The sequence below is a fragment of the Homalodisca vitripennis genome, chromosome 1 (assembly GCF_021130785.1).
Source record: "Homalodisca vitripennis isolate AUS2020 chromosome 1, UT_GWSS_2.1, whole genome shotgun sequence".
NCBI lineage: Eukaryota > Metazoa > Arthropoda > Insecta > Hemiptera > Cicadellidae > Homalodisca > Homalodisca vitripennis.
The window spans coordinates 153,035,769-153,143,626 of record NC_060207.1 but is presented as its reverse complement, the minus strand read 5'-3'; the positions used below and the strand labels follow the sequence as shown (position 1 = coordinate 153,143,626).

The 107,858-nt window shown below is 33.4% G+C and overlaps 2 protein-coding genes across 2 annotated transcripts; one reads left to right on the top strand and one right to left on the bottom strand.

Annotated features, from left to right (window-relative positions):
• Window positions 1–17,992: 17,992 nt before the first annotated feature.
• LOC124374029 (integrator complex subunit 11) lies at window positions 17,993–22,104 on the bottom strand. The gene is made up of 2 exons (XM_046832334.1): window positions 20,302–22,104; window positions 17,993–18,490 (listed from the first exon to the last, which is right to left on the bottom strand). Exons 1-2 carry the CDS (start codon window positions 21,840–21,842, stop codon window positions 18,241–18,243), a joined length of 1,791 nt encoding a protein of 596 aa, XP_046688290.1. The 5' UTR covers window positions 21,843–22,104; the 3' UTR covers window positions 17,993–18,240.
• Window positions 22,105–56,230: 34,126 nt separating this feature from the next.
• Window positions 56,231–105,818, top strand: LOC124374020 (N-terminal kinase-like protein). Its single transcript, XM_046832326.1, has 16 exons — window positions 56,231–56,574; window positions 67,317–67,457; window positions 70,535–70,651; window positions 74,026–74,240; window positions 75,861–75,951; window positions 77,240–77,554; window positions 78,208–78,331; window positions 83,612–83,709; window positions 85,178–85,270; window positions 86,944–87,079; window positions 94,774–94,965; window positions 96,113–96,277; window positions 97,413–97,549; window positions 99,619–99,714; window positions 102,928–103,053; window positions 105,068–105,818. The coding sequence occupies exons 1-16, from the start codon at window positions 56,461–56,463 to the stop codon at window positions 105,209–105,211; spliced, it is 2,304 nt and encodes a 767-aa protein (XP_046688282.1). The 5' UTR covers window positions 56,231–56,460; the 3' UTR covers window positions 105,212–105,818.
• Window positions 105,819–107,858: the final 2,040 nt, after the last annotated feature.

The following is a 107,858-nucleotide window of genomic DNA, read 5'->3' as shown; positions in this document are numbered from 1 at the left end:
AATGAATCATGTAACTAATGCCTAATTTTTTCTAAAGATGTAACAGAGGTATTGTGAGTGTTTCTTATACCTGTATATGCAATGTCAGTTAAATTCACAAAGTATATTGAAGAACTGAGTAGCTCGAGCCTGGATATACCCCTCCAAAATTTACTAATTTTATTTGTGTACAGGAAGTTTCATACAATTTATGTACAGGAAGTTTGTACTCTCAACTCGATTGTGAAAAAACTATTTTACAACAATCCATTCTCTCATAATGGATTTCAGACACTTTATATGAAACTCTCCGTATACGTATTTAATGTTTTAAAAGAAGTATTTAGTAAGATTTCATTACATAAAATCATGAAGTTAATGTAAATTTATAAATGACTAGCTGTAAACACATGGTTCTGCAACCTTTTTCCTTCCAACCTACAGTATAATCCGGTTATAGCGTCGCCCCCACTTACAGCGGTCCGCCGACATTATAAGCAGGAAACGGTATACCCGAAAGTTCGGAAAAAACGGGTAACGGTGCTCAGGCTTGCCAGGCTCTCCTCCGAGGTTACTGGACAGGGAGCATCGTCGCTGTCGGCGTCATCGTCGCTCTCGGCGTTTTCCACTTCCATGCCGTCGGCAGGCTGGTGTGCGGCGGCGATATCGTCTAGACTCAGCTCCTCGCACACCTCCAGATCATCGTCATTCCTCACAAAGGCGTCGAAAGATGGAGTCTCACCGTCGTCGCCGACAGCGCCGAGCATGCTGCAGACGTCTTGCCACCTTGAATTAAGAGATGTCTTGCCCCCTCCCCCGCGCCCCGCTCCCCCACGCTCCTTCTCCGATCGCAATCCTTTGGCGGTGCGACGATACGTCATGTCAAAAGTGGCGTTTCTCTCACTGAACTGGATAAAAAATGCTCTCTCAATACAACTGAAAACGTTATAAACAGTCGAAATGCAGCCGAAACCGTACCTGAAACGCGGATAAACGTAATAAGCGGGAAACTTTATATGCGAAACGGGGTCTGATTTTTACCGGGGTGGCGCTATTCCAACTTTATAAGCGGGCTAACGTTATAAGCGGGCGACGCTATAACCGGCTTATACTGTAGTTTAATTGGTTACTTAACACATCCACTCTGTTAACCAGGTGCACTCACTATATGTGCTTGGCACTACGTACTTGAGGCAAGCTTGCTTATGGTAGGCCATTATGGTTGTTAACATTCTGCTTGATTCAGATCTCATCACATTCATGTCATTCGCTGTTTGTAGATACTAAAGGTATGTGTTTGATTTCATCGCCCATTTTCAGTTCTTGATATTTTCATTAGGTGTAACAACATATTTTCTTTTATCTTTATAACAGTCTTACTGTGTTGTGCCAAGGACTTACCTTATGAGATGATGATCTCATTCAACCACCAGTAGAATATCATCTATAAATATCTGTTATGGTGGAGAGAGCAAAATGGCTAGAGTATTGCTGCTTTGAGGTCAGTAAGTCAGACTTTGAAGACTCTAACCTTGAGATGAATTGCCATGGTTGACACACACTCAATCTCTTTTTAATGAGCACTTCAAAAGTGTTCCTAAAAATAAAATTGGAAATTATTGTAATATAGATCTTACAAAAAAAGTTTTTATACATGCATTGGTGTTCCTTCATCCAAATGTGAGTGGCTTACGCACATATCAATATTTTAACATGGCTTAAAAATAAGAATTCCAAATTACACTTTATGCCATTTTTCTTTATTTTAGAATGAAAGAAAAGTGAAAAAGAAAAGGTTAATGATGTAGGATCATACATTAGAACTTTCAGCAATAAACAAGGTAATCCATTGTACTGTTGACTATATAAACTCTATTGAGGGGCCATTTTTCCTAGATTTACAAGGATATTTGATAAATATCATAAAAAATACTTATTGGTGTCCAATTATCGTATAGATTTTTTTTCATAAAACTTTATTTTTGGTTAGAGTATATTTAATTAATAATGAAATAATTTCTTGAGTTTTTATACTAATTTAAGAACTTTATTTCTGTATAATAGAGTAAGAATATAACCACAAAATCGCTGCAAAGTTGGTGAACAAAAATTTAAAAAACATATACGTGTTTTAAAATTGTTATGGTAGATTCTAATCAATAATTTATAATTGTAACAATATTACTGATAACTCTTGTGTATCCAGCTAATGATGCTGTTATCATAAAGTATCTGTGATTAACAGATATCTGACCCTATCAACATTGGGAGAGTAATTGTTCTAAAGAGAGGAAGCAGTCATGTATTCAATATCTTCCAAAATTAATATTTTTAAAGGTAACTTAAATTAAGTTTAAATCTTATATAAAAGTATGTAGTAGTGACTGAATGCCATTGCATGTGTACAGATCAGTATACAATGGATGGTGCTGGAATTTAGTTCCCAGTAAGAGGAATGTTTAAGGAACAGAAAATCAGTTCAATATAAAAGTGAATAATAATTTTATGCCAAGACAGTGGTGTATATGCAAAATTATCTCGCAGAGGGAGGGAGGGAGCTGACACACTGGCTGGTGGTTTAGGAAGTATAAAAAATACTCTCTAGAAATTGGGGCTCAGGAATCTTTCTCCGGGAAATTGTTGAGCTTTAAGATCTCATAAAATATGTTCTATTGCATTATAGAAATATTTAATTTTCAAACATTATATCATTAACTCATGAACACTATTACATACTATTACTATTACATATGCTCTCTATTCTAGAACTGAAAGTGGTGGAACTGTAATCTCCTACAGTAATAGAATACCTTCTAGAAAAAGAAAATTTTAGGTCTCAAACAGACAGTGTTTTGTTGCATTTCTTAGGTGTAGAGAGAATTTCACTGTACCAACCATGTTTCTTATTCTATCAGAGGTACAAGAATGCTGTTCCATCTCAAATTGAACATTGTACGAATATATACATTTATACAAATTTTGAGTGCTAAATTTGTTACCTCTGTGTACAGTAATATCAAAGTGTTCCTTTTCTGCTTTGATAATATTTGATTGACAGATTATTACTTATCTGCGTAAGATTATTATTCATGAATGCTAGATTTCAACTTTTAAAAATGTATTTACCACTTTTACATTTTGTTCCAAAAAATTTTTTTAGTTAGACCTAAAAAGCTAAGAGAAAAATATAATATTTTAGATATTATTTATTTAACAATATTTGCAGACTTTAAGTGTTATCTTTGATTATGCAACATTCTATAAGATGCATCATCAAATGTTATAACCTCTTGCCGCTGAAATGTTTCATATTATTAAACATATTAAATAATCTTTGACCAAAAAATAAATTAAAATTACCTTATATTTTAATTTAATTTGTAAAAATGAACACAAGAGTCAACTGAAGTGAAACGACCTTGAGCTTCAACTCAGAACAATTACAAACTCAAACACTTATATCCTCATTTTTTGTTGTAGAATCATGGGAGCTGTGCCATTTTAGATGTAACCTAAACGCTTTTTTTAAATTTGTGATTTAAATTAAATTCCAAAGAGTTTGTGGTTATTTTTTTCGGAATAACATTCAACAGTCTAAAACAGTGCTTGGATGTGTTTAATCATATCTTTAAAATTAGATCTCTTATAATGTTATGACTACAAATAAAGTCATAAGTGTTTGAAGTTTGTCATTGTGCTTATACACCAAAAATCAAAATGACTGCAAATACACTGCTAGCTCTTACAATTAAAGATTCAGAAGATATTTACAACTCCAAGCAAAATATTTGGTATAGTAACACTATAAATCACTGAACATAGTTGCCTATCACTGCATAATATTTCTGTTATACAGTCCTGATGTATATATCATAGTCTAATCTCTAACATATTGAATTATATTATAAAATAAATCTTAATTTTAAACGTTATTGTATTATATATATATATATATATATATATATATATATATATATATATATATATATATTCAGCTTTGTTGTGCAGTTGACTGTTAGCTAAAGGAATTCACAGAATAATTGTTTCATGTTGTATGTTGATTTCAACATCCCTCACTATTTTGTCACTGTTTTAAAAAACTACCACGCCTTTAAATAAAGTTTATACCCCCATATAGTTTTATACTGTGATGCAATAAATAAATTTTTCGGAAAGTGGCTTCACAGTAAGAGATAGTATTATTAGACATATTTTGTAAGTTTTAAGTGTTTTCAATTTTGGAGAAAACTAAAATTTGAACCATTATCAAATAATTATATTTTAAATAGCTTCAAAAAGTAAAAAAAGGGTAAGAACTATAAATTGCTCTCTTTTAATAATCAAAGTGCTAATAATTAAAAGTTTAAATGAAGCCTTTAACTACTTCTGGTATTCTTCATATTGCTACCTATGGAAAAACCAGGACACTGCTTTTAAAATATTTGTTTAAACTTAATTTTTCATATTAAACTATGGAGAATTATTTTTACTACATTTGAAAGTATGAACCATTTCAATAAGACTGAAGCATTAATAAGATTAATAACAATACCTGAATCAACACAAAAGTCCAGCAGTACTAAGATCATTTACTACAAATAAACTCCTTATCAGTGACGTATTTAGGTGTCCCATTTTTGGGGCACAATCAGAATGTTAAACAATGTCAAATAATACCTTATGGTGATGCCACTATGAAAAGGACATTTGTGTATTTTAACATCTTAAAAATTAGAGGGAAAAAGGTCCAGACTTTGTTTACATATTGTACTATAGTGATTATTAAGATCTCAAATGTTGTCTATCATCCCTTCCCATAAATGATAATCTGAGTACCTATGCCCCTGAGTAAAAGAGGTAAGTGATGCATCAATTAAAGCTTACCGTCTACCCAACATTGTCGTCATACACAAGTCTCATTCTTGTATTTTTTTATTATAATCAGGAAATTGCAGGTTGTAGAATAGGAAGATCAGGAGCTAACTGCCTATAAGAAACATACATTCAGAAGCTTGATTCTTATAGAGTAATAAGATCAGAAGCTTGCAAGGATGCCTTAGTTGTGCACACTTTGCTTACTGCATACCAAGATGGCCATATTTGTGGAACCTGATCACAACATCAATTCATACCTCATCACCAGTCAGTTGGGGTGAGATTGACTATGACAGACATTAGGATTTAAATTGTATCACACAACCCACCATCTAGGAGGCTGTTTGACATTTGGTGAAGTACAGCTGCAAGAAGGTTTGCAGTATTCATTGTTCCTGTAGAAAGTGACAAACACGACCCTACTTTGTTCATCATGATGGGGATGCTGTCAAAACTCCAGGTAACCATAAGCTCTGTTATGTGACTAATACATTTTAAAACATATTTATTTACATAATATATAAAAAAGAAACTAGTAGTCCTAAGTTCTTAGAAGAAACAAATTCTAGCTAATTCCATATATATGTTTATATATATATATATATATATATATATATATATATATATATATATATATATATATATATATATATATATAATTATGTATAGCAATGACAGTTTTTAGGGGTTGGTGTTAATGACAGTGAGTAAAAATGGCTCAAGTAACCACACCATTCAGCACGGGATCATCACACTATACTGCCATTAATGTCACAAGGCAGAATTTTGAGAAAAAGGAAAAAAGTCTATATTGGCCAACCCTATGACCATTTCCCCATAGAATGTGTTAATCAATAGTATTAATCTATGGGTCTAAAATCATAGTTATGTTACTACAGAGGATAAATTCTTAGATTTTAAGTTACGAATTCGTCCAAACATGTCATTTTGTAATGAATTTTAAGCACTGTAAGTCCTATAATTTACAATTTTTTAACACTTAATTTTTTGATTTGTAAGTTTGCAAAGATAAGGAAAGGTAGTTGTCATGCTTAGCTTTGAGCTTTGAATGGTCATAACTTTCAAATTTGTCGCTACAAAAATAAAAAATGCAAATTTCTCAGTAAAATAAAACCTTAAATTTTGTATTCCATAATTTTTTTATAACTATCATAGTTTTTGAAAAGAAAGTGATTTTAAAAAATTAAGTTTTCTGTTTAAAAATGAACCAAACATTTTTCAAATTTAATCTTCTAAATCCGTCAAAATTTTATTGTTGATATATGAATAAAGTAAACGTGATAAATCACACTTAATTCCGTTGATTGCCGTCAAGTAATAAAATTTTACTACCAATTTCTTTCTCATAAATGTAGAAAACCATTTTATTTTTATTTTACCTCCATTAATTTTCATGTTAATGACTTTTACCAATACCCGATTTAAAGGTTTTTGTAAGTGCTAAAAAACTTGTAAAATAAGGTTTTATTTTTACACTAAATGACATAGAATATTTCAATTTTAGCTATCTTGAAAATCAACTTCAGCTTCAAATAGCAATAATTGTTATATACCACATACAAAAATAAAATCATTTTTTTAATAAAACTTGTAGTTTTTAGATGTTTGCAAACATTGCTTAAAAATGCATTTTTGGGCTAAAAACAACCACATTTAGGTGCCAATATCTTACAAAGTATTTACTGTACAAACTATTCTCATAGAACAGTTTTTGCTTAAAATTTATCCCTCTCTCAAACGGTGATGTTATTTTTCATAAAAACTTCCAAACCCTAGAAGGGGTGGCATACACCCCTAGGATATAATAAGCACACATCAACACTATATATCTTTTGTTTATTGGGCTATTCCCTAGCTACTAATTTTTAATTAAGTAAAATTATCCTGAAAGTAAGTTTTTAAACTAAAATCTTCTAAATTTTCTAAGTAGGACCCTTTTTAAACCTCCCAAACATTTGATCAACCCTACAAATTTTTATGGCTACAACACTGGTTACAGATTGGAGGACTGACACACGTTTTACAGTTTTTGAGTTAAATATGTTGCTTCATCCGATTTGCCCTTTATCATATTTCATTGTATATCCTATTACTATTTTTTCTTAAAATATGGAATTCATCTATGAATTATATAGTTTTGTTTTTGGTTTGGCAAAGAGATATTTGAATTCTGCCCCTTAATCTGTTTTAATAGAACCTTTCATGTCAAATTAGTTTTTTTTTATCAATGTAATAGAAAATTGTCAATTATTTATGCTAGTTTTTTTTTCCTTTCCACTTACAAGTTCAAATACATTAAATATATAAATTACTTTAGAATCTATGATTGACACAAATGATCCTACTTTCACAGTTTTTGTGTAAAATATATTTTCTACCATACCATGACCTCTGCTGAGTTCAAGTATTGCATCTGTGCCTTATTCCACTGTCCATAACACCCACAGGCTGTGATTGCAATCTATTGTGTAATTGATGAGATGAAGTAATAATGTGTTCTGTGCCTTCTTTATCTAAATCCTCTTCACTTTAATTTGATAGAAGTTTGTATTTAGCAGCAAACAAAACATAGGTCCTTTGTTTTTGTATAGATAAAATACATTAGTCCTTTTTTATTTTTTACTTGTGTGCTTTTTTGATCTTGTTTCCTAATGTTAATTAAAAAATAAAAGTACACTAACATCAGTTTTACTTATCAAACATAGTAATTTTTATCAGAAAATAAACGACAACTTGTAACAATGACACAATGACATGACAACACAACTGAGTAACATGTGATACAATTGATTAGTCAAGACTGCCACCTATGTATGACTCCAGTTCATCATTTCTTTGTGGTATGTTTCCAAAAAACAGTGTCATTTTATGACAATAAATAGTAATATAATATTGAAAAATATGCACTTTTGGTGTGTTAAAAGCTTGAAGAAAATTACATCAAAATCATGACTACAATAATTTGGAAGTCATATTTTTTTCTGAAAGTGTAGCATTTTTGTCTCCAACATTTCAGTTCAACTAAAAAAATATGATTAGTGGAACATGTTTGGATATACTGTATAGCTATGTAGGGGTTAAAGTATTTATCTTGTTTAATTAAGCTTTATACATACATGGTCCTGTCTTAGAAACTGACATGGCATAAGATCATAAAGAAGTTATTGAATTTTAATAGCTCCCTCATCTCTATAGTTGTTCTAGTCCAATCTGAGGAAATAATCACTGTAGACAGATCTGTAAAATCACTTAACAGTTAAACATAACAGTTACTTTAAAAAATTACTTTTTATCATTTAAATATTTAGATTTAACACCCAAATGCTTACATGACCACTTGTCTTGTAAACATTTTCCCAAGAAAAGATTTTCTTGTTTTAAATATAATAAATTAAATCAAAGTTAACTTCTTGATTCAAACTTAAAAACGAACTAACAATTTAACTTTCTTCTAAAATAAAAAATATCTAATTTAATTTTAAATAAAATGTACTTTTTTATTATATAAATATTAAATTACTACTAAGTAAAACTGAACTAAAAACTGGAAAAACACACCAAAATAACTTCGCAAACCCCTAAAAAAAGACGCTGAGATGCACGAGTCGGAGGTTTTTATGCTGACCCCTTCCCTAACTAAAATTACCCATCACCGACACCCTTGATTGGCCTCTGACTATCCAATCACAAGGCTAGAGAAATGAATTGTCAACTGCACCACCACTATTATATCCCGCTATCAAAGTCGACTTCCAGATAAACTGCTGTCTTACTGTACCATGCCTAGATTCACGGAGTCTTTCTTGAGAAATGACATTATTGTTATCCATGTTTTGGCAAACTTGGATTCTAAAATATTTTTGTCCATAACAATTTAGTAATTAAATTTTAATTTGTCTATGTAGCTCTAATGCTACAATCACAAGGTTGTATCTAAAATAAGCACGTATTTAAACAGTGATACATTGTTTTGTCATGATAGTGTGAATTTATTAACCTGCCTATCCACCACAGCTTCATTAATATATGTACATATGACAAATATGAAACAAATAATACGACACCACATGTTAATAGCATGCACGCACAGGATGTTAGTTGTGTCTGAGTAGGCTGATGTCAGTTGACCCTTGAGTCATTCATCTCCTTTATCTTTATAATTGGCTTATACTGTTAAAGTATTAGTTTGACTATTTATGTACTCTTTATTGTGATCCATTTTCACTTATCAATATATTTATAATATTGTTCTAATGTTCACATCAATCTGCTTTCAAGACAATTATTTCCCATGTTGTTATTTGTACAATATACTAGTAGTTACCTGTTGCTTTGCACACAATTTCTTAGGCTCTGCATGTGTGTGAGCACTTATAGTTCAAGTGAATTATATTTCCAATGCATATTTACAGTTTTCCTTGTTGCCACAATCAAGAAAATATGTCAAAAAGTGTAGTATTATTTTTTGCAATTATTAAATAAGGCCATTGTAATTTACTCTGGTCTTAGTATTTGTAGTGCCCCAACCAAGGAAATATATATACTGTACATACACAGGTCTGAGAAGTCTACTTCAGTCACAAAATGTTTACTTTTGGCCACTGTAATTTACCAGCCAAAATATTTCTGGAGCAATAATTGAATTTGCTTTGTTGCCCTGATCAAGAAGATAGATACATAAAGAAAAAGAGAAGCCTAAATCTGTCAAACAATAACTAAGATGGGTTTCAAACAGTTTTTAAATTTATATTAAAAATTAGATGGTAACTTTGTCTTTGATATCTGCATTGCAGTACTGACCAAGCAATGCATACTTGCAAAAACGTACAGTTAAAAGTACATTTTTACTAAAACTGCTAATTTTCTTCCTTTGTGGTAACAGCAGTTACAGAAAAGGTTGAAGTAAAAAGTACTATCGAACTTACTCTATGGAACTTAGAAGTTTCAATACTATGTATGTAAACAAATTGAAAATAGTGGTTAAATACATATCGTTGTGCTATCATAAAACAATGTTTACACTGAACAGTTGATTACATTTTAACAGGTTCTTTCAATTAATATTTTTATATTAAGTTACACAGACAATGCACTGTAACAACTTATATTACAGTAGTTAGGCAATTAACTAGGTTCTAGTTTTATGAAGTTTTGATTAGCTAATATAATGTTGAATAAAAAATGTCTCTATATATGTGTAGACTGCATCTATAAGTCAGTATAACCTCTTATTTCTGAGAATAAGTACCAATCCTTTATGTTCTCTTTGTTATTTTATTATTATTAATTCATTATTTAAGCTGAAAAACACAAGGGCTATATCTATGTGTTAGCGTAAAACTGAATCTTGCTGCAAAACGCAGATGACACGTCAAATACTGTACTATGCATACTTGCTCTATGCATACTAGATGTAATGTGGAACTATAGAAAGGAAGACAAAACTAATGATATGTTTTAACAATGTTTTGATGTATTTAAAATTCATTTATTAATAATATTTGCAACATTTTAAGATGCAAATCTGTAATAGTTTTTATCTATGATTAATATTCATGAAAAGTAGTTTTTTTTAATTTATTTATAAAATTAATGCTAAAATGTTTGTTAAAAAAATTATAATATATACATGTACAACAGAAATTAGTTCGACACATATAATACATTAACTCTTCTTAGATCTGGACAAACTACTTTAAAGTTGAGCCAACTCTTATCACAGTAATGCCTTTATCACTACTATCTAATTCCCTGTATAGATGAAAGGTTGTTTATTTTAAACATATGTCTGTAATTTTATTTATCCAAAAAATGTTGAAATAAGTATTACATTTTATGCATAACTCAATTTTAATCATGAAGGTATGTATAAATAATGTATGCACATTCTTAGACAACCACTTACAAAAATTTTTCTCCCATCTAACTTTTATTTGGAAATAAATTATTTCAGTATATTTTCACTCGAGATAACAGGATGTCACCAAATTTATTACATTCTTAAAGATATGTTTAAATATGTCAAAATTTGCATCCATTGAAAAGCTTAAAATTAAAATTTTAAAATCAGTGAAATAAAGAGAGAAGATGAGTTACTGCAAAGGTTCTCAAAGTGTGGGACGCAACCCCCAAGGGGGGGGGCGCAATGAAGGTTCAGGGTTAGCCAATGCGTACTTGAAAAAAATAATTTAATTTATTTACAAAAATAATAAAGCAAACTTTTTTTAAAATCTCAAGAAGTGTACGTATAATTTTTAGTCATCGTCGTAATAGTGCTGAATATTTTATTTTTCTTGTTTTATATCGGCAGTAAGATACTGTGAGTGTACACAGACATGTTTTCAGTACAGCGCTGGAGATGACTTGCGTTAGCGCTTGGTTGTTGTGGTTTCCCAATAACTCGTGAAGCCCTACCGCTCAGTAGTGTTACTGATTTCTTGTATCACTGAACAATGAAGTGTCCGGAAAAATCATGTTTCCTTTACAATCCATCCATCGTCAAAAACAACTTCAAACAAAGAAGTGTATATATTTACATCGAAATGAAAAGATTTCTTGTAACTGTAACAAGTGGTGGAAGTGGAGACGCATCCGTGAAGGCAGGTAAGAGTAGTGTCGTCAGTAACAGTCAAGGTCAAAATGAGAACACAGCCGTCACCGCAAGTGTAATCACTCGTTGTTTAAGTCTAAGTGTAGCCAAAGTGCGCAAATATTACAACTGTTATTTATCACTAGGTTTTACAAAAACAGTCATAAATGGCCAAGAACGATCTGTTTAGCTGTCCTGGCCTTTGACAGCATGAAACCTAACAAAATAAAAAGACATCTTGACACTAAACATGGAAATATCGCAAACAGAGAATTATTTTTAACGAAAATTTAAGAGTGTTAAATGTACAAGAAATGCTTTTTCAAACATTACAAGTACCTTCAAAGGCTTTGTTGGCATTTTATCAGATTTCTCACAGAATCACTCAGAAGAACAAACCGTAAAAAATTGGAGAAGACATGATATTACCAGCAGCAATTGATATGGTTTCAACTATGTTTAGAGAATCCATAGGTCAACAGTTGAAGGCCATACCAATGACAAATGATACGGTATAAAGACGTGTAACTGACATTTCGGAAGATATTCACGTGCAATTGATGGAAAATTCTCATTTTGCTATACAAGTTGATGAAGCTACTGACTATAGAGTTGCTTATTTAATATGTTATGTATGATTCGTCCATGGTGATGCGATACGGGAAGTTTGCTATTTTGTGAGACGTTTTCAGCCACTACCACTATTGAAACCATTTTCCGAATGAATGATACACTTTAGCAGGATATTGACATATCTTGGATCAAATGTGCCGGAATTTGCATATACTCAAAACTATTCCAACGAACCCAAACAAATGCTTTCTTAAACACTCATAAATCCTCAAATCTTGTTAAAAAAAATGTTTTGATGAGGCTTGGATAAGATTCAAAATCCGATCAAACCATCCATCGATGAGTGCTCCCTCAACATGATAGAAAAATAAAATCTTATTGACCTCCAGGGTGACACTGAGCTTGAAAGTAAGTTTAACAAATCTTCTCTCACATCCTTCTGGATTTATGTACAAAATGAAGCACCCAATTTTTAGTGAAAAGGCATTAGCAATACTTACTCCAATCACCACCATTAATTCTTGTGAAACTGGGTTTTCTCCTTTAGCTGCCATGAAGACAAAATATCGCTCAAGACTGGTTTTGACCAAGGAACTCAGAGTAGCAGAACTGACACGGCGTTTCGAAAAACTATGCACGAAGAGAAAATAAGCACATCCTTCACATTGAAGCTCTTTTATTATTGTTACTATGAGTTATAAATAACAATTATTTACTGTAGTAGCTGAAATAAATAAATAATATTTATTTAGTAGCGACTCACTTATATAATACGCTTACATGAAGGTGGGGGCCCGGCTACCAGCTGGATTATGCAGGGAGGCTCGAAATAAAAAGTTTGAGAACCGCTGAACTACTGTACGAAGGAAAACCTGCAAAGGGAAACTCTGTTAGCTAGGAAAAACTCCTAAAAATAATAACCTAGAAAAGCAGCTAGAACAGGAAAAACAGCTATGCAAAACTCTGGAAATACTGGTTGAGGAACCAAGACAGCAGGAAACAATCAGAAAATATGAAAAAAGATCAAACTTCTTACACGTGGAACAAATAATATGATGAATGCAGCACATAGGATGGAATCCAATAACAGGACGGAAATCTCTACATCACAAAAAAATGCTGAAGTACAAACACACCACAACCATGTTGTATGTCAACTCCATGCACACTATCTAAAACACTACAAAAAAACCAAACAAATTCATTTTTATAGAAGAGTACTTTATACCCCAGCTCTACCAGAGTCTCTTGGAAGGAACTGTTAAGGCTTTCCTTAGATGCTAAACTGACCTGGGATCCACATACAAATGAGTTTCGTAAAAAACAATTCTGCCGTCTTTGTAATAAAAATATTAACACAAATAACCAAAAAGAGATATTTATTATTGTACTAATGTATATGATATCATTAATTTTCTTAAAGAAATTTCAAATAAAGAATATGATTGACTGATGTTAGCAGACTGAAAAATGTGTCAGAGGTGTAAATCTAAAAGTATGGAGATTATACAACTGAAGTGGCATCTTACATAAATATTAATGAAGCTGAAAAGAATTAATAAAACTTTGAATAGAAAGTTTTAATTTGACAAACTAACAGTGTTATACTTGATGCTAGCAAGTCTAAAAAATGCCTAAATAATTTCCATTTTAAATGTAGAAACATCAAGATTAAAACATCTTAGCAATAATTACCAGTATAATAGATTTTACATTTACAATACTCTTCCGTAAAAGGCTTTGGAAAACTTACAACTTTTAAATATTTGGGTGTTTTTATTGATAAAAAACTTTCAGTGGGACACAGATAGACAATATGTTTGTAAAGGAAAGTTTACAGACATAAATTGTTTTACAACAGGGCCGCTGTTAGTTTGTGCAGGTTCCCTCAATTAGGCACCTATCTTGTACTCCCAACTCACTCTAATTAGCAGAGTAGGTTGACACAATTCTATTTTGTCTGTCGGAAAAGGAAAAAGTTTATTTCAAATACGATTGTTTATCTGTCTTGAGAATGAAATGAGCTACAGATTTGAAATTTTGCTTGCAGTCTCAGCAAAGCCTGTTATGCGACACATGGTGTGGCAAACTCCTACTTAGCATTGTTAGGATAATGAGAATTCTGATTAGATTTTTTTAGATCTATCCCCATATACTGATACCAAAAGTAATAGAGAATTGTTTGTCAGAGATGAACTTAAAATCAACTGGAATATCAGTGTATAACCAACCTTATGTCACAATTTAGCAGAGCACACCAAGACTAAGGAGGTGTAGCAATATCGATGTAGCAATGCAACGGTGTTGGCATATAAGGAGGGAAGATGCCAACATCGATTTAGAGCTAGCAACTTCAAATCACAGCGAAGAACTTGTGTTTAAACTTGCTGCCACCACATTAGAATAGGCAGCATAAAATTAACCATAATTGGAATATACAGGCCCCCACAAGTAACTTGGACGAAGCATTAAATGCTCTATCACAATTAATCCAAGACCTCCAACCCCATAACCACATGTTAGTTATCACTGGAGACATCAACATCAACAGTCTAGTACTGAACAAAAGCAATATGAGATTGATGGAGACCCTTGCCCTGCATGAGATCACCACAGGGCTGAACCTCCCTGTCACTAGAATAACCCACACTTCATTCACTTCTATCGACTGCATCTGTACAAACCTACCACCTGACATTGTCAAAGTGACAGTTCTACAAACAGACCTATCATACCATAAAGGCCAACTTTGTACATTAAACATTGCCAGGAATAAAACCCAAAACAATACAAAATTAGGGAGGCAGATGAATAAAAAATCACTGGATCGACTGAAAATAAATCTTTCAAACAATGGCTGGAGAAGGGTTTACGCTTCAGAGACAGTGGACGAATCCTACAACATTTTTTTACACATCCTGACAATGGAACTTAACGCAGCATACCCAGTAAAGAAAATTAAGCAAAGAGGAACAAACAGAGTGCAACAGTTAACAAACAGAAGATCGATACAGTTAAAACAAGACTATCTCAACTCTCCTCATAGGTATGAGCTAACCGGGTGGACAGAGGATAAAACAATCATGGCAGAGAGGAAGAAGTGTTATGACCTCAACTTGAAGAAAGCTAAACAAGCAGAAGCAATCCAAAAATTCTACAATTGGACAACAAGTCCAAAGCAGTCTGGCAAATAGTAAACAAGCAAGAACAGCAACCCAGCCCATGAAACTTGGTACTGCAGGCAAAGTATTATACAAACCTAATGCAGAGGAATTTAATAAATACTTTGCTAGTATAGCTGAAAACACATTAAAAGCAAACAAACAGAACACCAAAAGTAAAGTAATAACTAGTACACCATCCTCATTACAACAGAATATGACTTTCTCACTGACAAACGAACAAAAAGTTAAAGATACAATAGCTAAGCTAAAAAAAACCACGCTCCTGTAGTATTGATGAAATCTCGGGAAAACATTGTGTGGATGCTGTTCTGGCGCCACTGACTACTATCATCAACAGGTCTCTTCAAACAGGAATTTTCCCCTCTGCTCTTAAAGAAGCTAAAGTGTACCCAAAGTTAAAGAAAGGGGACAAAACCGAAATTGGAAACTACCACTCCATTTCAATTATTCCTACTTTTTCAAAAATACTGGAAAAGATTGTACAAAAAAGACTTCTGGCCCATCTAATGAAGTTAAACCTTCAAACCAACAGCCAGAACAGATTCATCAAAGGAAAGTCTGCAACCACAGCATGATAGATCTTGTAGAGTCTATTATAGATTATCTTGATGACATAAAGCTCACAACAGCATTACTATTGGATTACTCCAAGGCATTTTACTGCATCAGACACAAGATCACTCTAGAAAAACTTGAAGGGCTGGGAATAACAGGCACCTCTAAAACCAACTGTGGAGCTGAACCACACTTCTAATGGAGTGAAACAGACAGTCAGATCAATACCGCAACCAATGACTAGGGGAGTCCTCAGTGACCTGTGGTCAGCTCTATCTTGTTTATACTCTTGACCAATGTAAAAAAACTTCAGCTTGGTAGTTATGTTTGCAGATGACACAACCCTCCTGCTCCACAGTGAAACCGCCGAAGACTTCAGCATGAAAGCCTATATAGCTTTAAATATAACCTATGACTACTACTCTTCAAATGACCTAACCGCACATCCATCCAAAATGAAGCAGATCAACTTTGGAGGAAGGGGAGGACAAGTTCCTGTGCTGTCTGTGATAAGTAACAAATAGGAAACCAAGCTTCTGTGTCTAACCTTTGACGCTAAACTAAACTGGAATCCACATATTGACAGCCTCTGCAAGAAGCTAAACACCGCCACTTTTGTAATAAAAAGTTTAAGCAGTTGGGAATCAGCGAAAATTGCACTTATGGAAACCCACTTGAGGTACGGAGTCATAGTAAGGGGCAGCACTTCAGCAGCAAACCTGAAGCGAGTGCTGAAAATACAAAAATCAGCTATAAGATCTCTAGCCAATCTGGATTCCAGGGATAGCTGTAGACTAGCATTCAAACAACTAAAAATAAAGACAGTCACAGCTATATATATATATAGTAAACAAGCAAGAATATATATATCCACATATATAATATGATATATTATATATCATATATATCCAGGAACTCATTCTACATGTGGACAAGCCTAGACTTCCCAAGGTAACACAACCACATTGCTACAATATCTGGAATTCATCTCTGATAACCCCAGTCAGACATCAAAATGCCCTCATGACAAGAAACAATGGGATCATGACTTTATAATCAGCTCCCAGCTTCCTTCAAACAACTAACTGGAAAGGCAATGAAGAGGAAACTCAATTCGTGGTTATTGGAACATCCTATGTACACTGTTCAAGAATTCACCGAAGAGACCAGCCAGACTTTCACTAAAACACAATCAACCATAAATGATAATCATTTATTATGTGTATATTCTTACGCATATATATGTTCTCAATGTTCATGTTAATAAAGAGATTCTGATTCTATGAACAAAATAGAGTATTCTCAATATTTCTTTGGAATAGTATTTAGACATCTTGTATTGCATATATTCATGTTTATTTTAAATTAAGACTATTATTTATATATAGATTACATGATAAATTCTGGTCAACAATTGAACAGTTGACAAAACAAAAATGTTTAAGTTTTGAAATAAATTAATTAGCAGCTATCTGGAAATTCTTCTTTAGCTTGCTGTAAAAACCATATTAGTTTTACTTCTGTAAGTAATATCTGATGATAGTTGCAACTGAAAGATTGGATCTCTAAATTTGTAAGGATAAATATATATTCTTTGAATATCTCATATCACACTTTAGATTTTAAATTTACTATAATTCCAAAGGTGAAATAATAACATAAAATATTTAGTTGTGAGTACTTATTTATGCTAATACTGTGTATAAAGCTACAAAATCTTAGTCTTTTGTGGAGTGATAAGAAACACTATACTCTGTGAGCAGTTTCAGAATGTAAACAGTACAGAGGGTAAGTCTCTGTATAGAATGCACTCCCCCCTCCCAAAAATAATCGCTCATGCTGTCCCAAAAACTCACCACAAATTAATATCTGTATTAGCTTTCATGGACTTTCCATGCTTTATTATTTTTATTACATTTCATCTAGATCGACATCCCAGCATCATTTCATCCCTGTTTGTGAGCTGTATTATCGTTTTTATTGATTAAAATAAAAATGGTTTTATAATTTTACTATAAACATTAATTAAACATGAAAAAGCAAAATCTGAAAGTAAACTATAGCCTGGTTTTTTTAAAAATGTAACAGTAAAAAAGATCATGGCAATAACTTAGTCTAATTGTTATTAGTAGGAAATCTTTATATTTTTTGACAAATTAAATGCTAGTCCCTTGAAAAAAATCGATCCAATGGGTTAAATAAAATATCAGAGAAATGAATTAGATAAATTTACATTTTTATTTACATAGGTCAAAAATAAAAAAAGAAACAGTTGGAGTAACTAAATAATATGTCTTGAAATTATTGTAACTGATACACAAATTATGCTTACTATATATACAATTTAACATTTTTATGAAAATCTCATAATCCTTTAAAATGCTTACGCTCATATACCAAATGTACATGTAGAGCGTATTTATACATTTCACTTGAATTGCCATGTTTTAACAAACCTAAAAACTAACCCATGTTGCGCAGAACATCAACGATGAAAGAACCTAGATCTTCTTCCTGGTTTGTCCATGAAACATAAACGATCTTGTGTTTGTCATCTTTACCCTCTATTGTCACAAAAACTGACTCGATTGTTATTGAATCTTCGGTACACTGGATTTCCCAACCCTTCAATTTTTCTGTAAATAATTTCAAAAGCTTCTCAGTTGTTCTTGATGTTGGGCCAGGGTCTTCAAGCTGCACAGTGGAAGTGAACCTGAAAAAGACATCGACTGAAATACAACCTTCTTACTCAAACACTGGAGTAAAATATAATAATTTATTCATAACTACAACATGTTCAATAATTTTTATTTGTTTACTTATTAAAATATTTAGAATAATAAATAATGAAAATACTAACAATAGAAAAGCTTTGTTGATTAATTTATTATGGCGAAGCTAAGGAGAGGTTTTTATGATTTGTTCTTAGTGAACATGAATTTAAAAATTAACAAAGTCCTTTGACATGTATCTTTTCTAATCTAACGGTTATAGAATGTTTATAAATTATTACTGCAATTCATATATTAGCTGGATTATAATAGCAGTATGCATGTGAGGTCTTTTTTAAAGATAAATAACTAACACAAAACAGCAGCAAAAATTAGATATTCGCAAAAAAATTATATAAATATTGAAAATCACAAATGCAGTTATTTAAAGTGAGCATCACAATTACAATTTTATAAGATGTCAATTTCATATATATATATATATATATATATATATATATATATATATATATATATAAAATATTTTATAATATTATATATATATAATCTTACAATATTTTAACCTGTGGAGCACATAGCTTATATATTCATATCTTAAATCCATCCTGCTAATGACTGCATATATATATATATATATATATATATATATAATATATATATAACATATATATGCAGTCATTAGCAGGATGGAATTTAAGATATGAATATATAAGCTATGTGCTCCACAGGTTAAAATATTGTAAGATTGGGTAACACATGTGCAGGACAGTGCATACTCTAGATTCAAAGGTAGTATGGGAATGCAGGAATGCTTTAATAATAGAAGGGAATATGAGAATTAAACAGCGAATGCCCTGGCCAAGGAAGTAAATATTTTTTAAAGAGGATGTGCAAATTACAAAAAAGTAATCTGCTACTTCAGGACTAATAACTGCCACATTCAATAAAATTATTGGTACTTTGGGATTATACCGACCACACCCAGACATGAATCGTTATTTGACATTTTGCTTCTACTGATAACTAGATTAGCGTAGAACAATATTTCGTCAATATAAAACAGGAATTGTCTTATCGCAAACCCCTCTCCATCCTCAGACAGAGGTCAAAGTCGAGCGGTCTAGTAGATAACGTGATTGCAGAGTCTCGCCGCCCGTTCAGCTGGTTCGTCGCTTTGTTGTACTTCCGTGTTTTACCTCTACATTTCTCCAAACACAAAAATTCAACAAAAACAAACTAAACTCTTTATTGAAAAAACACTCGAAACTTTTTTATTCTTGATCACACTCCGCCACACAAAATGCGAGTGCCTCCAGCCATCAGCGCGGGCTTCGGCAGCACCTTTGGTGCTGCCCCGCGCTGATGTCGACGAAAGAAAAACATCCCTCGAGATAGTACCTATCAGTAAAATATCAAATTCTAGAGGAGCTGATCAGAAATATAAATTGAATTGTAATGGAAAGGCAATTATGTACAGTGCAAATCATGTGATGCCACGCGGCCTGCCGTAATCGGGATTCTCGAGAAAGATAAGATAACAGCGACAACGATACCGATCACAATACCTGGAAACACTTGTAAGTTTGTAATTTTATAATTAAACAGTTGTTTTTTCGTTCTATCATGTTTGTTTCTATAAATTTATATTTCTGTGTCCTTCATACTGGTGTGGTCGGTATAATCCCAAAGTACCAAATTATTAATAAGTAAGGTTATTACACAACTTATATGTCTAGTAACTACTTGAACATTTTAATATTTACCCTAAAATTGAAATTGTAATTAAATTTACCTTATTACATGCCTATTTATGCCTGCTTCTTTACATGCTTCATCAACATCCATCACACAAAACTGTTGATCTTTTGTCATCAAAACTCCGTGTAGTAATCTTGGTTTCTTTGAATTTGGTGGTTGAGAGTTATATTTCAACGCCTCATCTTTAAGCAATGGCAAAGTAACATCTGTTGTCAGTCTGTATGGTGTATCAATTACACATGTTTCACCATTAGCTGGCATAAAACATTCTAAATTGAATTCTTGTTTGATTTTGTCTTTTAGAAACTGCATTTTTACCGCCTCTCCATGTACTAGCATCACATTTGCTGGCTCACAGTACTGGATGAGTTGCATTATACCTTTTGCATCAGCATGAGCTGAAAATGACATGTATTCTACTGCCATTTTAACTTCCACAATTTGCCTGTTTTCAAATTCAATTTTCTTTGCTCCACTTAAAACTTTATGGCCCACTGTTCCCACAACACAGAAACCAGGCATTATGACCATGTTATTTTCGTTGGGTGCCCATTTCTTAAAAATTGCAAGTGAAAGACCAGCATGAAGCATACCAGGAGAAGCAAAAACAACCATAGCTCCAGGATTATCCATATATTGTTTGTCAAATGGCTTAATATGTTTGAAGTCAAACATGTTTCTCTGTACAAATGTTTTTCTTATCTTTTGATTAGTCCATGTAATGAACATTTTATAGTAGTTATTAGCTTTTTCTGTTAGTCCTGCAGCAAAGAAAATTGGGATTTTTAAATTCATCCTTTCCCAATAAGTTTCCAATAAAATACAAAGTTCTTGGGCCCTACCTAAAGCAAACACAGGAATCAAAACTTTTCCACCTCGGTCTACACACTCATGCACTTTTTTCAAAAAGTCTCGCTCTCGACATCGTTTGGAATCTCTTATTGTTGTAGCATAAGTTGACTCAGTAATAAGCAAATCCGGTCTACACTTATCAATCCACGCTGCACCTAAGTGCCTATCAGGTGTCATGTTATAATCACCTGTATATACAACTGATTGAGTACCAGACTTAATCCAGAACATTGCTGCTCCAAGTACATGTCCCGCATAATATGCTTTAATTTCAAGATCAGGGTCCACCATAACAGACTGATGCAATGTAACTGCAATGACTTTTTTCATACATTCTTTAATCATTTGAGAAGTGAAAAAGTTGCTTTCTCCCTTTTTTTCAACAGCAACTTTCCTCATATCTTCCAGTAAAATGGGGGCTATTGCTTTGGTTGGATGAGTCATATATATAGGACCTGTATAGCCTACCATTTCTGTCATGTATGGTAAAGCACCACAGTGATCTAAATGAAAATGAGATATTATGACACAGTCAATGAAACTGGTGATCGGACCTTCCATTGAAATATAACTAAAATCTGGAAATCTCCTTTCATCATTGTAACCCATATGCATACCACAGTCCAGCATTATATTTTTATCATTGATTTGCAGCAGTATACAGCTTCTTCCTACATCCTGGCCTGCCCCTAAGGGCGTTATTTTTAATTCGGAATTTGGCATAACTTATTTTAGTGTGCAATGGTTTTAATTTTTATAGCTAAGAAAGTAAACAAATGAAATCTAAGATATTAAAAACTGGCTTAAAACCAACAAATGTTAACCAGAATTGGTCCTAAAATCATAAAGTATTTTAAAAATAACATGCTATTCGTTCACTTTATTAGGTAGTATATAAATGGACAACATTGTTGTAACACCTCTAAAGATTTACAGGAAATAACACTACTACGTTACTTAACCTAAAAATGTAATAAACTCAATCTACCCTCCTCCTCCTCTCAACACGAAATTCACACAAGAAAACATCACCACCGTGAAGTTAGCGTCACTTTATCGTCCGTTTGTATTCCGTGCAACAATGTTGTAGTCAACAATCAGAAGGCGCTAACAAACATTCAAAATCTAAAATAATAATATAAAACGACTTAGTAAAATACGATTTTTCACAAAATCTACACAGTTTTTCGTATTTATTATTTACCACAAAGAATTCCCGATAAATTTATAATAAATAAAAACCCAAATATAATAACTAAAATGTAAAAATGTATCCTTAAAAGGGCGTTCTCTACTTAAAAACCACTCCTGAGACTAAACCAAACAAGTGCCCGCAATGAAACTTTGTACACAGATGCTCTGTAAGCTGAAATTAAATATACCAACGTCAAAAAGATGGTGTCGGCCGTCAGAGGTCCTATCGTCTAAATTAAATGCACCGTTGGACGGGCGTTCTCGTACAAAAGCCACTCCTGAGACTAAACCAAACAAGTGCCCGTAATGAAACTTTGTATACAGGTGCCCTGTATGGTGTACTTTAATATACAAACGTCAAAAAGGTGGTGTCGGCCGTCAGAGGTCCTATCGTCTAAATTAAATGCACCGTTGGACGGGCGTTCTCGTATAAAAGTCACTCCTGAGACTTAACCAAACAAGTGCCCGCAATGAAAATTTGTACACAGGTGCCCTGTATGCTGAACTTTAATATACCAACGTCAAAAAGGTAATGTCGTCCGTCTGAGGTGCTATCGTCTAAAATAAATGCACCGTTGGACGGGAGTTTTCGTATAAAAGTACTCCTGAGACTAAACCAAACAAGTGCCTGCAATGAAAATTAGTACACAGGTGCCCTGTATGCTAAACTTTAATATACCAACGTCAAAAAGGTGGTGTCGGCCGTCAGAGGTCCTATCGTCTAAATTAAATGCACCGTTGGACGGGCGTTCTCGTATAAAAGCCACTCCTGAGACTAAACCAAACAAGTGCCCGCAATGAAAATTTGTACACAGGTGCCCTGTATGCTGAAACTTTAATATACCAACGTCAAAAAGGTGGTGTCGGCCGTCAGAGGTCCTATCGTCTAAATTAAATGCACCGTTGGACGGGCGTTCTCGTATAAAAGCCACTCCTGAGACTAAACCAAACAAGTGCCCGCAATGAAAATTTGTATACAGGTGCCCTGTATGGTGTACTTTAATATACAAACGTCAAAAAGGTGGTGTCGGCAGTCAGAGATGCTATCGTCTAAATTAAATGCACCGTTGGACGGGCGTTCTCGTATAAAAGTCACTCCTGAGACTTAACCAAACAAGTGCCCGCAATGAAAATTTGTACACAGGTGCCCTGTATGCTGAACTTTAATATACCAACGTCAAAAAGGTAATGTCGGCCGTCAGAGGTGCTATCGTCTAAATTAAATGCACCGTTGGACGGGCGTTCTCGTATAAAAGCCACTCCTGAGACTTAACCAAACAAGTGCCCGCAATGAAAATTTGTACACAAATGCCCTGTATGCTAAACTTTAATATACCAACGTCAAAAAGGTAATGTCGGCCGTCAGAGGTGCTATCGTCTAAATTAAATGCACCGTGGGACGGGCGTTCTCGTATAAAAGTCACTCCTAAGACTAAACCAAACAAGTGCCCGCAATGAAAATTTGTACACAGGTGCCCTGTATGCTAAACTTTAATACACCAACGTCAAAAAGGTGGTGTCGGCCGTCAGAGGTCCTATCGTCTAAAATAAATGCACCGTTGGACGGGCGTTCTCGTATAAAAGTCACTCCTGAGACTAAACCAAGCAAGTGCCCGCAATGAAAATTTGTACACAGGTGCCCTGTATGCTGAACTTTAATATACCAACGTCAAAAAGGTAATGTCGGCCGTCAGAGGTGCTATCGTCTAAATTAAATGCACCGTTGGACGGGCGTTTTCGTATAAAAGTCACTCCTAAGACTAAACCAAACAAGTGCCCGCAATGAAAATTTGTACACAGGTGCCCTGTATGCTAAACTTTAATATACCAACGTCAAAAAGGTGGTGTCGGCCGTCAGAGGTCCTATCGTCTAAAATAAATGCACCGTTGGACGGGCGTTCTCGTATAAAAGTTACTCCTGAGACTAAACCAAACAAGTGCCCGCAATGAAAATTTGTACTCAGGTGCCCTGTATGCTGAACTTTAATATACCAACGTCAAAAAGGTAATATCGGCCGTCAGAGGTGCTATCGTCTAAATTAAATGCACCGTTGGACGGGCGTTCTCGTATAAAAGTCACTCCTGAGACTAAACCAAAGAAGTGCCCGCAATGAAAATTTGTATACAGGTGCCCTGTATGGTGTACTTTAATATACAAACGTCAAAAAGGTGGTGTCGGCCGTCAGAGATGCTATCGTCTAAATTAAACGCACCGTTGGACGGGCGTTCTCGTATGAAAGTCACTCCTGAGACTTAACCAAACAAGTGCCCGCAATGACAATTTGTACACAGGTGCCCTGTATGCTGAACTTTAATATACCAACGTCAAAAAGGTAATATCGGCCGTCAGAGGTGCTATCGTCTAAATTAAATGCACCGTTGGACGGGCGTTCTCGTATAAAAGCCACTCCTGAGACTAAACCAAACAAGTGCCCGCAATGAAAATTTGTACACAGGTGCCCTGTATGCTGAACTTTAATATACCAACGTCAAAACGGTAATGTCGGCCGTCAGAGGTGCTATCGTCTAAATTAAATGCACCGTTGGACGGGCGTTCTCGTATAAAAGTCACTCCTAAGACTAAACCAAACAAGTGCCCGCAATGAAAATTTGTACACAGGTGCCCTGTATGCTAAACTTTAATACACCAACGTCAAAAAGGTGGTGTCGGCCGTCAGAGGTCCTATCGTCTAAAATAAATGCACCGTTGGACGGGCGTTCTCGTATAAAAGTCACTCCTGAGACTAAACCAAACAAGTGCCCGCAATGAAAATTTGTACACAGGTGCCCTGTATGCTGAACTTTAATATACCAACGTCAAAAAGGTAATGTCGGCCGTCAGAGGTGCTATCGTCTAAATTAAATGCATCGTTGGACGGGCGTTCTCGTATAAAAGCCACTCCTGAGACTAAACCAAACAAGTGCCCGCAATGAAAATTTGTACACATGTGCCCTGTAAGCTGAACTTTATTATACCAACGTCAAAAAGGTGGTGTCGGCCGTCAGAGGTGCTATCGTCTAAATTATATGCACCGTTGGACGGGAGTTTTCGTATAAAAGTCACTCCTGAGACTAAACCAAAGAAGTGCCCGCAATGAAAATTTGTATACAGGTGCCCTGTATGGTGTACTTTAATATACAAACGTCAAAAAGGTGGTGTCGGCCGTCAGAGATGCTATCGTCTAAATTAAATGCACCGTTGGACGGGCGTTCTCGTATAGAAGTCACTCCTGAGACTTAACCAAACAAGTGCCCGCAATGAAAATTAGTACACAGGTGCCGTGTATGCTGAACTTTAATATACCAACGTCAAAAAGGTAATGTCGGCCGTCAGAGGTGCTATCGTCTAAATTAAATGCACCGTTGGACGGGCGTTCTCGTATAAAAGCCACTCCTGAGACTAAACCAAACAAGTGCCCGCAATGAAAATTTGTACACAGGTGCCCTGTATGCTGAACTTTAATATACCAACGTCAAAAAGGTGGTGTCGTCCGTCTGAGGTGCTATCGTCTAAATTAAATGCACCGTTGGACGGGAGTTTTCGTATAAAAGTCACTCCTGAGACTAAACCAAACAAGTGCCCGCAATGAAAATTTGTACACACGTGCCCTGTATGCTAAACTTTAATATACTAACGTCAAAAAGGTGGTGTCGGCCGTCAGAGATGCTATCGTCTAAATTAAATGCACCGTTGGACGGGCGTTCTCGTATAAAAGTCACTCCTGAGACTTAACCAAACAAGTGCCCGTAATGAAAATTTGTACACAGGTGCCCTGTATGCTGAACTTTAATATACCAACGTCAAAAAGGTAATGTCGGCCGTCAGAGGTGCTATCGTCTAAATTAAATGCATCGTTGGACGGGCGTTCTCGTATAAAAGCCACTCCTGAGACTAAACCAAACAAGTGCCCGCAATGAAAATTTGTACACAGGTGCCCTGTATGCTGAACTTTAATATACCAACGTCAAAAAGGTGGTGTCGGCCGTCAGAGATGCTATCGTCTAAATTAAATGCACCGTTGGACGGGCGTTCTCGTATAAAAGTCACTCCTGAGACTTAACCAAATAAGTGCCCGCAATGAAAATTTGTACACAGGTGCCCTTTATGGTGTACTTTAATATACAAACGTCAAAAAGGTAATGTCGGCCGTCAGAGGTCCTATCGTCTAAATTAAATGCACCGTTGGACGGGCGTTCTGGTATAAAAGTGTTTCCTGAGACTAAACCAAACAAGTGCTCGCAATGAAAATTTGTACATAGGTGCCCTGTATGCTGAACTTTAATATACCAACGTCAAAAAGGTGGTGTCGGCCGTCAGAGGTCCTATCGTCTAAATTAAATGCACCGTTGGACGGGCGTTCTCGTATTGAAAGTAAATAAAAATAAATCAAGTGTGTTTTGTTACTAAATGGATTATTTATCTCAGTAAGTGCTGATTATATTCAACTGCAGTGCTACAAGCTTTTTAGGAGTTTTACAAGCATGTATTGAAAGTAAATAAAAATAAATCAAGAGTGTTTTGTTACTAAATGGATTATTTATCCCAGTTAGTGCTGATTATATTCAACTGCAGTGCTACAAGCTTTTTAGGAGTTTTACAAGCATGTATTGAAAGTAAATAAAAATTAATATATTATATATTATTATACACTTTATTATAAGTAAAGTGCAATATAATATACATATTTTTTAGCAAATGCTACAGAATAAGGAAATAATAATTACAATTGAAGGGCTCAGGGGAAGAAGGGGGCAAGTCAGTTTTTGTAGATTTTACAGGAAACTGATTTTTATGTTTTAAGATCGAAATCTCTATATAAAATTTGAGTTTTCTTAATTTTTTTAGATTCTTTATACAGTTTTATCTTAAATCTACAAAATTTTATAGGTTAGATTGTCTTACCTTCCTTGATTTTTTTAAAAATAACATAAATTGTTTATAAACTCCATATTTACACGTTATAAAGGGGGTAAGTCATAGAAAATAAATGGATGTCCAGGGAAAAAAAGAGTTAAGTCATCTACTACACAAAGTGATTTTTTGTTAACACCTGTTTTAATTGTTAAAAAACTATTACAAACTAAATATTCATGACATTCTGCAACTTTCTCAGCTTCTCTACTTGTATGGCAAGTTTTCTAAGTACTCTCTAGCTTCTCTTTCGCAGAACCTGGACAAGTGCTTCACATCTTCATACTTTGCCTTGGGTATCGGTATCAAATCTATAAATGTAACAAAAACTGTAATGTAGAGATGTAAATTAATTACAATTCAATTTATATAAATGAATACAATTAATTACATTATTTTTATTTTATACAATTTTAATTTAACACTAACCATTTACATTGAAAAATCAAATGAGTGGTTCAGAATGTTTTCTAAATTATCCCTCCCTCTCCATATCCTACTCTTTATAATTTCTTATTACAAGAACATAGAAAAATACAGTTCATAAAAAAATAAAAATAATACTGTGTTAAATAGAATATTATTGTCGTTTTGTTGATTAAAGCACGATAACATTAGAGCCTTCACTCAAACACTTATTCTAATACTAAGCTTCTTAAATTAATAACGTTATAAGACCTACCTTCATATAGATAATCTGGAAGAATGAATTCGTTGTCTGCCAAGTTCCTTCGTTTTTTCACTTGTCGGTTACAAACCACTGCAGAATCAAAATGCCCACTGTAGGAGCTTCGATGAAAGATGAAACGAGGATGAGTTCCAGTTATCTTAAGTTCTCTTATTGGCCTGGATTTAAAGGGGCACTTGTTAACATACATGCTATTGAGAAGTCCAGACCAGTTCCGAAACATTGATTGCTTTACTTCTACAACGTCAAAGGGTCGAGGCTTAACCCTGGCTTGCCTGAACACATCTGCCCATTGGCTTGGTAGCTCGACTCTAGTCTTTTGCTTAATAACTCCCATATTCTTATCTGTCTCCATGTAGGAGTGACCTCTTATGGGGAAACAAACAATGATTTCATCAAATCTGTGTTGCTCATGTACCAGTTGGTGAAGGAATCTAAAAACATTCCAGTTCTTGTTTTGCCCTCCACATGAATCGCAAAAAATGCGCAGTCGTCTAACATTGGGATCTAGAAAGTTATATACAAAATCGTGAATCATGGAGCAAACCTCGTCACTGCCTTTGCTACCAACAGTCTGTGAATACGTATAAAAAACGCTGGTTCCAGTGGATAAAATGTGAATGTTAAAGGTATAAACTGACAGCTGGCGTCTATAGTACACATCATTTGTCGACAAGTTGGGGACTGGCAGATTTTTCTGGAAATCAAAGCAAATTGCCTCAAGGTCTTCATTTTTTCTGCTAATGAGCTTTGCAATCCTTTTTCGTTCATAGAACCTTTCAGCTTTTTTCTTATGAACTGTGTTCTCAATACGCAAGCGTTTTAGTTCAGTATCCTTTTGCTCTATTTGATCGGTGTCTGTATTTACATTTAAATGTAATTTTTCTGCTTCTAAGATTTTTGATTTTGCAATGTACTCATCGCATGTGCCACAAGTGTCCATGCGGGGATAGCCAAATGATATATTAAATTCTGTGGAGAAAGTTGTACGGTATGTTTCATAGGACACTTTTATATTTTCATGCTTAATACAGAACATATCAAACATTTTTTTTATGTTTAATTCTTCTGGTAAATATATTTTGTTGGACTGTGACAGGTTGTAGTGGCCTTTTCTGCCCTTGAAAGACCCTATATGTTCTACTATAGCTGTTTTGGCTTCTTCTGAAAGTTTATTAGGCCTTACATTGTGCTTACCTCGACCGTCTCGGGGTGCCTTACCTTCTTTTTTAAGACCTCTTTGGAGGATTTGTAGTTTTTTCTTTCCAATTCCGTGAATTGAACGAAATGCTTGCTGGCAAACCTGTACTTCCTTTACTGTTTCATCACACAAAAATCTGACTCTGTAAGAATAGGTTGCATCACGAAAATTAGCTTCATCTTCAGCTAAACGAGGGCGCCTGTTTTGTATTTGTTGCACAGAAATAAGCCCACAAAGATAAGTATTTTGTTCGTCAACAGAATTCGTTAAATTAAAATTCAACAAAATACTTTTCCGGCAATGTTGTGGGACATTTTCAAAGCATTTGAGATGTTTACATTGGCAATCAGGCCCTGGAGTATGGCTCTGAAGGTTCAACTTCTTATTCGCATCACTTAAACGTCCAAATTGTTTTCTCTTCTTCGTATTTTTCACTTCATTCACTGCACTATGCTCTTCATACTCACTTTCACTCTCCATTATTCACCACAAAAGATTTTAAAACTGCAAAGAACACTATTACAACAGCAGAACATTAAAACATAACCTCAAAATCAACTACACTGACGGATCAATACTGGAGAACAATCAATATTACAGATACGAAAAGCCTGCAGACGATTTCCTGTTTACTTCGCCAGCTGACTTGCCCCCTTCTTAGCCTGAAGCGCTCAGACTTACCTCCTTTATAACCTGTATGGATATTTTTTAAATACGATTTTAAACTAACTAGCCTCTTTCTTCTCCTGTATAATTTTAACACGAGGTAGCTACTTATCTGACCTATCCGCTGGTATAGCAAACTAAAAAAAAAAATTGATTTGCCCCCTTCTTCCCCTGAGCACTTCAATTACTAATTGTTGCCTGTTGAAAAGTTAACGGTTTTAATTTTTTGTTCATATTTTTTACATTTAGTATAGCCCTTACTAAACTCACTCAAATAAAATTACAGAATAAAGACAAATTTATTACAGATAAAAAAATATATACAACTTGGTCATTAGTTTTTAGCAAAAAACAGGATCAAAAAAATTATGGTTGCCTGTAAAGTCGGTTTTACGGGCGAAGATTTTACGTGACAACGTCTTTTTCTCGGTAGAATATTTATTGATATGAATATTATTAAATTGCACAATAGGAACAAGGAATTGAATGAAAATAAGAATTGCACAAATTTTAACTATAGAAATATATTTTGTTTATTAAAACATTGTACATAATTTGAAATTAATTAAAATTTGTTATTGTAAATGGTAAAGTTGAATAAAAAATTTACTAAAATTGGAATTTGAAATTCTTGCTAAACACAGTTAAATTCTAACTCCGCGCGTGGTGATTGGTCGGTTTAGTTCGTTTGTTTGGTCGCACTGTTATGACAGGTTAGAGGTTATAATTTGTTATTTTAAATGTTTGACTAGCAATACGCGCTGTTTCTTCTCAATCGACTGAATTACGATTGATTGCAGAATGATTTAAACTAATAATTTACTTAACACTATCAACATTTGTCAATAGTATGACATAACCTATAAACTCAGTTTCTCAACTTGTGTGTCAATCTAACAATTAATCAATCAATCATAGTTTACGATAATGAAATATCAGTGTACAAATATTTACCTTTATTGTTGTAGTTGTTGTAAATGACGAATCTAAGCACTCCACATTTTCACGAATAAACATAGTTATCTGCTTTATCCCGTGCGGCGGACCCACAGTTATCTGCTTTATCCCGTGCGGATCCCGTGCGGCGGACCCACTGGACGGGCATCGTAACGTTACCGGGCGTTACACTTTTTCATGAGTGACTCCGAGCCGCAACCTAATTTAAGACGTTGTCACGTCAAAAAGTGTGTTGTTTGCTTTTCCTAAAACTCTGGCATATTTGAACAATTATTTTAACAGATGAGTTTTATAGCAACCAAAAAGAATCGTTGGTATATTTAGGTATATTTTCATGATTTAAAAAGCTAAAAATCTTTAACACCAAAAAAATAACTTGCGTAAAGAGTGACTCCCATAAGAAACATTGATTCCAGCTGACGATATGCATATATAAAATTATCTGTAGTCTAGCCACACTCTAGTTAAGATGGTATTAAAATTCAAAATAATCTTTATTTATAGATAGTACATCAATACAAAGAATGATATCATATGTCAAATGCTAATCTAAAAGAACTAAATATACTACACATTTAATAAGATAGCATTTAATTTTGTCAGAAAATTATTTGCATTGGAAAAAGGTGAACGGTAGATACCAGCGAGTACAAACTGGAAAGAGTCCAATTTACATTCAGACAGACAACATTCAAATTCTTTTTCAGTATTAAGACTATTAATTGAAAGTGTTTTTAATCCTTCAACCGTTACATTGTACTTTGATAATATGATAACTCCACTACTACTATAATCCTTTTGTGAAAAAAATTATCTTAAATAGTATCTAGAAATATTGAGCCGTTCTAATTCAATACTTGTCATTTTGTGTTCTCAAAGGACAACTATATCAGGGTTAATTTCTTGGAGTGTCACTTCTAATGCTTCAATTCTAGTTGGTAAATTCTGGATATTTTGATGGAATATTTTCAAAAAAGAACTTTTTTCAACTTTGGCTTGCTCTTTGGCTTATGCTGAATGTTGTGATACTGGTTCCCCTTGGTTTGTTGGTTATTTGCATGTTGTATTTTTATGTAATTTTATATGTGTTTGTAAATGTTATTAGTCATATCCTTCTATATATCTCTCTACTGTGTATAATTGAGTGTAGAGTGTGTAGTTTCTTTAAAATGTGACACCCTGAAAGAAAGTTTTTAAACTAGCTGTGACTTTTGAGTTTTGGATACAATTAAAGTTGAATAGCATACTGGTGAATTGTCATTTTATAGCTTCCTAATGAAGTATTCTTGATCCTCCAATATTTGGTGGATAACTATAGAACTTATTTTATGAAAGTACATATACTATGAAATTAATCATAATGTTTACAGGCCATACAATTCTGTCTACTGGAGACATTGTCAATACTAAATGTAACTTTTAAACTGTTTTCTGTGTAGGCACCCAGTTTGGTACCGTGGTCACGCTGTTCGTAGCCGGGTATCTGACTGCAGGTCCATGGGGTTGGCCCAGTATCTTTTACAGCACTGGACTGTGTGGTGTGTTGTGGGCAGTGGCCTGGCTATTTTTAGGTGCCAATTCCCCGGACACCCATCCTTCCATCAGTGACAGCGAGCGGGAATACATCAAGGCAGCCTTTGTTAGCAGCTCAGATCAAAGCAGTGTAAGTAATTCAAATATATTTTTTTCTGTCTACTTAAAGCTCAATATGTACATAAAGTATCGCCAAATTATTCTCTACACTATTACCCTGTTGTCAGTTTGGGAAATCCAAAACTGAAGAACATGTGCATCAGTGACAAATTTGGTCGCCCAGATTTGTTTTTGCTATACCCAGTATAGATTCTACTGGCAGGCAAGCTAGGAGTGTACCCTACTGGGGTATCACGTTGGGTTTAGTAAAAGACAAAGCTACATGCAGACCAAAAGTCCAAGAGGTTACATAGCCCAAGGTCCTTCTCATGAAAGGCTGAATGGAACACCACACATGTTATGTCAAGGCAACAAAAGAGCTCAAGACAATATTTATTTTGCAAGGAGAATGGAGTAACAAAAGGAACCATCTACAAGTACTGGACAGTGACTCCACCGTCCCAAACTAGTGATTGCTTTGAGGCTAACAACACCAAGCTCAATTTCTAGAATTTGCTTTTCTAGAAATGATGCTGTACCATTCACATTGCTATTATTAACTGTAACATGTATGGGGGCTATTTGGAAAGTATCCTATGTTCGATGATTACTCCTTATCTACAACCGCTATTGTTGTCAGATTCAGCATTTACTATCTTTATATACTTCTACTTGCTCTGAGAATAGCTTCCATTCATACCTTTAATAAATTGGTTGTTAGTCAGTGTTCAGTCTGCAGTTTCTCTAGCCTTCATCAGATTTAAAAAAAACAAGATGGAACTTGAAGATTAGCATCGTTTTGGTTCAAACCCAGGAGGATGTGTGCATAGACCAGTCAAATGATCTAGCAAGCCTTTCAGGGGAAAGGCATGACTCCAACTTCCATAAATTACTGGATCATCCATTTAAAAAATGCCCATGTTTTGGTTGAAAGTGATCTACCAGCTACGTTCTGGTCAACCTTCCTTAACGCTAACCCACAAAATAATCAAACGTGTGAGGTTTGTGATAAAACCGGACAATCGCTTAGCAGTGCATGATATGGAGGAAGATTGGGATGTATGAGATCCTGAATTCTGTCTGAGGAATTACGTTTGAAATGAGTAAATGTAAATTTCATCCCAAAATTGCTCATAAAAAAAAGGAAATTGCACAAGACATGTATGAAACCATAACAAATGACTCTGACATCTAACTGTTCCTGAAATTGAAGGCAGAACTTGTAAAATCCCGAGGGTAGATTTTACAACTTATTTTTCAAAGTGAAAGGTTCGTTTGAAGAAGTGCATTATGTCTAATGGAAATTACTTTGAGGAAGACTAAAGTTTGGTTGTGATTGGTAAGCTAGTTTTCTGAAATATCAGACTTGTCAACTTGTGTCCCCCATTTTCCCACACGGTAACTTGCTAATATTGTGTTTTTCATTTATCATGATAAGCTTATAGATTTTTTCCTTTATAAACACTACGTACACCACATTCTCATCTAATTTAATGGCATAACTCATCCTAACCCAAGCTGGCTTAGCTATTGTTATCAATAAAATTTAGGTTAGGTAGTGTCTATAAAATTCAAAAGTGGTAGTCTATACATATAACAGAAAATATCCATGCTTTTTACAAGCACTAGACTTACTAATTTTGTACATGTGTGCCACAGGAAATAACAACAAAGGCTGCTTGGCGTTTCTTACAAAACTTTTGCAATTTATTTGCACAGTATAGCTAATGATCTCTAATATAGAACAATTTATTGAACAAATTTAAATCAAAGCTTTTTTCCTGGCTTTCAGCTTTGCAAACTTGTTTATAATGTCAGAAAAGTCTGTACCGAAAGTTAAGTTGTTTTCACAACACAACAATATTAGAGAATTTAGTTTCTCTTGTAAAATAGTTTTTCTCTTCACATTCTTGACACAGGGTTAACAGAAAACCCTCTTTCTGCAGTCCAGTTAGTGATGGGTAAAAATCCTGAAGGACACTTCAAGATTGGAAAATCTAGTTTACAGATAATTTTTTGAAATACAATCATATAACATCATCAATATGATAAAAAAAAGCTGTTTGAACGTTTAATATATGTATATCAGTCCCTTGGACGCAACCCTCATATTATAAATAACTTGTACTAAATAGTAAATTAGTTTAATTAAATTAACCCATTTTAGTTTTTTCTATCTGAAACTGTTTTAAATTTAGCATGCGACGCTAGATTCTTTGATAACCTTATATTATAATGTAAACAAAAATTCTGTATAAGTTCATAATAATAAATAAATATAATAATAATTATGTATTCAAATGATTGAAAGGCCAAAAATTTTTAAAACTTCTGTAAAAAATATTTAGAATCTGTTTATTTTGTAGAAGTTGTAAATATTGTTGATTTTTTGTGAGTGGGTAATGTAATGATGTGGACATCACTCAATCTTTTTGTCATTAAATCAAAGACAAAAATTGTTATCTTTCACAAATAAATTAATCACTTCAAATTTCCAAGGACTCAACCTTTAAAAAAACCCATCGTGACAATATTAATTAATGATTGAAGTCGACTGTTTTAAGAGTTGTTTATTTTCTTAAAGATGTGTTTTACAATTTACACAGTTTTACCATACATGAACTCATTTGTTTAAAAAAACATTTGTAAATTTGTCACTTTTTCAAACACTGATCACTAAATACTGTTCATTTAATACGTAATTTAAGTAAACTAGTAATCATTATTAATGGATAGGAGAATCATCAGGCTTACCTTGAAAACTTTCTTCTCGGGTTCACTGATTTGAAAGGAACATATGGATCTAACTATTGATACTATATTTGAGTAGTATGTTATAGTACTATACCTTGTACGAATAATATTATAAACAATACTTTACCTAATACAGATATATAGTACTAAATTGTAGCATCAACAGTGTCCAGAAAAAGTAAATTGGCTACCCTACTACCTACCTTGATTCTGAAACTTAAACTGAACTGGTTGAGATAGATTGCTGTGCAATGAAACATTTCTAAATATGTCTTTATGTGTTTCTTCCAAATCAGTGGCCCCAGAAGGATATTTTTAAGGTAAGTCTGATGATTCTCTTATCCATTACTAATATTCATTGGTTTTCAACCCTAATAATTCAGTCCTAGACTAATAATAATTAAGTGAAGTTTCGACTTTATAAGCATATTATGTTCACCCATTATCTGATCAGACCATATTCCATTGATGAAAAAATATATTTCTTACCAACCTAAGTTTCATATATAAAAAAAATGTAAAATATGAGGATTTATCCAATAATAAGCAGAATAGCACTGTTGGGGGTTGCAGTCTTCTGACAGACATGTATAGCACAAGCTCATAATTTTTGTTGACGAATACATATTTTTAAAATATTCTGGTTCTTTTGGGTGCCCTCTTGCAATATTTAGTATCCTAGTCTGAGGAAAATAGATGACAAAGAAGTATTTTATGTTATTTAATAGTTTTTAGTACGAGACATAACAATGCAAGCCTGGGTTGTGGCGTGGTGTTGCCAGCTTTAACAGAAGAATAACTAGTGATCAGATAATTGATTGAATTCAACAGGCGAGTGTTACTGCTCATCGTTACTGCTCATCTATCTTCGAGAAACCTTTACTGTAATTATTTACACTATGACACAGATTGTGAGTAAGAAATAATAATAAAATTAATGCGAAATAATTGAATGCTGAAGAGCAAAACAGATAAACACAACCGGAATGAAGCAAGACATCGTCGTGTCGCCTCATACTGAGAATCAGCTGATGTAACAATGTGGTAACGCTGCAGGTTACATGGGAAGTGAAGAGTGGTAACTGCACATACAGCCAGGCTTGCAATAATGTGCCTCGTACTACATTAAGATCTGATACAATAGAAGGCATTACCATTGTGTAAGAATGAATGTAATAGCCTAGTTTTAATTAAAGACTAGATTATTAGACGTAAGTGCAATATCTTTGTACCTGATTGACTGAAAAATACCTGGATTAACCATTACAATTAGAAAGAATAAAAGTAAAATTAATCATTCAAAATAGTTTCACTACCGTTTCTTCTGTAATATCAAAACACTCAAAACTAAATCTAAAAATTGAAATATTTTTGTACGATATCTAGACGTTTGTAAGTAGTTAACTTTATGCACATATTTGTACGAGTATTCAATTAACTCAGAGAAGGTTTGATTTTTTTTAGCAAAATTATGAAAAGATTTATCCAAAATGTTATAAATTTAAAACATTTTACCAAATACCATGATAGTTTGTGCACATGTAATATAATTGGTGGTTAGTAACAGTTTGTATATTTTTTTATTTCAAAAGCATATATCCCATTGGGATCTTTAATTTTTATGAAGTAATTAAGTTCATAGGGGCCAAAACACTTTTAAAGAGCTAATTTTAAGATTGCATCTCAGTTTTGTATAGTTTTTTGGAAATCTTGTCAAATTTCATGTAAATAAGTCGAACCATCTCTGAGTTAATTATGTAAAAGTGTAACTCTTGAGGCATATCCTATTACTCAAATAAAGTTATGTTGTATCAAAAATCATATTTGAGTGTTAAGAGATTGCACAATAAACTAAAAAATTAACACATTTTATAACTAAACCAGGAAATGTTTCATAATTTATATAGATTTTACCTTTGTTAAAAATTTACAAATTTTATATAATGTTGTTCCATGCACAGTATTACCATAATTTTACTATAAGTTTGTTATTGAAATGTACATTTATAATAAATATTTTAAACACAATATGCTTATCACAATGTTTATTCCATGTCTTAGTTTACACATTAGAAAATATATCTATCCATAGTCCCATAATTTATAACTGAACCTCACATTAAGTAAAATAATACAGATTTTGACGGATATCTTTAGAAATGTAGTTTTAATATCCATTAGTTTTGAATCTTAAAAAATTTGTTGGTAAAGTATCACACTCACATGGCTTTGTACACAAAACACGTAGAAGCATTAATTAATTGTTCTCTTTCGCCTCATTCGGAAAACGTAGATAGGTTTTGCGACAGCTTAAACATTAGTAATTTATTTTCATAGGATTTACAAGTACTCAATATCTTGAAAACTGTTTGAAGATACTAAAAAATGTTTATGACAAAAAGTTTAGGAAATGTTATAAGCATACAGAACAGTTTTTGTTTTTTCCTCTAGGTTCATAAATAATGGAGATGTGAATTCTTAAAAGATAAAACGGCTATTTTAATGGAAAGGCATGGAGTACCAATCTGGTCAAGAAACTTAAATCAATGTATTTAAAAGGTCAATATTTGTACCGAGTTTGAACTTGTTTCAACATTCCTACCACCAGTTCTTTGTGGTAGAAAAGTTCTTATGGGATTTACGTTTAATCAGTATATCGAAAACCATTTGAGATACAAAAAGCCTGACTTATTACCATATTTTTAGTAAACTTTATAAATATTCCAGAACACTTTTTGTTTTTTCTCCAAGTTCTTAAATAACGAAGTTGTGAATTTTTAGTTTAAAGGCAGCCATGTATTGAAACGAAATGGTGACAAAGTAGTTAGTGATTGTACCACGTACAATTTTGAACGGGGTGGATTTGGGCTCTAGAGATCATTTTCAATGAAGTTATGTAGAAATATTTGGTAAGTGCTACCGTGAGGGTGATTACAATAGGCTGATTTTGTAAAGAAAATCTCACCTTAAAAATTTACACATTACAACTCTTTATTCCAAATTTAGACAACTGAAAGCCTAGACATGCCAGACAATGAGAACCTGTGTGTATACCACAAGCACACTCGCAGCACACACCAAAGTTTGTTACTTGTTCAAAATTCAAATCCCACAATTGCTATTATTCTATTTTTAGTTATTTATTATTTATGATTTATTAGTACATATAACTATATGTATGTATCCTTCGTACTTGGGTGAAGATTGGCAAAATATGTTTTTGGAATGGGACAACATTTTGTGAAAAAAACATGTTTTTTTAACTATAAAACTTATTGTGTAATAGTAAGTTTGCACCAACTAATATTTTTACCATTAAAAAGTCATGCTGATGTATCTGCCTCTGGTTCTTACTTGACGATAATATTAGCAAATATCCATCTGTTATCATTAGTAAATTCTTTGTGAATAATACTTTTATGTTACCTACTCAATGGATAAGAATAAAAGCAATTAATTTGAGTGAAAACTATTGCTTTTAATAAGATAATATGAGCTAATAAACACACAAGGTGTACAAGAAATCATTATGAATATACCATAACAAACAATATATCATACTCAAAGTTCATTGTTTGAGAAAGTTTTGATATACCCTCCTTTGACAGCTGGGACCACCAAGTGACTGCAGTATTACCAATTGAAAACACATTTATCTTACAAATAGTCTTTAAAGTAAGGCTTTGGTAGTTTTTGTGAACATTTTTGTAAATTATTTCCAATAAATGCAGTTTCAAATGGAAAATATACTAGTATAGTTTGTGGATGATACGTGTAACATATGTGAAAAATTTAATCTTCAACGTATGTATCAGCAAATTGTCTGCTTCAAGGAAAGTCATTAGCGGATGTGCTTGTATCCATCCGTGAAGGATAAATACAAGCAATAATTTAATGTGGGTTCTAAGTAGGCAAAGGAAGCACTTAACAATTTCCATACATTCTGTTTAAGATCCTCAATTAATTATGTTGAAGTTTCCAACGTTTATTATAGTTATGTTCATCTAGGACAACAAGATGAGAATATCTCTCATAACATTTAGTCGTAAAAGACTCTTTGCTCTCCTTCTGGATATTCAGGATGGGTAAGGAGATTTGTTGAGATCTCATGATGAGGGATAACGAGCACTTTCTCAATCTTAACACCTTGGAGGAAGAGGAGGTTAGTTCTGTTCCAGCCTCTCCCATTCAAAGTGAGTAGGTGAACCAACATTAAGGGAGTCCATCCGTTCCAACAGTCATCCTCTGCAATGGACCAGACCTATTGATGACTTCCAACCCCCCTCCCCCCATAAATCTTGTCATTCACAGTTCGCGAATTGCCACTCCTGGACATCTATTGGGTAGCCTAGATTTAAGTGATACTGGTTATTGTTGTACCCAGCTAGCCAATGCTAAATAGCTGGTAGTGCCAATTGCCAATAGTGTAGGTCCTGGCAGATATAAGCCATCCAGAAGTGAGCTCTCCTGGAAACCTTTTTTATTGTGCTATGAGTAACAAAGAGCAGAGGATATGAAGAGTTCAACAAATTTTGACACGCCTAGCTATGGTTTACTTTTTGTATAAATCAAACTATTAGTCTAGAAGTTGGAAGCTAATTTGCACTATGTAGAACATTCAGCCGATTGTTTGTGAAATTGGCAGAGGATTTTCCGCTAAAGTTGTCATCTATTATAGTTTTCATGGAGGTTGAAATGGAAGAATGTCAAAAGTCTTAAAGTATATCGAAATGATAATATTTTACTCTGTTCATATTTTGTTTTAGCTTGACTTACTTAAATCTAATAATTATCAGACATGCAATAAAGTTATGTCATCAGCCAACTTCCACGAAAACTGATGACTCATTTCTTTCTTAGGGAAAAATCTTCTGTCGATTTCACAAAACACTCGGCTGTAAGCCAATATAATAAAAGTTAGCCCTCAGCTCCTAGACTAATAGTTTGAATTAATTGTTCCAAAAGCAAAAATTAGCACTATTGGCTCGCAGAGTACACCAATAACCGATGTGTTACTAAAGAGTTGTCAGAAAATGCTGAATTTTAGTCGGTCTCCGTATTTTTGGCTGATACTGATTTAACTTTTCTTTATATCTCTGTTTTAATTGTCTTAAACTAAAACCAATTGACTCAGGAAAAAAACTGTTCGATATCCTATTTCTATTCCCATCAGAATTAGCGTGACAATGTCTAAGAGAAAATTCCTCTATCTATCAATTTTATGAAAAGCTACATTGTGTGCTAATGCAATGCAATTTGGCTCTTGGCTCATGGACTACAGTATCTTCTTCTGTAAGGTACAATATTTTGAAGAACTAATTCCAAGCAAATCTTTAGTTCATTTTTATCCATAGTTCACTAAAGATATTTCATATATATTTAAAAAACAATCAAAGAACACTGAACACAAATTTACACACTTACCATAAACATGCACTATGTACGTAAGTTTAAATTTCGTTCCTCAAACACTTATATTACAAACATCTTACTATATATATGTATACGTACAAAATTTTACAATTTTGTTTAAAAAAAACTAACATAAACGCATTGAAGGCATCATATGAGGGTGTATGACATGTGCTCGGAATTGACTTGTAAAGAATTATAACTTTATTTAACTAAACCAAAGGATATATATTATTTTTTTAATATGCTCCCACCCTTAAAATAATTTTATTTCTATATAATTGGAAGCTTTTTTTTTATTCCATCGTAAAGATTTAGTTTCGTCACAAGAAAAAATGTAATTCAAAAAGGCATCATTTTGTTGAAATGGTTTGAAGAGCCTCTTCAAAAACATCCAATTGATGTCACTTGTCATCCTGCGATAACAGATGTGGAGCTCACCAAGAAGACACATTGTGATATCCCAAGTATTCTATCACGATCTCTTGGACACTACTGTAACTGATTCTGAGTTCTTCAACATTTTAAAAACAAGTTATGCGCTGATCTTCCTCAATGAGATTTTGGACTTCCTCAATGTTGATCTCGGTTTCACTCGTCCTTGGGCGACAATTGTGGCACTCATTCTCAACCCTTTCACATCCCTCAAAAATTTGTTTGTGCCAAGTAAACACACATGTTTTTCGCAAGATATTGTCCCTGAACTTTTTTCATCACATTACAAAATTTCGGTTAGGCTTACTCTTTCCTGAGCCAAGACTTAATAATGAATTTGAGAGTTGCGGTTGTTTCTTTCTGTCCCCAACAGTATATAAGCTACGTACACATCAAGCAATTTTAGGTCAATGACTCATTCGGAATTTTTTAGATAACCAGTCTCGTTTATAGTTTACTTATTCTTGTAGTAACCTTTAAGGTGGTCAGTTGGAATAAATTTTTTTTATTCCAAAGAACTGGTTGCTCTTAGCCCTTTAAATACTACTTCTGAGGAGAGGAACATATAGAAAAATTGTTTTCTTACATGAGGAGTGTTAGGAATTTGATATAAAAATTTGGGGCTTATTCAGACTCAAGGAAAAATGGTTTAAGATAAGGATATAAACTGTTTACAGTATGTACATGAGAAGTGACTGAACTTTATGAAATATTACTATTTCCATAATAAATACTATTTAAAAACCAATTTTAAACTTAAATTTAATAATAGGAAATAATTATCATGAAACCTTGAGTTAAAAGAAAATAATTCACTAAAGCCAAATTAACTATTAGTTAAATAAAATTGTTATTACTGTATAACCCTCAGTGGCAAAATAAATGCACAAGTTGGCAACATAGACTATTATTAAAAATTTAAGCTTAGCAGCCAATCACAGTAAAAATTCTGATTAAAGCCCTTCTAAAAGTTCATAACAATATGCAACAAGTCTGATTTTGGAAAATGCATCAAGATTTCTTTATGTATTTTTCTCTGTAGACAACAGATATACTTTACCTTACAGTGGTCACTAGAGTAGCCAATCATGTTCCGTGATGTAATGAAATAGGGCTAGTTATAATTATTATATTCATCACAATAATGATCACTGACTTCAGAAATGCTATTTTTGGATATCTACTCATACTGAAGACCTGTCTTTGGCCTGTGCACAAGGATCATCCCAGTTATCATCAATATTACCTAGAATTCCTGGTGGGATATGTTTTGAAATAAGGTCTCTTCTCAACTCACTGTAACTCCTTTACATCGCTGTCTCCACACTACCTTTCAAATTGTATTGTTGGATGGAATTATTAACATGAGAAGATTTCTTCTAATAACTTCAGAGGTTGACTGTCACTGCTGAAAAAATGTTTTGATGTAGTAGAGATTACATTTTCTAGGTGTAAAAACCGATATTTGTAATTATTTGTCAAAAATCTGGCATTTTAAGAGCTGCTTAAAAATCTTTTAGATTACAGTTTACAATTATGTCCTGTATAAAGATTACATAATGTTAATAGGGTATCAATTATTAATCATAAGCATATTATAAACCACCCCTACACTGTGAGTTGATAGCAAAGGAAAGAGGTTTAATCGTTATTCTTCATCAATTTTGTTTTTTTTATATAATCTAGACAAGTAAATAGTGAGATTTAAGAGAAAGTTTTTTATTGTTACATTAGAAATTACACGATTGAATGAATGACAAAAATTACAAATATGAAGATGTGGAGAGGAAATACATCACAACTAAATCCATTTATCAGCAACCCCAGTGACTTGTGTTCAAATGAAAAATGTAAGAAATAGTGGTGAGCAAACAGCCAATAGCTTACAACGTGAATTTTAGCAACTGGTGCGTATCCACAACGTGCCTTCAGATTGGATGAACATTGTGCAGCTGCAGCAAACGGGAATTTAGGTACCTGGCGATTATCCACAACGTGACTTCAGATTGGATGAACATTGTGCGGCTGCATCAAACGGGCATTTAGGTACCTGGCGATTATCCACAACGTGACTTCAGATTGGATGAACATTGTGCAGCTGCAGCAAACGGGAATTTAGGTACCTGGCGATTATCCACAACGTGACTTCAGATTGGATGAACATTGTGCAGCTGCAGCAAACGGGAATTTAGGTACCTGGCGATTATCCACAACGTGACTTCAGATTGGATGAACATTGTGCAGCTGCAGCAAACAGGAATTTAGGTACCTGGCGATTATCCACAACGTGACTTCAGATTGGATGAACATTGTGCGGCTGCAGCAAACGGGAATTTAGGTACCTGGCGATTATCCACAACGTGCCTTCAGATTGGATGAACATTGTGCAGCTGCAGCAAACAGGAATTTAGGTACCTGGTGATTATCCACAACATGTCTTCAGATTGGATGAATAGTGCAGCGGCTGCAAACAGGAATTTAGGTACCTGGTATGTATCCACATGTCGTCTGATTGGATGAATAGTGCAGCGGCTGCAAACAGGAATTTAGGTACCTGGTATGTATCCACAACTTATTTTCAGATTGGATGAATAGTGCAGCGGCTGCAAACAGGAATTTAGGTACCTGGTATGTATCCACATGTCGTCTGATTGGATGAATAGTGCAGCGGCTGCAAACAGGAATTTAGGTACCTGGTATGTATCCACAACATGTCTTCAGATTGGATGAATAGTGCAGCGGCTGCAAACAAGAATTTAGGTACCTGGTATGTATCCACATGTCGTCTGGTTGGATGAATAGTGCAGCGGCTGCAAACAGGAATTTAGGTACCTGGTATGTATCCACAACATGTCTTCAGATTGGATGAATAGTGCTGCAGCTGCAAACAGGAATTTAGGTACCTGGTGCATATCCACCATGTGGTGGTAAGATCCTTGGTATGTGTTCTTTACTGTATTGTATATCAGTAGTCTAGGGGCTATCAAGCAGGATTTTAGAATGTTGGATCCTCTGTTGAACTGTGATGGGTGTAGATGTTTGTTGTTTGACTGTTTTATCATTGTCCCTGGGGTTTTGATTCATTATTTTGTATCTCCACTTGTCTCTTCATATTAATGTACAGTTTGAAGGAGACGCAAATTTTCAAAACTCTGCCGTTATTACAGTTAATGGCTGTTGGAATTTATTCACATCTTGCACATCAAATTTTAAGCACAACAGGATTTTCTACTAGATTGTAACAGAAATGTTATCTACTCATGTTTATGTCACTTCCACAATTTAAATGAGTTTTTATAAATCATCTCTATAGTTACAATACAAAATTGTCCAATTGTTGAATAGAAAAGACTTAATTTGAGATCTGAAAGGAATACTATTAATTTGTTAAGAGTTTGGTTGGTAGTGTTGATTCAGAATATATTTTTAAAATTATCATGTCCCAAATACTATTTTTAGTAACACAAAAGATTAGATTTAGTTAAATAACATACTAAATGTTTATGTATATTTCTATGCAAGAGTTTTTAATACTTTGACTGTGTCAGACACCTTACGGCATAGAATCAGAGTGATAGTATTAAAGTTTACTCAGTGTAGAGCCACAATAAAGGTGTTAAACATTAAATGTTCTATTTAAATACCGTAGTCCATTTACTGGATAAACTATACAAGAGTTTTTAATACTTTGACTGTGTCAGACACCTTACGGCATAGAATCAGAGTGATAGTATTAAAGTTTACTCAGTATAGAGCCACAATAAAGGTGTTAAACATTAAATGTTCTATTTAAATAGTCCATTTACTGGATAAACTATACAAGAGTTTTTAATACTTTGACTGTGTCAGACACCTTACGGCATAGAATCAGAGTGATAGTATTAAAGTTTACTCAGTATAGAGCCACAATAAAGGTGTTAAACATTAAATGTTCTATTTAAATACCGTAGTCCATTTACTGGATAAACTATGCAAGAGTTTTTAATACTTTGACTGTGTCAGACACCTTACGGCATAGAATCAGAGTGATAGTATTAAAGTTTACTCAGTATAGAGCCACAATAAAGGTGTTAAACATTAAATGTTCTATTTAAATAGTCCATTTACTGGATAAACTATACAAGAGTTTTTAATACTTTGACTGTGTCAGACACCTTACGGCATAGAATCAGAGTGATAATATTAAAGTTTACTCAGTATAGAGCCACAATAAAGGTGTTAAACATTAAATGTTCTATTTAAATAGTCCATTTACTGGATAAACTATGCAAGAGTTTTTAATACTTTGACTGTGTCAGACACCTTACCGCATAGAATCAGAGTGATAGTATTAAAGTTTACTCAGTATAGAGCCACAATAAAGGTGTTAAACATTAAATGTTCTATTTAAATAGTCCATTTACTGGATAAACTATACAAGAGTTTTTAATACTTTGACTGTGTCAGACACCTTACGGCATAGAATCAGAGTGATAATATTAAAGTTTACTCAGTATAGAGCCACAATAAAGGTGTTAAACATTAAATGTTCTATTTAAATAGTCCATTTACTGGATAAACTATACAAGAGTTTTTAATACTTTGACTGTGTCAGACACCTTACGGCATAGAATCAGAGTGATAGTATTAAAGTTTACTCAGTATAGAGCCACAATAAAGGTGTTAAACATTAAATGTTCTATTTAAATAGTCCATTTACTGGATAAACTATGCAAGAGTTTTTAATACTTTGACTGTGTCAGACACCTTACGGCATAGAATCAGAGTGATAGTATTAAAGTTTACTCAGTATAGAGCCACAATAAAGGTGTTAAACATTAAATGTTCTATTTAAATAGTCCATTTACTGGATAAACTATGCAAGAGTTTTTAATACTTTGACTGTGTCAGACACCTTACGGCATAGAATCAGAGTGATAGTATTAAAGTTTACTCAGTATAGAGCCACAATAAAGGTGTTAAACATTAAATGTTCTATTTAAATACCGTAGTCCATTTACTGGATAAACTATGCAAGAGTTTTTAATACTTTGACTGTGTCAGACACCTTACGGCATAGAATCAGAGTGATAGTATTAAAGTTTACTCAGTATAGAGCCACAATAAAGGTGTTAAACATTAAATGTTCTATTTAAATAGTCCATTTACTGGATAAACTATGCAAGAGTTTTTAATACTTTGACTGTGTCAGACACCTTACGGCATAGAATCAGAGTGATAATATTAAAGTTTACTCAGTATAGAGCCACAATAAAGGTGTTAAACATTAAATGTTCTATTTAAATAGTCCATTTACTGGATAAACTATACAAGAGTTTTTAATACTTTGACTGTGTCAGACACCTTACGGCATAGAATCAGAGTGATAGTATTAAAGTTTACTCAGTATAGAGCCACAATAAAGGTGTTAAACATTAAATGTTCTATTTAAATACCGTAGTCCATTTACTGGATAAACTATGCAAGAGTTTTTAATACTTTGACTGTGTCAGACACCTTACCGCATAGAATCAGAGTGATAGTATTAAAGTTTACTCAGTATAGAGCCACAATAAAGGTGTTAAACATTAAATGTTCTATTTAAATAGTCCATTTACTAAGACTTGGCCTTTCATTCTCAAACCATCATTTGGAACAACTCTCTTATGGTTTGTAAAAATACGATTAAACTTTGAATCTCATATGTAATATTTTGGCAGTAAAAGTTTATCTCTTAAAAATTACGGATTGTATAAATTAATTATTTCAATTGTTCATAACTACTGAAACTAACACGCAGATTAACTTCCAAATATCACAAAGGAATTTGTTGAGTGAAAAAATAGTTTTTTTTACTACTTAACCCAAGTCCATCCTGAACCCTTACCTCGCAGCCTTATCTTGTCCATTTGAAAGTGCTGGTGCTATTTGCTTTCCCCACACATCCACTGATGTCTTTGATATCTTTATCGTCTATATACTTTTTTACAGGCACTTAACTGGTCAGATTATATGTTTAGCTAAGTTACTTTATAGCCATGCAATTGCTCAATGCAGGAGCCAACCGCAAAATCTTTAGTGACCTGCAGAAAAGACAACATTATTTTCTTATTTATTTTTTTGTTAAGAGAGGCCGATCTCCTTTTAAGCCCTGTTCTGCCGTCCTCATGGACGGATCTTATCAAAAAGAATAAGAAGGAGAGTCGATACAGTATAATGTAATTAATTATTACTTACTGATAAAAAGTGGAGGCTACAGAGAGGCCACTATTTTTCCTGCGCTATTTTTCTCAGATCCAAAATTCGACGTTTAAACCGCTCGCCATCGCACTTGTAATTTATTAGTACTTACTTACTTACTTACTTACTGCCGGGGCGTAGTAAGTAAGTAAGTACTAATAAATAGTAAATAGTAAAAATAGTAATTTATTAGTTCCAATATAAATTAAGTCACAGAATTTTGAATCATTTAAATTCACGGCATTTACATTTTTAACTGTAAAAGCATTCTGTATACATTTTACTTAGGAATAAGCGGTCACTATAATAGTTCACAAAGTATGTATGTCCAGTTACCGTTCGTCTCTTATTATATGGCAGCGTATTGATGACGTCACGCTAAAGCCATATTTTCTAAGGCGACAAAGTGAGAGCTCCACCATACTGGTATTTTAAGGTTAATTTTTGAATTATCATTGTCCTTTATTTTGTTACCGCTGGGTTAATCAAAATAGATGTAAAGTTTAAATCCTTTTAATATTTGAACGTTTACTCCCGGACTCCGAGGTGCTTAGTCACTGAACTCATATCCTCTGTAATTTAATTCAAAATCTGAGTCTTACAGAAACCTACTGTCGTTATATACGGTTTGCAGTTTAGAAAAGACAGCTAAGGCCAATAAGGGACTCTTACCGCATTTAAAATTATACATGGTGTAACAAAAACGGGATTGGGGATGAGGATGATTCCCGAACGATTACAGGTATAAATTACTGCACCTATAAATCTACTTTTAGAAGTAACTACCATTTTTTGTCATCTCGGGAGACGACCTGAAAAGAGTCAGAAGGAAATCTTACATTGAAGGATAGGTCGAGTAGTACATAACATTAAAGTTCTCTATTATTAGAATACAATGCCGCAAATATAACCTGAAAAGGTTCATTCTTTAAAAATTACGCTGGTTCAAAGTTTGAAACATTTACAATGTAAGTCCTTTTCTAAGTGGTTCCTCTAAAGTGTTCCGAATATATTCGTTTTTGTTTTACCAGGCGTGACTGCCTTAAAATTACATATTTTGCCAAGTTCTTTCAGTTTCCACAAATGCTGGTCGATATTTTCACCAAGTCCTTGCCTTCTAGTCGCCAACAAACTGGTGACGGAACTATATCGTATTAGTTGGTTTTATAAAAAGTTTGTCGAGGATAGTTATAGGTTCAGGATACGAATCAGCTCCTGATAGTAGTTCATGGATGCTGAAGTTGACAAAGTTTATAAGAAGCTTTAACTTGCTTTCCTCAGCAGCGCATATTGCTTCAGTAAAGTTTTCAAATGTTGCTTTCCAGTGGTTCCAATGGCCATCAGCATGATGTTCATTTGGGTCAGGCATAAGCGTTCTGAAGATTCTTGGAGCAATTGGAAAATTCTTTAAATATTTAAATATAAGCGTTCTGGCTTAAAGAATTGTTCAATTAATGCCCTTAATGTGAAAATCACTTGTAATATGATTAATACAATTAAGTTGAATAAAATTGTTATGAAATGGATTAAAGTTTAACCAAACTTAAATGGTATTATTCAACTTATTACATTAGATAATAGACTTACAGAAAGTAAACAGTAAACATAACTATTGGGAATTGATAAACAGCATAATAGGCTACTACAATACCACACACAATAACATACACCATTATATATGATAAAGAAAATAATGAAATGCTTCTCTAATCTAGTAAAATGTTTTACAATGATTTGTTTTCTAACTGTTAACCACATTTTTGACGTTGGTATATTAAAGTTCAGCTTACAGAGCATCTGTGTACAAAGTTTCATTGCGGGCACTTGTTTGGTTAAGTCTCAGGAGTGACTTTTATACGAGAACGCCCGTCCAACGGTGCATTTAATTTAGACGATAGGACCTCTGACGGCCGACACCACATTTTTGACGTTGTTATATTAAAGTTCAGCTTGAAATGGATTAAAGTTTACAAAGTTTCATTGCGGGCACTTATTTTGGTTTAGTCTCAGGAAAGTGACTTTTATTCGAGTAAACGCCCGTCTAACGGTGCATTTAATTTAGACGATAGGACCTCTGACGGCCGACACCACATTTTTGACGTTGGTATATTAAAGTTCAGCTTACAGAGCATCTGTGTACAAAGTTTCATTGCGGGCACTTGTTTGGTTAAGACTCAGGAGTGACTTTTATACGAGAACGCCCGTCCAACGTGCATTTAATTTAGACGATAGGACCTCTGACGGCCGACACCACATTTTTGACGTTGGTATATTAAAGTTCAGCTTACAGAGCATCTGTGTACAAAGTTTCATTGCGGGCACTTGTTTGGTTTAGTCTCAGGAATGACTTTTATTCGAGAACGCCCGTCTAACGGTGCATTTAATTTAGACGATAGGACCTCTGACGGCCGACACCACATTTTTGACGTTGTTATATTAAAGTTCAGCTTACAGAGCATCTGTGTACAAAGTTTCATTGCGGGCACTTGTTTGGTTTAGTCTCAGGAGTGACTTTTATTCGAGAACGCCCGTCTAACGGTGCATTTAATTTAGACGATAGGACCTCTGACGGCCGACACCACATTTTTGACGTTGGTATATTAAAGTTCAGCTTACAGAGCATCTGTGTACAAAGTTTCATTGCGGGCACTTGTTTGGTTAAGTCTCAGGAGTGACTTTTATACGAGAACGCCCGTCCAACGGTGCATTTAATTTAGACGATAGGACCTCTGACGGCCGACACCACATTTTTGACGTTGGTATATTAAAGTTCAGCTTACAGAGCATCTGTGTACAAAGTTTCATTGCGGGCACTTGTTTGGTTAAGTCTCAGGAGTGACTTTTTATACGAGAACGCCCGTTTAAACGGTGCATTTAATTTAGACGATAGGACCTCTGACGGGCCGACACCACATTTTTGACGTTGGTATATTAAAGTTCAGCGTACAGAGCATCTGTGTACAAAGTTTCATTGCGGGCACTTGTTTGGTTAAGTCTCAGGAGTGACTTTTATACGAGAACGCCCGTCCAACGGTGCATTTAATTTAGACGATAGGACCTCTGACGGCCGACACCACCTTTTTGACGTTGGTATATTAAAGTTCAGCGTACAGAGCATCTGTGTACAAAGTTTCCTTGCGGGCACTTGTTTGGTTTAGTCTCAGGAGTGACTTTTATTCGAGAACGCCCGTCTAACGGTGCATTTAATTTAGACGATAGGACCTCTGACGGCCGACAATACATTTTTGACGTTGGTATATTAAAGTTCAGCTTACAGAGCATCTGTGTACAAAGTTTCATTGCGGGCACTTGTTTGGTTTAGACTCAGGAGTGACTTTTATACGAGAACGTCCGTCCAACGGTGCATTTAATTTAGACGATAGGACCTCTGACGGCCGACACCACATTTTTGACGTTGGTATATTAAAGTTCAGCTTACAGAGCATCTGTGTACAAAGTTTCATTGCGGGCACTTGTTTGGTTAAGTCTCAGGAGTGACTTTTATACGAGAACGCCCGTTTAACGGTGCATTTAATTTAGACGATAGGACCTCTGACGGGCGACACCACATTTTTGACGTTGGTATATTAAAGTTCAGCTTACAGAGCATCTGTGTACAAAGTTTCATTGCGGGTACTTGTTTGGTTAAGTCTCAGGAGTGACTTTTATACGAGAACGCTCGTCCAACGGTGCATTTAATTTAGACGATAGGACCTCTGACGGCCGACACCACCTTTTTGACGTTGGTATATTAAAGTTCAGCGTACAGAGCATCTGTGTACAAAGTTTCATTGCGGGCACTTGTTTGGTTTAGTCTCAGGAGTGACTTTTATTCGAGAACGCCCGTCTAACGGTGCATTTAATTTAGACGATAGGACCTCTGACGGCCGACACCACATTTTTGACGTTGGTATATTAAAGTTCAGCTTACAGAGCATCTGTGTACAAAGTTTCATTGCGGGCACTTGTTTGGTTTAGACTCAGGAGTGACTTTTATACGAGAACGCCCGTCCAACGGTGCATTTAATTTAGACGATAGGACCTCTGACGGCCGACACCACATTTTTGACGTTGGTATATTAAAGTTCAGCTTACAGAGCATCTGTGTACAAAGTTTCATTGCGGGCACTTGTTTGGTTAAGTCTCAGGAGTGACTTTTATACGAGAACGCCCGTTTAACGGTGCATTTAATTTAGACGATAGGACCTCTGACGGGCGACACCACATTTTTGACGTTGGTATATTAAAGTTCAGCTTACAGAGCATCTGTGTACAAAGTTTCATTGCGGGCACTTGTTTGGTTAAGTCTCAGGAGTGACTTTTATACGAGAACGCCCGTCCAACGGTGCATTTAATTTAGACGATAGGACCTCTGACGGCCGACACCACCTTTTTGACGTTGGTATATTAAAGTTCAGCTTACAGAGCATCTGTGTACAAAGTTTAATTGCGGGCACTTGTTTGTTTTAATCTCAGGAGTGGCTTTTATTAGAGGACGTCCATTTTACGATACATTCCTACGGTTTACTTTGGTATTATATTTGGGATTTTTATTCATTACACATTTAATGGGAAACCTTTGTGGAAAGTAATAAATAGAAAAAAACTGTGTTGATTTTATAAAAGATCGTTTTTATAATTAGTATTATACAATTTATCTCAGTTTTTGAATTTTTGTTAACGCCTTCAGATTGATGACTGCAACATTGATGCACTAGACTGTCTGGACGATAAAGTGACGCTAACTTCACGGTGGTAAAACATCAACAGTATCATCAGTTTACACAGAGTAGTTTGGGACGTTATGGTGATTGACGGTTGATTCATCGACTAGGTGTCAACAGTAGTCGACTAGTCGGTTTATTTTGATCATAATATCTAATAAAACGAATAGTAATTTATATAGTAACTTATATAGTAACTTTGGATTAACAAAGTAGTACCTTTTATTAGGTGTGTCTATGATATATTGTAACCAATGCTAAAATCTGTTACACTTGAAACGTTCTAATATTATACATAACTATTAAACAAATGTTGCGTTGGGTAAAATCTGACATAATAAAAAAAATACTAAATACTTTAAATTTAATTAATGTAAATGTGGTAATTACTATAAAACTAAAATGGGTTAAAACTCTAAAAAAAGATTTAATATAGTAGCGATATCCTTGCTTTAAAGACCAGAACTATCCTTACCGAACAAAATGTTTGACACACAATCCCCATATATACAACGTAAATTACATTGAAGTCAAAGAAAGTACCTAATTATATTGAAGTCAAAGACAGTACCTTTACCTTCCATATAGTTTGCTAGAGTCTTCTTATACCTTTCTCATACTTGAAGCTTAGACTGTACTGACAAGAAATTACACAAGTTTTATGACCGACAGTAAAAATTGTAAACATCTTACGAGCGATGTCGCGGCCGGTGTCGGATAGTTTATTTATTTAATTGTGTAAGCGATTTTTCAATAATTGCCACAAACAGTCAAAAGTCCAGATAATGTTAACAATAGCAAGAACTAATAGAGAGTAATGCATTTTATTATAACACAATCGAAGGTTATATGTAAAGATTTCTAAAATGCAACAGTATAATTAATAAACTTAACACAATGCAATCTAAAAATACCATAGATAACTTTGAAAGAAATATCATCAAGTATTAAAAATAAATAACTATAAAATTAGCAAGATAAACAATAATTTATGGTAATAACAATGGTAATTGAGGCAAGTTGGTACATCGGAATATATGTGTGTGTTTTATTGAATGTAATCAAGTGTGTGAGTTTGTACGCAGGTGAGTGCATGTGTGTTGTGTATGAATGTTTTAGCACAAAATAAGTTTTTAAAGTAACACTCCAAAGTCTTTAAGTACTGAAATTGTTGTTCTGAGTGGTTCACATCCAAGTGAATAATTGAAATTTCTCATGCCAGCCCGTCTGGTAAAAGAAAATACTGTACGTTTAGGCACATTCAGTCCCATTTTATTATTGAATCACTATGTGAGAATATTGTTTAGGCCAAATTCTAGATCTTTGCATTGATGTTCAGAAGAGACTTTTGTTCTACTCTGTCAGGTATGTTTGGCCACCTCTAGGCCTCCCATTTAGGACCTACATTATTCAGTGTATATGTCAACGATATTGCAGTTCGACTAAACAACGCTACCTTACTCTTTGGTGATGACTTGAAGATCTACAAAAATTACAGATATTCAGTATGCACTTGCTCTTTAAGTGAACCTAAACTCAAGAGTAATAGTATGGCCCTCAATGTGGATAAGTGTGTCGAAATAATCTTCCATCGGAAAATTGCTCCACTCCTGTTTGATTATAGGACAATTTTCAAAGAGTCTTCGGTCAAAGACCTGGCAGTGACCAGGTCCGCAACATGTGCAATGTGGCTATTTGGATGTTGGGTAGTATTTATAGACTGGCACTGCCTTAATAACACCCAGTCTCTTAAACTTCTTTACTGTGCCTTAGTACTCCCACATCTCGAATATTGCTCTGTCATCTGGTTGCCCCACCAAATTTTTCTGAAGACTGAGATCGAGAGTATCCAACGGCGCTTATTAGATTAATCAGTACTCTATTCGGCTACAGATTCCTCAACGTTCTAACCCAAGAGGTAGCAATACTTCTTGAGCTTCTATCTCTTGAAGCTAGACGAGTTTGATAGGACATTCTCTTTCTGTACCACCTTGTCAATTCTGAACTTAACTGCCATGAGCTTCTGAACGTATCAACTTTAGTGTACCTACTGACACGAGATCTATCACCCTGTTAGAAAAACCTACAACTTCTACTTCCTACATTGTCAACTCCACCTTACTGAGGATTCAGTATTATGGGAACGTCATACCCTCTACCATCGACTTCTTCTCTACTTATTCTTCCTTCAAGCATAACCTAACAAATCTAAGCCTGTAACATTAGTAGTAAACAGTGTAACATCTTTTACCTCTCTTTTGGTGGTGCTTTTAAAGAGCCACTTGCAGTGTAAAGGGCGCGCGCGCGCGCGCCCACACACACACACACACACACAGAAAACGTACACACTATTCTCACATTTGTTTGAATGTATTTGTTATCTTCGGATTTATTGTCATTGTCTTCATAGTTTTGTTATTTGTGATTATCGTTATTGTTACATCTGTTTTTTGTTTATGTTTATTGTTAATTATTTTGATACTGTTATCGTTAATATCTGTATTTATTCTAAATTTGCTAAACTCTGTTAAAGTGGCTTTACCGTTGAAAATAAATTAATTGAAATTATACATTTTAGCGCCATCTGCAAAAACTAAAGTCTTTGAGTATTTGATTACGGGAGCCAAATCATTTATAAAAATTATAAACTACACAGGACCCAGAAGAGAACACTGGGAAACTCCATATAGTATAGTTAAAGCCGCCGATTCAATTCTGTTGTATCTTACGACCATATAGCTAAGACTCACATAGCTACGAAACCATTCCAGCATGGGACTAGCAACGTCCAGGGCACACATTTTAGCCAGTAGATGGTCGTTAATCTGCTTTTAAGGCTTTCGACAAGTCGATGTATTCGTTGTTGACTTGATGGCCTCTTTAGAAATCAGAGAGGATATCATCCTAATAAAGCACGAGATTTGTTTTAGCTGATCTAACGCAAAGAAACTGTGCTGGGTAATCAGAATGGCTCCTAACTCAAAAGGAAAGTCTGGTGAGCATCAGCGAATAGCATTTTTGCCAAAGTAAGATGGGTATCAATTGGCCTGTAATTTTAGACATCTAATAGTTGTACTCGATAATTAGAGGGTAATGTCGGACAGTATAAGTGTCTAGTGTAAAACAATCCGTACCGTGAGTGATCTCGTAACTACTGTTTTCGGACAGATGGTAGGGAAAATTTGAGAGCAGTATCGGACATTAAAATTAAATGATTTTATCAAAGATATTACATTGATTAGATATCCATTGACTCCCACAACAGCTAGTGATGCTTTTATTGAGGGATTTACAGTTTAAGTTCAACGTGGTATTCAATCACACACCTATAAGTGTTAGCTGTGGATGCACCATCGACAAGACAATCACCTACTTGCACATCCATTGGAACGGATCGTTTGTTGTTTCGTTTATGTTGAAGAGAAGCTTAACCTTCCTACCACCAGAAAATTGATCTCATAATCTAATTTTCAGGTTTCGTAAATCCTCAAGTGTTTTGTAGATTCCTTGAAGGCGGTTTCAGTGTCTGTTCCCCGCGGGACTACTAGGTCAGCACAGCAAGTTTATCTACTTCGTCAAATCTAAAAGAGATGTTTGTTGCGCATTTGACAATAAACTCGAATCACACAACTAGACAATTTCATTCGGCCTGAGCAGTTTAGTCTTCTAACAATCCATAAAGCGTCCTCATAAGTAAATAAATTTAAAAGTTATATTTGGAATTCGGGATTATGTAGGATCAAAGCGAAACAAATATTGTCGCAAATGTGATTTTCATGGAGCTAAGTATAACAGTATAATACATATAAAAATGTAACGAAAAGCGTCTACAGAACTGAACAACTGTACGGAGACTCCCTTACCTCAATGCACGTGAAAATCACCTTGAAGGTTGACGAAAGACCATTTTCACATTTGTATGTGTAGTTTGGGCAACAATTTAGCTTTTGTGAGTTATCGTAGAGGAACTGAAACAAACAAATACTAGCAGACTGTCAGCTCGAATAAACTCAATCATTTGGTCCTACCGGTTCGATCTCATTTAAACCTCATCCATTTTTAAGCATTTATATATTTATTCGTGTCGTTATGGAAGACGTCTCATTTTAAATGTTCAAATTAATACGTATCGCAACGCTTTTAAGTTATTTTTCTAAAGTGTATACTATATTTGAATAGTTTAAATGATGGAGCAGTATTGTCGAAGTATCGCAATCGATCAAAACCAGTTGAGAAGCAATATCGAATGTCGGTGACTGCCACCCTCCCCCGACCAAATTGCAAAGATAAAAAAAGGATATCGCGTTGCTGTCGACGTTTTGTGATTGGGTCCGGTATTGTCACTGACGTTTGATTATTATTTATTTGTTGGTTGTAATAGCCTACATTGGCAGAAACAAATATCATTATAATTATTGTGATATATCGTCAATTATTGATATTTTCGTTGTCCCTATTAGGCTACCAGAATGAAGTATTTAGTATAGTGAAGCATTAATTTTGAAATAGTGAAATACACAAAATAATACAACATTGTGTTATGAATAATGTGGTCATTTTTTTCAAGAGATGTGTCGAAGGACTTCCAATACGAAATTCTTGATAAGAGTGCTTGTTTAAGTGATGATGTTATTTGGACATTACATAAAGCCAAGAAAAAGGTGAGTATTAACAATTCAACTTTCTTTTTTTGATACAGTATCTTGTATTGATTTGTAATATTAATAGTTATAAATTGAGAGCCAAATAGCCTCATAGTTATAGACCTAAGAAATAAAATCTAAGTTTTGTAACCTACTTTTAGCTAAAATCTAGTTTTTATATGCTGTCAATGTACACAACCGCCAGAGTTGCGATCAGGTAGAGTACGGTAAGAGGATCCGGTTTTCATATCGATTTGTACAATAATTGATACTTAGGGTAATATTCATTTATCGAGTTCGCGTTTATAAATCGTATCAACTTATTATCTTTAGTCATAACAACAATCAAATTTTACATTCGGTAATTACCATATTAACGGCCGTAGGGGAAAAAGGGTAGGGTACGATAAGCGGACCCGGTTTTTATATCAAAGAATATAGTCATCGATACCTAATATTCGCATCTCAAATCCTAGACTATCAATCGATATAAAAGTACCTATAGTCCTCAATAACAATCATATGTTTTAAATTAAAATATGAATTTAATATTTACAGTGATCAAACAAATTATAACCAAAATTAGGAAAACTGAAGACGACCATATATACTCCTCTCACAGTTACAGTTGTTTCTTTCCCACAAATTTCACATAATGGGTTTTTCGGTACGAGTCCAACATGTTGAAGCCACGAAAAAGCAACGTCGTGTAGTTTTCTAAAATTGACTGCCATTTTTAATAATCAGAATTACTTTTGTAAAATTGAAATATTATCCTATGTGTATTATTTTAGAGTGTTAACAGCTGTTGATATAGATTATTTAAGCTAATAGTTCAAAATAATTAATCATTCTCGATTGATTATATATCAATGGTTGTGAGTAAGTAATATCGTTTGCCAATTTCGATATAATAAACCGGATCCGCTTATCGTACCCTACCCCGGAAAAATACAAGTTTTGCGTTATACACTTATTGGAATCGTCCTATAGAACTAAAATAGTATAAGGTTTGATGGGGTGGAAATGAGAAAAAACGAATTTCTAGAACATAAAAAATTAAACAACTATTCACGTTGAGCGTCACGTGACCTTTTGTGACAATGATTCAACCTCGTGATGATGTCATCGGTTGCGCCGCCATCTTTGCAAACGTAAATGAAAAATAATACTGAAATGAGCAGTATTTTGATCCAAATGAACAATGTTTTTCTTAATTTTGAGCTACAAATTAATTACTTGTTATCGAAATGAGACGAGTGCCTCCGGCAGCACCGGCTGCCGAAGCCCGCGCTGATGTCAATGAAAGAAAAACGACTCTCGAGATGGTACCTATCAGTAAAATATCAAATTCTAGAGGGGCTGATAAATTGAAATGTAATGCAAAGGCAATTATGTAAAGTGAAAAAAACTTAATATTTAAATCATGAAAAACTCCAACATAAATATATAGATGGATATTAACAGAGAACACTTTCCATTAGTGTGTTGGTGTATATAGCTGAGCAGCAGCAACAAAAAAGTGGATTTTTAAAATTGCAACATTTAACACTTTTTTTACTAACGTACTTTTTCTAATTTTCCTATCGCAACGAAACAACAAAGTCTCCCAGTTTAAAAACAACACATGACCGCACGACAAACAAATACACTCATTATTAAAAACTCCATGTTCAATTAAAAAGGAAATAATTTCGTTTCGGTTAAAACGTAAACTCTTTACGTGCTCTACTAAACACTCCGACACACAATTCACTAGGGTTGGTCGAACTAGTGGATGGTTGATTCATAATTACGCACTCACTCAATCCAATCCGATATCTTGTGAAGCACTGACTCATGCCCCGGAGAACTCAGATAACAGATACGTTATCAGGCTGCTATCAGTCCCGGCCACAGATAATATTCAAGTAAATAGATTATCCAGACACAACACACAAACTGAACATTAAAACATTAGAAACTTAACTAGCCTACTTATGAATATACCCCCTAAAATCATGTTATTTGTCATTTACATCCTAGGGGGTGTACTATATATATTTTTTGTTCAGGAAGGTGAGCAGAATACGTTGATAACGTCAAATTCGTGATTTGCCGCCCCGGCCTTTTATCTTATAGCTACCTTACATTCAAATAGTGGAGACTATAATAAGCGGTCTACACTTGATTGCTATTATCGAAGAATTCAATATATGGGTAGGGTACGATAAGCGGACCCGGTTTTTTATATTGAAATTAGCAAACGAAATTAATTACTTAATCATAACCATCGATATAATCAATTGATACTGATTAATTATTTTGAATTATTAACTTAAATAGTCTATATCAACGGCTGTAAACACTAAAATAATACACGTACGGTAATATTTCAATTTTACATAAGTAATTTTAATAATTAAAAATGGCAGTCAATTTTAGAGATACACGTGTAGAGATACTACACGACATTGCTTTGAAAGATTATAAAACATAAATAAAATATATTGTTTTTGTGGCTTCAACATGTAGGACTCGTACCGAAAACCCCGTTATGTGAAATTTGTGGGAAAGAAACAACTAACTGTGAAAGGAGCAAATATGGTCGTTTTCAGTTTTCTTAATTTTGGTTATAATAATTTGTTTGATCACTGTAAATATTAAATTCATATTTTAATTTAAAACATATTCGATTGTTATTGAGGACTATAGATACTTTTATATCAATTGATATTCTAGGATTTGAGATGCGAATATTAGGTATCGAAGAATACATTCTTCGATATGAAAAACCGGCTCCGCTTATTGTACCCTACCCCAATATATTATCCAACTTTATTCCTGCACTTAATAGAGTTATAATAAATTACCATAATAAGAAGAAACTCGTGATTACAGTTTTAAAAACATAAATTTTACGATGACATTCAACACAACAAAACCAACTATGGCTTTGACTTAAATCTCAAAGAAACCTCAAAATATTTATACCTTGCCCAGCTTGATATCCCACTAATATTATAAATGCGAAAGTTTGAATGTTTGGATCTATTTGGATGTTTTGAGGTTTGTCCTCGAATCACACTGAAACTGCTATATGGATTGTGCTGAAATTTGGAACAGGTATAGCTTTTGGTCTGAATTAACATTTAGAGTGCTTTTTACCACCCATAACACATTAATTTCACCAAATAAAGTCAAATTCAAATTGAAAAATTAGTTTGTTTAAATTCGAATGTTATGGTAAGAACGAAACGTATTTTGACAGCTGTTGACAGCTATTGTTTGACAAACTTTCTGAAACATCTGTTTACATTTGAATTTTATCAATAATAAGTAAACAGTGCTTGATCGGTAGTGTAATGCAGATAGTAAATAAAACATTAATATATAAATTTTACTGCAGATTGCGCCAGTGATGAATTAAAATCATCTAATGCATTAAATACTGTTATAAAACTAATCTTAATGAACAAAGTTATGAATGTTTTCACATAAGTTACTTTAAACTGGTGGGCTTCCTTGACATTATGATATTACATTTTAACAATGGCTAATGGAAAAACAGAGAATTGAATACTAACATGCCTCAACGATCCATTCTTTCCCTGGCTACTGTCCAAAAAAACAAGTGTAAAGCAAAACTTTAATAAACGATTATTTTGGAAAGTTGCAAAACCTTAATAAGAATTTCCCTCTTATACCGAAAGTACATAGTAAGTAGGTAGGACTCTCCCCTAGGTTGTAATAGGCTTTTCAGTCCTACTTATGTACGTGTATTTTCCTCATCAGGACAAGGTAAACTCAACTATGTCAAAACGATTTTGACCAAAGTAGATTTCCGAGAACTAGATAATCGAACATATATAAAATTTGATCAAGGCAATATGGCAAGCTAAACTGTGACATAGTAGGTAAGTGAATTTATGGTCTTAAGTAGGCACTATTTAACCACAGTAGGCATCTCGGTCCTACGTAAGTATATATATATATATATATATATATATTTCTTCTTCGTCAGAATAACAAGGCAAACTCTACTATAGTACTAGATATCTTAGACCCGAAATATATGACAAGGACTGGATATATACGCTTTTTGACCTAAGTAAATTTCCGAGACCTGTATGATCTGAGATTTGTGTTTTCTTGATCGGGATGACAAGGCAGATTCAGCTGTGACGTTATGTATATAATTAATTAGACCCAGAAATGCTCCTACACATGCCAAACATGGTACCGGGTGAGGTTTTTAAAGTGATCCAATAGCTAACTTTTTAATTACACAACTTAGTACCACACTTTAAATTTGGAACTTGCTCATTTTAAGTTTCACTCAGGAATACACTATCACATTTTTTGAAGAAGGCCGCCATTTTCCAATATGGCGGCCAACTTTAAAATCTTTTATGGAACACCCTGTATTTAATGTTGTTTTTAGATTCTACTCTACAAAATAAGACATTTTTGCTTTTGAGAGTTTTTCAATATCTCTAATGGTTCAGGAGCTACGTGGAGCTAAGTAATATCGTTTGCCAATTTCAATATAAAAACCTGGATCTGCCTATCGTACCCTACCCAAAAATTTTAGTTACTTCTTGTTTATTGTTTACATTAAAATTACTATAACTAATAAGTTGAAATCATACGCTATCATTGCTAAGTTAATTGTAATACTAATTGTTATATCGAATTATCGTTCGGATAAAGACAATCCAACAATTCGATAACAGCAATCGAACGAGTGTAGGCCGCTTATTAAAGCCTATCCTTAAAATAATTAATATAATGCTCAAAGTGATGATCTTATAAATAATAAATGAGCTCTAATGATCAAACAAACTATTAGAACTGGAAATAGGAAAAACTCATAGATAATAATTAAATTATAACAACATAACAAACATTTTTAACAGGAAATACGAAATATGTGTAATTATTTATGTTTTCTCTTGGGTAGCAATGATTAACCGCTTTCGAGAAGTTGTTGAAGCATATTCTTTAGAAAACCGTACTTCTCTTCTGTAGAAATATTCACAGAGATGATCTGCAAGGAGGTCGGCTGATGTACCACTTTTTAAACTTTATTTCATGGTCCTCCACGAGCTTTCGACTGTCTGATATCTATATCTATATATATAAAAGAAAGTCGTGTTAGTTACACTATTTATAAGTCAAGAACGGCTGAACCGATTTGGCTGAAAATTGGTAGGGAGTTAGCTAAGAACTGGGAGAAGAACATAGGATACTTTTTATCCCGTTCCCGATTCAGGATTCCGCCCCACTGGTCTCTAAAAGTTCAGAAATAGCCGTAAGAAATGCATTGCAGCAAACATATGTTATTAAGTGAAAGAGCCTTTTCAAATTTAATCAGCTGTTCTTTGTAAACATATATAATGCGACAAAAGAAATTTATATGTTTATAATACAATTTAATTACTATTTTAAATTTCTTTACACTTATAGTTTGAAAGCATAGAGTAAGCTTAAGAGAAACAGCAAATTTTGTTTCAACTGTTTCTGCAATTACTGTTAAACATAGACTTTACTATCCAGATAATACAATTCAAATTTGACGTAAAAATTCACCTTTAACTGCAATATTTATCTAATATAAACCATGCTCATGCTTGATCAGAATAGCAATGCAGATATCAAAATTACTATCTTACGTTGGCTACAAATATAAACAATGTTATAAAACCAACCTTAGTTGGTTTTTTTTTTTTTTTTTGACAGAAGTATGGTTCTCAAAACTCCGTGTGTACATATTCTCTTGATCGAGACAACAAAGCAAGCTCAATCATGGCATCGGAGATATAACTAATTTAAACCAGAAGTGATACACGCGCAAAGCTTAAAATAAAAACCATACGCAATGTCGCTTAACATCTGAAGCTCATAATCATTAGACTGTAATAATATGTACCTAAGATATGCCTATTTTCGTTTCAAAATTACACTGAGCGCCATCATTTATTACATTGAATTCCGCGCTAATGAATTCCGACTTTTTGACTCCTGTCCACGATGGTCTAATATAGTCCAATTGTATACAAAAATCATAGAATATTGGAGAAAAATTCCAGTTATTTCACAGGTGCATATTGAGACTGTTTTAACATTTAAATCTTAAATAGATCATGAGCTTGGAGTATCTGTCAGTGACTATCATTTATCTCAGAAGGGTAATAACGACGTTTAAAAGAAATATGCTCTCCTACGTCCCAATTTTTCTGTAGAAAATCGCGTGCGAAGCCGTGGGTAACTGGGTATCTGGTTTTAATTGGTATTTTATTGAAAATCAAGAGTTTTCGTTGTAAAATTAAACGAATTTATTGGCGAACTAGCTGTTACCCGCCGCTAATCGCGCATAATTGCTTTTACTATGTAATATAAGAACTTCGGTTCTAAAGATTGCGTGCAAAGCCGCGGGTAACAGCTAGTTACCTATAAAAGCAAATACGTCTACTATATGAAAAATTGTTTATAGCTTATACAAATTAGTCATTGTTTAAAATTCAGTATTGGTTGATTATATCGAAAGTTATAATTAAGTAATATCGTTTGCCAAAATCGATATGAAAAACCGGATCCGCTTATCATACCCTATCCCTGCGATCAAGTATTTTGACATTATTAACTTATTATACTCGATGCAAAAGTTGACTTCAGCTCCAGCTTACCTTCCTCCTACTGTAGTGTCTGTAATCTCACACTGTCACAGACTTGATTCCTAGGATCGAGTCATGTTCATCTGAAGAGATCCGAAAAAAAAAGTCATTGACGAAGAAGTTTAGAATGAATTCTACATTGTTTTGACATCAGAGAAGGCTGCAGTATTATAAGCGGACACCACGGCAATCAAATCATTTATATTTCTGATAACGAGCCATATTATATTGTAGGTATTTCATATTATGATAGTTAATCTATTTTTCAGTAATAATGTAATAATGAGTTATAAACTATGGCTGCATTATGATTAACGGCCACCACGATAATTGAAAGATAAGAGCACAATAAGCGAATCCAGTTTATATCATCAATACTTATATTCATATATCGAATACAAGTCTATTGACATATCTACATATATTCATAAAAACAATCATATTTGAAATTTAAATCATTAATATAATACACCTAGTGACAATCTCAAATATTAAAGGAGGTATAATGATTAAACAATTAGAACTGAAAATACGAAAATACAAAATATGTGTAATTATTTATGTTTTTTCCTGGGTAACAATGATTAACTGCTTTCAAGTTGTCTAGAAAACTGTACTTCTCTTTTCTACAAATGATGATCTCCAAGCAGGTTGGTTACTATGCCACTTTTTAAACTTCGTTTCATGTCCTGCACGAGCTTTTAAGTGTCTATTGTTGTCTATAAAAAACTATACGTTTATTATATAAAAAAGTGTTTAAAGTTTATACAAGTTAGTCATTGTTAAAAAATCAGGATCGGTTGGTTATATCGATTGTTATAATAAGTAGTATCGTTTGTCAATATCGATATACAAAATTGGGTCCAATTATTGTACTCTACCTTTGAATTAGTGAACCAAATTATCGATAATTAAAAAACCCTAAATTATTGAATACAAAACCATTTTTATTATTGTTATTTAAAATTAATTTAATGCTGGCTGTTTTTAATCTACTATAACAACATTGTTTAATGATTTATATGGTATTTGAGTAATGGCCGCAACTAAAATGGTAATGAACTTTGTTACTTGAGTCACAACCTGTCGTTCACACACATTTTTTTAAATACTGTGAAGTAAGTTTTATTCTGCTTTTTCTATACACATATATTATTTTGGCTCGAGTGTGATAAGCGGCCACCATGACATTCGATTCATTTATTTTCTGATTTAATCTAAACTACCGAACAAACCAAATTACATTAAGCTACAGATGTTTTATATTATGGTATAGTATAGTTCAGCCATTTTATGTAGCTAAAAGTACTAATTTAATGATGAGTTAAAAAATATATATTTGTATACAAAAAGCAACTTGTAAAACTTATTTCTTATTATTTTATTATAATTCTTTTTAAGCAATTGGACATTACTTAAATACTTAACAAATTATTTTACGTTGTTTGAATTAATTTAAAAAATTATTATTATAGTACATTAAAAACATCTAGCATTAAAGTGATTAATAATGAAGTAATTATAATAAGAATGGTCATGTATTCGATTGTTTAGCTATTTCTAATCTATAATTTGGTTTGCTGATTCGATTATCACGGTAGACGCTTATTATACTGCAGCCTCAGAGGCATGAAGAGGAAAGTGAAGCTTAACTCCACATTTGCATTTAATCAACCCTTCCCACCATACCTACGTTATTCTATTGTTGAACAAAACAAAACTATATAAAGTTTTAGGAGATGCAGCTTTTTTTTTCCCCTTGGGGCGGCCTACTGCCATGCACTTAAGTCTCAAGGGCTTTTTGCGCACCCCGGAAACACACCATGAGGCCCACCAGTCTACAACTTCAGCAGTTCAACAAACCGCCGAAAACAACCTATCAAGTCCTCCTGGGAAAATTCACCACCCCTGTCCAAACTACCAAAGATGGCATACCGCTCTCTTGCTATTGCAGGGCAATCAAAGAGCAGGTGCTCAGCAGTCTCCTCCTGCTCATTACACCTTCCACAGAGCGGATCCTCCTGAAGGATGCCAACTCTGTGAAGATGCTTCCTCAGGTGACCATGCCCCGTAATGAGACCAATGGCCTTAGAAGACATTGATCTGTTTAATGAGAGAAGGTCCACTTACACTTTTATAAGCCTTCCAACATTCATTTTTCAGTTGTTTAATCAAATGACAAAATTGATTCAACACTTTTATCGATTTTAACATAGGTATGATTTCAACTTTTTAGTTGTAAAAATAACAGTAAACATCAAGAAGTAATTATTTTTTGAGGAATTTGTAAATGAAATTTATTAGAATATGAGGAATTTGTGTAAGGTAAACAATTGAAAATTCTTAGTGAATGGCCGAGAGAAGTTTTAGGAGTGGAATACAGACAGATTTTTTAGCATCTAGACCATCTTTCTGATGTTTTTTACTGCAGGTAAGTGCTCGTGGCTGGGGAGAATCCTTTTCTCCATTTTACAAAAGTGGTTACTCATTGTTATCCTAGGGAGCTATAAATACTGTAAGTTTCTCTGATATGTAGGTCTAGGCAAAAGTTGATTTAAACAATTTTTAACATTAATGTTCATTTATTTTATTCAAACATTGTGTGTATTATTTTTGTTGTGTATGTATTCTTGATGTTTACGATTATTATATAATATTAAAGTTAGATAATAATATATATTTAAGCTATCAGTTCCAATAGTTCTTATACTCCTGAATATTATTATGTAATGTTCTTTATTCAACTTATAAAGATAATTGCAATAATAAGTTACTTTTAATTTAGTTTAACTATTTTACATTTGCTTAACCAGTGTTTACCAAACTTTTTAGACTCAAGGCTCCCTTTAGTTTTGTACTACTTTCCGCCGCACCCCAACTCCTCAACTCATGTCAATAAAGTTGATGAAGAATAACAATAAAGTATTGTTAATCTGTTAACACACACTTCTTTTCCAATTTCTAAGTGGGCTGTATTTTAATTTGATGTCTGTCACATCTGAGAAGCCCGCCTCACAAAGATAGGAAGTAGTAAAGAGAATCAATACAAGCAACAATTTCCTGGCAATTTGCTGGTTCATTTTTTTCAACTTGATACCAAAACTGTAGCAAATTTGTATCGTTCTGAATCCAGTCTTCTACAATATCTACTGAGTACCTTAGGGCAGCATATTTTGATTTATTAACCTGATATGTACTATCTGGAGAGATGATTTTGAGTTATTGTACAATATTTACAGTGCTAATAGTTCTATTATATGATAACATCTCATTAACTTCACCCTGTATATTGCGTGTAAAATGTTGAATTCCTTGTTATGTGCTTTATCAAAAGAAGATTTTTCTTTTATCTCTCTTTGAAATTGACTATTTTACACCTTCCTGCCATATTCATAATTTGGAATGAGGCTAATACTGTTTTCAGAGGACAAAAGCAGCACTTCAATACTTAATCTTGAAGCTACATATCTTTTTGTCTTATTATCAACAACATTTATTAAGTTTATACATTTTTCTCCAACTTTTTTAACTTTCTTTAATTAAAACTTTCTTTAAACTTTCTTTAATTAAAACTTTCTTTAAACTTTCTTTAATTCTGCAAATATATCCATCAACAATGGACTTAATGTCAATTTTGAGAGCTACATAGCAAACCTTGTTAGCTAACTGAAGATGAAAAATAAATAGGAGTTCTGTTGGTTGAGTATTATCAGTATATTTTCATTTAATACCTGAAAACAAGTATTATTCTTAACCAAGCCAATTAATTTATTCTTTTTAAATAATGGATTAACATTCATTCCTATGTAATTCAAGAAGTTTTTCAGATATATCCATATAATATTTTAATTAAAATATTGGATTGAACTACCTCATTCCACAAAAAGGATAATCCTTCTTGTCATAGGAAACAATTAGTTTAAATTAGGAGAGATAGGTTAACATTTAAGGAAATTAAGAATAAATTATCGTACAGTTTAGTTCATGGCCCTTTCTTTTTATTATTGCCATTAGTGATGTATCTTAATATGGAGTTATGTAATGAAATTTTTTTGAAAATAATGTAAATTTTGATTTATTTTGAGAGTATTTGAATATTTTCAGGGCACAGGGGAAGAAGTATCAGTTTTTGTGTTTGATATAAAAAGTAGTAATGAAGTACAGTTGGAGTTGGCGAGGTCAGCAGTGAAAAGACTGAAAACACTTCGCCATCCGAGTATACTCACCTATCTGGACAGTGTTGAGGTGAGTTTAGGAGTAGAGATAATACTAAACACTTTCTTATAGTAAAGATCCAATATTTTGAAAGGCCAGAAGAAAGTCATAATATCAGAGTTTGCTGCACTTCCATATATAGAAAAAGTAGGATTGGAGGAGATGTATTTGAGCTTAGGTATATGATATATATGTAAAAATTTGTTGAGCATCTAACTTTGTTTAAGATGTTTTCGATCGTAATATGTGAAAGGCCATAAAAACTAACCAAATTCCATATACTATACATTTTTCTAAGCTAATGAAAACATAGAAGGTACAATTTTAAAAGGATAGTAGGATTTTGGACATTTGTCATTTTTATATGTTACAAAAATAGAACACTTTGTCTCTAGGATTGATGAATGTTTATGAGCAGCAAATAAGTGCAAAAGAAATAATAGGATACATTCTGAGTCAGAAAACGAAGACAAAGAAAATGTTGCGTTTATGTTTATTCTTTATGTGCTGGGATAAAAAAAAAGAATTCAGTAGGCAGAAAATACTTTATTACAGTATTTGTTGAGAACCCAAAAACAGACAAGTTCTTGTAATTAACAAACCAAAAATGGCATACAGAACTCAAAAACCAATATTTACAGTATAACATGCTCTTATAGGAATGTACGTATAGGTGAGATTGAAAGACCACTCCACGAGGAATGGAGTCACAATGTTCACGTCATAGGTCCAACCATGTCGGACTTTTATTTTAAAAATTGTTTCACAATTTAGTACTCGTTTTGTAGTTACTTATACAACAAGATCAGAATCTGCACCCAGAACATTAAGAAGTTATTAACCAAAACCTAGCGGCCAGACCAGCGACATACCCGCCCATCATTTTTTCATGCCATGGTGGAATTTCATTGAACAAAAAAAAAAACTACACTACGAATTAGTATTTATTTGTACTAATTTGTACAGCAGTGTCAGAAAACATTATTATTTAAAAAAAATTAAGTATACAGTGGATGATCAGTAATGTAATGCATATAGCAAAGTAAAAGTTACTCTTTTACTTTTACAAGGCTATTCAGAAAGTAAGGAACGTTTTGGAATTTAAAGAACTAAGTACAAGAAAAACATTTTATTATATACATGCGAGAGAGGAACTAAATACTACTGTTCTACATAATCACCATAAAAATTCAGGAAATTATCATAGCAGTGGACAAGCTTTAAAATTTATGTGTCATAGACTTCTGCTGCCTGTGATCTCAGCCATTAGTGATGCTTACCTTGAGCTCCTCATCATTGTCAAAATGCTGTGTTGCTAGCCAGGTCTTCGTTTTCGAGAACAAGCAAAAATCACTTGAGCAAGGTCAGGACTGTAGGGGATGATGAAAACTTCCCAGTTGAATGAGTTCAAGAGATCTTGCATACATTGTGCCGTGGTCGGGCTTTATCATGCAAAAGCAAAATTTTGGATGACAATTTTATTCTGACAATCGTTTGACATTGTTAAATATAGTTTATCTTTTAAAAAGTCAATAAATGGTTTTGATATTTCATGTAAAATTTGTATTAAAATCTGTTTTTATGTAATTTATTTTTTAAGTGAATGGCCTGATGTAATTGAGTAAAGGAATTATAATCAACAGAAAAGCTAATTTTCTTCCAGGATTAAATTGCACTACTTTTTTAAATCTCTTCATGATGAGATAACTGATCGAACAGTTAGGAAACAAATCAATGTAAAAAACTACGAGATTAGAGAAGCATTTCATTATATTCCTTATAATATATATATATATGATATTATTTTAGTTTACATTTATCTTTTAATTTCTCCTAATAGATTTTTCATTAGTTCAACTTTTGCTGGGATGTTTATACAGTATAATGGTTTGTTTATGTTTCGGTAAAGCTGTCATTCTACTTTGAAAGCATGTGGAAAACATAAACATGCATGACGTTTCGTCACACGAAACAAGAATTTTTCCGCCATTCAAAACATACATCCATAGCCTGCCAAAAGAAGTAGTCACTTCAAAAATGGGCAGCATGGAGATGTTCCTGACGCTGATTGAGGTGCCGAGCATGAGCACATCAATGTATACACAATTGAATTGGTATAATTTTCTATATATAACATCTGACATTGTCATGAAATCACAGTGATTTAAAGTAGGTAACTTAGGCACTTTTTAATTAGGTCCAAATATACAAGGGTGAAGATAAAAAATATGAAATTTTAAAGAATGTATCAGTTATAAGTTCAGAGAGTGATATGTTTTTTTTATCCATTTATAACTTATGAAAATTCTATTATTTTAATTATAATTGCTTAATGTGAACAAGGATAATGCAATTTAATTTTCAATTCAGTTCAATAAACTGTAACCATGAGTATTGCCATAAGTCACTGGTTGTTGTTGAAGTCACTGCAAAATCTGTTCACATCTGGCGGTGTTTAGGAAATTTTAGTGTCTGGACATTGCTCTCAATTCTCATAAACAACTGTCCAAAATGGGTCGTGAACGTAGGGATCTGCTTAGACTTGACAGCTTTCCTGTCCAGCACTGGTATTCAGTTCTCATGAATGGTTGTCAGACTCTAGTTATAAAACCACTAGTGAAAGTACTTGCGTTGAATTAGACTAGCAATTTTTATAGTCAAGCACAACATTTGCACTATTTGTTATCAATGTAAACTTTAGTTTAGACCAGACAGGTGGCCATCAAACTGTTGGTATTAGATGATGACAGAATACTCCGTGCAACTAACCCATTCACTAATTAAAGAGCAATTTCTAGCATTTATTTTTATCTACATCGTCACACACAGCAGATGGGTAGAGAACTGATCTTGATAGCTGTTGTGTTATTTTGCTATTAGTAGACCTAGTAATGATCATTCATGGGTGAAACTATTTGGTGAACAGTTGTTTTCAGAAATAGTGTTTTAATGTAGCAAGATCTGTAGATGGCAAATTTTGTTGTAAGCCCAATAGATATAGACTAAATTATTCAGCAGGAAAATATGAATGTTCTTCAGTCAATTTACCGCCTATTGAATTTTGATGTGAGCCAATTATAAGTTATGTTAATTTGCTATGATTTCAGTCAGATAAAGTGCTATACTTGGCTACAGAATATGTAGAGCCTCTGTATGAGCATCTCTCTACTCATGAGGATCAGCAGAGAGAGCTCTACCTGGGTTGGGGAATCTTCCAGATCACGGTGAGTACGATCTTAATATTTACTTTATTTCGTGATTGATGTTACATTACACATTTAAGTCATTAAATTGGAATTATTCTGTTGTGATATCACAAAGGGGACCCGGAATGCCCATCTTGGTAATGTTAATAAATAGCCTAGTTTGATAAAAACTACTGGACATACTGAATTGCATTTTTTACTGTGGTTTAAGCAACTCTACATACACATACTAAGTTTTTTTTATTTTACGCTTTTGCAAGATAACGGAGAAAAACAATTTTTTGATCTTATTTCAAAGTTTTCACTTATTTTTTGTTTTTTTTATTTATAAAAATAAAAATGTTTCAGTTTTTACGCCATAAAAAACTCAGCTTATGTGGAAAACTATTATACACACTAGGTAAAAATTTCAACTCAATATCTATTGTAGTTCCTGAGAAAATGGTTTTTTATGTTAAAAAATGAGATTTGCGGAAAACTGTAAAAAAACAAAAAATATTCATTTTATCAATTACATCAGTACGTTCCAGCCTCATAAGCAGGGGTTTCTTCGTCATTTTCCTCCAGCCTTCTTTTCTGCAACCTATTTTTCCTTCTTGCTTGTCTCATGAAGTCTGACACTGCTTCCAATGAGTCCAATAATTTCATCGCGGTTATTGTGCGAATACCTGGTTGAAGACCCATTTCATGTAGGACTCTACATTTTGTAATGTGTCCATCATTGTAACTGACAACTACTTCATAGACTCCAATTTCAAGGGTTTTTAGAGTAACCAAATTATTTTTTGGAATCCTAGCCCATATGACACTATTGAGACTTTCGTTGACATTTTGCGTCTTGCCATGTAAACATTTCTTTAGTAGGTTTTGGTCAACTAGTGCCTTGAAGGTTGGCTTTATTCCAGGCATTATAGCCTCTGGCATAGCATTATGCCATTAATATTTCTTATTAAGCATTATTAATAGTTTACACAGGTAATAATTTGAAGCGCACGCTTATATTTGAGCCAAACGTGCACAAAAAACATATTTTAACTAATTATTGTGAGATAAATATGTTATTATAATTAGAAGTATTATATATAAATAAACTCAGAATGAGCCATATTTTCATTAAAAAATATAAAATAACAATTGATAAAAAATAATTTTTTGGGTTTCCGGGTCCCTGGAATTATTAAATAAGTATTCAATTTAATTGTTTTAATGAGAGTATATTGGAAGTGATGAGATACAAAAGTGAGAGCCTTGAGGCAGCCCCTCTGCTTCGGCTATGATGGTATAAAAGCTTTGATCTTATCTGATCCAATGTCTGAGTTTAATTACTATAGCAATAATTAAATTTTCTGTAAATTAAATTTTGATTCTGATTATATAACTATATATTTAATATTACTAGAGAATAGTTGGATCATATTAATTTAGTTGCATGCATATTATTTATTTTTTCAAAGAAACTCAATCTGAAAACATTAATAGATACAAGTACAACTCTTTAAAATACGAGGTGGTACAAAAAGTTCCTGGACTGCACTTACCATTTTTTTTTTACTTGACGGCAAAAGCCGGGATGCCAGTAGCCTCTGCCGCAATAGCTGCTGAGTCATTGTGCCGAATTTTGTTGTTGTGAGTGGTTAAGTTATGTCTACAAGTTTTGCTTTGTTGTTCTGTGTTATTATTACATAGCAATTTTTGTGATTTCTGATAAATTTGATCAAGATTTGCTTTAAACTTAAGAAATCACCAACGGAAACATTTGCAATGCTTCAAGAAGCTTTTGAGGAACATTCACTGAGCAGAACACCTTTTCGTTTCAAGGCTGGCAGAACTTGTTAAAGATGATCATCGTTTAACCCTAGAACACTACCGTGTTTTGATATACGTTTGTTACTACCAATACGTAAATTTTACATAGCATGTTTATTTTTGTTTTTTAGGTTATGTAAAGGTTTATTTTCATGCCTGTGTATTGTGTTTGTGTATTTTCTTGCCTATGTATTTACTTAAGGTGATGATGCGTGTGTTTAAGCGTGTGTGCGTGTGTATAACGCGTGCATGTGTGATACATGGTGTTTTCCTAACCTTATCTTCATATCTACAATGCCATAGAAACTCATCCTTTCCAAAAAGCCTACAAATTGTCTAATAACTCCAAGACTTTTATTTACCAAAAAACAACCTAAAGTAGGTTTAGTTACTTATTTTACTATACACACTTATATGTAAAATATACGTATTTTGTTTATCAAGCAATACTACCGCTACGTAAAATTGACGCACTGCCTAAATAAAAATCAATATTGAGGTAAGAAAAAAGAACTACACACACCCTTACACTTCGGAGGACGAACGACCATTGATCAGTAGAAGCACTGCCCAAAGCTTAAACCGGATGGTTGGGGGGAGAGTAGGTGTGACTATAAACATGACGCATATACGTAAAACTTACGCACTGTAGTGTTCTAGGGTTAAGGCGCCCTTTCATGGGCAGAACAGATGAAGTTGTTGGAACACTACGGCACCTCATTCGTGAAGAGCTATGGAAGCTATCAAGAAATATTAACTGAAAATCTTGGCAAGCATCGAGTTGCCGCAAAATTTGTGCCTCGATTTTTGACTGTTGATCAGAAACAGCGACTTGTTGATGTGTGTAGTGAATTCAAAGAGACATCTGATAGTGACCCCACATTCATATTCAGGATCATAACTGGTGGTAAAAGTTGGTTTTATGGTTGTGATCCAGTAAATAAACAGCAATCATCAGTGTAGAAAAGTCAACAATCACCAAGACCGAAAAAAGCAAGACAAGTGACAACTGCAACAAAAACAGTGCTTGTGGTTTATTTGGACATTTAAGGTATTGTCCATCGCAAGTTCATGCCACCTGGTGTTACAGTGAACTCTGATTTTTGTTGTTACGTTTTGAGGTGTTTGATTTGTGAGAAGACAAAACTGGCTATTGCCTCACAACAACGCTCCAGCTCACGCTTTCATGAAAACAAAACAATTTTTGGCCAAAAACATCAGGATACTGTTCCACATTCTGCCTATTCACCAGATTTAGCCCCTTGTGACTTTTCTCTTCCTAAAACGAAAATTCATAATGAAGGTCACGTTTTTGACAGTTTCAAAGACGTAAAAAAAACGCAAGTTCTCTACAGCTTACCGGAAAAGCTTTTTTTTATACTTTCCAACCAAGAGAAACATGCTGAGTTCATTTACTATCTCAAATGGAGCTTATTTTGAAAGGGATAACAGCCAATAATTGCCCAGGTAAGATAACAAAAATTAGCAGACCTAGTCTGGGAACTTTTCACCACCTCGTACAATAATAAAATGTGGACTCAAAATTGATCTGTTGATTGTTAATTTTTCCTGTATTGTATATCTAGAGGGCTCTGAGTTTTCTCAATAATGACGGAAATCTACGGCACAACAACGTTAACATCTGGTCAGTTTTTGTGAACAATGCGGGTGAGTGGAAACTTGGTGGCTTCGAGTACTTGAGTCCGGAATTGGATTTACCTGTGAAAATCTTGCCTGGTCTAGAGAAGTATGACCCACCTGAGAAATCAGATTTCAGCAAACAAAAACAAATTACAAAATGGTAAGAAAAATGTGATATTCAGGTAATAATTATTTTATTAGCTGTAAACTATTATTTTTTTTTTTCATTTATATACAAGAATTTAAAAAAATCTTATTATTCCCGAGAACAGCAGAGAAGACAGTTGAGGGAGTCTCATACGGATATGTCACTTAGCCTTAGCCAACCATATGCTGAGATATGCTATGTTGCAAAATTCTCCACCCGCTGAACAGACACAGCTTGACGGAAGGATCTTCGTGATTATTAAACCTAGGCGCTCTGAAACATACTAGAGCTGCTCTTAATCAGATTATATGTAATAAGGAGTGGATATAGCTGTTGATACAAAATTTCTATAAGGCCAAATTTAAGGTAATTAATTATTGACCACTTTTATATATTTGTATACAGAATATGTACTTATTTTCTTCCTTAGTATGATAATTTTTATTTTTATTGCCAGACTAGAGTTGTGTACAAAATTAATAGGAATTTTTCATGATTGTTACAGATTCATAATTTTACATTATTCTGATACAAACATAACGTAACTAACGATGTTTGAAATGCTTTAACTAAAATTATATACAGTATTTTTTTACATTATTACAAAACTAAATAATAACACATTTACAAGTTTGAAATAAGCAGACATTTCTTAGGATTTAGTATATTTTATTAGCTGTAGGGTAGTTGAAATTTATATTTAATATCGGTTAGTGTTAATACACATTTGGAGTACAAAATGTGTGAAAATATGTTGAGTCATAAATTATTAAATTTTAAACAAATTAAATTTTGTATTAAATGCTTAAGTATTTTAAACTTGTGAATAATAAGCTCTGTTATTGTTATTGTCCTTTACCTTAGTCTGCACTGCAACAACATAAATATTTAAAATGTGCTTGTATTTGATAGTAATTGTAAAAGATTTATGAAAGAAAAATAGATTCTTTAATCCAAAATTATAAACTTCAAAATATTAAAGATATTCTGTTTTTATATTTACTACAAAACATCTGAGAGATATGAAAACAAGCAAGATTTAATGGCATTTAACAACAAATTTCAATAAAGATTTCTTGAAATATGGTCATATTAATAACTTATTAATCATTGTTAAAAGAGTTGATTCAAAAAAGTGTATAATATAATGAAATTTATTACATTGTACTGTATTCTATGTCATGGAACTTATAAAAAGTTTTAGTAACATTTATATTTAAGGGAATTAAAAAACTCAAGAATGTCAGAAACACTTGTATACATTTTTATAATGAAATTAAAGACAGTATGGTAGCATTATGATGAGAGAATTTTTGCCAGGCGTCAGGCGATGTGGCAACAATGATGATGCTATGCGCAACTATTGGCCGGATCCCAGCTGTGTTCTTTGCTGCACTTGGATTAAGTTGTTTTGTATATGGTAGTCCTTTATTTTTTTTATAATAAAGCCATATTAAAAAAACATATTTAGAGACAGTGTATAATGATCTTAACTAGTATTATAATTATTCTCTTTGTAACTCGTGCAATAGTAGTATAATGCATTTAAATGTGCCTGTACGTTGTAGTAATTGTAAATTATTATGATTCAAATGAAAAGGAATGACCTGTGAAATATGTATATGGTTTTAGCTCAACAGACATGTGGGGACTAGGATGTTTGGTGTGGGAAATATACAATGGACCATTACCAAAGAAAACATCTCTTAAAACAATTGACAAAGTAAGTATCAATACTTCTGTCTTTCACGTTTAAAAATTTGCTTAAAAATTTAGAATACAAAATTTATTTATTTGTGAATGTAAAGTCAAAACAGACATTATTTATAAAATAAATTAAAATCAATTAAATAGTGTTATTTTTTATTTATGAACTTCAAGAACTCGTGATTGTGGATATAATTCCTGTTAGAAACCAGCAACTCAGTAATCTTGATTTCTCTCATTCATGTAGTTTGATTAGGAGAGCGTTAGATAGTCGTATTTCAAAATTCAATAGTCTCTTTGCAAATAATGCAGTTCAGTGAGCTAGTAGATTGATAATATGTTCGTATCTGGTTTTTTGACCATGGTAAATATCTCGAGTCAAGTTGAGATTGGCAGCATACATGAAAATCCAAGTATGTAAAGAGATATGACAGTTTGTTTAGATTTATGTAGGCTCTCTACAGCTGTCTTGAAGTGCGATGTTGGCCATAGTTCTTACTAACTGTTTCTGTAAGACTACAACGTGTTATAAATTGTTTAAGGATGCCCAGCATAATATTACCACCAAATCTATTTCTGCTTTCAAGTAATGTGTAATGGGCTATTTGATTTGATTCTTCTTGAAGCAAACTGTGCTTTGCTGAGATATTTACACAAACTGTTTATGTGATTATTCCAACAGACACAATCATCCAGTGTTGGTGAAAGGTGCTATGTAATATAAGAAATTTGAGTCATCTGGGATTGTTACTTGGTCCTTGTTTCTTCCGGAGACAGTGTGTTGTGTCTTTGATTCATGAAAAACAAGGTCAGATCCTAAAACAGAGCCATGGGGTGCACCTTGAGATATACCCTGTGGTGGTGATGTTCTTGTTCCGATTATCTGCTATATTGTCAGTACCTGCTCCCAGTTCTTGTACCATAGTAGTGCTGTTTCCTTAATATTCAGTGATTTTATTTTAGCTGTAACTTTTCAATAATCCAAGCAATCAAAGACTTTTAGCAATCAATTTTAGACTCTTAAAATGAAAAAATATTCAGCTTGTAACTAAAAACCATTCCTTACTTATTAAAATAGGATAAAGCAATGTATTTTTAATAAATATTATATAAAATGTTTTATTTTAAATTGAGTTTTTGCAAGACAGCCATTAGTTTACTACTTTTTTTCATTAAACTATGTAATGTCTACACTATACAAAATTTTGAATTTAAATGTAAGAACCTTAGATACTTATGTGTCAATGTAACATATAACAACAGTTTATATTTGTTAATAAGGTTGTTTGTTGTTGTGATGACAGATTCCGAAGTCATTAAGCAGTGTGTACAGTGAGCTAGTAGGAGCTAATCCCAGTAATCGACCAAATCCTGCAGATGTCATTACTCGGGGGCGTCGGAATGGGGGTTTCTTTAAAAACGAACTTGTGGATGCACTTTTATTTCTTGAGGAGATTCAGATCAAGGATCGCAATGAGAAGAACAGATTTTTCAGTGCATTGACACCTCATCTAGATCACTTTCCTCAGCATATTTGCCAACACAAGATACTGCCACAACTTATCACAGCATTTGAATATGGAGATGCTGGTGCTGCTGTTCTGGCTCCTATGTTCAAGGTTAGTATCTCTGTGGCCTCGACAGAGTGTAGAGACATATCTGCAAATAAGGTTTGTTGATGAATGCACTAATTTATTTCTTGCCAATCAGTGATATTGTGTTGAAATGAGTCACTTGCAAGTTGAAATGCATTCATTATTAATTCCAGCCCTCAGAAAACCAATATACTTGCTTTATTTACAATGAGTGTCTCCAGATTTGTGTTAATAATTTATTATTAGCTGTTTTTAATAATAATGATATAAGTATTTAAAAAATTAAATATAGGTTATAATTGGCAATCGAGTTGTAGCTAAAAATACAATAAAGATTAGGTTTGGTTTTGCTTTATTTATTTATATATATATATATTTTTTTCATTAAAAAGTTTGTACCGAAAAACATTTACTACTGAAGAATTATTTTAATCTTTCTTAACTGCATCTTTAGCCACCAGTCTAAAAGGTAAATAAATAGTTTTTGTTTTAATGGCAACATCGTTGTTGTGTTTTTTTGGGTTCGTTTTTATTAGCAAAATTGGAACCTAACATAGTTAATTTGAATATTATGTCAGTCAATTTTATGATATCGTGTCAGGTAAAGTAATGGCTAGAAATGAAATTATTTTGATAAATATGGATGTACGGGATTGCACATTGTAATTGTACGACAGTTGGGCAGATTGCTGAATGAGGCAGAGTACCAGCGTAAGATTGTGCCATGTGTCGTCAAACTGTTTGGCTCCAACGACCGGGCGACACGAAGTAGATTACTACAGCAGCTGGAGCATTTCATTGGTACGTCTCACAAGAATACCAATTCTTGTTGTTGTTTCTTGTTGTTGGTACTAGGAATGGATCGGACTGGTTTTATAAAGTGATGATGGGATTGGATAAGAATAATTCTTTCCTGTATATAATAATTTCCAATATATAATAATTTCCTCACAAAATTCAATATTAGAAACTGATAGCATTTTCTTTTTCTTTTAAAATAAAAAAAACTGTATTTTTTTAACTTAAAATTTTTCTTATAGGTTTGTCCAGAAATAATACAAAATTGTTTTCTTTTTCCATTTAATTGTAAATACTTTAATTAACATACACTCCTTTATTTTAAATCTAGAAATAAAGTAAGGCAATTTACAAATCATCGATTACTTCAATTCTTTTTGCCAATTAAAATTCTTTATCAAGACATAATTTACTCCCACAATCTCGAACTTTTAGCATTTTTTATTGTATATAAAATAGGTTATATTTAAACACAATTAAAATAATTTAAGGTGTTCCAAAGAACAATTATTATAAATTTTAGCTTTCATCATGAATATAATTCTCTTTATTATTGTTATTGTTGTAGTGTTATTGTCGTTCGTACATCATAAAAATGCATCTTTGTAATGCAATTGTTTCTATTGGGTCAGATTGCGTATTATCTTGTGTTACAGTTTTTTTTACTTTCTTAAGTTGTTTTTATTCTATGACGGTTTATATTTTATTAGTGCTGTAACAAAAGTTGCACTGCCTCAGCTGCACTGTGTTGCTTTGTTCATTAACAACACAACACATTTGTATGCACCGCGATAACCAACTAGAAATTAGTAGTGAGGAATCAAATTTTTGCCAATTGAGTTTTGAGAATAAAGGATTAGTATTAAAAAACTACCTATCTTTGGAAATATGTATATATGCTGTCCATCGGAGTTTTTCTTGGTGCTATATCTGTGACTCTAAAATTTTCCATGTAAGAGACAGCCTAAACTCTTAAGAAGTGCACTTTTGCAATAGGGTTCTTACGTTTTACATAATTCACAGTATAAATAATAAGCATTCAGTTCACTGATCCGAAAAGTGAAAAAAGATTTTTGGTTGCATTTGACAGTTTTTTCCAAGTAATTATACGATACCATCATGTAACTTTTACCCACAAGCCCACGTTTGCGTTGTCGTTCAACACACATTCAGGTTTAGTCATATGTTTATGACATCTAGTGTCAACAGATACCATCTATGACTATAATTGACAAGACGGTGATTGGATGCTTATTACACCACTTCAAAATTATCTGTGTGACGTAATGCAACTTCATCTTTTTTAATTTTCTTGAGTTAGCATGGGATATTTTTCTTGTGAGTTTGAGCCAAGCAAATACTAGAGGGCTAGAATACCAATTGTCCATATACGCTTTCTACTATTCAACTATGGTCTCATCAAAGTTTTCGTTACTTTAGCTGTTACTTCGCCTTCACCCAAATCGTCATTGTTTTTTATCGTCATGTTAGTCCTATGTACACAATAAAATTAAGAAAATTGTCCATTTTGCAGCCACAAAAAAGTTTTGATTACAAATACCCATAACTAAATTTTGGTTGGGGAAAAGAACGGTGCTGAATTTCCTTCTCAATGTTTCAATTATGGTTCGAATTTCGTACAACTTCTCTTTGCCTGTGTCATTACAAATCTAGCAAGTGGCACAGCAAGAGATATCGATCTTGTGAATAGGTTTTAGAAAATATTGGAGTTTCTATGAGGAGGCTAGTAGACTAATATTTTGTCACTGTATACTTTACAGTGAGCTGTGAGAAGGGTTAAGGCAATAAAATACATTTCACCTGCACACATTTGAGTCTAATTATTCAGTTCAGAGTGTTTTTACAATCCTCCCTCATGGTATTTATTTGTTTCTACCGCTTTGAGAGAAACAAAATTAAAATCAAGTATTTCATGGGATAAAAGATTTCTTTCCAATAAATACCGTGAAAATCAAAGAAGACTCAAAGTTGTTACTCGGATTAGGCTGAAAGTCTCCATCATGGTACCATTTACAAATAGGACAAACTCGAGTTTTATTTGGTAAATCTTCTGCTACTTCATCTATTATATAACAAATATCATTGTATGTAATCTCAGTGTCATTAGTTGTGTAAGGTGACTCATGAATTAATGGGTTCATCAAAGATGAATTTATGACATTCAACATGTTTTCTTCGAAATCATCACTAGAGTCACTTTCTGAACCAAAAGATGTGTATATGATGCGATAACATTACCATAGTTGTCGTGTAGCAGATCATCTTTGTTAACCCTACATCGGGCGCTAAACGGAGTTTTCCTCCGTGTATTTTTTATTATTAAAAATAGTACTACTTTTCTGATGTTGGCAGTCGTTTCCCGCAGTGTACTTCACGAGCATCTTTCGGGGAAGCGAAACAATAGCTTCCCGCTTATCTTTGTCAAAATCTGTCAGTATGAGGTCTACTTCCGTGCGAGACTGGACGATTCCTCCGTGAGCGCCCGATGTTGTGTTTGTAGTGCTTGGACGAAATCTCCGTGAGCGCCTTATAGTGTTTAGTTTTTATGGAGTAGCCTAATAATCCGTGTGCGCCTAAATGTGTGACCTGTGATGGTTTCTTTTTAAGTTTTATAATATATGTTATTTGAATTTTGTGAAATGGAGAATGAAGACGAGAGACTTGTCAGTACAGTACCCGTGTGCTAGGGAACATTTCAGTACTGTTTATGGAGTGAACATTGTCGTTATAAGAACCAGAAGGAAAATGTTTTGAAACTTTGTGTAGTGTTTAAAAATATTTTTAGTAAAGAATAAATTTTGATTTTTGAGTAATAATTGACATTACAATTGTATAATATCCCAAGAATTGAAGTAAGTTGTTTTTGTAAGAAGTTAAAAACTAAGTTAATTTCCATATATTATTACAGTAGGTTAAACATTTTTACAATTAATTGCATTATTCCTTAAAATAAATCATGTTGTTATTATACAATATCATTTTTTAAGATTTTGAATTTCTTATTTGGAAAATTCATTACATAAGAGAGTAATTTTTATTTAATTTCTAAAACTGAATATATTACATTGTAATTAAATCTGTATGAATATTTAAACAAATAAAAACAGTTTAAACGACTATGATATCCATTATTCGCTAACCTGGAAGAAACCTCCGTGAGCGCCTGATGGTGTTTCTACTTTTAAGCGCCTGATGGAGGGTTAATAGCACCATGATCGTTCAAAATCAAACTGCGATCATGTATAGCAGCACTTCGATCAGCATAATTGCCAATAAATAAAGATATAAACTAATAATCACTTAAAATGATACTACATTACAGTTTGCATATGACAATAAAGTACCCATAAAAGTTTCAATAGAAATGGATTTAGTAAGCGGCATGAATAGACAAAATAGTTCATGGAGCAACCACGAGATAGCTATATGAGAGGTGTTGATTCAAATAACTATGATAGAAGTAAATATGGTGATTACTAGAGGGCAGTTATAGCATATAAGGAACAGTAATAGGTACAAAATACACAATAGATATAATTAGAAAACACATTGTATTGGGACGTTTTGAGACATCATTACTCAACTGAGAACAAACGTCTCAAGACATCAGGTTAAATAGTTTAAAGTAAAGTGGTTGTTGTTGACAATAGTTTTACTGTTCCCAGATTTATCCAACCCGTGGATGAACTCTCTTAAGTAGCCATTCTTGTATTCTTGTATGTCAGTTAAGTTAGATCCAAAAAAGAGCACACACACACACACACACACACACACACACGCACGCACGCACGCACGCACGCACGCACGCACGCACGCACGCACGCACGCACACACGCAGCACGCACGCACGCGCGCGCACACACACACACACACACACACACACACACACAACGCCTGTCCAGAAATTGACATTTTGAAATAAAAAATGTATTATATACATTTATACATTATATATAAATTCTTAGGCAATTTTTCAAGCAATCCCCATTCAAATTGAGGCATTTATCATAGTGTGGCAAGTTTTTCAATTCCAGTTTGGAAGAAATGCACTACCTGAATTCTTACCCACTGGAAGTTGTGTCACTATTGAAGGACTGCTTCCATCGTGAGAAAGAGGTAGTACTCTGGGCTATGTGCAGTATGATAAACATCTCCCATCCAAAATTATCCAAGAACTGTCAGTACCGATTGGCTATATGTAGGCATACATCGTTCTGAGGAAAAAAAAAGTTGTTGAGCAAATTTTTCTCTGATGCTTGTTTTCTATCACACACTGTTTCTGGAGCTAATTTTTCGCTGATGCTTGTTTTCTATAGTCCTCTGTTTCTGCAGTGTTTCATAATACCTTTCTGAATCGATTGTCAAGCCTTGTCAAAGGAAATAACCAGAATCACAACCTTATTGTCCTAGAAAAGTGTTGCCATAATATTTTGGTTGCCAAAGTTTGGAAACATTTTGTTGGTTTCTTTTGTGAAGTGGGTGAGTCACCAGTCTTTAGACTGCCTTTACGCCTTAAATTATAATCCGTGTTATCACCATGTTCATTACCATGTTTACCTTTAAGGTAATCCAGTGATGCAACAAGACTTTGTTTATGTGGTCTTCTGTAAAGGATTTTTGGAACCCACTTGGCACAAAATTGTGGTGGCCAAGCTTCTCCACAATAATTTCATTAATTAAACTTCATAAAATTTGGGATACATGTTATGGAAGTTCATTGATTGTGAAACAGCAATTTTCACAAATTTCATTTATTTTTATCAACAAGTCTTCAGTAACTAGGTTAGCCGACCACAGCGATCCTTTTCCTAAATATTGGTGTGACCATTTTAAAAATCAGTACTCCACCTCACGCTGCTTTCTCTTCTTTCCCATGAACTTCACAAATTTGGCGATGGCTTTCATTAGCCCCACTTCTCCAAATAACAAGTACACTACTGCACATTGTCCAAGGCCAGTCAAAATCAATACTATTTTTTGGGAAAAAATAAATATCAGTACAATTTGCTATAATGAAAAACATATTTTTGTTACTTTTAAAATGCGGCTTGATGTGTTTGGTGAAGTTTGAGGTGAATTAGTAGAATGATTAAGAATATTCTGTAGAATAGAAACTACTTTATGTTGTTTTTACATAGAATAAGTAATAACACTAGGATAGTCTGTTTACATATTGACTAATATTTTTCTAATTGATAGGAAATAATCTTGACTTTTAGCCCTAATAATTCAAACCTAATAATATTGTTTTGTTATTTTTAGATCACCTACAACCAAGCACTGTGAATGATCAGATCTTCCCTCAGGTGGCCAATGGTTTCATGGATACCAACCCAACCATTCGAGAACAAACAGTTAAGGTATCTAAATTATAGTAATTTTGAGTATCTGAAAAGTCTTTCTTCATTACTTTAACCAATTATTGATAATTCCTTTTGAGACATGTAACAGTTTCTGAGTACATTCAGAGTAACAACATAATCTGAGTACACGGTACATGGGTGCCTTTTGGTTCAAGGTAGATCACTATTGAAATTGGGATCAAAATGTCAAAGGGCAAGTTCTTATGTCAGTCTGTACAATAAATCTTGACATAAGGCCTTAGAGACTTTAAATTTGGTTTATAGGTTCTTCTGGGTTCAAGGAACCCTACTGATTTTTAGGTCAAAATGTCATGGGGCAGTCTATCTGTCTGTCTGTCCGTATATAAGTTATCTCTTTTGTTACATTCTGTCAGGTCCTTTGATACTCTGTTGTATTGGTTTATGTATACATGAACTATTCAGAAAGTAAAATATGTTTTTGAATGGTACAGCAGTGGGCGGGGTTACAGCTCCCATCTTGGTGTCAAAACACTCTGGTATTCAGTATGTATCGAGAGCTGTAGTCATGCACAGTCTCTAGCTCTTTTACTTTTCTCACTGTAATTAATTAAAATTAGTGCTGCAATTGAAAATCCCACCTCTTGTGAGGTGCGTTTAGTGATAAGGTTTTTGTGGGCAAAAAACCATAAACCAATTAAAATGTATCACCAACTTTGTGAAGTTTATGGAAATTGACTTAAAAATGACCGCACCAATGCTCATGATTCATTAATCAATAATTGGTGATGATTTTTTTTTATAACATATTTGGACTAAAATAGCTAATAGATTCGAAATTAGAGAATCAGATTGATAGGAATCAATTTTTGTGAGATTCAAAATTTCAGATTTAAAAGTTTCGGATTCCCCCATCACTGATTTCTGTAATGCTGATCATCTTTTGTTAACTGTTATTTTAAGATTTAGGACTCAGCATCAACACATAACTAATTATTGTGATATTGTGAAATATTGACTTTCAAAATGTATTTTAAAAACTTCTGTTAATTTTACTCATTATTTTTGAATTAAATACTTTGAAAATATTGGTATAGAATTCAAGTGAAAAGAGCCACAGCATCAAGAATTGTTGACCTCTAAATATTAAGGTATAAACTATTGGAATCAACCCATGTCTAATTTTATTTTGTATGTACAAGTATAAATAACCGCAGAAATGTCAACAGCCGGAACTCTAATATCTCCTTTATTAACGAAATATCAAAGATGTGCCAAAAATAAAAGAGTGTTGAAACCGCTTTTTCTATCACGAAGAAAAAGTGGTTCTCAGAGGGTTCATTTAGAAATGTGGATATTTTTATTCTATAAAATGAAAAATATATGAGTCATCATTGGAGATAAAATGGACAAAAGGTACAAGGAAAAAATATAATTGTATAACCATAAAGTCAAACTAATCTGATGCTTTGGTATTCAAACAACTAATACTGTGTTTGCTTTCCAGTCAATAATCCATTTGGCCTCAAAACTGAACTACAATAATCTAAACGTGGAGGTTCTTAGGCATTTCTCCAGACTACAGTCTAAGGATGAACAAGTAAGTGCATTTTGACATAAATTTCTTCATTTTCTGCTTTGTATTCTTGATGGATGTCACCAAGTTTTAGTATAAAAACATTTTTATTTCTTCCACAATTTTAATTTATTTTAATTGTGGAAGAAATATAAATGTAATTTATTTTCAAGCAAATTTCTTCTAAGTACTATTATGTCAGAAAGCCATAAAAGCTTGTAATTAAGTTTTTGTACCCTGAGCCCGAGTATAGGTCGGGCCGCGTCAGCAGCGCCTGCTACCGGCGCCCAAGTATAGCTCGGGTCGTGTTATTTAATTGTATTATTTAGCTCAGTCATCTTATTTTTTGATTCAAACATTTTGATTATGTTCATTGGTTGTCTAAGTTTGTATTTGTTCGTTTTGAGATCCCTGGGTCACGTTTTAGTAATAAAATACATATATTTATCGTTGTACTACAAGCGAGTCTAGACAGCTGATCGTAGGCGCTGCGGCTGATCGTCGGTACTGTCAGTTTGCTTTGTAGTGTTTCACGTTGAGTGTTGTTGTGAGTCTTAGTGATGTCTTACTAAGTTTTCTACAAATCTTGCCGACAAATACTGAAGCAAATGTTATCATAATGTATTATAAATGTGAATTTAACTGTTTGTAAATAATCAGAAATTTAGTTTCTTACTGAATGAAGTAAAGGCAAATGCAAGCAATGTGAGTTTATCCGTGTGTTTTGTTTTGTATTTACACTCGCTTTGTTCTTTCTTCTCGACTTTCCGTTGATTTTCTTTTATATTATTTACTTATTATTTTCGACTTTAAATAATATGGGTGATGAAATCAAAAGTGATGCAATTCGCGATCTTTTGTTTGACTGCGAGTCGGAAAGTGACGATGATTTTGATACACACCTGGGACCAAATATTGATTTTATGAACAATCTAAACGAAAATTTGCGAGATTCTGTATTTGATTCAGACCATTGTGCTTTAAAAATTACCACTCTAAGGCGAAGTACCTGAACTAACAAGCTAATTAGCAAAAACTGTTTTGTATTTTTTACATAACATTCAATATTATGTAATAATTTTATTTTTAAAATAAACTTTATATTTGTATACATTTAAAAAAGTATGTATCTCTATCTTTAAAAAGATATATATATTATGAGTTTATAACATAATTACTGTAATAACACCGAATTTTTTTTAAAGCATAAAACCCCCAGGGAGCCACGCCAAAACATGTATTTAAGGGCCCAGGGTACAAAGTGTTAACCAATTCATAATAGTTTAATTGTTGCACTCATGTTAGTATGTTACAGTGCTAATAATGGTATTTGGACCATTCTCTTAAAAAAATTGGGTTGGAATATGCAGAAAATTGGAAGAATACAACTTACAGCTTTATTTTTGGGAGTACTGCTATTAAATTAAATATATATCTTGTAACTTTAGTTCTTAGATATACATGGTCGGTCTCATAACTGGCATATAAGGTTCAGAACACATTGAAACATTGCTAACATGTGTAGATTCTTGAAATATTTCAGCCTCTCTGTGAATATTCATCTTCAGTTGGGGACTGAATATTACATTGATCAATATGGCTTCTTTATCACAGGTTGTCAGCTTTTTGATAAAAGTACAAATTTTTTGCATTTTACCAATTCACAAATTAAGCACTGGTAATTTTGTTTGTTTCAGGGAGGAATTCGAACCAACACCACAGTCTGTTTGGGGAAGATAGCTCAGCACTTACATCCTCAAATAAGACAGAAAGTGTTGATCTCTGCCTTTATCCGTGCCATGAGAGATCCGTTCCCTCCTGCTCGAAGTGCAGGTAACTCTTTAACCATTCAACTAAAATTAGGTTCAGAATAAAGATCTAATAATGATTCTGCCTTTTTCTGATTACATTTATAGCACTGACTTACTAATGCACTAGATTATCTTGACAAATATAATATTTGCTTATTTAGAATCTAATCAGGTGTATATATATATATATTATATATATATATATATATGTTACCGGACAAACCCGATTTTAGCGACTAAACTAGTTTGGGACGCTAGGATGTTCTTAGTTTTTCCTGACCACACTAGGACGTAACACTTAGTTTGGCCTTATTGATTACAGGAGCTGAAACTGGTTATGGCCTAATCAGCGTTAGGATATAACTAAGTTCAGATTCAGCTGGTAGATAGTGTTTAGGCCGAAAAACTAGTTTGGCCTGGTAGCGAACGGATAAACTAATGTGGCCGGGTTCAAGGTCAGGCCTCAAAACCAAGCAGCCGGGGGTGGTGGGGGTTGGAGCAGTCTCGACGTGCTCGTCGCGATTACATTTGTTTGCTCCTTACCGCATCACTCTCTCAGTCAGTATCCGCTTGTGCGTGGAGTGCAATTATGAGTGCGTCTTAGTTGTTATTTGGTTGTTCGTTGTGCTTTACACCCGTGCTTTGGGAGTGTGTTCGTGGTGTGGAGTAATTAGAGTTAGTGAGCTAAAAGAGTGTACCAAGTTAACGTATACTTTAGTAGGATGGGACTATGGAGGAAGATTCTGTTTTAGTGGTGTGGCATAGCCAGTAAAGAATGGAGAGAAAGATTCATGACTACAGTCTTTACAAAGTGAAAACGAGAAATCAACACATTTTCATCGTATGACATAAAAGGATAAGTACCAACAATCTTATAAATTTGGAAGTCGAAACTTGCTGCAAACACAAGATAAGGAAAGTGACCCCGTTGCAGCAGAGAGAGGACGCCTGAAACGATTTGGTGTAATTGACATCGGAGGAGTAAAAAAATTGGTGAGCCGGTGAGAGAATAACACAAGACATCAAGTACTATTTGACAGGTAGATGGAATTGTACGATGTTATCGATGCTGCTCACGGGGATTTGGTCACGGGTGGCCGTGATAGAATGCTTAGCCGAAACTGTCAGAAGGAAATATGCCCAAATATTACGAAGGAAGAAATACAAGTCTTTATCTGTCAATGTGCCCAAAAGTATGTCACATGTAAAAATATAAAAACAAAAAGAAACGAGGTATGGTGCTCACCAAAACCCAATTTTACATTCGGAAATGAATAGTAGGTGCCAAGTTGATCTTATCGATTTTCAGACTTCCAACCAGATAACCAATTTGACTGGAGTTTTTTGATGGTTTCTTACCAAGATCATTTAACAAATATTTGTCTTTGCTTCTGTCCAATTGCCAAAGCAAAAAGAGCTGAGGAAGTTGCCTACCAACTGAATGATATCTTTTTAACTTTAGGAGCCCCGTCGTATTCTACAGTCTGATAATTGGAGAGAGAGAAACCCAAAGCAGCGGGGGGGGGGTGGTGGGGGTTTTTAAACTATATTAGAGTATCATAAAATGTTTAAGGGTAATAGAATTATTCTACATTTCGATATTCTGAGGAACCAAAACTAAACGTGTGTATTATTGATTTACTTATTGGTTACTGTGACAAACTGGAATGGCATTTAGGAAATTGCAGAGTACAATTTTTTTTTTTTTTATGCAAAGGCACCTATTTGTTTTGCAGTTGTTGTTCAAGAAACATATTTAGAATTCTCTTGACGTCTACACAATGGAATGTTTTGTTGCTCTTGCGGTTTCTTAAAGAAATCTCGCTCTCCATTATTCACGTTCATTTTCAGTGATGGAATTCTTTGGGCACTCACGGTCATACTGGGTTCTGAAAAAAAGTCCGCAAATTTGTATTCTTGATATAAACAATTAAGTCAAACTTAAACTTTTAACAATTTGTAATTTTACTGTTAAAAACTTATATTTAGGCTGGGTTTAAATGTAATCAAGGTCGTTGGAATCGGGTAAAAAATTATTGGACGATGAGGGTAAAATTGTGAGCGATCAACACGGGGTTCAAAAAATCATTTTTGAATACTGATAACGTTAACATAACTATAACGTATAACGTTAACGTTAACATAATATTAACTAAACATATGCCTTACCTGCAATAGAGTGTCTTTGAAAGAAATTCCATGTTTCGTTCCAATTTTGTACAGCCCCTTCATCAGTGATTATCAATTAACAAGCTCCAATTGATATTCCTTAGGTCAACTTGTAAGACTTTGGTCCACATCGGGAGATGGGGTTATCAATGACGTTATCTCCAATATTGGCTGGTGGACGTGATTTGTCACTGTGAGATTTCATTTTTTTGTGCTTGATTTCTTTAGACTTCAGCAGCGGGTTTTTCTTGAATTTTTTATTTTATTTTCAGCTCTGAGGTGATGGGTCTGAACCCATATTTTCATCTTCCCCCCCTCGTCATTTAAGATATCGTCAGCTTTTTCACTTGCCGGTGTTAGTTAGGTTATGGTTGTTATAACCTTTTTAAGGATCTTCTCATCGTTTATATCTTTGACAAATTTCAGAGGGCATGAGATGAAGTAGAAAGTCCGGACTCTATGGATCCATGCCGAACATAAGCTTTATAAGGGGAGATTGCTTAATACCAGAATGGAAAGCTCTGGTTCTTCATGAATTTGTACATACCGTAACCCCTCAGACCACTTAATTGTACTTGTCTTGTTATCAGCCATCTAGATGCTGAGCATGTATTCGATGTGTCTTGATTGGCTCTTTCTGAACTGAGCCCATGACTTTGGCTGATGTGCCGAGGTTTACCATGCACAATTTTCAACTCTGTGCCACAACTGTAGTTATTCAGAGAAATAAACTTTATATAACAAAATTCTCTTCCATTATAGCCGCGGGACAGAACGGTTAGAATACCACGGGGCTCCTAAAGTTTAAAAAAGAAATCATTCATGTTGGTAGGCAACGTCCTCAGCTCTTTTGCTTTGCAATGGCGATGCAAAAAACAAATTTTTGTTATACATGATCTTGGTAACCATTATAAACTTTAAATTGGGTTTATCTGGTTTGAGTGCTGAAAAATCGATAAGATCAAACTTGGCACCTACTATTCCTTTCCGAATGTTAAAATTGGGTTTTGAGACCAGACCTCGTTTCTTTTTGTTTTTTTTTATGTGGACATACTTGGCACATTGGCAGATTAAAGCTTGATAATTTCCTTCCTTTGTAATATTGGCATATTTCTTTGACGTTTCGGCATGCATTCTATCACGGCTCCACCGTGATCCAACAGCTCCAGTGTGCAGCATCGATAACATCGTTTGAAAGTTCATATTACGACGTCAAATTAGTACTTGATGTCTTGGTTTCTCTCAACGGCTGCCACCAATTTTTTTTACTCCTCCGATGTCAATTTTACCACCAAATCGTTTCTGGCGTCTCTCTGCTGCAACGGGGTCCTTCTTTTCTGTTGTTCGCAGCAGTTTCGACTTCATTTTATAAGTTGTTTGGTACTTATCTTTTGTCAAATTAGTTTGAATATGTGTTGAATTTGCTCGTATTCACTTTGGCTAAAACTGTAGTATGAATCTGTCTTCCTCCAATTCTTTCTGGCTATGATGCCACCACTAATCAGAATCTGTCCTCCATAGTCCCACCTACATAGTATACGTTACTTTGTACCACTTCTCTTAGCTACTATAACCACTATACTATCCCACACGCACACACTCCAAAGCACGGTGTTGTAAAGCACAACGAACAACCAAATTAACAACTAAGATCGCACTCATATTTCAGCACTCCAGGCACAGCGGATACTGACTGGAGAGGAAGGTGAGCGGTAGGAGCAAAACAATGTAATGCGACGTGCACGTCGGAGACTTTCCAACCCCCACCACCCGGGCTGCTTGGGTTTGGGCCTGGACCTTGAAAACCCGGTCCCACATTAGTTTAATCCGTTCGCTTACAGGGCCAAACTAGTTCGGCCTAACAATTTCTACAGGCTGAACTAGTTTATCCTAACGCTATTAGGCCTAAACAGTTCAGCCTGTAATCAATAATTTTGGGCCAATAAACTAGTTTATCCTAGTAGTGGTCAGGGAAAAGGATTCTTTCTTCAGGAAATTCAGTCAGGAGAAAAAACTAGAAATCCTAGTCTCCAATAACTAGTTTGTCCTAAAATCGGGTTTGTCCGTGGGTAACATATCAAAACAGTAAAAATATTAAAGGGATTAAGTTCTGAGTTGTAACTGCATTGTCATACGCAGATGTGAGCATTTTCTCCAAATTGCAATCAACCTTTTTCCAGTATAATACTTCAATTGTCTGCATATACAAAACATAAATCATGAAGTGTCAGCCCTTAGTGTTAGTTTAGCCGTTTTTATACATTTAGGCCTTTTTTATACATTTTATACAGAGGTGCCAAGGCAATTTGAAAACTTTCACCCTGTGGTGCCAAACTTCGTTCCAATAGTTTATATACGTGTATGTGTTTACATAAATTGTCAGCCGACATGTCATTTTACGAATTAAAAACGTGATCGTAAAATCCCTTGCTAGGACCTACTATCATTTTTGTATTTAGAACTTTGTTATGTAGGTGTGTAACATAGACAATCCCTTTTTTTCACTTGTAGGCTTAACATAGTATTTTATTGTAATGAAAACGTATACATTGCAATTTAATGAACACTCATTGTATGATTTTTATTTCCCAATTAAATAGTTGAAAATTACACTGCCATGCTGATTGGAATTACAAAAAAACCAATATTTAGCTTTGTTGCCAGCAGTTGATTTACTAGATACTGTGATACTTTTTATATCTAAACGGTATTCGGTTCAGTTGAAAAAGTTCAAGACTTTGCCTCTAGAGTATGTTAGTTGCTTGAAATAATCCCCTTACAACTGTGTAGTTGTTGCTCCAATCGACTGATACATAACTTTAAATATAGCCTGGCTGTTGTACCAGTCGGCGTGACTGGGCACTCAACATGTTAATTGTAATATTTGTAGATTTTGCTATAAATATAAAAAAATGGAATGTATAAAAATAAAAAAAGTATTTGATTTAACCCTTATAAGGCCGACGGCTACCTATTGTAGCCGTCGTCAAAATAGCGTCGAAGGCCGGCGGCTACAATAGGTAGCCGTGATCATAATGGCGTTCGCGGCCGACGGCTACAATAGGTAGCCGTCCATTATTTTCCGGTTTTTCTGGCCAGTAAACTTTCCAAATGCCACCAAATATGATATTTTCTTGTTTGGGGTTAGATGGGCTTCATGAGTAAACGCAAACACTGCCGTTTCTTGCATCATTTCTATTATTATACATCTATGCATTTCGATGAAATCGTCTGTCTTACTACAACGGCGTTGTGGTGTATAGGTTAAAGTTGTTGTGGTTATAATTTGTTGATGCAATTCAGTAATTGTGTACGATGTTATAGATATTTCTGAGTATTTGCAGTGAACTATTAAGTGTAAATATGAGCAAAAGAACGAGAGGCAAATCACCTACAAGTGAAAACACTTTAGTAAACAATTTACTTGCTAGTGGTACCGGTGTTCAGTTTTGTTACTAAAGAAACTTTTTATTTACCAAACAATGTAAATATGCCTAATAATAATAATTTTAAAACTTTTTAATTACTAACAGTGTTTTGTGTTTATTTTGTATGGATTCTTGTGAGTTGTATGAAGAAAAAAGATATTTTTTGTATAAACTGAAGACAAGACTAGCTTTTCTACAATTTTCACAAATAAGCTGCAGTTGCAGATTTTGAATAATTCGTGCTTACTTCACTTTTATTATTGATAAGCACTTGAAAATTGGCATGTTTGTTGTAAATAATATGTAGTTTTAGAAAATAAGTGTTAGTTGGGTGCAAAAAAATCTTTTGTATTTTTTATGAGGTGTTAAAACCAAAAAAAGTAAATTACTCTTACAAATGTTACATACAAACATGTATGTAAAAAATATATTTTATTTTTTATCACCAACCTTATAGTTTCCTGTCTAAGCCTATAATTTTACAAATAAACTAAAAAAAGAATTATCAGTTTTTACTAAGCAATATGGAAGTTACAGCTTATTTACTAAAACTATGCAAAAAGGAACAAAAATAGCCTGGCCTTCAAGGTACCTAAGCAATATCAGGAGCCGGCCTTTGAGACTAGTGCAACTCAATTGGTCATTGGCCTTAAAAGGGTTAAAATGAGATAAGGACATGCTATCCCTTGCCCGTTTTGACTGGAGAGGCTGGTACAGAGCTGGCCCCTTTCTTCCATGGTGATATGACAGGTATAATGCCCGCAATCCTTCCTCATAATTCTCAACATACATTAAAAAACAATATGTACTAAAAACTTATCATACATTAAATTAACATATAATGATTATATATATATAATATATATATATATATATATATTTTGTTTGATATATATATATATATATATATATATATATATATATATATATATATATATATATATATATAAATAAATAATTCGGGAATGCATAAAAAGATCAATAGACAATTCAGTATGTGAACTCATCTACCTTTAAAAGTTTTTAGTAGTGAGGCTCGAAAGTAGCCTGGGATTCACAACACAGTGCTAAACTCATGGTCATTCATGCTGAGTCACAGCACCACTGCAGGCGAATACAAACGTTTTCTTTATAATAGTTTTCATCATTATTGGAACTGTGATAATATTTTTTTTCATACATTGCACAAATTTTTATCTCCTAATCATCAATAAATATCACATTCACGATCTTCGTAAAAATGAATAAATTAAATAAAATATTGTAGCAACAAATATTATCAAATATGAAATAGAATCTGGTAATTATTTTAACTTTTAAATTTTTTTTCTTAGGACAAAAATATATAAAATGTAATTAACAGATTCTATTTCATTCTATTTCCCTTGCACTGCTTCCGGAGTGGCAGGATAATTATAATGGCTAAGGTTGGGGGAGAACCTCCAGAGGGTTTTACAATTTTATTGTTGCATAACAAAAGACAGTGAATCAACGAGAAGCTATAACTAAAAAGATACACATTTCACTTAATGACAAACAAAAGTGATTAGGTTAAGATTGACTCATTACTGTTCTCAATGAATATGTAATAAAGATTTATGACTATGACTATGACTATGACTACACCACTGCACTCTATGAAGCATTTTTGAAACTATGTGAAGGTGTTTCTACCATTTTCTACTTACTATAATAGCATATGCTTGTAGTTGAACAATTATAATTCTCCAAACAATACGTACATTATTGTTTAATGACATAGCAGGCCTACAAAGTTGTCTGTGGTTAGTTGTTGATGGTATAAGGCGCGCTCTTGAATAACGTGTGTGGTCCAAAGGTTAAAATATTGAAAGAGTGTATATATAGCGAGAAATTACATGTTTAATAAATTAGAATTGCAGAGGTTAATTATTTTCTAAAATTGAAGAGGAATAATAAAATTTTTATAAATTTAAGAATAATATTTAATGTTAGTGATAATTAAAATAAACTGAAATAATGAATGAGACATTGCATTACATAATGCATTTATCTAAATCTGTACTGTAGGACATTTAAAAAATGTAAAATACATTGTAACTGGTGAGACCTACAATTATTGTTCTGCATTTGATGACAGGTGTTTTGGCACTGGCGGCTACCCAACAATACTTCCTATTATCTGAGGTGGCGACCAGGATCCTGCCTGCACTTTGCCATCACACCACTGATCCTGAGAAGACTGTAAGGGATAACGTGTTCCGCACCATCAAGGGCTTCCTGGGCAAACTGGAGAAGGTGTCAGAGGATCCAGCTCTCCGCGAGTCCATGGGTAAGTCAAAATTACACTGCAACAAGCTCATCCAATAGTATTTCATTTGATTCGTAGGTTATAGTAGAAATAAGGAATTATTGTTTTTTTTTTTTTTTTTGTTTTTTTTAAATTGAATATTTTTTTGTCTATGATTTTGGAAAATGTGGATTATAAGAGTGTCTGTAGAAAAAATCTGCATGTAATTAAAAAATTATCAGATATTTTTCTCCTTGATAATTCTCATTTGTAAAAATGTGCCAATAATTACAATCATAGATAGGATCAAAACCATCTTGTTATTTTTTTAGTAAGTTTTATATAATTTTTTAACATACACTTTTGTAACATAATTAAATTGAATTTTCTTATTACATTATCTTAATTAGTTGTTTTATCAATCACTGCATTATTAATTCCATGTCTTTGATTAACACATTACACCTAAGTAATATCAGTCTGATTTCTCTTCAGAACTGTTTTGTGTGGAAAATCAAAATTGTTGTCTACCTGCGATGTTTATGAGTTTCTAATTTTTTAAGAAATTTAAAAGTAGTATTAAACCTTTTTCCTTAAGTACCTTATATAATTTAAGACCTGTAGTTTGTAAATAATAAAAATTACACTTACCCTACAGATGTACAATTTAGTTCTGTCAAAATGCATGGTGTATTTGTTAATTATGTTTATAGTATTTATTATATGTTCCTAATTAATTAAGATGATGGTTATAATTTTGTATTTTTAAGTATTGTTTTTATTAAACATTGTATCATAGTTGAAATTCAAAATGATAAATTTATTTATTTTTTTTTTTTTTAGCCTCTGTATAATAAATACACTTAGGTCATTGAGAGAAACAATCAGAATTTTAAGTTATCAAAGCTATACACAAAATATTAAAATTGTTATAAATGTACAAGATTTTATGTTGTTTAAAACAGTAACTGAAAATATCTTTCAAATGTTTCAGTAAAGTGAAATGAAGCTTTCTGACATAGAAGAGAATTATATCATTAGATTTAAATTGGAAGTAATTACAAAATTCAATAGTAATTAACATGCAAATTATAAATATTTATTTTGTCATGTCTTGATAAGCTTGGTTGGTAAAACATGCTTTTAATCATTCATTTTGAACAGTCATAGATCTAATAATCTATTACAGAGGCAGATGTGCATGCCGCTACCCCCAGCCTGTCCAACGCTGCTGCAACTTGGGCTGGCTGGGCAGTCACTGCTGTCACAGCCAAGTTTTATCGTAGCCAGTCCGATACAGTCAAGTCCAGTCCTCATTCCACTAAACTACTAGCTAACAAACCTGCATCTCTTGGTGAGTTCATATAAGTGAGTGCTTATATTTCCTTCAGTTGCAGGTTGGTACAGACAATCTAGATAGCTACTGGATGATGGTATCATTATAATAGGTGGTAAATTGAAGCCATTGGATATTATATCTTGTCACTAAGTGATCCATTTGCATATATTCATTATTCGATCTTAAAGAGTCAGTGTTTATGTCTCCCACAAGGACTGTATGATTTTTGTACTCAGACCTTTTCAAAAATTTCTGAGATGATTTCTTGGCCAATTTCAAGATTTCGTGTTGAAATCAATTCAGAAATTGATTTAGAATTTGATTTTTGAAATCAATCCTGAAATCCGCAATCCTATTTCAAAAATAAGATTGAATTTGACCATATATCCAACATATTTGTTGTGTACAAATCTCTATACACATCTCCATGACTAGCAACTCTACCCTCCATACTTTTGGTGATGTCATGATGTATTCTATTGTACAGTACAGTTTACTGCTTGAATCAATCACCTGAATCACGCCAAACATGATCAAGAATGTCTTTACCTTTACTTTCATCTACTTACATGAGATAATTCTCTAAAATTGTAATGATCTAAATATTCTTGTGATCATCACCGAAGTGTTGTTTGCCATTTCGTGTCTACTAACTGTTAAGTTGTCAATAAAAAAAAAACATGTTTGTATCAATCCGCTTCAGTGATGATGCCAACTTAAGATCAAAACAAAATACTTCACAAGAAATCCTGTAATCAGCCAAACACAGTGATACCAATAGTGTGTTCTGATTTATTTCTCTATGTGAATTAAGTGCCAAAATTCAAGCACATGTACTGTACTTGCATGGGGCTCAAAAGGGATTCATTGCTATGCCTCTGATCTTCTAAAAGTTCAAGTAATATTCTAGGTCATGTAGCCATTAGTCATATTTATGGAAATGTCTTCAGTGAAATGTGGTTATCAGTATTAATTTATTTATTATAGTAGGTGCACTGTTTTCTCTAAATATGTTATTTGAGTCAGTAATATAAAAAAATTTGACTCCTCTTCTATTAAGCTCTTTGAAAATACCCAATTTCATATATTAAGTAAATCCTTGTAAATCAAATAATATGTATTCATTGACCTTCATTTATTGCTCACACAGAACAGCCGAGCAGCAGCAGCATCTCTACTACCACCTCCAGTGTGACCTCAATGACATCTCTGGAGCAAGACAAGGGAGGCGAGAGTGTTTCAGACTATGATGACCATTGGGATTCAGACAACTGGGGAGATATGGAGGTAAATGGTTACTGATCAGAGAATGAAATACTTTCAAAAATCTAAGATAAATATTTGTAGTAAAAACTTTAACGCTAAAATACTGGGTTGGCAGTTATGATAATATCAATAAAATGTGTGATAAAAAGTTTGTTTCTATTAACACTTTGAAGTCTTATCAAAAAGTGCACTTGTTTGTTCCATGTTGTACTTTTTCAGTTATTTGGGGTTTCTTACTGTAAAAGCTTGAAATATATTAATAACTATTTAATGAAATTAATTATCAAAAGTAGTGACAATGGCCAAAAAGTACCATGTTTTTTTTTACTTATAATCGATAGCTATTTTTTCCAAAGAATTAAAGATTAAGCTACACTGATTCAAATTTGTAATTAACATTGTTAAAATATGTCTCAGTTTTTTATAAATATGAAATATGTTTGAACTCACTGATTTAATGTATTAAGAAAGATCATCTAGCACATTTTTAAATAGCAAAAATGTTCTTTTATTTGGATGAAATTTGCTATGTAGCTTGTTTACACTTAGTTTTGTTTTTAAACTTTTGGAAAATATAACACTTAGTTTGCCTAAAAGCCGACATAGCATTGGACTTTTAGATTAACTGAAATGATCTGGCCTATATTTATATAGTAGAGGTATGTTGTGGTTTCCAGTGTGGATTGGCAATATCCTTTATGTTGGTGTTCCAAAATCCCAAATCTGTAATAGTCATTAGAATAAGTCTGCATTTTCACAACCTAACTCTTCCCCATTAGACATGTAATCTCATGAGTTCAGATATGGATATTACGAGCACCATTACAATTACATTCATCATTGTAAGCAAATGTTTTTTAATCCATATTTTAAGCCTTAGTATCGAATATGACTGTATGGAGAGTTTTGAGCGTATATGAGTAATATCTTGGCCTTCCACAAATTTTGAAAACTTATCTTGAGCATAGTGAATCTCCAGGAGGGTTTACTTCTGGTTTGCTTATACTTGTAAATGTAGTAAAAACAGATGTGTCAGTTGCATGTGGCAAACCCACTGGATGACCAGAAGCGGCACATCACTAATTGAAAAAAATTGAAATATTAGAGTAAAAAGGGTTGATTGATACGTCTAGTTTACTGTGGGGGATGACTAACTGCTACAATGGGTGGGACTACCTGCAGAACATTTGTTCAAAGTTCCATGTAAATTTGTCCTGTAATTTCAAAGATTTTGTAATAATACAAATTTGTATTAATAATATCATTATTTTTCAATTGATTTCCGTGATTATGCTTTGAAGATTTTCAAAACTGGTTCTTAGTGAGCACCAGAGGTAAGAAAAACATGTTTACAAAGAACCATGTAAATCTGTTCTTTAGTTTTGGAAGTTTCATGATGAGTCAGTAAGTAATGTTTGATTTTATGTATGTAGATATACAGGATCTTCTAATATTCATAGTAATGTTATTTTATTTCTGGCTTTTATTTGTGATCATTGTAATAAACTATCATCACCTTCTGATGTTGTTAAAATTATACAGAATAACCTCTCTAGTTATTTCATGGTTAGTTGCAGTGAAACATAGTTTTTTAAGCGGGCAATATATTGCTAGTCTCGGAGATGAAATGGCTGCATGGGCATGACAGCTAAACACATTGTTAGTTGGTGGGGTGTGTTACCTATTGCCAACCTTAGTAGACAAAATAATAGTGGCAGAGGGTAAGATAAGTGATGGCCAGATATGGCTGATAGCTGTATTTTCCATACAGAATTGGAAAGAAAAATAGTTTCAGCAAATCTGACATACTTTTATGATGTTACATTAAATTTATTCCAAAACACTTTAGTAAAAAGTGGATTTGTTTAAAATAGAGTAAACATAAATAAACTACTTTTAAAAAGTGGGCAATAACTGACATGAATGGTTAGACATGCATTTAGAGTTAATTTTCTGTCAGTCAAATTTACAGTAAAAATGTTAATTGGTAAAAATTGGAATCTTTAATGAAAAATATGATTGCAACTCTACTGTAAGCGAATTGTGAAATATATAATATTTGAAAGAAAATAAACAGATTGGTTGTGTAGGCCGGCAAGCCAAACTCAACAATGGAAGTTAGAGGCACAGATGGTTGGGACACAGAGGAGTGGGGCAGCCTAGAAGAGGAACCTGAGTCCGAACAGGTAGGCAATGAAATTGTAATTGTATTCATTTCCTGTTTGTAACGGCATGTGGAGAAATGCTTTAAATGTAATCAATTTAGTAAAATCTAACAGGATAACAAATTAATATCTTACATCAGTCAATAAGTTATAACAGATTTCTGTCCATATTCTATTTTCGTACACAATCTTAACCCTTATAACGTCACAGACGCCGTATGGCGCATAGACAAAATATCTCCAAACGGCAAAGACGCGGTACGGCGCATTGACACAAAACTGCGTCTATAGCAAATTTAAGTTCCTTTTAAATCCGATCAATGTCACTAACGGTATGCGTCAACCATGTGTGTGTGGGTTATTGACCTATGTCAAGCGTCAAAGTATAGCTGTCGCGTTACATTGTTTGAAACAATAGACGCGGTGTCTAGACACTCTCTCCGCCACACGGCACAGACGCCGTACTGCGCGCGCGCTTTTGTTTGCAGTTTGGCTTCAGGTAGTGCGTGTCTAACCATCGCTGAGTCGGTTTCCTTCGTCGTGTTTTCTGTTTATATGGTTTTTATTTTTTTGTTAAAAGTATTGATATCTTAGTTTTAGTATTCATTTAGTGTTTTTAGTGTCATTTTAGTGTTTAGTGTCACCTATTTAGTGTTCAGGTACTTTGGGATTATACCGACCACAACAGTATGAAGAACACAAAAATATAAATTTATAGCTAAACAAACATGATAGAACGAAAAAACAACTCTTTAATTACAAAATTACAAACTTACAAGCATTTCCAGGCATTGTGATCGGTATTGTTGTCGCTGTTATCTTATCTTTCTCGAGAATCCCGATTACGACAGGCCACGCGGCATCACATGATTTGCGCGGTACATAATTGCCTTTCCATTACAATTCAATTTATATTTCTGATCAGATCCTCTAGAATTTGATATTTTACTGATAGGTACTATCTCGAGAGATGTTTTTTCTTTCGTTGACATCAGCGAGAAGGCATGGCACTCGCATTTTGGGTGGCGGAGTATGATCAAGAATAAAAACAAGTTTTGAGTGTTTTTTCAATAAAGAGTTTAGTTTTAGTTTGATCATGTTTGTTTTTATTGAATTTTTGTGTTTGGAGAAATGTAGAGGTAAAACACGGAAGTACAACAAAGCGACGCACCAGCTGAACGGGCGGCGAGACTCTGCAATCACGTTATCTACTAGACCGCTCGACTTTGACCTCTGTCTGAGGATGGAGAGGGGTTTGCGATAAGACAATTCCTGTTTTATATTGACGAAATATTGTTCTACACTAATCTAGTAATCAGTAGAAGCAAAATGTCAAATAACGATTCATGTCTGGGTGTGGTCGGTATAATCCCAAAGTACCGTGTTCATTATTAGTGATAAATAACATGTCTCGTAACATTGACGATCCTGAGTACAGTGACTTTATAATTTTAAAATTTTTACTTTTTTATACGTACTATAATTATAGAAAGTAAAAATAAAAATGAACTTTACACATTTAAAATGAAAATTTTTTTTAAATTATTGTGCCGTTTGCTGGAAGTCGTGAAAAGATATACTGACGTTATAAGGGTTTAAAAGTACTGACACTTACTCGTATAGCAGACTCACCCAAGTTTCAGTATCTGATCATTCAGTATGATATCAAATAGTTAATCTGTCTAGCAACACTACGAATGGAGGCTCTGCCAACTAAATTGGAAATATGTTATATTTATATTTATAGACTTTCCTAGGTTTGATTAACAACCTGTATGAATAACATTGTCCTATACAAAATATGTTTTAAGCCATATAACCTCTAATATTATTTTGTTAAGAAAAGATAAAATTAAATTGTTGGAAGAAAATATTAAGATTTACATTTATACTTAGCCACCATCAGCTAAGTATTTTTTGTTGTTGTTTGGTAGTACCAAATTTTATATTTATACTTATTTGGTAAATCAATCAAATATAAAAAATGAAAACATGTATGTCTAATCTCCGAATTGTTGGTCTTGAGCTTTTTGGTAGAAGAACCAATATGTAATTTGTAACATTTAAAATAATGTAAAAAACAATGTTAAAATTTTGTAGCAACAAATCAAATCAGATCATGTTTATTGCTGTAGGACTTCTACGAGTATTGACAATGTCTATTTGCTGCCAGATGTCCAAGTCAAAAGTACATGAAACAATGTACTATTCTAAAAACTAAATAAAAATCATACAGAGGCCCAACAGTAGCGTTTATAGCAACATTATAATTATAAGCTTAGTGGTTTGAGACAGTTTTTCTAGTTTTTTTTTTTTTTTAAGCAGGCTGCATTAAAACTAGTCACAATAAGGCATTAACAATTGTAAAAAGCAACAAGATTGTAATGAAAGGTATAAAATTGTACAAAAGTTCCCAATAAATATAAAAAAATCAACAATAGGTATAAAATTTAACAATCAATATATAAAATTATACAAATACAATTACATACAAAAAAACCTACAACAAATTAGAAACATAATTTATTGGTAGTGAGAAATTCCTCGACTGAATAAAATGGAGATCTTGACAATCAATGGTAAAATTTGTGATTAAATGGTTTTGCACGGTATTTAAGAATGAGATGCTTCAATTTATTGTTAATCTTAAATGAAAGAACTGAGTGACTATTGATTGACAGCAGTTTCTTACAACAATTAAACCAACAATAAATTTGATCAACCTCATATGGCACCACCAATATGGGGCAATTAATTACACAATATAATCAGATCTACATCATATGATGCCGTAACTGGAGGGCTCTCGAACACCAATAATCTGATTAACAACAGTTATTATTTCTTTACTTTCTGGTAATGGTGTATATGACATCTTTTTAGTCTATGGATTTAAGTCTTAGCACGAGTATTATATATATATATGGATTAGGATATTGTTAAGTATTTCATGCTTCAGAGTACTGCACACCCACTAAATTGGAATGGTAGATAAGATGATTGAGGTTGGAAAGGTGAGTCTGATGTAAGTTAGCAAACCAACAGACCATCCATGAATAGGCTTACTAACCGTACTTCCTGAAAGAATGCACCGTATCAGATAATAAAGGAGGGACTTCTCAATAAATTAATACTCACTGGGATGATAGTAGTGGGTAGAAACATAGTTGCATATTTGTAAAATATGCCTATTGCTCTGAACTTTTTGATTTGTTATTCTGCTCTGTTATCCAGATTGCTGAGTCGTGGTCAACAGATTTCGTCCCTGGAAGCGAGATCTCGAGAGATCCTAGCAGCAGCAACTTGTCAGAACCAAACTCTCATGACCATTCTGCATCTGGAAGACTTGTACAGGCTAAGGTATTAAGGCATATAGATTTAAAAGATTTCAAGGCAAAGATAGAAATTGACTTTTTAAAGTGTAGTAGAACAGTAAGCTTAAGTGTAAGAACAGTTTCAATAGTGGCCTAAATATTTATATTAACCATAATGAAAGCCTCTTGATTATTTTTCCATTATATGCAAATGATTATTCACCTTAAAAACCCTTATTTGTGGTGTTTGATACTGGTTCTAATGTTAAGAATAGTTTGTTGTAAGATTAGTGGATCGACCATCATTAAGCAATACTTTATAAAAATGTTTAGATATTTTGTGTATGAGTGAGTGTCACAATATATTTGATCAAAGTTTGTAGAGCTATTTTCTACCAATAAGTCTGAGCTAATTTTATTCGGACAAAAAGAGAGGAATTGAATATTCATTAATATATAGCAATAAATATAAATATTACTGGTCGATATTGAGTGGAAAAAAAATTGTCAATTCTTATCTTATTTCTCCATGGAGCACCTATTTGTTTTGTTAATTGACGGCTCAGTCAATCAATTGTAGAGTTTTGGTTATTCTTAGAGCAGTCCGCACCAAAATAGTCTAAAATAGCTGTTGCATTTCAATGTCCTTTCTAAGCCATTTGTCTCAACATCATTTGAGGTTGAGTGGAAGAGACGGCTAAACAACCCAAACTCCACCTCAAAACAAAGTTATTTTTTATTTCAACATCTGTTGTAATAAACAAACATCATCATTTGTTACTATGAACAACTATACATATATTTCAATTCTTACATCTGTTTTTCAGACTACATTTTGTAGGTAAAACAGACAGTAGTAACCATAGCCACGGCTTGCAGGAACAGTTGATGGTGATCAGCAATATACAAACACTGTCTCAAATGTTATCAGACTATTTTGGTGCTGGCTGCTTTTGTACCCGTACTGATTGGAAAAGTAATTAAACTTTTAACGCAACTTATTTTACTCTAACTAAAAATGTCTACTGGCCTGCATGTTGACAGTTCTTGAGCTATTGGATTTCTTTGGGGGTGGGGGGGGGGAAACGTTAACAAAGTTTATATGCGCATAACAACATGCAGAGTTGAAAATCGTAGGATGTGCGTGATACAGAGAGGGGGCAATATTAAAAACTTGATATAAATGAAATGTTACTTAAAAATTGAGTCTTTACATTATTTACATTCCTATTTTATAAAACAATTAAGTTATTAATTATAGTATTATAAAAAATTAGGTTTTTTAGTTATTTTAATTTTTTATAAAATTATAAAACATGATACAATTTGAAATTAAAATGTGATTGTGCTAATCAGTCACAAAAATGTCAGTGATAGCCATTTTTAGCCTGACCTTGTCATATTTTCATCTAAACAACCGATTCCAACACTATGTGTAGTGAAGTGCAGACAAGTTTACCAACCATCCGAATAGTATAATAAAAATCCTTTCAATACCAAAACGGGTTTTTAAGAATTATTTGATAAAGTCCATAAGGAAAGTATTATGTATATGGTATTTTTGAAATCAGTAAAAAATCTAATTTCCTTTAATAAGATAAAAAGTGGGTTGTTGCATTTAAAAAAACTGACGTGAACCCTACAGTTCATTGTTGCTGGTTGTGAATAATTTTTCACTGTAATATTTAAAAAACTAGAAGAAATTTCATATGAAAGCGTTCTATTATAGGTGCTAATAAGAGAGCTGTGACAGTTTGAAATTGTTTACCATAAGCAATTTTTTGAGTGCAACCAATCATTAACTTAACCACATTGATTTGTTGGTCTTGTTATTATACACAACTTTGTCCATTTAATCTTTACAAGATCCCTTCAGTGTGCATAAAATTTGAAACACAGTTTATTCATTTATTGGTGTTTAAATACACTTTAGGTTTTTTTTTTGTAAATACAACACTAAGTACTAGATGGTTTGGAAGTTTCAACAGTAAATTTGTTTTACAAATAACACATCCAACATAATGCTGATTAATTTTACAATATTACTAAATTTGTTTCAGAGTGAAATAGGTTCTGAATTATCATCAGAAGAAAATCGACTAAAGCGAGAAGAGAAAAAGATTCAGAGGCAGAAAGAGCTGGAAGCTAGAAGAGTTCAGCGACAGACAGCTGGGCCTATGAAACTTGGTGCAAGAAAAACGTAATTAGTTACCATGATGATGATGGTTTTCTTAGAGTCATATGGAATGATCTGACAAAATCAGACAGAAGCCTTATCAGAGCTTGTTTCTTATAATGTTTATGAAAAGAATATGTATTTTGTTGTAAAGTATATCATAAAAAAATGAAGCGATTTCCTCATAAATTACCAACCACATGAGTGAAATATTTTGGAAACCAATATCATTATTCATCGTCCGATAGAAAGTAAACAAGTTGTTGTTTTTGTAAACATTGCCGTTTATTAAAACTTTGGGTGCTAGAGTTGAAATACATAGCATTATAGAACACAGGCCCTGTATGGTGGTTTTCAAAAAATCATCACTCACAAACTGTATTTAGAATAATAAATATAGCATAAATAAATATAATTGCTGGAATTCCTTTCATTTCTTTCTAGTGCTTAAAAAATGCGAAACTGTATAAAAAGATTAAGTTAATATTTAAACTAATAAGTGACACCGTAACTGATATTAGGTGATACATTACATAATGCTACTGTCATCTTTTAAAAATTATGTGAATCATGTTTTATATCAAACAAAGAAATTCAAATTAATTTTTGAAATAAAAAAGTATTTTTACAGCATCTCTACATGTTTTATGTGCATGCCACAAATGCCTACCTTTCACCAAAAAAATTTGTTAGAGTTGTAATTTTTAAATTAAAACAATTTTTTTTAAATAATATTTTTACCATTTGAGCTAACAAAAACAAACAATAATGGAGTCACAAGCTTCTACATTATTAATAAAGTCAAAGCGATTCTAATAGTAAATTGTGTTAACATCCCAGTAGAGGCCACAGAGTAAGTAAACCCTGTTCAAATTTGGCCATTGCAATTTAACCACATTGAAATCATCAACATTGCTCTAAAATGGTACTTATTTTTAGAGGTCTGCTCAGTCTATGAAAAATATCTGATACAACTTGTATAGTATGTTCAGTAGAACATGAAACTTACAATAGTTACAGAAACATACAGTGAGAAATCTTCACCTGTATTGGATTCCAAATATTTGTGGGGTTTTAATAGTAAATGTAAAACATTGTCTCATTTACTGACATGATAGTCCATATATTGATTTTTTGTTTTCAGAGAAAAGTATTATACAACTAATTGATTATCACAAAATTATCTGTGCATAAGCATTGAACAAACTGGTAAGTCAAAAGTCATTTATTAGCACATAATATTTTACACTATTACAAATTGTAATAAAAAACATGTTCCTTGTCAATATATAAACTTACCAACTAAATAACTACTAACTGAAATAATTTAAAACTACTAAAACATACAACTAAAATACACAATAAACAAACGATTTAGAATATTTACATGTTTTGAAAATTGGCTGAGTTTAAAAAATATTCATTTACTGGTAAATTTTGGCTTGTGGGTATTATTTGTTTCACAATACAAATTAAACGGATATTAAACAGCTTCAACACTTTTACATCTTCTTTGATGTTTGAGTTGAAGTTCATAAAGAAGCTGAAAGATTTGTAAACATTTTAATTTTATAAAATATTAAATACAGTACACAGTGCTTGATTAGTAGTGGAATAAAGATAACACAGACAAAGTTACTCTTTACCTTTTATTCCAGATTGCAGCAATGATGAATAAAAAACATCTAATGCATTGGAAATACTTTCTTTAAAGTTTTTTTTTTTTTTGGAGTACTATTAAAACACTGTTATAAAACCCACTTTGGTGAACAAAGCTGTGAATGTTTGTACATAAGGTATTAACAATTGGTTGGCTGATTAGCTTTCCTGGACATTGTGATGTGTCCAACAAATTCAGCTGGCTCCTACACCAGAAGTGCTGCTATATGCGCAAAACCTTATATAAGAGTTAGACCCATAATTTTTTATCGTCATAAATAAGAACACATACAATACTGGTGGCGAGAGAAAAGAAGAGACCTGGCCCGTGCCGGCGCACAGCTGTGTTCTAGTGTGTTGCCGCGCGGGTAATTTCAGGTGCTTCGCCCCACAGCCAACCCTGCGAATTGTTTATCCTAGCAATGGAGTTATTTGTTTTCAGTAATGTGGCATTCCTGCAGAGTGTGACTCATCTTAGACATTATTTTCTTTTGACGTGGTATTTGTAAAGCTGTTGAAGCAAATTTTTTTTTAATCTAATTACAAATGTTAATATTTTTTTTGCGTAAGAGGTTTTTTGTTTACTGTATATTGTGTTAGTCAGTAAGGTATTAATGTTAAATTTTATATACATAAAAGCACTACATTTACATTATACATATATGAACATTAGTAATTGTTATCTTAACAATACAAAACCTTCAATTTCAGCAATTCATTCCTTTAATTATTGTTTGTTTACAACCACTGTAGAGCCTAATTATTAAAATTTATTACAAACATAAATTTTGCTCAATTTTAATTGATCAAAACAGTACCATCATATAAATTATCTTATAAAACATAACAATTAGGCCGCAAATCAATCAAAACAGTGAAACAATAATGGAATTACGAAACAAGGCGCGGCAACATACTAGTAAGTAGCGCCTGCAATTTTCAGATAGGCCAGAATCCAGGTCTCTTCTTTTCTCTCGCCGTCAGTACGTACCTGGTGTATGCTTGCTTACGTTTAA

Bases quoted from the DNA above. Each gene is read 5' to 3' on its own strand.
- LOC124374020 (XM_046832326.1), top strand. From the start codon at position 56,461: ATGTGGTCATTTTTTTCAAGAGATGTGTCGAAGGACTTCCAATACGAA. The intron at 56,575-67,316 runs GTGAGTATTAAC...GAATATTTTCAG, and splicing joins TACATAAAGCCAAGAAAAAG to GGCACAGGGGAAGAAGTATC. The intron at 103,054-105,067 runs GTATTAAGGCAT...AATTTGTTTCAG, and splicing joins GAAGACTTGTACAGGCTAAG to AGTGAAATAGGTTCTGAATT.
- LOC124374029 (XM_046832334.1), bottom strand. From the start codon at position 21,842: ATGCCAAATTCCGAATTAAAAATAACGCCCTTAGGGGCAGGCCAGGAT. The intron at 18,491-20,301 runs GTAAATTTAATT...TGTCTTTTTCAG, and splicing joins ATAAATAGGCATGTAATAAG to GTTCACTTCCACTGTGCAGC.